The sequence below is a fragment of the Cibotium barometz genome, chromosome 49 (genome assembly GCF_041138505.1).
Source record: "Cibotium barometz isolate CiBa-2024 chromosome 49, ASM4113850v1, whole genome shotgun sequence".
Lineage (NCBI taxonomy): Eukaryota > Viridiplantae > Streptophyta > Polypodiopsida > Cyatheales > Cibotiaceae > Cibotium > Cibotium barometz.
The window spans coordinates 6,141,283-6,285,461 of record NC_141094.1 but is presented as its reverse complement, the minus strand read 5'-3'; the positions used below and the strand labels follow the sequence as shown (position 1 = coordinate 6,285,461).

The 144,179-nt window shown below is 41.8% G+C and overlaps 2 protein-coding genes across 3 annotated transcripts; one reads left to right on the top strand and one right to left on the bottom strand.

Annotated features, from left to right (window-relative positions):
* The first annotated feature begins 55,439 nt into the window (after positions 1-55,439).
* LOC147610231 (uncharacterized) lies at positions 55,440-58,819 on the top strand. The gene is made up of 2 exons (XM_086786282.1): positions 55,440-55,802; positions 56,654-58,819. Exons 1-2 carry the CDS (start codon positions 55,710-55,712, stop codon positions 58,688-58,690), a joined length of 2,130 nt encoding a protein of 709 aa, XP_086642408.1. The 5' UTR covers positions 55,440-55,709; the 3' UTR covers positions 58,691-58,819.
* A 19,066-nt stretch (positions 58,820-77,885) lies between these two features.
* LOC147610230 (signal recognition particle subunit SRP54 2-like) lies at positions 77,886-127,622 on the bottom strand. Of its 2 annotated transcripts, none has more exons than XM_086786168.1 (9): positions 127,248-127,622; positions 87,727-87,826; positions 87,459-87,612; positions 87,148-87,298; positions 86,902-87,050; positions 79,134-79,234; positions 78,868-79,025; positions 78,575-78,689; positions 77,886-78,480 (listed from the first exon to the last, which is right to left on the bottom strand). In XM_086786168.1, exons 1-9 carry the CDS (start codon positions 127,476-127,478, stop codon positions 78,155-78,157), a joined length of 1,485 nt encoding a protein of 494 aa, XP_086642294.1. In that variant the 5' UTR covers positions 127,479-127,622; the 3' UTR covers positions 77,886-78,154. The 2 variants fall into 2 exon arrangements, with proteins under 2 accessions (XP_086642294.1, XP_086642295.1); XM_086786169.1 differs by lacking the exon at positions 127,248-127,622 and adding an exon at positions 87,897-88,020.
* Positions 127,623-144,179: the final 16,557 nt, after the last annotated feature.

The following is a 144,179-nucleotide window of genomic DNA, read 5'->3' as shown; positions in this document are numbered from 1 at the left end:
CAAAAGAAGCATTAAAATTGGTGGCCAACTCATCAATCCGAAGTATATGAACATTGTGTTGTTCAAATAAAACTCCAAAGTAAAAAAGTGAAACACATGTGTGTAGCACTCAATAAGAAAACCTTAGACATAAGTGATCTAGGCAAAACCTGATAAGTCCATATAAAACTTAGAAAACATCCAATAAAATCCACCAAAATAAACCGATCAACTAACCCATTATAGAATTTGTCTTAGGCTTAAGGAATTAAGCACAATCCACACTTTAATAAGTGCCAAAATAAATTATCATGGAAAAGTGTCAAAGGTGTAGCCATCAAAAGAAATTAAGGAACATGTCCAAAAAGAATGGCTAAATCATGGTAAAAAATCATGAATACATCGTTTAGAATTAATCCAAACATAAATATCCATTAATACGAGGCATAATCGTATTAATAATATCCGAATAACCCGCATCTATCTAATGTCAGCATGAGAAAACGTACTTCAACATTAAATAACCTCGAAAATATTAAATTCTTGAGAAAAAGAATTTATCATGATTTTTTCCTAATTTATAGGGTCTCAAAATATAATAATTTTGAATTCCACCAAACCTATATTTTTCTAGAAAATTTTTAGCAATTTAATTTACCAAAATACCATTGATATTTTAAAAATACCAATTTTTAGGATTTCTAAAAATAATTTCTAGAAATTTCCTAATTTTTCCTGAGAATCCCATCGTTCACGAAATTACCAATTCCGCCCAACAATTCTCAAATCCAATAAAATTTTTAATTTTAATGGATTTTTCTAATTTTTTGGGTCAAAAAATATAATTTTAAAGGAATTTGAATGGTCACAGGTGCCCAAATGGACACACCACATGCCAAACATCAACCCCACATTTTCTCGAAATTTAAAATAACCTTTGTCCAATTTTCAACTAATTTTTAAAATTTTTTAAAAAAATTTAAATTACCCTGAATGCATTTGGAATACGAACGGTCATAAAATTTCGGAATTCCAACGGGTTTCCCGGAATACGAAAAGCCAAAAGTTTTGGGAAAATGAAAAGACAAAAAAAATCGGAATGTGAAAGGTCAAAGGTTTCCGGAATACGAAAGGTCAAAAGTTTTTCTGGAATTCGGAAAGCCAAAAGGTTTCGGAAAAACGGAAAGCCAAAGGTTTTCCAGAAGATGAAAAGTCAAAAATTTTCAAGAAGAAATTTCCATGAATTTTCAGAGATTTTTGATCTCAAATTCCAATTTTTTTGAATTTTTCAGGCATTTTCTAAGCTTTTTTTGAATAAATTCAGGAAGCTTCTTTTTTTAAAATAAAAAACTCATTTTTTTAAAAAAATGGGAAAAAAATTAAAAAAAAAAGCTTTTAGCTTATATACTTTTGATTTTTTAGGGGGGGGCGTTTTTTTCCGCCGGCTGCTGTGCGCAGCCCCCCCCTCCCGTCGCCTGCTCATGGATATGTGAGAGAGAGAGGGACTCTCTCTTCTCCCCTCTCTCCTCCCTTTCCTCTCCATTTCCATCTATTTCCTCCAATCTCTTCTCTCTCTCTCTCTGTTAATCAGAGAGATTAGCTTAATCTTTAATTAAGCTTTTTAATTAAACTTTTTAATCATAATTATCATTAATTATGATTAATGTTTAAAAAATTATTTTAAAGAGATTTTCTCACGAAAAAAAGAAGGAAAAATCAGATTTGCGAGGCGAAGAGAGTCCCATGCACACGGGAGAGCATCTCATGCATCAACACGCTGTCCCCTACTAAATTTCAGTAGAAATTGACAGAAATTTGATCGCATTCTCGCGGAAAAAACCGGTAAAAAAATGTATAAAAATACATTTTAAATCAAAAAAATGCTCAAAAAATTTCCTGAAAATTTTAGAAATTCAGGGAATCCATTCTACAAAAATATCCACCATAAACTTTATGGTATTTTTGTAAAAAAAATCCATTAATGCTTGATTTTAACCATAAAAAATAGAGAAAAATAGCATTAACTCACGGTATTCCCCCGCAACGTCGATTCGTCCATTGAATTGTAGTTACACACGTTCCAATCACCATATCGATGATCCACATGCAATTCATCAACACAAATCAACAAAAAATAACATTTTATTAGTAAATATTAAAATTTACTAAAAAATATCAACAACAATTAAATAGAGATTGCTCTGATACCACTGTTAAAACCCTAAGATCTCTCTAGATAATTATTATGCATAAACATGCATAAATCAGGCATAAACTCAACCACCCAACCACCCCCGAGCCCAAGGGATGCACACATGAATAATAAATGAAATACATCATACCTCTACCTTGATGTCCCATACCATCAAGAGGTATAACACAATCCAATAGCATGTAGCTATAGTGTGAAATGGTAGGTGAGTAGATATGGACCTCTACACAAGAGACCATAGCATAAGCCTCCAAGCCTCCAAGCTCCAAGCCCCCTTGAGTGTGCCCCATGCCCCTATTATATAGGAGGGCCCTCAAGTGACTCTTGACTTTCCATTCCTCATGTGTGACCCTTGGATGCCTGACCCTAACCTTAACCCTTTTAAGGTTAGTCCTAACCCATGCTCCACTAGAGCTTGTTCCCATGCTCCCATGCTCACAAGCCTAATGTGGGTTAGCCTCCTAGTATATGCATACATAATGTGTATATAACATAGCACACATAATGTACATATAACACTACCTTTGCCAATTACCATGACCTCGTTGCCTCCCCCTGCCTCTAAACTGGCCTCTTCCACCTGTATGTTGTTGTTGTGAATCTTGGGACTGTTGTTGCTGTTGACCATAATTTTGATTACATGTTCCTCCACCACCTTGGCCACATCCATGACCTCTACCTGCACTTGTGTAGAAGGCCTAGTGCTTTGAACTATTTCTGTTTTGTGAAGACCGTTGATCTTCACCCAAGTTCTTCTCTTCAATGATTAGCATTGACACCAAATCAGTGAAGTTGGGAATGTTCTATCGAGTCTGAATAGACGTCTTTAACGCCTTGTATTGTGGCCCGAGACTACACAGACACACTTCCACCTTATCATCATCATCAATAGAAACACCAATTGATGCAAGGGATTCCATAATGCCCTTGATCTTCAAAGCATAATCATTCACATACATATTCTTCTTTTCCATAGCATGAATCTCATTCTTCAATTGAATTTTTCATGCCTTGGTGTTGGTTTCATACAGCTTCACCAAGGTGTCCCATGCCTTGGTGTTGGTTTCATATAGCTTCACCAAGGTGTCCCATGCCTCCTTAAGTGACTTGGCATCCTGTATATGCCCAATCATAGTGTCTTGTATGTTGATAGAAAGCCAATACATGACTTTCCTTGCTCCTTGATTCCAATACTTGAACTCTTTTATATCTGCACATTATATCTGCACAGTTGGATTAATCTCCGATGCCTCCTCATGTTCACCTTCAATGTAGTCCCAGTAACCTTTTCCCATCAGAAAATGTAGTCCCAGTAACCTTTTCCCATGTTCACCTTCAATGTAGTCCCAGTAACCTTTTCCCATCAGAAAATTTGTCAATTTAAACCGCCAAGCATGGAAGTTGTTCTTATCAAGCTTCTCTGGAACAACAATCTGGTTTAGTCCATCATTTGACATGTTTTCTACAACACAAATTTATCGGCAACAACACTCTTGCTTGACCTGCACAAACTGCTGTATTCTCTGCAAGCGATACTATATTGCACCCAAATTGTCACAATCAGTGACCTTACTTTGCTTACATACACCCAATGGCAACTTTGAGACCTTTTTGCAGCACACACAGTGTCTGCACAACCAATCGCCCTTCCTATAATTCCAAAAACAGAGTTCTACAAAGAATCAAAACTTACCTACACAGTGCTTGTGAACGCTTGCGAACTAAAAAACAGAGGTCCAGATACGCCCGAAACACATTTTCGGCCCTAAAACCTCTGTATAGTTTCCCTTTAGCTTTCCTCCAACGAAGAAATCTCCTCAATTGGAGTTTGTTTGCTAGTGCCTCCCGAAGAGCTCCTGACAAGGGTGTATTAGCCAACACAAAGGGGGAAGAGTAGTTGAAGCCTTTACCCTCATACCGCTTCCTGTGCTTCTCTTGCTTGCCGCTTACCCTTAGCATGAACCAAGCTCTGATACCATGAAAATATGCAGGGGAGAAGAGAGCTTGAGCTCTTGTAAGCACACACACACTCACACAAACCCTAGAAGAGAGCACACAAGGTGAGAGGCTGAAAATTCTTCTTCTTCTTCACACAACAAAAGAGCTCTACTACTAAGAAGATAAAGTGACTAACACACATAATAGAGTATACACAAGCGGTCCGTAATGTGAACATGCTAAGAGGAGTGAATGGATGCAAACTAGTCAGTGTAGTCCAGTTGTAGAATCTCTGGCTAAGATATGTCGGTTCCAGCTACCAGCAAACCCGCTACTAGTGATATAAATGTCAAACAGTCATACAGGTGCCTCGTGAGTGTTAGCTCATGTTGAGCTTGACATCTTAACAAAGGCCTTACATCCCATCACATTGAAGGGCAGAATGGCACCACCCTCCATTTAGCCTTACATTAAAGGAAGAATGGCGGTTGTGCCATTCTCAAGGCCTCCCATCACCTTCAAAGGGAGAATTCCACGATTACCATTATCAAGGCCTCACATCCCATCATCTTGAGGGGTAGAATGTCACCACTGCTATTTCCCCTTGCATTCAAGGAAGAACGACAGTGGTTGCCATTCTCAAGGCCTCCTATCACCTTGATTGAAGGGGAGAATGGCACCACCACCATTCTCCCCTTTCGGATAAGGAAGAATGGTAGTGGTGCCATTCTCAAGGCCTCACATCACCTTTAAGGGGGGAATGGCAACACTGCCATTCTCCCTTACAATCAAGGAAGGATGGCACCAGTGCCATTCTCCCTTATATTCTAGGAAGCAAGGTAGTGGTGCCATTCTAAAGGCCTCCCATCACTTCATTCTAAAGGCCTCCCATCACTTCATGGGGTGAATGACACCACTACCATTCTCCCTTACATTCAACTAATGGCAGATCCAACATGTTAAATGGGTTTTTAATCAATCAACTGATGCATTGGCAAGAGGGGGGTTAGGCAAGGATGTGGAAGCTCATGTCTTGGTTGTGGCCCACCCCACCTATATTGGAAGGATAATTTTAGACCTTTGTCATGCAATGTAGTATTTAAGTTTCCCTATGAACTACATTATACCCCTCCGATCAGGACTCGAACTGTTGATTAAAAAATAATAATATCCCCCTTTCAAGGCGAGTTTCAATGGCCCTTATCCCACTTTCTTTCTTTCAAAGGTGGTGGATTCTATAAGTTGAAGACCTACAAGATGTCCCTCCCCCTTCCTAGACCCAATATACACCTCTACGAGTCTGTATATCCAAATGAACACAAAAAATACAGCCATACATGGTGGGTGGACAAGAGTAGTCTGGTTTTTGATGGCACCACCTCCATTCTCCACTTTCATTTAAGGAAGAATGACAATGGTGCCATTCTCAAGGCCTCCCATCACCTTCAAGGGGGAAATCGCACCACTTTCATTCTCCCTTATATTCAAGGAAGAATGGCAATGGTGCCATTCTCCCTTACATTCTAGGAAGAATGGCAGTGGTGCCATTCTCAAGGCCTCCCATCACTTCATGGGGGGGAGAATGGCACCAGTGCTATTCTCCCTTACGCTCTAGGAAAAATGACAGTGGTGCCATTCTCAAGGCCTCCCATCACTTCATGGTGAGAATGGCACCATTGCCATTCTCCCTTACATTCAAGGAATTGCAGTGCTGCCATTCTCAAGGCCTCCCATGCCATTCTCAAGGCCTCCCATGCCATCACCTTGAAGGGGAGAATGGAACCAATGCCATTTAGCCGCTTAAATTTAAAGGAAGAATGGCAGTGGTGCCATTCTCAAGGTCTCCCATCACCTTTAAGGGGAGAATAGCACTAATGTCCTTCCCCTTACATTCAAGAATGGATGGCCCATTCCCCTTACATTCAAGGAATAATGGGAGTGATGTCATTCTCAAATCCTCCCATCAACTTGATCAAAAGGGAGAATGGCACCAATGCCAGACTCTGAGCCTTCCATCACTTGAACGGGGAGAATGGCACCATTACCATTCTCAAGGTCTCACATCCCATGATCTTAAGTGGTAGAATGGCACCACTATCATTCTCTAGGCCTCCCATACCATCATCTTAAATCGTAGAATGCCAATGGTGCCATTCTCCCTAAAATTCATGGAAGAATGGAAGTGGTGCCATTCTTAAGGCTTCCCGTCACCTTGAAGGGGAGAATGGCACCACTGCCATTCTCCCCTTTCATTCAACGAAGAATGGAACTATTGCCATTTTCAAGGCATCCCATCACCTTGAAGGGGGGAAATGGTACCACTGCCTACCTCACTTACATTCAAAAAAGAATGGCACTGGTTCTATTCTCATGTATCCCATATTTTTTATTAAACGGGAGAAACCATTCTAAGGGCCACTTATCACGTTAAAGGGCAGAATGGCACCACAGCTATTCTAAAGGCCTCCCATCCCATCACCTTCAAGGGGAGAATAGAACAACTACCATTCTCCCTTATGTTCTTTGATAAAAAATGGCAGTGGTGCCATTCTCAAGGCCTCTCATCACCTTGAAGGGGAGAATGGCACCATTTCCATTCTCTCTTACATTCAAGAAATAATGGCAGTGGTGCCATTCTCAAGGCCTCCCATCACCTTCAAGGGGGGGAATGGTATGAGTGCCATTCTCCCTTAAATTCAAGGAAGAATGACACATCCATTTCTCATTATATCTCATTCGTTCAGATCTTATATTATTCATTCACATTCTGATGATTCACATGACATCTCATCTCATCCATTTGCTCATATTGACTTCATATGCATTCACATTCATATTTGCATTCATTATTCCACACACACATCCACATTCGTACATCCACATTCACATCTACATATACATCCATTTTCACATCCACATTCATACATCCACATCCAAATCCACATTCATACATCCACATCCACATCCATATTCACAATCACATCCATACATCCATATCCACATTCCACATCCTCATTCACATTCACATACATCTACATCCACATTCCATATCTACATCCATATCCCCATTCACACATCCACATTCATATTCACATACATCCACATTCACATTCCATATCTACATCCATATCCCCATTCACACATCCACATTCACATTCACATACATCCACATTCACATTCACATACATTCACATTCACATACATCCACATTCACATTCACATTCACATCCAGACATCCATATCCACATTCCACATCCTTATTCACATTTACATACATCCACATCCACATTCCATATCTACATCCATATCCACATTCACACATCCACATTCACATTCACATACATCCACATTCACGTTCACATTCTCATCCATACATCCATATCCACATTCCACATCTACATCATTTCTTTCACATACATATAACTACATCTATTCCTCGTTCATTTTCATCTAATTGATTCGTTTCACATCCTCATATCTATTTATAGAACGCAAGAGAATTCTTATTTTCGATATAAGATTTCTTTACGCATTTATTTATGCATAAATTCCATTTTAAGGAGACTAACACTTTCAAAATAAAAATCAATCTTTTATGCATCTTCCTATGCATAAATTCATTTTAAATGAGAATGACACTTTTGAATATAAAATCAAATCTTTAATGCATCTTCCTATGCATAAAATCAAAATTGACGAAAATAACTCTTTTGGACTAAAAATAGATTTCTTTATGCATCTTTCTATGCATAAATCCAATTTAGTAGGAATTACACTTTTAGAATAAAAGAATTTTTCTTATGCATCCCATAAAATCATTTATGATGAAAATCACTCTTTTAATATAAAAAAATATCTTTTATGCATATGATTATGCATACAATCATTTATGATGAAAATCACTCTTTTAATATAAAAGAATTTCTTTTATGCATCTAATTTATGCATAAAATCATTTATGATGAAAGTAACACTTTTATAAAAAAAAATCTTTTATGCATACTTCTATGCATGAAAATCAAATATGATAAAAGTAACACTTTTATAATAAAATAATAATCTTCTATGCATACCTCTATGCATGAAAATCAAATATGATAAAAGTAACACTTTTACAATAAAATAATAATCTTTTATGCATACCTCTATGCATGAAAATCAAATATGATAAAAGTAACACTTTTACAATAAAATATTAATCTTTTATGGATACCTCTATGCATGAAAATCAAATATGATAAAAATAACACTTTTACAATAAAATAATAATCTTTTATGCATACCTCTATGCATGAAAATCAAATATGATAAAAGTAACACTTTTACAATAAAATAATAATCTTTTATGCATACCTCTATGCATAAAAATCAAATATGATAAAAGTAACACTTTTACAATAAAATAATAATCTTTTATGTATACCTCTATGCATGAAATTCAAATATGATAAAAGTAACACTTTTACAATAAAAACATAATCTTTTATGCCTAAAAATCCATTTTGATGAAAGTAACACTTTCATAATAAAAGAAAAAATATTCCTTTATGCATAAAAATCTATTTTGATGAAAGTAACACTTTCATAATAAAAGAAAATTATTCCTTTATGCATAAGAATAATAATAATCAATATGCATCTTCTATGCATGAAAATGACACTTTTAGAGTATAGAATTGATAGAAATTACTCTTTTAGCATAATAAAAGATAATTCTTATTTCCAAAAAATTTACCATAACCTCCTTTGTATGGCTGACCATTTTTTAAATTTTCCTACTTAATTTTGTCTTAAAAATTAACTCTAATTGATTTAAAGTAATCAAAGAAGGGTTGATTCTAAGAAGAGAGAGGGAAAAAGCCTTTTGATCAAGGCATAACATCCATTTATCACTTCAAACAATCATAAACATTAGAAAAACATAAAATCAATAAAGAAAAATACAAGAATCTCTACTTACATAATTTCTTGGAGCTTTCCTTTGGCTTGATGGTTTGAGGGTTCAACTCTTGTTTATAACAAGAGTGGCCACCAATCTTTGGAAGAGGGAAATGTCAAAAACTAGTGAATTATTAATAAATTCACAGTTCTTGGCTTGGGAGGAGCAGAGTAACAATGCATAAAACACTATTAAGTTTCAACAAAGGGGAGGGCTTCTATTTATAGGAAAAAGTGAGCCTCTAACCAAGCCAACTGATTCTAGAATTTTCGACCATTTTTTGGTCAGCTTTGGTCACTTTTTGGATCTAGTTGAAACAGGAGAGAGGAGAGATGAAAATATCTCATTATTTAGGAGTTTAAAACTCATTCAAGCATGTGAAATAGGTGCCCTCTTCATGAGGGGAATTCCCCCATGCAGAGGTGTCAAAAATGCATCATTTCACCTAAATATCTCTCTTTTTTAAGCATTAACCTTGTCCATAGTCAACTCTTCATCTTATGTGAGTATTTACTCATTTTTGGGGGATTTTTCTTTTATTTCTTCATTTATCTCCTCCCTACATTTGGATGAATCTTATTGGTCCATAGGAACCTTAATTTAAAATTTTAAAAAAATCTTCACTCCCAAGATAATGCCTCTTGAACAGATTATACTTAATTTCTAATGCACCTTCTGAAAATCTTTTTGAACTTCTATTTTAGGGGAACTTATTTTAATAAGATGAGGTATTTTTCTATCCAAAAATATTTAAAATCTGAATATTATCTCTCTAGAATATTTTCTCTCTCTAGGCCAAAACAGGTAGAAACAAGATCTTTTATATTTCTGAAGAGGGGAATGAATTACAGGGGAAGATATTGGACATCATGAGGGCTAGGGGGAGGAATCTTACAAAAGGGGACAATTGGAGTGGTGCCATTCTCAAGGTCTACCATCCAATCACCTTGAAGGGGTGAATGGCACCACTGCCATTCTCCCTTACATAAAAGGAATAATGGTAGTGGTGTCATTCTCAAGGCCTCCCATCTGATTACCTTGAAGGGGTGAATGCTGGTGGTACCATTCTCAAAGACTTCCATCACCTTGAAGGGAGGAATGGCCGCAAAGTCATTATGTGAATGCTGGTGGTACCATTCTCAAAGACTTCCATCACCTTGAAGAGAGGAATGACCCCAAAGTCATTCTCCCTTGCCTTCCATCACTTCATTGGGGAGAATGGCACCACTGCCATTCTCCCTTACATTCTAGGAAGAATGGCACCACTGCCATTCTCCCTTACATTCTAAGAAGAATGGCAGTGGTGCCATTCTCAAGGCCTCCCATCACTTCATGGGAAGAATGGCAGTGGTGCCATTCTCAAGGCCTCCCATCACTTCATGGGGAGAATGGCACCAATGTGATTCTCCCTTACATTAAAGGAATGGTAGTGGTGCCATTCTCAAGGCCTCCCATCCCATCCCATCACCTTGAAGGGGAGAATGGTAGTGGTGCCATTCTCAAGGCCTCCCATCCCATCACCTTGAAGGGGAGAATGACACCACTGCCATTTAGCCTTACATTAAAGAAATAATGGCAATGGTGCCATTCTCAAGGTCTCCCATCACCTTGAAGGGGAGAATGGCACCACTACCGTTTCCCTTACATTCAAGGCTAGATGGCCCATTCCCCCTTATATTTTCCTTACATTCAAGGAAGAATCGGAGTGATGTCATTCACAAAGCCTCCCATCAACTTAATTGAAGGGGAGAATGGCACCAATGCCATTCTCAAGGCATCACATCCCATCATCTTGAGGGATAGAATGGTACCACTGCCATTCCCCCTTACTTTTTCAAGAAAGAATGGCAGTGGCTACCATTCTTAAGTCCTCAAATAACCTTGAAGGGGAGAATGGCACGACTGACAATCTCCCATTTCATTCAAGCACGAATGGAAATGGTGCCATTATCAAGTCCTCCCATCACCTTAAAGGGGATAATGGAACCACTACCATTCTCTCTTACATTCAAGGAATAATGGCAGCAGTGCCATTCTCAATGCCTCCCATCACCTTCAAAGGGGGGAATGGTCCCACCTCCATTCTCCCTTAAGTTCAAGGAAGAATGGCAGTGGTGCCATTATCCCCTACATTCTAAGAAGAATGGTAATGGTGCCATTATAAAGTCCTCCCATCACTTCATGGGGAGAATGGCACCACTACCATTCCTTGAAGGCCTCCCATCCCATCACCTTGAAGGGGAGAATGGAACCATTGCCATTCAGCCTTACATTAAAGGAAAAATGATAGTGGTGCCATTCTCAAGGCCTCCCATCACCTTAAAGGGAAGAATAGCACTACTGCCATTTTCCCTTACATTCAAGGTTGGATGGCAGTGGTGTCATTCCCCCTTACATTCAAGGAATAATCGAAGTGATTCCATTCTCAAAGACTCCCATCAACTTGAAGGGGAGAATGACACCACTGTCATTCTCAAGGCCATCCATCACCTGAAAGGGGAGAATAGCAACACTATTGCCATTCTCAAGGCCTCCCATCCCATCATCTTGAGAGGTAGAATGGCGCTACTCCCATTCCAGTGGTTCCATTCAAAGAAGAATGGTAGTGGCTACAATTCTCAAGGCCTCCCATAACCTTGATTGAATGGGAAAATGGCACCACTGCCATTCGCAAGGCCTCCCATCACCTTGATTGAAGAGGAGAAATGCACCACTACAATTCTGAGGGCCTCCCATCAGCCTAAAGGGGATAATGGCAGTGGTGCAATTCTCAAGGAAACTGCCATTCTCCCTTACATCAAAGGAAGAATGGTAGTGATGTCATTCTCAAGGCCTCCCATCTGATCACCTTGAAGGGGTGAATGGCAGCGCTACCATTATTCCTTACATTACAGGAAGAATAGTAGTGGTACTATTCTTAAGGCCTTCCATCACCTTGAAAGGGAGAATGGCGCCACTCTCATTCTCCCTTGCATTCAAGGAAGAATAGCAGTGATGCCATTCTTGAGGCCTCCGATCACCTGGATTAAAGGGGAGAATGGCACCACTACCATTCTGATGGCCTTCCATTACTTGAAAGGGGAGAATGGCACCACTGCCATTCTCTAGGCCTCCCATACCATCATCTTAAATGGTAGAATAGCACCATTGCCATTCTCCCTAAAATTCATGGAAGAATGGCAATGGCACTATTCTCAAGGTTTCCCATCACCTTAAAGGGGAGAATGACACCACTGCCATTTTTCCCTTTCATTCAAGGAAGAATGGCACTAGTGCCATTCTCAAGGCATCCCTTCACCTTTGTGAGATCCCTACCCTCTCTACGCATCAAACTCTAGAGTGCTCTGGCAAACGGAAGTAGCAACCTTGGGCGCAGGGTAAGACTTCCCACTCGGGGCCTTGTCCACCATGAATATCCAGACAAGAGACTCATCCAACGGTTCTTCCAAAACCGAACCTGGAAAAAAGCTTCCCTCGCCCAAAAAGGATAAGCGATTCCTCCAGGAAAATCTTCTAACATAGTCAAAAGCCTTAACTATCCTTTTTATTCCAACCGAACCCGTGGGTCATAGCCAAATTAAAGGAGGAACTTGCACTTGGTTCATAGAGACCAACGCTTTTTTCCCCATCAAAAGAGGCACAACCATTGATTCTTTTCCATCAAACAAGAATTATCCCGTGACTTACTTCAACTATCATAACTTGAATCCATTATAAAAATTTGATAGGATCCATTATAAAAATTTGGTTATGTTTTGTCCCGAGTACCAGGAAAAAGAGTTCCCAAGCCCCCTAGCCGGCTCTCATGCAAAACTTAAGTAGACACACAATTTACGCACCCAATATGAAATTGCCTTTTCTTAGACTTGACTATTTCAAAAATAGCAGAGAAATAAAACCACAGTGTTTCCATCATAATCCTCAGTATTCCAGTTCTAAGTTCAATTTCCAATCATTCTGTCCTCGACGTACCTATGGCATCATTGGAAACCAGAACGCTCACCACCTGCTCACTCTGGGGCCTTTTCAATAGTTCCTAGCCCGTAGTACCCAGGAATATAATCAAGTATTCCATTCATTCCTTCGTCAGCATACCTATGGCATCATTGGCAACCAGAACGCTCACCAGCTACTCACTCAAGGGCCTTTTCCATAGTTCCTAGCCTATAGTACCTAGGAGTATAATCACATAAAATTCACATTTGGACTCTCCGTGAAGATCAGCTAGATCAGCCAACAAGATCCATGTAAAAGAGCCATGAACTCATCCGTTGAAGACCAGCAAGGCCAATCAACCAGATCTATGCCCGTGTTCAGAAAACAACTCCAACTCATTTTCTTCCTCGACGCGCGCGTGGCTATCCTGGGCGACCCAGAGTCCGAGCATCGTATGGTTAGTACCCTCTAGGCTTCTTTGCAGGTGACCTAACGCTTCACTCATAGGCCGCTTCCTTGGTCCCTCATCCACTGTATCGGAAGCTTACCATTTAACTGAACCGAGGCTGACATCCTTCCTTGACTCTTCGTCTCACAGCTGTTGCAACATTTCCACTTAGGTCCCCACAACCTCATTCCAGAAGATACTCAAAATGCTTCCCCCTACATTCTTGACATAAAACAATCCTTTAAAAAAAATGGGTTTCATATGCAAATATTATTTCCAACAAAATTCTCATCTTTCCTCATCATTCCACATTCTTTCTCATCATTCCATGTCATTTCTCATTATTCCACATTTTTCTACATCAATCACATCACATCAATTCACATCCATTCACATCATCCCACATTAATACACATTAATTCACATCATCTCACATTATTCTCACGTTCATTCACATCATCCCACATTGTTCCCACAGTCATTCACATCATTCCACATCATTCTCCACATTCATTCACATGATCCCACATCGTTCCCACATTCATCCACATCTTCCCACATCATTTCCACATTCATTCACATCATCCCACATCATTTCCACATCATCCACACATCAATCCACATCATCCATACATCACCCACATCAATGCACATCAACCTCATTGGTCCACAGATCAATCCACATCATCCACATATCACTTATCATGACTCCACATCATTCCATACATCCCACACATCACTTCTCATCACTCCACATCATTTCCACATTCATTCCACACCTCAATCCACATTAACCCATCAATCCCCACATCAATCCAATCTCTACAAATAAGATGGTCTCTTTTTTCTTTGAGCGAATCAAATTTAATTATCAACTTTCCCTGATCTAGTTATCAGAATCTTCGTTCCACATCAACCAAGTTAAAAGTACAGTTACTCTACTTTTCATACTGATAGAACTTCCTAAGTTCGGCCATTACTTGGATCAGTTAATTGAAACTTTTTCTTGACTCAATTCCATTAAATCTAAGTTTTCGTTCACTTTTGGATCCTGGATCCTTTCAAGTATTCTAGATTCCTTTCCCAGGGAATCTAGGAATAAGTCAGTCTCACAAGTATTCACGTTCATCTAACTAATTGTGTTTCTAGTCTTTTTTTAAAAAATCCTTTTTCCGTTCAGAATGTACCCAAGGTTCTATTTTTCGAGAATCTCAACGTATTCCCAAAAGTCAATTATGTTCGTGATTCCTCTTTTTGATTAAAAATTAATCTATGTTTTCTCAATGCACCCCTATGAATATTTTCACCTTCTTTTCTCTATTTTCCCAAATTAAAATATCATGGAAATCCCTCTTTTAGCCTAAAATATTTATGCACCCAAACTAATTCATTTTTATCTAAATGAAGTATATTCATAATCATTTCCATAATTCTCATAAATTGAATGAATCTAGAAAATTTGTGCATAACCTTCTTTATTTTTCCAACAAACGAATAATGCTCAAAACTCTACTTTTAACATTTTTTTTTGCATAAATTCATTCTCTAATGATATAAAATTTTCCATAGCTTCCCCACATTTTCTATAAAATGATAATACTCAAAATTCCACTTTTAATATAAAAATTATCTATGCATAAATTCCATTTTCTAATGATAAAGATTTTACCATAACTTCCCCATATTCTCTATAAAATGAGAATGCTTAAAATTCCACTTTTAGCATAAAACTTAATTATGCATAAAATTCATTTTCTAATGATAAAAATTCTGCCATAGTTTCCCCGCATTTCCTATGAAATGATAATACTCAAAGTTCCTCTTTTAGAATTAAAATTATTTATGCATAAACCTTCATTTTCTACTTAGAAATTTTTGCCATAACTTCCCTGCATTTTCTATGAAATAAGAATGTTCAAAATCACACTTTTAACATAAGAATTAGTTTATGCATAAACCTAAGCTTAAATGCAAACATTAATTCATCATAAATCAAGAAAATCATGGTTTTAAGAGAAAAACCACAAAATAAAATGCTTCCCAAGCATGAGGGAGGTTGGAAAGAAGATTAACATTCAAAAAGGGAGAAAGCACCATTGTTTTAGGCTTACCCTTGGTTTGCTTGATTCTTTACCTTGCAAAAGTTATGTAGCCCTCAAAGATAAGGCTTCGCCACCAAGGGGAAGGGTAATCTTCAAGAGAAGAAGAGGTTTAGTGAAGCCCCAAAGCTTCACAATAGAATGGAGGGCCAATGAAGAGGGAAGAGGAAAATACACTAAATTAAAAATTACACTAGCATAGAATTACTGTAATATGAAAATACAAAGGAATAGGGGTCTATTTATGGGTGAGGGAGGCCACCAACCAAGTCCAACTAGAATCTAGAGGTTTCTAGCTTCAATTTGATCCACTTTGGACAAGTTTTGGACCAGTTAGGCCCACTTTTCTGATTTAGTTTAAAAGAGGTGAGAGGAGAGATAAAAAAACTCATTTTTTTATTAAAAAATTAGAGTAATCATGAGGATTCTAGGCGCCTCCTTCTTGAGCTCGACTCACCCTCCTAAGGTGTCAAAATTTCATTTTTTAACTAATAAATCCTCTTTTTTACCTATTAAGTCTTGTACTAGTCAACAACTCATCTTATGTGAGAATTTACTCCTTTTTGGGGGATTTTATTTTATTCTTGCATTTTTCTCATTCCAACACTTGGATTCACCCTATTGGCCTTTTAGAACACTCTTTAGACCTTAATCCATAATTTTCTAAAAATGTGGATCCTTAGGCTGTGTTTAATGCACATATTCAATTAATTTCTAATGCATATTAGAAAACTCTTTTTGAACTTCTGTTTCACGAGAATTCATCTTAAGATATCTAAAAATATCTCAAAATTTTATTATCTCTCTCTCTATAATATTTTCTCTCTCTAGGCTAAAAACAAAGGAAAATAGAGTTTTCTTGCATTCTGAAATAGGAGATGATTACAGGGGATTGAGAGGAGAACTTATACATCTTTTTGGGGCTAAGGAGGAGCCTTACATTTATTCTGAAGGGGGAAAATGATTATAAGAGACTGAAGGGGATATTCTTATACCTTTACATCTCAAAAGCTAGAGGGAGGAATCTTACATCCTACCCCACTTAAAAAACACGAGATGTCCTCATCTCGCAGCTGAAGGATAATCTCTTACATATCTTTCTTCTTCTATTACTTCCAGCGTTACTGCCTTTGAAGTAGATGGATAGTTTGGGAACTTCTCTCTTTGACTTTCCCAATTCTAAGAGTGAGGTCTTGCATTACTTTGCATCGAAGTTGAGGGTTGGTTAGGGAATCTACCTCTGGGGTTTCCCTGATTTTGACGGGAAGGACCTTGATTACTCTAGAAGGAAGGAGCTGGGATCTGGAATCTTGGTCCTTGACTTCCTTGTCCTGAAAACCTTGATCCAAAAAAAAGGAGTTGGGAATTCCATGCTACGATGACCGTATCCTTGGCAGTTAAAGCATTTAATTCCTTTGTTCAAGGGTGGAACTTCTGAAGTTGACAAAATATCTCAATATTGAATTACCTCTCTCTAGAATTTTTCTTCTCTCTAGACAAAAACAGGAAAAAATAATATTTTCTTGTATTCGAAAATAGGGAATGATTATAGGGGATTGAAGTAAACCTTATTCATTATTCAGGCTGAGGAGGAATCTTACATCCTCTCCCACTTCAAAAATGCGAGATGTCCTCATCTCGCAAACTGGGGGTAATCTTTCGCCAACTCTTCTTCTTTCTCCCAGGTGGCATCTTCTAGAGGGAAGAACTTGCACTTTACTAAAAATTCTCTAAGGACTCTGCTCTTGAGAATCTTCTCCCGAACGTGAAGGATTTCTTTAGGTTGGAGTACCATCTGGCCTTTAGTTGGAGAAATCAATTGTTCATCATCAAGCACGTGACTCGGGCTGGGTACATATTTCTTAAGCAAGCTGACATGGAATACATTATGTACCTTGAGATGGGGAGACAAAAGAAGTTTATAGGCTAGGTCTCCCACTTTCTTTATAACATTATATGGTCCACAGTATCTGGGAGAGAGCTTCTTGTACTTCTCTAAGGATAAGGACCTTCTTTTTGGTCGTACTCAAATGAAGACCATATCTGATTCTTCAAACTCTCTCTAATCTCTTTTTATCTGCGTACTGCTTTTGCCTATCTTGGGCTACCTTTATATCTTTACGGATTGATTGCATTTGCTAGTCCATGTCATCAAGCATTTGTCTGGACATCTCGACTCTGATCAACGGGTCGGACCAAGTCAACAGTGTAAGGCAATCTTGTCCATACAAAGCTTTGAAAGGACTCATCCCAATGCTTCGATGATAGGAAGCGTTGTAAGCAAATTCAACCAGATATGCAAATGGCTTAACCACTTCCTGGGTTCCCTATCACAGCATGACTAAAGGATATCTTCTATTGCCTGGTTCACTCTCTCAGTCTGGCCATCTATCTTGGGGTGATAGGCTGTGCTAAGATACAAGAAAGTTCCTACTGCTTCGAAGAATGCAGTCTAGAATTTCGATGTGAATTTGGAATCTCTGTCACTTACTATCCTCCTGGGTAAGCCATGTAATCTGAAGATCTCTTTAAGGAAAACTCTAACAACATCCACTACACTGTATGTTTCTTTCACTGGAATCAGATGGGCAACTTGGTTAGTCTGTCAACTACCACAAAAATGGAGTTATAACCTGATTGTACTGAAGGTAATCCAGTGACAAAGTCCATACTGATACATTCCCACTTCAGCTGAGGAATGTCTAGAGGCTGCAGTTTCCCTCGTATCTTGACTCTGTCTGCCTTGACTCTCTGACACATTAAGACATTTTGCACATGATCAAGTACATCCTTTTTAAGTCCTAGCCAGAAGAAGCTTTTCTTCATATAGATTTTTTTAAACCCTGGATGTCCAGCTATCAGGCTATCATGGGCTTCTTTCAGAATCCTTCCCTTTATTCCCTCATCATTGGGAATACATAGCCGATTATAACAATACATGCATCCTTCATCCAATTTGTACCCAAGAGCTGGACTCATTTTCTGAGTGAGGAGTCTTGCTTTCTTGCATCAGAAGGGTATAGCAATAGGGGCAAAGAATTTGTCCTGCATGATTTTCTCCATTGCTACATTGATCAATGGATTTGACACCACTGTAATTGCAAGCAGGGAGGCTTTTCTGTTGAGCGCATATGTCACCACATTTTCTTTCCCCGGTCAATACTTAGTTTCAAAATCAAATTCCTGCAGGGTCTCCATCCATCTCCTTTGACGCATGTTAAGATCCCTTTGGGTGAAGATCCACTTCAGACTTTGATGATCTGTCATCAAGGTGAACCTCTGTCCCAAAAGATAATTAATGTCTCCACAACTTCAGAGCATAAACTACTGAGAGTAACTCCAAGTCATAGACGGCATAATTTCTCTCTATGTTTTGAGTTTTTTGGATTCATAGGCCACTGCATGACCTTCCTGCATAAGAGCACCGCCCAAGGCAAACCCACTGGCACCAGTAACTACTTCAAAGGGTTTGGTAAAATTTGGCAATTTAAGGACAGGGTTGGTTACTAAGGCTATCTTCAGTTTATCAAAGGCACTCTGACACATTGCAGTCCACTGAAAAAGGGTACTCTTCTTGAGAATGTTAGTTAAAGGGGATGCTATCTGAGCATACCTGGGTATAAAGATCCTATACCATCCGGTTAATCCTAGGAATCCTCTGACTTCTTTTACCATCTTGGTGGGTTTTGGCCATTCTACGACTGCTTGGATCTTTGCGGGGTCAGGAGAAATCCCATCTTTTGACACTATGAATCCCAAGTATTCCACCTGGTCAACAGAGAAAGAACACTTGCTCTTTTTGAAAAGATGCAGGGGGGAAGAGAGCTTGAGCTCTTGCAAGCACACACACACACACTCACAAAACCCTAATAGAGAACACACAAGGTGAGAGGCTGAAAATCTTCTTCTTCTCTACTCAACACTCAACACACCATATACAAGATAAGAGTACACACAATATGAAAGGTACTCAACCAATACATACACGGGTTCTCTATAGTGTGAACCCGACTAAATGAGCTGGTGCTATAACTATGCCAGTCTCTAGAATGGCTGTCACACAGCCTGTCATCCCACTGGCTGCATATCACCCAAGATCTCACCAACCATGCCAGTGGTGTAAGTGTGGGGCCTATCCCCCAGGCGGGTCATTAGTGGCCACCGCCTCACTAGACGAGCTCGATATCTCAACACTCCCTCTCGACCTCAACTCCATCTCATGTACACCAACAAGCAAAGCCCTGAATCTGCGAAGCTTCTCTGTACCCAATGCTTTGGTGAAGACGTCAGCTACCTGATCCTCTGTGCTGACATAAACAAGGTCAAGGTCTCTTGCTACCAAGACCTTCTCTCTGACGAAATGGTAGTGAAACTCTATGTGCTTCGTACGAGCATGAAAGATTGGGTTCCTGGCCAGCTGTATACTGCTAATGTTGTCACAGAAAATGACAACTTGTCTATCCACTGATAGACCCAAATCTACAAGTAGCTTTCTTAACCAAGCTACCTCACATGCTGCCATAGCAGCTCCTCTGTACTCGGCCTCTGTACTGGATAGAGCAACCGTAGGCTGCTTCTTGCTGCTCCAAGTCACAGCAGCACTCTCCAAAGAAAACATGAATCCACTGGTAGATCTTCTATCTGAGATACTACCAGTCCAATCAGCATCTGTGTACCCATGTACACATATCTCTGTCCCAGTCTCATAGAATAGTCCACAATGTAAAGTAGACTTCACATACCTCAGTATGCGTCTCACTGCATCCAAATGCGGTTTTCGTGGAACCTGCATAAACTGACTCACCAACCCAATAGCATAGCTCAAATCTGGTCTGGTAATCGTCATGTAGATCAAACTTCCTACTATGCTCCTGTAGATAGTAGGATCCTCCAAGATCTCTCCTGAATCTGCACTCAACTTGCCATTCTGATCTAATGGCATAGAAATAGGCTTACAGCCTATCATACCATACTTGGACAACATGTCCAAGCCATACTGTCTCTGCAGTAATCCAATACCATGTGGTGACCTAATCACCTCAATGCCCAAGAAATATCTGAGCTCCCCCATATCCTTCATCTCGAACTTCTGTCTAAGCAAGATCTTTACATCAAAGATCTCTGCATCATGGTTCCCCGTAATGATCAAGTCATCTACATAGATGACAACAAGCACAACTCCTCTATCACCATGTCTCACATACAATGAGAAATCTGCATTGGCTACATGAAAGCCAATAGTGACAAGATATTCAAAAATCTTGTCAGACCATGCTCTTGGTGCTTGCTTTAAGCCATACAAGGCTTTCTTCAACCTGTAAACATGTTCGGGGTGACCCTCATCCTCATAACCAGGTGGCTGCAACATATACACCTCTTCTTGCAAATCCCCATGCAAGAATGCATTCTGTACATCCGTCTGATGTAAAGACCATTGCTTTGACGCAGCCACTGCTATCACAACTCTCACCGTTGCCATCTTGGCAACTGGGCTAAAAGTTTTCTCATAATCAATCCCATATGTCTGCGCATATCCTTTGGCTACCAATCTAGCCTTGTACCTGTTTATGCTCCCATCACTGTTATGTTTAACTTTGTACACCCACTTGCATCCAATGGCTTTCTTGCCTTCAGGCAATTGCACTAAATCCCAAGTTTCATTTCCATATAGTGCATCCATCTCCTCATCCATAACTTTCTCCCAACACACATTTCCAACAGCCTCATCAATGCATGTGGGCTCTACAACCTGCACAACCTTTGCCATATATGCATAGTGATGTGCCACATAACCATCATATGTAAATCTCTGCACAGGGTTCTTCACTCTCCTTGATCTTTGCAGCTTTTCATTCATGGCTTCCATAGCCTTCTTTACACCAGGTGTTCTTATAGCTAGGATCCCAAGCTCCTCATCAAGGCTCATATCTGAGCCACTAGACTCTCCATCAACATGAGAATGCCCTGCAGAAATGTCAGGCATACTAAGGGGCTCAACCACTTTCTCTTTTCCTTTACGTGATGTAGTAATCACATTTGCAGGGCTGGTATTATGACGCAGCCTGCCACTCCATGGTCTCTCAATAGAACCACTAGACGAGGACTCTCCTGGTCCACTCAAAGACTGTGATTGCTGCATTCTGTGCAACCACACTTCCACTCACATCAGCCCCAACAGCTTCTTTTTTAGCAACATACCAGCTGCTCATCTCATAAAAAACAACATCCCTGCTTACCCTCAACTCACGTGTAGCAGGGTTATAACACCTGTATCCCTTTTGCTCAAGGGAATATCCAATAAACACACATTTTTTAGCTTTCGGATCTAGCTTAGTTCTCATCTCATCTGGCACATGCACATATGCAATGCATCCAAAGACTTTCAGATGAGACAAATCTGGTTTTCTGCCAGTAAACCTCTCCTCTGGAGTTACATCATGTATGGCTACAGTTGGAGTCCTGTTCATGATGTATACTGCTGTAGAAACAGCCTCAGCCTAATAGCAATGCGGCATATTCTTCTCTTCCATCAATGCTCGCGCAATCTCAGCAATGTGCCTGTTTTTCCGCTCAGCAACTCCATTTTGCTGCGGACTGTATCTGCATGTAAACTGTCTCCGAATACCATTCTTCTTCAAAAATTCAGAGAACTCATTGGAGAAGTACTCTCCCCCTCCATCTGACCTTAGGCACTTTACATATTTCCCTGTTTGCTTTTCAACCAAAACTCTGAAATTCTGAAAGTGAGTGAACACCTCACTCTTCTCCTTCATGAAATATACCCACACTTTCCTTGTGTGGTTATCAATGAAAGTCACATAATACCTGCAGCCTCCCATAGATATGGTCTTCATAGGACCCCATACATCTGAATGCACAACATCTAGTGCATTTCTGCTCACATATCTGTTACGTGGAAACACATGCTTTGTTTGCTTCCCAAATTGGCATGCTTCACATATTTTCTGCATACCTTTCACTTTAAATTTTGGCAGCCTTGTCACAATTCCTTTTGTCTGCATAGACTTCAATCTCTGCACATTTACATGTCCAATCCTTTTATGCCAAATGTCTGTGTCTACAACAATTCCTGAACCATTTGCAAACATCGCAGCACTCATTTCAGGCATATCTACATTTAATGTAAACATTCTGCCCACTCTGTTGCCTTTTGCAACCAATCTGCACTTGTCTTTGAAATCTTCAACATAACACCCATCAGGGTTAAACCGAACCTGCAAACCCTGCTCAATCATCTGGCCAACTGAAACTAGATTCTTTGTTATGTTCGGTACATGAAGTACATCTACAAGGTACTTCACTTTGCCATCCTGCATAGACAATGGCACATCTCCAATGTGGGCAATTGGATGAGAAGTGTCATCCCCTGTTTCCACAAAACCTGGTCTTTCCGGGTTTTTCATCTCCTTGAACCACTCCCCATGACTCGTCATGTGGTTCAAAGCGCCTGAATCCACATACCATACATTATCTTTTTGTGCTGCATCAACATTTTCAGACATGGCATTCACGACATGCTGCATAACAAACAACCTTTCAATATCCTCATTATTTCTGCTTGAGGATGCATAGTTGTTTTGCTGCACTTTCCCATTTTGCATGTCAGCCTACTTCTTATAACATTCTTCCTGCACATGTCCAGGCTTACCACAATAATAGCATTCACGTGCATCATTATATTGCCTTTGCCAATTTCCACGGCCTCTTTGACTCCCCCTGCCTCTGTATTTGCCTATTCCACGTGCGTGTTGTTGTTGTTGATTCTGGGACTGTTGTTGCTGCTGCTACTGCTGACCATAATTCTGATTACCTGTTCGGCCACCTCCTTGACCGCGTCCACGGCCTCCTCTACCTCATCCTCTTCCTGAACTCATGTAGAAGGCCTGTTGCTCTGAACTGTTTTTGCTTTGTGAAGACTATTGGTCTTCACCCAAGCTCTTCTCTTCGATAATCAGCATAGACACCAAATCTGTAAAGTTGGGAATGTTTTCCCGAGTCTGAATAGACGTCTTGAACGCCTTGTATTGTGGCCCAAGACCACGTAGACAGACTTCCACCTTGTCATCATCATCTACTGACACACCAATAGATGCAAGGGATTCCACAATACCCTTTATCTTCAACGCATAGTCATTCACAGACATGCTCTTTTTCTCCACAGTATGAAGTTCATTCTTCAACTGTATCTTACGTGCCTTGGTATTTGTTTCATAAAGCTTTACCAAGGTGTCCCACGCCTCCTTGGGGGACTTGGCATCCTGAATGTGCCCAATCATGGTGTCCTGTATACTAATGGAGAGCCAATACATAACCTTCCTGGCTCCTTGGTTCCAGTCTTTAAACTCTTTCACATCTGCAGCAGCAGTCGGATTTATATCCAGTATCTCCGGTGCCTCTTCATGCTCACCTTCAATGTAGTCCCAATAGCCTTTTTCCATCAGGAAATTCGTCAGCCTGAACCTCCAAGCATGGAAGTTATTCTTGTCAAGCTTCTCAGCCACAATCTGGGTTATCCCATCATTTGACATTTTGCCAAACACACAATTTTACTAGAAATTGTACTCTGGTTTTTCTGCACAAACTGCTGTATTTTCTGCACAGCGGTACTGTAGTACTCTCAAATGTCACAACCAGTGACTTCAATATGCATACATACACCCAATGGCAACTGTAGACCTCTTTGCAGCACCCAGAGTGTCTCCACAGTCAATCTGTCTTCCTGCAGTTCTTAAAACAGAGTTCTGCAGAGAATCGATGACTTACCCACAGTGCTCGAAATCGCTTGCTTTCTAAAAAATGGAGGTCCAGACGTGCCCAAAACGTGTTTTCGGCCCAGAAAATATAGTCCGATAGGACAGTATAGTTGCCCTGTAGCTTTACTCCTGCGAAGAAAGCTCCTCAATCAAAGATCGTTGCCGGTGCCTCTCGTAGAGCTCCCGACAAGGGTGTAGTCACCAACATAATAGGGAAGAGTAGTTGACCCTCGTACCGCTTCCTGTGGTTCTCTTGCTTGCAGCTCAGCCCTTAGCATGAACCAGGCTCTGATACCATGAAAAGATGCAGGGGGGAAGAGAGCTTGAGCTCTTGCAAGCACACACACACACTCACAAAACCCTAATAGAGAACACACAAGGTGAGAGGCTGAAAATCTTCTTCTTCTCTACTCAACACTCAACACACCATATACAAGATAAGAGTACACACAATATGAAAGGTACTCAACCAATACATACACGAGTTCTCTATAGTGTGAACCCGACTAAATGAGCTGGTGCTATTATAACTATGCCAGTCTCTAGAATGGCTGTCACACAGACTGTCATCCCACTGGCCGCATATCACCCAAGATCTCACCAACCATGCCACTGGCCGCATATCACCCAAGATCTCACCAACCATGCCAGTGGTGTAAGTGTGGGGCCTATCCCCCAGGCGGGTCATCAGTGGCCACCGCCTCATTAGACGAGCTCGATATCTCAACACTTTTTTGCAAAGAGTTGGTGTTTCCTTAGGATTTCAAGGACCTTGCGCACATGATCTTCATGATCTGCAACATTATTTGAGTATACCAAGATATCATCAAAGAAGACAAGAACAAAAACATCCAAGTATTCTCTTAGAATATCCTGCATAAGACGATTAAATGTTTCCAGGGCATTAGTCAATCCAAACGGCATGATTGTGAACTCATAATGCCCATAGCGAGTATTAAAAATGCTACCTTCGGGATGCCCTATTCCTTGATTCGGATCTGGTAGTACCTGGATTTAAGATCTATCTTTGTGAACATTTGGGTCCCACTTAACCAATCTAGAAGTTCATCAATCCTAGGAATAGGGTACTTATTTTTAATTGTTAATTGATTTAATCCTCTGTAGTTAATATAGAGTCTTAGTGTTCCATCTTTCTTCTTTTGAAAGAGAACGAGCGCACTCCAAGGTGAGACACTGGGTCTGACGAATCCCTGCTCTAATAGTTGTCTTAACTGTTTCTTAAGTTCTATGGCTTCAGGGATTGGCATTTTGTATGCACGCTGGGCCACTGGCTGAGCTCCAGCAGGGGTTAACTCGATCTCATTATCTACTTCACGAGATGGAGGCATCTTAGTTAGCACTTCAAGGAACACATCTGCATACTCACTTAACCACTCTGGTTCTTTAGCCTTGCATTTTATGTCTATCGGTCGGATTCATCTTAACGACATAAACAGCTTGCCTCTTTCTGAGCCCTTTTAACAATTTAGAAGCCTTGACTAATTGCAGCATTGGGGATCCGAAAATTTCAATTCCTTGAACTTTATTCCCATGAAGGTCGAGGAAAGAGATGGTTTCTTTTTGAAAATGAATATCAACTTGATTCTTATGGAGCCAATCCATTCCAAGGATTCCATCATAGACTCCCAAGGGTAGGACTCTGAACTGGCACTCTGTTATGTTCCCATCTAGACTAAACTAAATAAGGTATGTCTCAAGGTGTGTGCAAAGAATCTTTCCACTAGCCAATTCCACTTGCATAGGTTTTCCTGATTTTTGATTTAAGACTAATTTACGCAGACATCCTGGGGAAATAAAAGAATGAGTATTACCTAAATCAATCAAAAGCTTGAATTGCTTACTTTGGTACTCTGCTGGAGTCTAGAGGACTGAAAATTGATTATTCCCTTGATGCTCTATTGCTGCATAGATCTATCCTTTTTCTTCCTCCACTTCCTCAGCTATAGTGACAGCTCTAGCTGCTACAGTTTAAGGTGGAACTCTCTCTCTAGTTGTTCCAATTTTGGGAGGGAGTTCCGAGATTGTTTTGCATTGAGGCTGCAGGCTGAGCTGGCACTCTTCTAGGGTTGCCCTGATTTTGGCATGGGGGACCCTGATTGGTGGACTAATACGAAGGAGTCTGTCTCTCAATTCTGGGACCCTGGCTTCCTTGGCCCATAGAAGGAGATGGGAAATCCTTGAGGTGGTGCCCAAACCTTTGACATCTGAAGCATTTGTTCTCACTTCGAAGCTCTTCCCTTTACATTCTTGAGAGAGGCAGAGTTCTTGAGAAAGTACTTCGAGGGAAAGGTCTTCCTTCATTCCTGACACTTCCCGTCTCCAGATTTTGGTTGGGACCTTGGTGTCTCTTTGGAGGGGCAGAAAGTTGGAAGAACTTCTCGGCGACTGGAATCTTTTGAAGGATGAGGAACTTAATGGTATCGCATGAATCCCCCGATCCAGCCTAACCGGCCCATGGGTTAGCCGCCCGACCATTGTATTGGTGGGATTCCTTTATAAGGATTTGGTTATGTTTTGTTCGTGTACCGTAGAAAAGAGTTCCTAGGCCCCCTAGCTGGTGTTTCATGTAAAAATTAAGGTAGGCATACCACGTACACACCCAATATGAAATTGCCATTATAACAGAATCGGCTATCTTTAAAACAATCCTTCAATGAAAATCATAATATTACTGATCATTATCCTCCGAAATTCTGAGTCCATTATATTACAAAATATGTCATCTGGACTCTCCGTTGAAGACCAGCTGGCCAACCAACGAGATCCAATATCAAAATTTGATTCACAAAAGTCATTCTTTTTAGTCCATCCGAATCTTCCTCGACGCACGCATGGGTGTCCTAGCACTTCACTCAGGGACCGCTTCGTCGGTCCTCACCCATCATATCGCAAGCGCACCATTTTAACCATACTGAGGCTAGTCAAGACCTTTGCAGGCTTTGCCGCGAGCGATGTCCCTCAATGATTCCCTGCCAGCTGTTGCAACAAGCCTCTTCTTAGTCTAAACACACACCAAATGCTTCCTCCAGTATGCTGGCGTACAACAGTCCTTTAAAAGAAAACAGAGATTCTATGCAAGTAAAATTCCTAGTTTGAGATTGGTTCCACAAAACCCTTTTTCCTTCATCCATAATTTCATAATGAGAATCCTTGATCTCTCATCAGGGTAATCTACCCATCATTAGACTGAGTGTCCAACTAGATTCTTGGTGATTTCGGTCAAGGAAAAACTAGGTTAATTCAAAAGTAGTCTATTCTTTGTATTAAGAATTCGAATTGGTCACGAGGTTTTTGTTTGATTCAAATCGAGAGATGGACAAGTAGGTTTACTGAGACTGTCTCTCTCATGGTCTACTAATAAAAATCATTTGATTTAGTTCTAATAAGGATTTTCTTCAGATAAACATCTACTGAACTTCTAATCGTAAGGAAATTCCAACTTTGTGAATTTCATTTCTTCTTAACCATAGTAGATTAAGAAATGGTTTTATTAGAGAATATCAGATTTTAATGAAAATACTCTTCTTCCATTTAATATAATTTTGGGTAAATACCAATTTGATGATTTAACCACATAAAACATCTAAAGATATTTTTTCTTCCAACTTAATTTATCAACCCTAATTCTCTAGGAGGAATTATGGTGAAAATTCCTCTTTTGTCACACCAAAAAATAATTCAATTCTTTCTCTACTTAAATACCATCAAAATTCTTCTTTTAACTAAATACAAATATCCATTTTTTGAATAAGCTTAAAAATTCTCTTTTTCTCATTTAATGATTGGATTCCAATTTTCATGGAAATTTCTCTTTTATAATAAAATGATTTATCTAAAAAATTTTAAATTAAATAAAAATATCCATTAATTCAAATATGCCAAGAATTCCACTTCTACCATTTAATGATTGAATTTCGAATGTCATGGGAATTTCTCTTTTATCATTTAGATTTTCTCATGCATAAAAATAAATTTATCTAAAATTTCTCTTTAAATTTAAATAAAAATATTTATTATTTTAATATATCAAGTTTTCTCTTTTTCCATTTAATTACATGGATCTCCATTATCATGGAGATTCCTCTTTTTGCATAAAAATAGAAATATAAAAAATTTCTCATTTCTCTAATTAAACTATTTATGCATAAATACTAAAAATTAATTTTCCATGAATATTATGAAAATTAAATTCTTTTCGCATAGGATGACTAATCCTATAATATGGTAGGAAGTCCTCTTTTCATATTATGCATAAAAATGATTTATTTATTAATTTTTAAAAAATTTACCATAGCTCCGCTACTATTACTGATAATTTTTAATAAGTTTTGAAAGAATAAGCCTTTGTAATACTATTATGATAGAATAAATATCATTTAGACCTAAATCCAATTTATGGAATTAATCATAAGTTTATCATAATTTTAGTAGCATATAAGCATTAAAAAACCATTTCTTTAACCTCTAGCTTAACTAGCATAGAGTTTGATTTTTGAAATGAGAATTTATCAATGAGAAGCATCATTTGAATAGAGAATTGGTTATAGGAATGACCATTCTTTTAGGGAGAGAGATATATACATAAAAACATCCTAAATTAAGCATAAAGATAAACTTTTTGTGATTAATCATTAGAATTCTTTATAAATCTTAATTTGCATTGAAAAATAATCCATTTGAAACTTCTCAAGCTTGAGAGGGGTTGAGAAGTGAAAACATTGAGAATATTAGAGAAAAACCATGAAATTACATCTTACATCTTGATTTTACTTGCTTCTCTATCTTAGAAGAAGCCCCCAACCAATCAATTGGTAAGTGTGTTGAGAGGAAAGCTCCAAGGATGGTTGAAGAGAGAGACAAGCTCCAAAACTCTCCAAAATGTAGAGGATTTTTAAGGGATAAAAGAAAATATGCTTATTTTAATGTAATACTGGCATGGTCTAGTTCACAAATGAGAATATAAAAGAATGAGGGTCTATTTATAGATGAGGGAGGCCACTAGCTGAGTCCAACTAAGTTCTAGAATTTTTTAGCCTTCAGTTTGGTTGAATTTGGACAAGATTTGAACCAGTTTAGCTCCCATTTTGATCTAGTTTGATTCAGTAGAGAGAAGAAATACAAATATCTTAATATTTTTGAATTAAAAACCCCCCCACACATGTGAAGGAGGTGCCTACCTCAAAGGTCTCCCCCTCCTTACCAAGGTGTCAAAAATTCATCATTCCTCCAACATATCTCATTTTTTTAGTAATATCTCATAATTTTTAACTAATATACCTTGTACTCACTCAACTCTTCATCTTATGTGAGCATTTACTCATTTTTTGGTATTTTCTTTTATTCATTGGATTTATCTCATCCCAACACTTGGATTAATCTTATTGGCGCATAGGAACCTTGATTGGACCATAATACAAAAAATTCAGAAAATCTTGACTCTTAAGCTAAGGTCTTTTAATTCATTTTTAATTGATTCCTAATGCACCTTAGAGAATTTATTTTGAACTTCTATTTCAAGGAAATATATTTTTGATATTAGAAGAATTTGTTTATCAAAAAATATCTCAATATTGAATTACCTCTCTCTAGACAAAAACAAGAAAAAATAATATTTTCTTGTATTCAAAAATTGGGAATGATTATAGGGGATTGAAGTAAAGCTTATTCATTATTCAAGCTGAGGAGGAATCTTAGATTATTCAGTTTAGTCTAGATGGGAATGTAATAGAGTGCCAATTCAGAGTCCTACCCTTGGGAATCTATGATGGAATCCTTGGAATGGATTGGCTCCATAAGAATCAGGCTGACATTCATTGTCACAATCGAACCATCTCTTTCATTGACCTTCACGGGAATAAAGTTCAAGGAACTGAAATTTTCGGTCTCCAGTGCTACAATTAGTCAAGGCTTCTAATTATTAAAAGGGCTCAGAAAGAGGCAAGTTGTTTATGTCGTTAAGATGAATCCGGTAGACATAAAATGCAAGGCTAAAGAACCAGAGTGGTTAAGTGAGTATGCAGATGTGTTCCCTAAAGAGCTGACTGAGATACCTCTGACTCGTGAAGTAGATCATGAAATCGAGTTAACCCCCAGAGCTCAGCTAGTAGCCCAGCATGCATACAAAATGCCAGTCCCTGAAGCCATAGAACTTAATGAGCAGTTAAGATAACTGTTAGAGCAAGGATTCCTCAGACCCATTGTCTCACCTTGGGGTGCGCCCGTTCTCTTTCAAAAGAAGAAAGATGGAACGTTAAGACTCTGTATTGATTACAGAGGATTGAATCAATTAACAATTAAAAATAAGTATCCTATCCCTAGGATTGATGAACTTCTGGATCGGTTAAGTGGGACCCAAATGTTCACAAAGATAGATCTCAAATCTAGGTACTACCAGATCAGAATCAAGGAATAGGACATCCCAAAGACAGCATTCAATACTCGCTATGGGCATTATGAGTTCACAGTCATGCCGATTGACTAATGCCTCAACAACGTTTAATCGTCTTATGTATGATATTATCAGAGAATACTTGGATGATTTTGTTCTTGTCTTCTTTGATGATATCTTGGTATGCTCAAAGAATGCTACAGATCATGAAGATCACGTGTGCAAGGTCCTGGAAATCCTAAGGAAGCACCAACTCTTTGTAAAAAAGAGCAAGTGTTCTTTTTCTGTTGATAAGGTGGAATACTTGGGATTCATAGTGTCTAAAGATGGTATTTCTCTTGACCCCACAAAGATCCAAGTAGTCATAGTTTTCTGAGAACCCAAGATGGTAAAGGAAGTCAGAGGATTCCTAGGATTAACCAGATGGTATAGGATCTTTATACCCAGGTATAGTTTTCTGAGAACCCAAGACAGTAAAGGAAGTCAGAGGATTCCTAGGATTAACCAGATGGTATAGGATCTTTATACCCAGGATCTTTATACCCAGGTATGCTCAGATAGCATCCCCTTTAACTAACCTTCTCAAGAAGAGTACCCTATTTTAGTGGTCTGCTATGTGTCAGAGTGCCATAAGCTGAGTAACCAACCTTGTCCTTAAATTGCCAGATTTTACCAAACCTTTTGAGGTAGTTACTAATGCCAGTGGGTTTGCCTTAGGCGGTGCTCTTATGCAGGAAGGTCATTTATGAATCTAGAAAACTCAAAACATAGAGAGAAATTATGCCGTCTATGACTTGGAGTTACTCTCAGTAGTTTATACTCTAAAGTTGTGGAGACATTATCTTTTGGGACAGAGGTTCACCTTGATGACAGATCATCAAAGTCTGAAGTGGATCTTCACCCAAAGGGATCTCAACATGCCTCAAAGGAGATGGATGCAGATCTTGCAGGAATTCGATTTTGAAATTAAGTATCAATAAGGGAAAGAAAATGTGGTGGCAGATGTGCTCAGCAGAAAAGCCTCCTTGCTTGCAATTTCACTAGTGTCAAATCCATTAATCATTGAAGCAAGGGAGAGAATTATGCACGACAAATTCTTTGCCTCTATTACTACACTTTTGATGCAGGAAAGCAAGACTCCTCAGGAAATGAGTTGAGTTCTTGAGTACAAATTGGATGAAGGATGCATGTATTATAATAATCGGCTATGCATTCCCAATGATGAGGGAATAAAGGGAAGGATTCTGAGAGAAGCCCATGATAGCTTGATAGCTGGACATCCATGGTTTATAAAAACCTATATCTCTATGTGTGAAGAAAAGCGTTTTCTAGCCAGGACTCAAAAAGGATGTACTTGATCATGTGTGGCAATGCTTAATGTGTTAGAGAGTCAAGTCAGAGAGAGTCAAGATGCCAGGGAAACTACAGCCTCTAGACATTCCATAGATGAAGTGGGAATGTATCAGTATGGACTTTTGTCACTGATACAAATGCTTGATGACATGGACCAGCAAATGCAATCAATCCGTAAAGATATTAACACAGCCCAAGATAGGCAAAAGCAGTATGCAGATAAAAAGAGATCAGAGAGAGAGTTTGAAGAATCAGATATGGTCTTCATTCGAGTACGACCAAAAAGAAGTTCCTTATCTTTAGGGAAGTACAAGAATCTCTCTTCGAGATACTGTGGACCGTATGCTATTATAAAGAAAGTAGGTGATCTAGCTTATAAAATTCTTATGCCTCCCCATCTCAAGGTACATAATGTATTCCACGTCAGTTTGCTTAAGAAATATGTACCCAGCCCGAGCCACGTGCTTGATGTGATGAACAATTGATTTCTCCGACTCAAGGCCAAATGGTACTCCAACCTGAATAAATCCTTAATGTTCAGGAAAAGGTTCTCAGGAGCAGAGTCCTCAGAGAGTATTTAGTCAAGTGGAAGTTCTTCCCTCTAGAAGACGCCACCTGGGAGAAAGAAGAAGAGATGGTAAAAGATTACCCCCACTTTGCGAGATAAGGATATCTCACGTTTTTCAAGTGGGAGAGGATGTAAGATTCCTCCTCAGCCTGAATAATGATTAAGCTTTTACCTCAATTCCCTATAATCATTCCCTATTTCAAAATGCAAGAAAATATTGTTTTTCCTTGTTTTTACCTAGAGAGAAGAAAAATTCTAGAGAGAGATAATTCAATATTGAGATATTTTTAGATATAAAAATTCTCCTAATATCTAAAATATATTTTCCTGAAACAAAAGTTTAAAATAAATTCTCCAATGTGCATTAGGAATCAATTAAAAATGATATAAGGGACCTTAGCCTAAGGGTCTAGATTTTCATAAATTTCTGGATTATGGTCCAACTAAGGTTCCTATGGGGGGCCAATAGGATTAATCCAAGTGTTGGGATGAGATAAATCCAAAGAATAAAATAAAATATCCAAAAAGGAGTAAATGCTCACATAAGATGAAGAGTTGGCTGAGTACAACGTTTATTAGTTAAAAATTAAGAGATATTACTAAAAAAATGAGGTATTTTAAAAAAATGATAAATTTTTGACACCTTGGTAAGGAGAGGTGGACCTTTGAGGTAGTCGCCTCCTTCACATGTGTGGAAGGGTTTTTAATTCAAAAAAATTGTGATATTTTTATCTCTTAGATCAAACTGGATCAAAAGGGGACCCAAATTGGTCCAAATCTTATCCAAATTCAGTCAAACTTAAGCTGAAAATTTCTAGAACCCAGTTGGACTCAGTTACTGGCCTCCCTCACCTATAAATAGACCCTCATTCTTTTATATTCTCATTTGTGAGCTATACCATGCCAGTATTACATTAAAATAATCATATTTTCTATTATCCCTTAAATTTTCTCTACTTTTTTCTTATTTAGAATGCTTTCTTATGTATATCTCTCTCTCCAAAAAGAATAGTCATTTCTATGACTAATTCTTTAGCAAAAGAATGCTACTCTTTGATAATTTCTTATTCCAAAACCAAACTCTAGGCTTGTTAAGCTAGAGAATAAGAAAATGGTATTTTTATGCTTTTATGTTAACAAAATAATGGTTAATTCTTTTATATTATTTATAAGTAGTAAAAAACTACTTTAATTGATTCTAAATGAGAAAAAGATAATCCTATCAATTTGGGAAAAGAGAAAAAATGGAAATAGCTTAATCTAATAGAATAATCATAATTAAGTTTATGATTATAGTTAAAATTATGATTTTATTTCATAGTCTAGATTTAAGCTTAAGAATAGATCTTCTATCATATTTGCATTACAATGTTTTATTCTTTTAAGAAAAATTTAAAAATCATCAGTAATAGGCAGCGAAGCTATGGTAAAATTTTTAGAAAATAATACATATCTTATTTTTATGCATAATGCTAAAAGAGGACTTCCTACCATATTCTAGGATTGGACATCCTATGCAAAAAGAATGATTTTCATCATATTCATGGAAAATGAATTTTTAGTATTTATGCATAAATATTTAATTTAAAAAAAAGAGAAAATTTTTGTAAGTTTATTTTTATGCAAAGAGGAATTCCCATGATAATTGAGATCCAAGTGGTTAAATGGTAAAAGAGGAATTTTTGGCATACTTAAAATAATAGATATTTTATTTAATTAAAAAAAGATTTTTTGATAAATTTATTTTATGCATAAGAAATTGTTAAATTTCAAAAGAGGAATTTCCATGACATTTGGAATTCAATAATTTAAATACAAAAAGAGAAATTTTTGGCATAATTGAAATAATGGATATTTTTATTTAATTTTAAAAAAAGAGAAATTTTAGATAAGTTTATTTTATGATAAAAGATTAATTCCCATGACATTTGGAATTCAATCATTTAAATGCAAAAAAGGAATTTTAAGCATATTCTAAAAAATGGATATTTGTATTTAATTAAAAACCAAGCATTTCCTGGTTCAAAAATGCTGATTCTCACTCGCCTCAGAAAGACGGTCTAACAGAAGCATGAACCCAAGAGAATTTTTATGGTATTTTAAGTAGAGAAAGGTTTAAATTAAATTTTGGTGACAAAAGAGGAATTTTCATCATAATTCCACCTAGAAACTTAGGGTTGATAATTAAATTGGTAGAAAGAATATTCTTAGATATTTTAGGTGGATAAATCACCAAATTGATATTTACCCAAAATTAGATTAATGGAAGAAGAGTATTTTTATAAAAACCTGATATTCTCATATAGAACCAATTCTTAATCTATTATGGTTAGGAAGGAATGAAATTCATAAAGTTGAATTTTCCTTTACGGTTAGAAGTTCAGTAGATTTTTATCTGAAGAAAATCTTTAGGAATCAAAGTTAGAAGTAAACCAAATAATTTTGGTTAGACCACGACTGCGAGAGGGGTGGCCAGAAAACTACTTGCCTATCTCTTGAATCAAGCAAAAACCTCGTGCCAATTCTGATTCTTGACATAAATAAAAGACTACCGTTGAATTAGAATAGTTTTTCCTTAATTGAAATCACCAAGAATCTAGTTGGAAATTCAGTCAAATGATGGGCAGATTACCATGAGGAGAGATCAATGATTCTCATTAAGAAAATTTGGATTAAGGAAAAAGAGTTTTGTGAAACCAATCTCGAACTGGGAATTCTACTTGCATAGAACCTCTGTTTTCTTTTAAAGGACTGTTTTACACCAGAATGCTAGAGGAAGCATTTGGTATGTGTTTAACTAAGGAGAGACTCATTGCAATAGCTAGCGGGGAGTCATCGAGGGACGTTGCTCGCGGCAAAACCTATCGAGGTCTTGACCAACCTCGATATGGTTAACATGGTGCACTTCCCGGTACGATGGCTGGTGAGGACCGACGAAGCGGTCCCTAAGTGAAGTGCTAGGACACCTAAGTAGGATCCTGCAGGGTTCTGACCAGGTGATACACGAGCTCGCGGTTGCTACTAGGACATGGATGAACCAAAAAGAATGACCTTTGTGAATTGAATTTTGGTAGTGGATCTCGTTGGTTGACCAGCTAGTCTTCAACGGAGAGTCCGGATGATATATCTTATAAAACAATGGACTCAATATTTTGGAGGATTATGATCAGTAATACTATGATTTCATTGAAAGATTTTTTTAAAGACAGCCGAATCTATTAAAATGGCAATTTCATAGTGGGTGTAAGTGGTATGACTACCTTGAACTTTGCTTGAAACGTCAACTAGGGGGCCTGGGAACTCTTTTCCTTGGTAACCGAGCAAAATAGAACCAAATTTTTATAAAGGAATCCCACCAATATAGTGGTTGGGCGGGCTGGGGTAGGCTGGATCAAGGGATTTCTGTGATACAAATAGTTACGATTAGGTTACGTTAGTTAGATTAAGTCCTAGGAAGACCCTTGTTCTGTGGGAGCGAATCAATGACTGTGCCTCGCTAAAGGAGGAAAAAAGCAGTGATTCTATGGACCAAGTGCAATTCTTTTCTTTGATCTGACCATGTGACTTTCGGGTTCGGTTGGATCAATTTCGATAGTTAAGACTTTGACTCGTTACATCAATTCTCCCGTTAGATGATTTCCCTGGTGGGATCGCCCATGCCTTCCGAGGGCGAGGGAAGTTTTTTCGGGCTCGATTTCGGAGGAATCGCCTAGCTAGTGTGTTGTCCGCGGGCGAGGCCCCGAGTGTGGATCCCTGCCCCGGTGAGAGACTGACACTGCTTCCACCGCCGAGGGGGCATCGTAGAGGGGGCATGGGTCTCACATAGCAAGTGATGTAGATATGGTATATGTTTGCATAGAGGATCAGGTGGCTAACATCTTCACGAAGACATTGGGCGCATAGAAGTTCCATAGGTTTAGGAGCTTACTTGGAGTGCAATGTGTGGAGTTGAGCTCGAGGGGGAGTGTTGAGATATCGAGTTGAACTAGTGCTATGGGGCGAGCATTGATGACCTGCCTGGGTGATAGCTTCCACACTTATGTCACTGGCACGGTTGGTGAGATTATGGTTGATATGCTGCCAGTGGATGATAGGCTATGTGATAGCCACTTTGAAGATCTAGAGTTATGGCATAGTTATAGCGCCAGCTCATATAGTCGGTTCATAGTATAGACCAACTACTTTGTATATTGTTGTAGAGAGTACTTTCCCTTTATGTATGTACTCTTATCTTTTAGTTATATGGTTGTAGAGAAGAGAAGAAGATAGAAGAAAAATCAATCATCTATCTCTCTTGTGTCTTACACTCTCTTCAGTAAGCTTGGTGTGTGCATTATTGATGCATGTCAATGATGTATTTTAACCTTGAGTTAACATTCCCCCCTTTCGCTCCTAGATCCATCCTTGGACCTAAGAAATGGATTTTGGTTTGGCAAGGATTGAGAGGAAACTGGTTGGAGAGGTTTTTGATGGCAAAAGTACCAAGCATATCTGTTGGGAGGCAAGTCAGTGGTGTGTGATGGTGGACTATCATTGTTGAGGGTACAGATGTCAATGCATGTGCCTGAGAAAAACGAGAAAGGGTCCTTAAATTGTGCAAGCACCTACCTACTTATATGCATCACAAAATAGAATAGCATGCACTACAGGAAAGAGTTGACTACTATGCTGGGGAGGGCATTCGATGCCAAGGTTTGAAGTATGGTGCAAATTCATGTTAGTGTATAGTGCATGGGTGGTGTAGAACTTTGAGAAAATTTTACATGTTGTTCTCCTCCCTCCTTCACAAAAATAATGATTTGACTCTTCTGCTTTCCCATCCATACAAGTGACTTGACTTAGACTCTTATGCATGTCTCTCCAGCACACATGACTCCCACATAATTCAAAAATTTGAGTACAATGAGTAAAAGATAAATGATAGCTTTCCACCACATTATTTTGAGCTTTGAGTGACATGACAAGACAATTTGTTAACTATTCTACCGTAGTTTCATCTTCAAGGTAAATCATTAGATTTTGTGGCGGTGCCACTACCTGGCTCTATTAGAGTTTTTGTGTTGCTCTTCGTGTCATTTTTGAAGTCTTTCACAAAACATCTGTGAGGATTAAAACTCACTTGCAGACCTTGCTCAACCAATCTAGCCAATAGAATCCAGGTCCTTTGTAATATTTAGAATATAAAGTACATTTACCAAGTACTTTATTTTGCTATCCTACATAGACAATGGCACTTTGCCAACCAACATACGCAATGGGATCCACATTATCATCACATGTTTCTACTACATAACCTAGTTTTTCTATTTTTTTACATGTCTCTAAACCACCCATCATGATTAGTCATAAGGTAAGAGGTGCCCAAATCCACATAAAAAATATTTAGATCTTGACACATCTCTTGTTATGGAACTGAGTGTATGTTGCATCACAAATAGTTGCTCACTTATGTCATCATCAACACCCTGTTTACTTGATGATACATAGTTGCCTTGCTCTGTAACTTTCTACTGTTAATATTATTCTAATTTTTATAGCATTATAGCGAGTTTATAGTATCTCCTGTGCAGAAGGTTACAGATTTTGCTATGCATAAGCCCTTTTGAAAGCACTATTCGGTAAGTTGCTGCAAGTAAATGTTCTAACATTCTATCATAAATTGTGAGTGAGAAGCTAGACAAGAACAACTTCCACGCATGGAAATTTAGGATGATTAATTTTTTGATAGGAAAAGGATATTGGGAGTTCATCATAAGTGATGAAAAGGAGTTAGAGATTACTAAAGAAAATTTGATCCCTCAGTAAGTGTAGGCATATAAAGCATGGCATACAAAAGCTAGAAAGGTGCTATATTGGTTGTCTATCAGTGTGACAAATTCTATGATTGTGCACATATAGGAAACACAAATTCCTAAGGAGTCTTGGGACACCTTGGTGAAGATGTACAACACAAATACCTAAGCTCAAAAGATGCAACTAAAATAGAAGTTACATAGTGTGACCAGAGGAAAGGTACGTATAAATTATTACTCATTGAAGGTTAAAGGGCTTACAGATGACCTTACTTGTATTGGATCACCAGTAGATGGTGATGATATGGTGTCCTTGACTCTAAATGGTCTTGGCCAACAATACTGCCAATATCAGACCTCCAAGAACTTTCTTGATTTTATGAATTAAGGAGATGAATATTGGGGGAGGTTCATCCTCTAGAAATTTAGATGAGCAAGCCTTCTACTCAGATGCAAGTAGAGGTTGCAAGTAGAGGTAAAGGGAGATCATCATCTAGAGGCTAAGGTGGAGGCTATTTTAGAAATAGAATCATGGGCAGCAACAACAACAAGATTCAAATGTACAAACAGGTGAAAAAGGCCACTCTAGAGGCCATTGAAATGTACAAAAAGGTGGAAGAGTCCACTCTAGAGCCCCTTGTGGGAAGCTCTACGGGAGGCACCGGCAAACGATCTCTGATTGAGGAGCTTTCTTCGCGGGAGTAAAGCTATAGGGCAACTATAATGTCCTATCAGACAAAAATTTTCGGGCCAAAAACGCGTTTCGGGCGAGTTAGGACCGTCTTTTAGAAAGCAGGCGATTTCGAGCATTGCGGGTAAGTCATCGATTCTATGCAGAACTCTGTTTTAAGAACTATAGGAAGACAGATTGGTTATGCAGACCATTGTGTGTGCTGCAAGGAGGTCAACAGTTGCCATTGGGTGTATGTATGCACATTGAGGTCACTGGTTGTGACATTTGAGTGTAGTGTAGTACCGCTGTAGAAAATATAGTAGTTTGTGCAAGACAAACCAGAGTGCTATTTCTGGTAAGTCTGTGTGTCTGGCAAGATATCAAATGATGGCATAAACCAGATTGTTGCCGAGAATCTTGACAAGAACAACTTCCATGCTTGGAGGTTCAGATTGACAAATTTCCTGATGGGAAAGGGTTACTGGGACTGCATAGAAGGTGAACAGCATGAAGAGGCACCAGAGATATCGGAGATCAATCCGACCGCTGTAGATGTGAAAGAGTTCAAGATTGGAACCAAGGAGCCAGAAAAGTTATGTATTGGCTCTCTATCAGTATATAAGACAACATGATTGGGCACATACAGGATGCCAAGTCCCCCAAGGAGGCGTGGGACACCTTGGTAAAACTCTATGAAACGAATACCAAGGCACGAAAGATACAGTTGAAGAATGAACTTCATACTGTGGAGAAAAAGAGTATGTCTGTGAATGACTGCATTGAAGATCAAGGGTATTGTGGAATCCCTTGCATCTATTGGCGTTTTAGTAGATGATGATGATAAGGTGGAAGTCTGTCTACGTGGTCTCGGGCCACAATACAAGGCGTTCAAGACGTCTATTCAGACTCGGAAAAACATTCCCAATTTCACAGATTTGGTGTCTATGTTGATTATAGAAGAGAAGAGCTTGGGTGAAGACCAACAGTCTTCACAAAACAAAAACAGTTCAAAGTAACAGGCCTTCTACACAACTTCAGGAAGAGAACGAGGTAGAGGAGGCCGTGGATGCGGCCAAGAAGGTGGTCGAACAGGTAATCAGAATTATGGCCAGCAACAACAACAGTCCCAGAATTCACAACAACAACAACAACACAGGTGGAAGAGGCCAATTCAGAGGCAGGGGGAGTAAAGGTTGTGTAAATTGGCAAAGGCAGTATAATGATACACGTGGATGCTTTTATTATGGTAAGCCTGGACATGTGCAGGCAAATTGTCATAAGAAGCAGGCTGACATGCAAAATGGGAAATTGCAGCAAAACAACTATGCATCCTCGAGCAGAAACAATGAGAAAAATGAAAGGTTGTTTGTTATGCAGCATGTCGTTAATGCCATATCTGAAAATGTTGAAGCAGCACATAAAGACGATGTATGGTACGTTGATTCAGGTTGCGTCGAACCACATGACAAGTCATGGGGAGTGGTTCAAGGAGATGAAAAACCTTGAAATACCAGGTTTTGTGGAAACAGGGGATGACACTGCTCATCCAATTGCCCATGTTGGAGATGTGCCATTGTCTATACAACAAGATGGCAAAGTGAAGTACCTTGTAGATGTACTTCATGTTCCGAACATAACAAAGAATGTAGTTTTAGTTGGCCAGATGATTGAGCAGGGTTTGCAGGTTCTATTTAACCCTGATGGTTATTATGTTGAAGACTTTGAAGACAAGTGCACGTTGGTTACAAAAGGCAAAAGAGTGGGCAAAAAGTTTACATTGAATGTAAACATGCCTGAAGTGAGTGCTGCGATGTTTGCAAATGGTTCAGAAATTGTTGCAGACATAGACATTTGGCATTAAAGAATTGGACATGTGAATGTGTAGAGAATGAAGTCTATGCAGACTAAAGGAATTATGACAGGGCTGCCAAAGTTTAAAGTTGAAGGTATGCATAAAATATGTGAAGCATGCCAATTTGGAAAGCAAACAAAGCATGTATTTCCACGTGACAGAAATGTGAGCAAAAATGCACTAGATGTTGTGCATTCAGATGTATGGGGTCCTACGAAGACCATATATATGGGAGGCTGCAGGTATTATGTGACATTTATTGATGACCACATAAAAAAAGTGTGGGTATACTTCATGAAGAAGAAGAGTGAGGTGCACTCATTTTCAAAATTTCAGAGTTATGGTTGAAAAGCAAACAGGGAAACATGTAAAGTGCCTAAGGTGGAGGGGAAGAGTACTTCTCCAATGAGTTCTCTGAATTTTTGAAGAAGAATAGTATTCTCAGAGACAGTTTACATGTGGATTACACTCCGCAGCAAAATGGAGTTGCTGAGCAAAAAAACAAGCACATTGCTGCTGCTGAGATTGCACGAGCATTGATGGGAGAGAAGAATATGTCGCATAGCTATTGGGCTAAGGCTGTTTCTATAGCAGTTTACATCATGAACAGGACTCCAACTGCAGCCGTACATGATGTAACTCCAGAGGAGAGTTTTACTGGCAGAAAACGTGATTTGTCTCATCTGAAAGTCTTTGGATGCATTGCATATGTGCATGTTCCAGATGAGCTGAGAACTAAGCTGGCTCCAAAAGCTGAAAAATGTGTGTTTATTGGATATTCCCTTGAGAAAAAGGGATACATGTGTTATAACCCAACTACACGTGAGTTGAGGGTAAGCAGGGATGTTTTTGATGAGATGATCAACTAGTATGCTACTGAAAAAGAAGTTGTTGGGACTGATGTGAGTGGAAATGTGGTTGCACAGAATGCAAGTTAGCAATCACAGTCCTTGAGTGGACCAGGAGAGTCCTCATCTAGTGGTTCAGTTGATAGACCATGGAGTGGCAAGCTGCATCATAATACCAATCCTACAAATGTGATTAGTACATCACATAAAGGCAAAGAGAAAGTGGTTGAGCCCCTTAATATGCCTGACATTTCTGCAGGGAATTCTTATGTTGATGGAGAGTCTAGTGGCTCAAAGATGAGCCTTGATGAGGATCTTGGGATACCAGCCATGAGAACACCTGGTGTAGGCTATGGAAGACATGAATGCAAAGCTGCGAAGAGCTAGTATGCTGCTGAAAAAGAAGCTATTGGGGTTGATGTGAGTGGAAATGTGGTTGCACAGAATGCAAGTCAGCAATCACAGTCTTTGAGTGGACCAGGAGAGTCCTCATCTAGTGGACCAGGAGAGTCCTCATCTAGTGGTTCAGTTGATAGACCATGGAGTGGCAGGCTGTATCATAATACGAATCCTGCAAATGTGATTAGTACATCACATAAAGGCAAAGAGGAAGTAGTTGAGCCCCTTAATATGCCTGACATTTCTGCAGGACATTCTCATGTTGATGGAGAGTCTAGTGGCTCAGAGATGAGCCTTGATGAGGATCTTGGGATACCAGCCATGAGAACACCTGGTGTAAAGAAGGCTATGGAAGACATGAATGCAAAGCTGCAAAGATCTAGGAGAGTGAAGAATCGTGTGCAGATATTTACCTATGATGGTTATGTGGCACATCACTATGCATACATGGCAAAAGTTGTGCAGGTTGTAGATCCCACATGCATTGATGAGGCTATTGGAAATGTGTGTTGGGAGAAAGCTATGGATGAGGAGATGGATGCACTATATGGAAATGAGACTTGGGATTTAGTGCAATTACCTGAAGGCAAGAAAGCCATTGGATACAAGTGGGTGTACAAAGTAAAACATAACAGTGATGGAAGCATAAGCAAGTACAAGGCTAGATTGGTAGCCAAAGGATATGCGCAGACATATGGCATTGATTATGAGGAAACTTTCAGCCCAGTCACTGTTGCCAAGATGGCAACAGTGAGAGTTGTGATAGCAGTGGCTACATCAAAGCAATGGTCTTTACATCAGATGGATGTAAAGAACACATTCTTACATGGGGATTTGCAGGAAGAGGTGTATATGTTGCAGCCACCTGGTTATGAGGATGTGAGTCACCCCGAGAATGTTTGCAGGTTGAAGAAAGCCTTGTATGGCTTAAAACAAGCACCAAAAGCATGGTCTGACAAGATTTTTGAATATCTTATCACTATTGGCTTTCATGTAGCCAATGCAAATTTCTCGTTATATTTGAGACACAGTGATAGAGGGGTTATGCTTATTGTCATCTATGTAGATGACTTGATCATTATGGGGGACCATGATGCAGAGATCTTTGATGTAAAGTTGCTTAGATAGAAGTTTGAGATGAAGGATCTGGGGGAGCTCAGCAGATATTTCTTGGGCATTGAGGTGATTAGGTCACCACATGGTATTGGATTACTATAGAGACAATATGGCTTGGACATGTCCAAGTATGGTATGATAGGCTGTAAGCCTATCTCAGTGCCATTGGATCAGAATGGCAAGTTGAGTGCAGATTCAGGAGAGATTTTGGAGGATCCTACTATGTATAGGCGCATAGTAAGAAGCTTGATCTACATGACGATCACCAAGCTAGATTTGAGCTATGCTGTTGGGTTGGTGAGTCAGTTTATGCAGGTTCCTCGAAAGCCACATTTGGATGCATTGAGATGCATACTGAGGTATGTGAGGTCTACTTTGCATTATGAACTATTTTATGAAACTGGGACAGAGATATGTGTACATGGGCACACAGATGCTGATTGGGCTGGTAGTATCTCAGATAGAAGATCTACTAGTGGCTTCATGTTTTCTTGGGGAGTGTTGCTGTGACTTGGAGCAGCAAGAAGCAGCCTACGGTTGCTCTATCCAGTACTACACAGAGGCCGAGTACAGAGGTGCTGCTTGGCAGCATGTGAGGTAGCTTGGTTGAGAAAGCTACTTGCAGATTTGGGTCTATCAGTGGATAGACAAGTCATTTTCTATGACAACATCAGCAGTATACAGTTGGCCAGGAACCCAATTGAATAGGGTGTGTGCGAGAACAAGCCCTTGGCTAGAGGCTGTAAAAGAGAATCTGTAAATGTGAGAGAACCTGTGAAAAGGTGAGAAGCATCTATTGGGAGAGAATAAAGGGTAGCATGAGGAGATTTAGGAGGTGTGGAGATATTCTGGGAGAGGTGGAGAGAATCAAGCAAAAGAGGTAGAGTGAATCAAGGAGAAATCAGTGGGATTGGATGCTTGGATGTAAACTCTATAAATTGAGGCATTGGCCAATGAGAATTTGCTAGTTTTTTATTATCCATGCCTACATTAAGCTATCACTTAATTTCTCATCACATCTTAATTATCATCTAATCTCTTTATTAATGATGTTGATTCTAGCATTTGATCCACCATAGCTCATCACATTGCTGCAAATTTAACAGGGAGTTTATCTCCCTTTTCATCATCATCTAAAGAACTTTCCTATCCTATGCAAAAAAGAGCAAGAAATAGTGATTAATTGCCTTCTCTTGTCTAAAAGTAGGTATAGGCATTAGCAACACGATGTAGAAGCCAATTGGGAAAAATACTAAAAAGCAGCAATAATGAGCATTTTTTCCCTAATGTACCTCACGAAGCAAATAGAATGTAAATAGATAGTTCATTGGGAATAGGACTATCTAGACCACATTGTGAAACTCTAGAATCCAATAGATTTGAGGCAGCGGAATCTCTATTACAGAAATGGACCAAAAATCTCAAAAAACAATAACAAAATGAGAATGATGACTTGTAGGCTCGCTCTATTTATAGATTACCTTCTGCAGCTACTCCAGCTATGTGTTCCCAACAATGGCTCTAGTCACCTGTTCCCAACATGCCTATTTAGGCTACCACAAGTTTAATGGGCAAGTGGGAGGAAGGTGCCACCTATTAAGAACATTTGACACCTTCCTCCCACTTGCCTTTTGTCACAGCGTATCATTAAAACTCGGAGATTGGTTTGCATTGCCCATATCTACTTAGCATTTTGTGTACATTAGGAGACCCAACTATTTTCTCTTTCTCAGGAGGGTATGCTAGGAGATAGCAGGATCTCTTGATGTATAAGAGCAGACTCACACAAGTAGGTTTGGGCAATAAGTCTCATGCAAGTAGGTTTGGGTAACCAGTCTCTTGATGTATAAGAGCACACTCAGGCAACTAGTGCTTTTAGTTTTTTGAACTTTGTTGGTCTTCCATATGGGCGACCTAATCAAGTACAGATAGCCTATCAAGGTACAACAATCACAATGTGAATCCCATAGTTTTTTATGAATTGCCATTCATGTAGTTTCATTTTGAAGAACCTTCCAAAACATCAAGTTTTAACATTTTAACATATTTTACACGTCAAAAAACAACTGAGCTTTTTGAGCTTTGTTGGTCTTCCATATGGGCAACTGAATTAAGTATAGCCAGCCTATTAAGGTAAGACAATCACAATGTGAATCCATATTTTATGAACTAGCATTCATGCAGTTGTGTTTGAAAGAACATTTCTATCATGTTTTTACATTTTCAACCTTTTTCGTGTGCCAATACTATTGCGGACAAAATAGGTAATATTTCCTCAAAAATGAGAAACATTTGGCATCTTTCAAAGATTCTATAAAAAAAGTTTACTTTTTACCTCTTTTTGAAAAGTGGTCTACACATGCATATAACATGACCAAAAAATAATAATATTTTGGGCACTTTACACGTTTCTTACAAAAATTGACATGACAAAAAAAGACTTCGTTTTGCTTAATTTTGGAGATTATAATTAAAAATGTAACAATAAGTTTTCAAAAAACATGCCAAAATAAAGACACTGTTTATCATTGCCATCTTCAATCCAAAAAAATTTTGATACAACTATCAAAAGAAGCTATTTTCTAGACATATAGCTTATGGCATAGTTATGGTTCCTCATAATCATTTCTATCTATACCATCAACATCACTAGTTGATGTGACTTTCCCTGAGAAGGTAGACGAGTCATCCTCTTCTTCACTTTTAAAACAAATACATTTTTTTCTTCTCTCATCTGCCATGTTAGCATGATTGAGGATGTGCTACAGAGTGCAACTATATAAAACTACCTATTTATATAAATATATCACAACATTGTTATCTTGATACAGCTATTATTTTAATTATAAAACCCTATTTTGGCTCTTATTGAGAGTAATATTAAAATCCATTTTGAAGCTCTTGAGTATCACAATTTATTAAATGACGAAATATGTTTTTTCAAGAGAGTTTGTGACATATAGATGAATTTTAAAATATCATGAATAAGCTTATATTTAAAAGTTGTCTAACTTTGAAAAAATAATGCACGCTCATTTTTAAAGAAGATGTGTCCTTGATGTGAGACAAAGGGGTTAAAATGATAATTTTGGTTATTAAATGAGTTTAGAAAGAATGAAAAAGATCACTTTAAGAAACAAAAGTTTATACTTTCCAAAATACTTTTTTTGTAAAATATCACGCAGGGACTTGGGTTCGATCCTATTGGTTATTATACATGGTAAGGCTCTTTAAGCTGCAACATTTGAGGCAACCAACTTAATGCAGAGTAACAACTTCTCAGCTAATAGTAGCTAATGTTTTGCATCAAGTTGATGCAAAACATCAACTTTCAAAAAACATCAACTTTTCCACAAAAGATGATGTTTTGCATTGTTGATCCAAAAACATCAAGTTTTGTGAAAAAGTTGATGTTTTGCATCACCTTAATGCAAAACATCAAGTTTTGTGGAAAACTTTGAAGCAGTTTGGCAGATCCAACTCATCTCCGTTTTGTAGGTCATTCTATATTTTCTCTAAAGTATCATTCTTTCTCATTTGCAACACTATGACAAGTTCATCATTAAACCAAACATCTATGTCCTACAAAGGATTACCTCAGAAGTTATCAAGATTCTAATCCAAAGAGAATCTTTCGCCCGTGTGCTTACGTGTACTCACGTTGTGGTGAACTATTAAGTTGTGGTGAATGGATCTAATTGAATACACCACGATAAGACAAAAAAAGAGCATAACAATATGTATTTTTGCATTGTGGTGAACTATTGATTAAGGAATGTCATAACAATGGTCTACCATCAAATGTAATACAACGTGATAAGAAGTGAAATGAGCATAACAATGTGTTTTTTGTATTGTGAGGACCTTACTACTTAGAAACATGTTTTTACTATTCTTTACTATAGTGTTACACCACTAGCCACTAGATAATAACACCATAGTTGACAACACGCTTTTAAGGTAAATAAAGAAGTGCCATCTGATGCATACACAACATTAACAATGGTCTAGTGCAATACACTGTGAGATAAGACAAAATATTAACATTTTAATATGTGTATTTGCATTGTGGGAAACTAACTACATAGAAACATTAGACAACAATACCATAGTTGACTATTCTTAAATGCATTATAACATCGTTAACCGCTATTTAATAGCACTATAATTGACTATTCTCTTGTGAGGTAAATAGAGAAGTGCTTTACAATGCAAATACATCAAGAAGGGTTCTTTAAAAGATTAGAATTATGTTGTGATTGTCTTACCTTGAGCATGTGGACTTGACAAAGAGTGTTCGTGTCAAGCCATGGATAGTAGATGCAAGCAGATTTTTGAGGCAAGCTGAGCTGAGTAGAGTAGATTACTCAAAAGAGCTACATAATAGACCGGGAGGAGATCTAGAAAACAACAGAGGATTAGGGTAGCAAAAAAGATGTAGAGAACAATTAAAATGTAGAACACCACGAGAATACACTACTCAGAAAACATACATGCCAAAAATCACGGGAAGTAAACGCACATTGTGTGGTGTCAGCATTAGCATGCATGAGTATATCTTTTTTGGAAGTCTCATTAAACTCATCGAGTAATGTATTGGATTCACCTTAAAAGGCGTGCTGGGAACACTCTCGGTGCTGCCAAAGGTAATTTGTTTTTAGGTGCATTCAAGGAATATTCAAGCTATATCTTTTGTAGGACTTTCAATTCATATCATGGAAAGAATTTTCCGCATCAATATTGCCCTCCCCACAAGCTCTACAACACGATCAAGGTATCTCCTTATTCATTGCATTGCATATGCATGTTGTGTTGTAGTCTTGTGAGCTACACAGTAGACCAAATAGTATATATACTCAAAATGTGCAAACGCGATAGAATAGTTCTCTATAATGCAATCAAGGTATCTCCTTGTGAAATGTATTATCTATTCATGTTGTAGTAATCTTGTGTGTTACAGCATAGGTTGAAATGGATAAATGGAATAGAATAGTGCATTACAACACGATCAAGTAAACTCCTTATGCAATTTCATGTCTATTCGCATTGTAGTGGTTTTTTGAGGTACGAAATAGGTTAAAAATGAAAAATAGGTTCTTTAAAACGTGATTGCATGAATGCTAGTTCATAAAAAACTATGGGTTTGCATTGTGATTGTCTTACCTTGTTGATAGGTTGGATGTACGTGATTTGGTTGCCCATATGGAAGCCCAGTAAAGCAAAAAAACTCGGTTTTTTTTTTTGAGGTATAAATGTTAAAACTTGATAGAAAGGTTTTTCAAAACGCGATTGCATGAATGATAGTTCATAAAAACAATGGGATTCACAGCAGAATAGACCACGAGGAGATGTAGAGGACAACAGAGGACCAGGGGAACAGAGGAGATGTAGCGAACAATAGAGGAGGAGGAGAACATATTAAATGTAGAACACTACGAGAATACATGGCTTAGAAGATGTACATGTTGAAAATTGTGGGAAGTAAAAGCACACCATGTGGAATCAGCGTCAACATGTGTGAGTATACCTTTTTTTGCAACGTCAGTAAGTAAAGTCATTGGGTCATGTACCAGAAAAAGACACACTGGGGACACGTGGCCACTGCCATCGCGAAGGAAACTTGTTTTTAGGTACATTTAAGGTGTTCTCAAGTTATTTCTTTTCTAGGACTTTCATTTCATAACGTTGGAAGGATGCCTCCTCAATATTGTCCTCCACACAAGATCTAAAATGCGATCAAGGTATCTCCTTGTTCATTTTATTGCATACGCACATTGCATACGCACATTGTATTGTAGACTTATGAGTTACACAATAGGCCAAATTGTACATACACAATAGAATAGTTCTCCAAAATGCAATCAAGGTATCCCCTTGTGTTGTAGTCTTGTGAGTTACACAATAGGCAAAACTGTACATACGCAATAAAATAGTTCTCCACAATGTGATCAAGGTATCTCCTTGTGCAACTTACTATGTATTTACATTGTAGCAGCCCTATGAGGTACACAATAGGTCAAAATTTACCAATGTGATAGAATAGTTCTCTACAATGCAATCAAGGTACCTCCTTGTGAAACGTAGCGTCTATTCAATACGTTGTAGCAGTTTTATGTTTTATAGCGTAGGCTGAAATGTACAAACGCAATAGAATAGTACATTACAACATAGTGCATATTGTTTATTTGCGTTGTAGCACTCTTGTATTTAACAGCATAGGCTAAAATGTACAAACACAATAGAATAGTGCATTACAACACAATCAAGTAAATTCTTTGTGCAAATAAGTGCCTATACAAATTATAGTCGTTTTTTGAGGTAAACACTATTGCGAGGAAAATAGGACTAACGAAGGTTACCTAAAAATATTCCCTCTTAAAATGCATGAAAGCTCAAACTTGAATGGCTTGAAACATAGTTTTTTGAGAAAACACATCTAGAATTCCATGTCTACATTTAAAAACTATATGAATTTTGATATTTTCTTCAAGATTAATAACACGTGTGACCTTCATAGATTTATAAATTGCTATTGTTTGTGACATAAAAATAAACTTGACTTACAAATTGCAAAGGAGTATACATAACTTAAAGAAATATCACTCTTTTTCAAATAAAAATTTATTTTATAAATTTCATGAATGAAAGACACTTTTTTTAATGGGCTTTCTTGGTACAAGTTCTGCCACATTAATAGGCATATTATCTGACAAGCACTCAAAAAATATTAGAATATATAACATTCTAAGCTCCATAATTTATGAAAACATTCTATAAACATCCTTGAGTCTATTTCCAGACCCAAATAGCAAAGCCTTGAGTATATACTTACCTTGACGGTTTGCATAACATAATTATTTACTCTATTATTTATAAGCAAGTAGTGGGAGAGAAAGCCAATCGGGAGTTCGAGCAAAGACTCAACTGGGTGGTTGTGCAAATCCAAAATCAGCAAATGATGGCACAGATTCTGGTGTCTCTCCCTCAGCAGGCTCCAAATTCTTGGTCCTCGACCGCCCCTACCACCACCATTATACGAACCTCTCCAAATTTTAGTAAGTATGATGGTAAGTGTGATCATACTGCGATTCCTCAATTTATTCATCAATTTTTGAAGCACATTTTCCATCAAAGATCCACAAGATAAAGTCCATGTGGTAGCACCCCACCTCAGTGGGGGGAAGCTATTACTTGGTGTGGCAGCATTGGTCACAACTTCACACAGACCCCATCACAGGCCAATTCTGCTTTTATTGGAACACTTTTTGAAAAGTGATTTATCTCAGGTGATATAAAATTTTATTAAAAAATATCTCATTCGAGAAACAAAAATGAAAACAAAACTCGTTCGAGTGTAAATAAATAATTAAGTTAAAAAATCTCGACCGAGATATATATTCCAAAAATATCTTGAGCAAGATACTAAAATAAAGAAAATGTTTTCAGTTGCCATGTTTCTCACCTGAGATAACTAGCCCTTAAAAACCCCAATTGTTTTCTTGCTTCTCATATTTTTTCTCTGTGCTTTTTAAGTTGTCGCAATCGCACCCTCGAGTTGTTGAGCTACTGTAGCTGGAGATGGATAGTTGCCATTGCCCTAAGCTGGATAATTGCTATTACCCCAAGCTATGAAGTGTCATACTGAGCTATTGAGCTTTGTTACCCAGGTGCCCCACCCTCTCTACCTCTTGCCTTTCATCACCCAGGGAACAAAAAGAGAGTGGGAATGAGATAGAGATTGAGAAAGAGAGAGAGAGAGAGAGAGAGAGAGAGAGAGAGAGAGAGAGAGAGAGAGAGAGAATGGAAGAGGAGAGAGAATAAGAGAGATTATTGAGAGAGAGAGGGGGGCAGAGATAATGGAAGAGGAGAGAGAATAAGAGAGATTGAGAGAGAGAGAGAGAGAGAGAGAGAGAGAAAGAAATATTAAGCGTCTATTAAAGACCCAATGGGCCTATGAGACCAAAGTGATATACTAATGTCCATGGCTATCTCATGATTGAATAGAAAGTAAAAGAGACACAAAACAAAGCACTCACTTAGGTGATAAACTATCCATGGAATACCAAGAAACATGGATAAACTATCCATGGAGTCCCCATCTTCTATACCATGCATTGTTGGAGAGCATGCATCTTGTTGCATTATTAGAGAACATGCTCCACACTCTTCTCCCTCACCAATGTAGAGTCTTTGACAACATGGATAGAGATGCAACAGAGTGGACATGTGTGTCACAGCTTATCTCATCGCGCGTGATATGTTTTTGGACTACTTGCTATATTAGGGAGAGGACATTACATCTGTTTGTTCATGAGGATGCGCAAGTCATGAGACTATGGGGGGATGCTTAAGGTAGCTTGCTACTCCCATACAGCTACAGAGGCCCACATTCTATTGCGATATATAGCGTACTATGGTGCCATGCCCCTTCATCTCACAAGATTCTTATCAAACATCGAGCTTTCAAGATTTGTTGCCCAGGTGTTCCACCCTCTCTGCCTCTTGCCATTCATCACCCAGTGGACAAAAAAGAGCCAGTTTAACCAAGACCATGGCACCTTACATATACAAACTTTCTAAAAACATAAAATGGTAAAATGACATTGTCTAATATATAAAATAAAATGTTAGATATAACTAATGGATGTCATATACAAAAACATGAGGTCAAATATACCAGCTGGAATATACAATTGTTCGATATAAAAACATGATGGTATATATATCTACATGATGTCTAATCCTCATATGAGAGGACCTAGTATGAGCTCCAGGAAAGCATGTTCGCTACCTCCTCCTTGGCTCCTGTGTACAACTTACTTTCTCCGCCAGGGGGGGCGGGTCACTCATAAATATGTAAGCGTAGCATGTGGGTTCAACAGAAGGGGTTTTAAAGTCCCTTTTTTACACATTTTTTACATACAGAAGGGTACCATTTAAAGGGGGTATTTATAGATTGAATAGAAAAAGGGTGTGTTTTATTTACAAAAAATTTAAAGATAAGGGGTTTTTAAATTAGGCCTTGAACGCACGTGATATAGAGATTTTACATATAGTGAGCCCCCCGAGCTCACTTTGCAATGATCCTCTCCAAGTGAGACTCACCTAGGACTCACCACGTGTAGCATAGTTGCATCACAAAGAAGCTCCCGGGTCAATCATTGTGCCTCTATGTCCATGACTCATCTCCCATAAGCGGGGGTCAACAATGCACCTTCATAAAAAAATGACCACATGTAGGCTTCTCCACTGACCTTAGACATGTATCGAGCCCCCAGTCCACACGCTTTGTTCTTTGACTGGGGTGTGTAAAGCCACTTGTCTAGCCTACAAAATAAGCTTATCAATGTGAGCCCATCATGATCCTTGTGCCTCCTTCTCTTGGGTGATAAATCCATCTGGATAGGAAACTCAAAATCCTATGTAACATATCCATCATCATAGCCATGATATCTAGGATATCTTACCGATGGTTATTGCTATCAATGGGCCTGTATGTGATGAGATCCATCGACACTGCTGACCCTACATACAAGTCATCTATCCCCCAAAGGTGATAGAGGCCAAATTCTATGCTATAGTACCTATTAGTCATTACACTAACGAGTGAACAAGGCAGTAAAGGATGAAACTTGTGGTGGCACCCTAATGTGTACCACCCCCAAGTGTCAAATTTGCCAAGGCAAACTCCGCAAACCATGGGACCGGCACTACACATGGTCTCACAACCAAAGAGTCTGATGGTAGGGGATAGATCACGATACTCATCATCACACGATGGCGGGATGCATCTCTGCCAAGTCTATCCCACTCCCTCATATATTGATCCACCCCCTTCTTTGCATATACAATGTGGCTTGGTCGCAGAATCCAAATGCCTAAGATAGATGGCACACCGTCAGCAGCCGCCCACTAGCAGTCTCAGGGCCTATCACAGCGCTTCCTTTCAGATTTTTGAAAGAGGCTTTGGGACAGCTATTGGCCGAGGAAGATCACTCTCTTTCTTTGGCTGTTGCACATAGGAGTTTGGCGGTCGGTACTTGGCTGGCAGTCGGAGGTCGGTCAACAGCTTACTTGAGGTGCGGCCACCACCAGGAGTCTCAGAGACATTACCCTTAGGATTGCCCGAAGGCACAAAAAAAAATAGCAAAAAACAAAAACAGTGGTGGTTATAATGGCTAACTTAGGGGAATAAACGTGCTAACACATCAGAACTTAATCCAACATCTGAAACTTACCAGCCCTTGAGGAAAAACCTTTTTTTTTCGGGAAAAAGATCCTTCAATTAGTTAAAGAAAAAACAGCCACAAAGGCTAAGTACAACCACAAAGGGCTAGATACAAACTCGCCTCATATAAGCGCGAAAAACAAATGATCAAAGGGAAGAGATGCTTCTCCTCTGGTTGGCCGCTCTGTGAGAGGAGAAGGCTATCTCATAGAGGAGGAGGGGGGAACAACCATACAAGTGGTATGTAATGCCAAATGGGGTCACCGCCTCTAACTGTGATGAGGAAAGGGCCATGCCTCCAAAGTCTCAAGAAGGCTTCCCGCCGCTTTCGCATGTGGTCAAAACCTCCCTGCAGCTTCCCCCACTGACTGCAGAGGGTGTGAATGATATCGAGCCATATGCTCCTGATGGTCTCAGCCGGTGGAGTGTAGGTATCCTTGATGGCCTCGCTGCATCTAGCATGCCAGATGTACCAAGCTGCTATGCTACTGCAAATCTCCCATCTTTGGCAACATGAGCCTGGTCGCCAAAGCAATCACCCATCGGTGGGGCTGTGCTGGTACTGCTGCAATATGATGGTGGGAGACTTGAAGGGCTAGTCCTTCCCCATCCTCTTCATAAGTCCTGACCACTCTAGCCTCGGTGGCCCAAGTGACAGTACCCCAAGTGATGATCCGGGTCGATGCCTGCCTTGTAGCACGAAACAGCATTTATATGCTTGGTCTACCCTCTATCTCTCAAACGAGGGTTAGTTATGATCCATTTGCAAGAATTCCATGTTAGGCATGCTATGACATATGAGCGCCCTCCAAGAAATAATTTTCCCAAATGTACACACGCCAGTGGTTTCCCAAATGTACACACGCTAATGGTTTCCCAAATAGTAGAGAAGGTCTCAAAACCTATTTTTCATCATTGCAAATCATGCATTTTTTTCTGAAAAATATCAGTTTTTACAGCCCAATTTTGAATATTCTACAAAAGAAAATTGGAAACAAGTTCTATGAGAGAGCTGTAGTATTTTTGGAATGTTACAACTTTACTCCCTAACCTTGTCAATACAATTGTGTTTGGTAGCTCAAGAGGGAGTCTTTAAGAGCCTTGTTTTTATTGATTTTATTAGTAGGTTTTTTCCACCTCAAATTTTGGATGGATTTTTGAGATGGTTGGTGAGAGGGCAAAAAGAAGGAAATCGGCTTGGTCATCAAGGATAGATTAATCGGTTTTATAACTAAATTTCCTTTTTTTTTCATAACATCTGAATGAGAGTAATTGTTATATTCAGAGGCTAACATTTCTAGAGAAGCTTAACTCATTGGTAATCCTAGTAGATGGAATTCTTAACCTCAGTGAGCTCAAGTATGAATTGAGCTAAATCTGCATCTTCCTCTACAAGCTGTTGTCCAACTTCTGTCCACTCCTACTCCTGACTAGCTCTACAAGCTGTTGTCCAACTTCTGTCCACTCCTACTCCTGACTAGCTTTGATGTTTCTGATCTTCTCTTCGTAGTACTAAGCTCGAGCTTTGTTGATGGTGGCAAGTGCTTCTTCGACTTCAATGCATGAGTGTTGGGCCGGGCAGACGACGGTATAACTAAAATTTCAAAATTTGGAGTCTTTAAAATCAAGGGTGGTCAAAATTAGAACGGGTTTTTCTCAGAGTGTGAACGGTGAGACTGACATAAAAATCTAAGGCAGAGACTGATCATAAAAAGCTAAGGCAGGCTAAAATTAGGGTGGACGAAGACGTGTGGATGTAAGGGGAGTAAAATAAATTAATTAAGGAGGTGGCACGACCGCTGCACAGCGCATTTTGGCTTGCGTCTTCTAATTAGCGTCGTTGACCCTCTCTTTCTTCACCTGCGCCCTGCTTGCCTTTGTCTTCTGCTGCACTGGCAGCGCCTGTTGTTTAGCTTGCAGGAGAGTGGACATGATAATCTTCTTCATTAATTGGACGCATTCTCGTGCGATTAGTTAATCGATCACAAAATTAATAATAATTACAGGCCACCCATAACCTATTGCTGCTTTGCTCAATATATGGAGTCTCTATTATACTAGCATTTTCCATCAACCTTATAGCTCCTCCTCGTCTCTCCGTGCCTCAGCTCTGCTAATTACCAATATTGTTATATTGCCCTTAATCATGAAACCCAACAGCCCTTCTAGATCATCTGCTCCATCAGTCGATTACCATCAAATCAGTGGGCAAGCGTACCCTGCCTTTGCCCCCGCGCAGGTACATGGAGCTTTTCTGCTGCAACCTCTATTAAACTCTTACTAATTTTGGCACATAAGGCAGTATTAACGTTATCTTAACCTTTGCACATTAGCTTCTTGTAAATAAAACCTTTGCACATTAGCTTGTAATTCAACCCTTTGCAACATCATATGCAGACTTGCAGTATTAAGGTTATCTTCACCTTCGCACATTAGCTTGCAACCTCGTATCCAGTGCAGTATTAAGGTTATCTTAACCTTTGCACTTGTAATTAAAGCTTTCCCAACACCATATGCAGTGCAGTAGTTAAGGTTCTCTTACCCTTTGCACATTAGCTTGTAATCAAACCTTTTAATGCAACCGCATATGCAGTGCAGTATTTAAGGTTATCTTAACCTTCGCACATTAGCTTCTTGTAATTAAACCTTTTGCAACCTCATATGCAGTGCAGGATTAAGGTTATCTTCCCCTTTGCACATTAGCTTGTAATCAAACCTTTTGCAACCTCATATGCAACTGTGCAGAATTAAGTGTATCTTCACCTTTGCGCATTAGCTTGTAATTAAACCTTTTGCAACATCATATGCAGTGCAGTATTAAGGTTATCTTCACCTTTGCACATTAGCTTGTAATTAAACCTTTTGCAACATCATATGCAGTGTGACAGTATTAAAGTTATCTTCACCTTACTAGCACATTAACTTGCAGTATTAAGGTTATCTTCACCTTTGCACATTAGCTTGTAATCAAACCTTTTGAAAAGTTTTAATAAGGCTTTGTTATAAGCTTTGCATCCTTTATTGGACATTATTTACATGGCATGTGTATGTATACATAAACTAATAAATCTCTTGATTTGAATAATGCAGTATAATGAGGAGTTTGCAGTGGATGAAAACAGCAGTCCTACATTTGTACCACATAGTAGCGGCAGCTACATGTCTACCGACTCCATAGACATACATGTACAAGCTTTCAGAGATAAGAGCTTGCTTTCTCCTCTTATTTTGGATCGCTCACATAGCCATGGAGCAGCTGATCATGATGTGCAGGGCAGTACTCTACAAAGCTCTAATCTACACAAGAGAGGGAAGTTAATGATGGACAATCCAAATGCAGTGTATGCAAAGAGGCCTTCTGTAAGTACCCTGTCTGATCTTCACCTTAACAAAATTGATTCTAAAGCACCCCACCAGATCACCTCCATCCATCCAAACAGATCAGGACGGCGGGCCTCGACACAGACATCCCGCAGATTCCGAAACAGAAGTGAAGACTTTGACAGACAGATGATTCAAGCTGGATGGGACTCACCTCATGCCCTTGCTATGAAGCCTCTAAGTGAGTATCTCAGTGAGATAGCAGCCAAGAAAAACACTAATGGTCAAGCTGAGAAGGACCATATCAACACTAATCAAGCTGAGATGAAGGCCCAAAGCTGCACTACCCAAGCTGGTAGTTCCACTGACATTCTCACACTGAGCCAGGATGAGCATACAGAATCTACACAAATTGAGAGCCAGTCACCAACTGTTGGGACAGATTACACTGATATGAGTGGGTGCCTTTCATGTGACTGCAAGTGTTTCCCAGGGGGTAAATTGACTGTGGTTCCACTGATGGATTCCCGTGATTATACTGGAATTCCACCCAAGGAGAGAGATTATTCAGGGTCTTTAGTGCCAAAGAGTGTTAAAGCAAGTAACTATTCATTAATGTCGTGGTTTAGATCCAAAAAGAAAACTAATCCAGCCACAGTCAAACAGAAGGTGCCTAGATCTGAATGCAATCAAACTCACACCAATATAAATTACTCAGAAAGAGCCTGCAATTCCACCAATACTAGAGTGGAAATATTGAATGTAGATGAGGATTATAAGGACTTGGAAGCTATGGATTCTATGCAGGAGGAGGTTTCTCAGGCAAACAAGAAAAGAGATGCTGCTTTGGTTGACGTGTTTGAGCTTAAGTTAGCAATTCAAGAGATGGGGAGGAAGCTTGGGCAGCTAGAAAACCACTACAAGAGCCTCAATGTTCCATCAGGAAAGCCTGCTCAGGCAGCAATCAACACAGGAGATCATGATGGCATGAATGGTCATGAAGATGCTTATGAAGTGCCTCGGGTATCTTCCTCTTGGGGTACTTTATGTGGGCCAACTAAGAAGGAGTTTTGCCATGCAGTGGTTGAGGCTAGAGTGGGGGTGAAGCAGTTTTGTAGAACTCTCCTGCACCAGCTACAGGAACACTCAGCTCTTGACAAGATAGAGACTATACTCCAAGCTCACAACGTGGGGGTTGCACCTAATGGGGGGATATCCAGGTGTGTGAAGTATCATATAGAGTCCTTGATCAACCAAGCTTTTTATGAAGATTTTGAGAACATCAAGTTCAGGAAGAGTGGGAGCCACTGTGTGTTGGATCCAAGGCAGAGGCCCCTTGCTTTCTACAAGACATATGTGGGCATATCACAGGTGGGGTGGAGTGAGCTGGTGAATAAGGAGGCAAGTGCCTATAGTGAGAGCTTTGATGGGTTTTGTGATCAAAAGATGAGCAAGCTAGTGGAGGAAGTGTTGCATTGGGATGTGGAAGGGTGGCCTGATGAGCTTGCAAAGGCCTTCTTTGTGGCAGCCAAGTGGGTTTGGCTGGTACACTTGCTGGCCTTCTCATTTGAGCACCCAGCAACCATATTTAGGGTGGGCACTGAGGCCCACTTTGACCCCCTCTACATGGAGGAGCTTCCCATGGAGCATGCCAATGAGAGTGGCAAAATCAAGCTTCATTATCATGGCAATAATATGGGCCATGCATTAGAGCATAAATCTCTTCAAATACTAGCCATGGTCATGCCAGGCTTCTTCTTCAACAGCTATGATGTTATCAGATGCAAGGTCATGCTATCTCTGTAGCCTTACACACCCAATTACCAAGAACTTTCAATGCTCTTCTTACCGTTGATGTAGACCATGATCTGACGTCTCCCTCACGTGCCACCTGTCAATAATAGGACAACTTCTCGAGTTCTTTCCTTGTTTTATTTTTGGCATTGCTCTTTTTAACTTTTTTTTTTTGCGGGGGGCGGGGGGGGGGGGGGGGGGAGGGGGGGCTCTCCATATCAAAGGAGTTGGATTTGGAGGGTTTGGTTGAAGGGTTGAGCTTGTTAACTCCCATGTTAGCCTTCTCCTTCATCCCCATTGTGTCTCTTGGGGTTGTGCAATTTGGATTTAGTCTTGTAGTGCTTCTTCATAAAATTCAAACCCTTATCACATAAATTTTGATCATACTCATAGATTTGAGTAAGTTGTCTTACACACATCATGGCTATGCCTCATGTCTTTTTGTACACCATGCAAAAATTCGTGACTTTCTCTGGGTCCCACTCTTGAATTATATTGCTCAGGCTAAGCTATACACCCTTTAGTCAAAGTTTCATAGTTTTTGTTGAATAGCACTGTTGCTTTTGTTTTCGATTTGGCATAATCATGTTTTTGCTTTTGTTTATTCATCTTGTTTGATTTTCTAGAAGGTGGATCACACACTAAAATCAAGGGAACTTTGGGCCAATTCCACTTAGATGCAAGAAAACAAAATAATTTATTTGTGGTTGCAAATTCATGTGGTGGGAGCTCATTTCCACACACTTTGGAGCTCATTGCTATTCGGCTAGGGGTTATGTCAAATCTTTGGAAAATGTTTAGAAGACCTTGTTAAGGTCATAAAGAAGACCCTCAAGCCATAAATCAATGCCCAGAAAAATCACAAACACACATCGTTATACACACACTCACTACCTTACACGTGCAGTACCCACACACCTCGTTACACACTAACACACTCACTCATAAGAGTGAGTACACATGCTCGGGAGAAAACACCTCCTAAGGAGGAAAAAAGTACCTCAATACATTATTAGCTTGCGTTCTCACATCACTACCATGTAAATGGCTACAAATCTCCCCTGTAGTGATAATGTGAACATGTATAGGAATCATGTGGTTGATTAATCCCCAAATGACAATAAGCCCAAAGCTTTGCAAAAATCTTCAAACTTCTCTCTGGAGAAAAATCACACACCCATCGTTATACACACACACACACACTACCTTAATGTGCAGTATCCACACACCTCGTTACACACTAACACACTCACTCATAAGAGTGAGTACACATGCTCGGGAGAAAAAACCTCCTAAGGAGGAAAAAAGTACCTCAATACATTATTAGCCTGCGTTCTCACATCACTACCCTGTAAATGGCTACAAATCTCCCCTGTAGTGATAATGTGAAGATGTACAGGAATGGCAATAAGCCCAAAGCTTTGCAAAAATCTTCAAACTTCTCTCTGGGGAGAGAGCCTTCGGTGAACATATCTTCCACATAGTCATGTGTCGAGACATAAGCCAAGCTAATCTCTCCTACAACGATAAGCCTATCTCTAACATAATAATAATGCACCTCACTATTCTTTATGTGAGCATGACACATTAACCCTTTTTCGATACAAATCTGCAAAAAAAAAAAAAAAAAAAAAATCCTATCAATGGCACATTTTTGAAAATATTCTTAGCTTCACAGCTCGAAGAAGTGGCCACCGTTTGACTACTTCTTACTTTGAGCCACAATATAAATGAATCACCAAGATAAAAGAAAAAGGCACTAGTGAACACACACATCAAGGCATCTAGTCCTATAGCTGAATATCACCACTCCTTAGCATAGAATAGTGCAAGGAATATTGCTTTATTTTCGAGATAAACCTACTCAACTAGGAGACCCCAAAGTCAATGTCTAGCCTCGCATTGCACAGATAGATGAGGCACCCAACAACCTACTGATAAAGTGATGCACATCAAATGGTTCACCTATATCTTGGAGATTGAGCCTAGCACCTATCTCTATAGGTGTAACAACAACAGGCTTACAACTAAACCGTGTAAGTAGTTTCTGTATGTACTTTGATTACACCATCACAATACCAACATTAAAATACCATCATCATGCACCATAAATTATTGTATGTCCAATTAATAATGCAGTGAGCCCAAATCTTATCATCATGTAATTCGTCTTTGAAGGTTGAAACATTCTCCTCATTAAGGCCTACAAGAAGCATTCTATCAACGTATAAAACACTGAACAAAAAATAGTTCTTACTCCTCTTTTACATAGAGTATTGGCTATTGCAAATACCATGTGCAACCAAGTGGGACCTTGCTTAAGGCCATATAAATATTTTCTTAATCTACATGCTTTAGGCTGATCATGTCTCTTGTGAACAAAACCAGGAGACTAAGATACATAAACCTCCTCATGTAAATCACCATTCAAGAAGTTAGTCTTGATGTACATTCCATCTATAATGCACTACCAATGCATTATAGTCATACGAGATGTGGGGGCATAGGTCTCATCATAATCTATGCCCTTCTTATGAGCATAACCCTTTGCAACAACAAGCCTTCCCCTTGTAGCATGATTTACAAAAGAACAAGATGCATGACAAGAACAGGAGTAGCTATTTTTCTATCCTGTAATATATGTGCAACAGTCATTGGGCATTCTTGGATGCATGTCTAGGAGAGCCTGCATGTGTCATGCTAGAAAAAGGAGTAGCTAATTTGCTATGGATTGAAATGTCTACACACTAGTTACTTTGGCATACTCATATATATTAGACATATTTGTAGCTACCCTTTCCTTATCCACTGCATCATCCACAATCGCCTCATCAATAGGCTGATTTGTGGGCTAAATTTTAAGATGATTTTCAGCTAGTGCACATTAGGAACTCAATGGAGTCTTTTTGGGCCCTTTAATTTGCCATTGCCTAATGGAGGTGATTAAGAAATAGACAAATAGGGAGATTACATGTGGACTGAAACCAATGGTTTGTAAGAGCCTAGAAGGTAGTGGTCAAACTTAGAACAATAGGCTGAATAGGCTCTTTTTTAATTTTTAAAATCAACTAAAACTCAAAAAATTTATACGTATATGAATTTTTTCCCTATTTTTTTATAGAAAAGGATAGCTGCAGCCTACAGCCATCATTAAGTAAGGTCTCTAAAGTGATAGAGGTCCAAAAACGAGTTCCCATGCATTCAATGCACATTCCCCTTCACTTTCCACTATCCCTCTCTCCCACGTTCCCTCCAAAATGCTCTCTCTTTTCCCTTTCTCATAGCAGGGCGTTTTTCACTCCCTAGACTACTTCTTTTAGCTATCTACCTCTTGATCTACCTCTCTCTTCACTCAGAAACCTAGATCTATAGCTATGGAAGCTTGATCTGCAACCTCCTCTCAGAAGCTATGGAAGCTTGATCTGCAACCTCCTCTCAGAAGGTATAGAAGTTTGATCCTCACTTACATTTCCTTCCTTCATCCTTCTTCCTTGTCCACAACCTCCTTTTACAGAGTGTAACAGCAGAGCTTAGCTATGGAAGCTTGATCTGCAACCTCCTCTCAGAAGCTATGGAAGTTTGATCCTCACTTACATTTCCTTACTTCATCCTTCTTCCTTGTCCAACCTCCTTTTACAGAGTGTAACAGCAGAGCTTAGCTATGGAAGCTTGATCTGCAACCTCCTCTCAGAAGCTATGGAAGTTTGATCCTCACTTACATTTCCTTACTTCATCCTTCTACCTTGTCCAACCTCCTTTTACAGCGTGTAACAGTGGAGCCAAGCTATGGAAGCTTGAGTTGCAAATGCTTTGGCTCTCATAATCTTACTCATTGTCTCCTCTCACCCCCTCTCATATCCTCTTTCAAAGTGCAGTAATAGCACAGCCAAGCCCTTGGAACTTGCTCTACAACTCCTTCTCTTTTGTACATCTCCCTAGTCTAAGTTTTTTTCTCACCATTCAATTTTCCTTTGCCATCAAGGTTTATAATCTCCCTAATATATACATGTGATGTGTTCTTCTAGACCTCGAAGGTCTCCGATCAGTATTCAATCTCTCTCTTGTAGCAGTGGTCAAGATGAGGATGGACACTGGAACATCAAACAGTACGAGAAGTGGAATTGGATTACAATGCAGCCTAGTACAAGAGGAACCCACAAGGTGTCAAAGCGATACGTTGATATACAAAGTCACCATTGGAAAGGGTGGATATTGGAGCTCAAACAAGATCGTGATGGAAAAAAGCTAGCCAAGGTCCAACATGTTTACAAGGCAACAGAGCTGAAACTAGCAGACCATGACCAACGTCAACGATTTCCTGCAAATTGTAAGTTATTTCACCACTTTATATTCTTGTTTTTAAATCAATTGTGTGCTAATAATGGGGTACTGAGCACTGCTTTGATTGTTCTTGGGTTCCTCTGCGTAGATATTTTTCCCTCATAGTGAGTGGGAGCCTATGGAGGCAATTTCAGGAACCTTTTGAAGCATACCATGTGGAGCTTGGTAGTTTAATCTTTGGAGAGTGTCCAGCTGCACAACTTCTTGCACGAAACATCTTCTTCTGTGAGGATACATATGTGGTTCCCACGACAGCAAATGGTACTGGAAAATTAGTTCCAAAACCTACGCCAACTCTCACATCTATTGAATGGCCAATTCCAGACAATGCTTCAGTGGCCATGGCTTGTTTGATCGAAAGCAAGGTGCAAAATGCTATGAAGTGCACATATGGATCTCACAAAGCAACCATATCCTGCTTCATACCTCTACACCTCTTTGTGTACCTGTTCCGTGTACAAGTGACACACATCGTACCCCAACTTTATGGATTGCAAAGGGGGAGAGAGCTCTGACTTGTTTCTTATCACCTGCATGGGATAAAAAAGTTGTTCAACACAATGGAGACACCATCAGATGCGGAGTAATAGTTGAGAAGGTTGTGATGCGCTACCATATTGCTAAGCAACAGTTGTCCATTGCGTTTTCTTACAGGCGATGGAAGCTTACAAATGGAGAATGGGAGGCGTTAGACTCCGACACAACCTCTACAGAACAGGGTGTGCTACATATATCCATGCAAGGTGGGGATGTAGAAGATGTTGCTGAGAATGATGATGACTGGTCCCTTGCCAACTTACGCGACTACTTAGTTCTTTGATTCTCACTAAGTGGTGATTTTGCTTTTATAATCAATGGTAGAGTAGTGCGCAAAAGGCAGGAACGATCTTTTCTTTGTAGAGAAATGACTTTCCCTGGCTGTGTAGCTATCAAATAACCACTGGATATGTAATCTTGAATTGAAGTAAATACAATTTTAATTTTTTTGCCTCACTGTCTTATTAAGGTTTTTCAATTGTCTTGTGCAAGTTTTATTTTTTTGTGATAGTGTAAGGTTGGTCACACAAGCATCTGTGGCTTGAGCCACTAGTAAATTAGAAATGACCTTGCGACATGGAAGGATCCGTTCTTGCTTTCGCATACCATTTTTTAAAAATTTTTTGATACTTAAAAATTTTAAAAGTTTTTAAAATTTTTATAACAAGGTCGCCCATTTATAAACGATACTTTACTCATTTTTATCAATTGACAATTATCGTTCTCTCCTAACACTTGCTCTCAATTTCGCACACCTTTGTGTATCACACACCCTCTATTTCTTGCAATCACTCATAGTCATGGCACCTCTACTTGACGCACTTATTGCACAGCTAGGAAAGCTTAAGTTACTTCATAGGGTTGATGAGATCGTCCCTATGTTTGAGGGAGCAATTGATGTGCGTGCAACAATGCATCTACACGCGGATGCTTTTACAGATGTCATTCAGTATATGGATGAACACATCAGCACGTACTCCATCATGTTTGAGGGTGATGAGGGCCTATGGGTTCCAGTTGACCTCATCAAGTATATATTCAGGGAAGACAAGAATTTTAGATTTCGCCTAACAAGGTTTTTAAAATCCCTCACAGAAAAGGACTACAGGAATGAGGAGGAAGACTTACTCTTGGATCTACAAATGGGCAACATCGGTACTTCTTTCCTGAGCTGGGACATGGTGTTGGTCCTTCTGTTACAAGAGGGTGTGGCGAAAGAAAGTGGCAAGGAAAAAGAAAAGGCCAAAGTAAAGCTAATGGAGCAGGTCCAAGAGGCCCATGCTGAGGAAGAGTGTAGTGGCCAAAGCGCTCGTTGAAATAAAGCAAGATGTGCAATTCTATGAGAGCTGCCTTTGAACCACACATGCCCTTGGTTGCTGGCGATGCTCAAGACCAAGGAAGCATAAACTTGACAAATGAGCAACTAGTTGCAAGTGACGATGCAACTGAGGTATGTCCTAACTTCTTAGTTGTAAAGCATCGTCACTTGCAACTAGTTGCAAGTGACGATGCAACTGAGGTATGTCCTAACTTCTTAGTTGTAAAGCAAATTATTTTTAGTTGTATCATTTCACGCTTCCTAACTTCTATATTGACATGTTGACAGACTGCTTTTGAAGTGGACAAGTTTGCTATGCGCGTAGGAGGAACGCGACCAAAGTCAGAGGGTCGAGATGCATCTCTTTGGCACTACATACCTGCCCTCAGAGCTGACATAGTGCGGGTTTTTCATTTAGACTATTCAGAGATCGCCTATGCCGAGCTCCTAAAATGTAAAGCACTTAGTGCAGTTTTGTCGGAGAACCCCTTAGCCTCGAACATAAATAAATGTATTTTGGTAGCTAGGGAAGCTGCCTTGTATTGCTTTATGGGCAAGCATCTCGGCTCAGTTTTAGGCCATTGTGCCCTTTCTCAGGCTCAAGGAATCAATGAGCCGAGTGATATATTCCAAAGCTTAGGCCAGAAACTAGCCTCTAGAACTCTCTCTCCTGAGCTCTTCCAAGAGCTTATTAAAAAGATGTAATGCAAACTTTTCTTCCAAGTTTAATAAAATTTTTTTGTTGTGCATTGTAAGTTGTGATTTTTCCTGGCGTACTTGTGATATACCATTCCAAGCCTTGCAATTTTAAGATTTTGTTCATGTGTTCATAGAAAATATTGTTTAGGATTCCTTTTAAATGTGATTGTGATTAAAAAAGTAATCGAGATTGGGTTAGAGCGGTACGAAAAAATGTTTAATTTATGGATGTATACACACTCACATATATGTATATATATACATATAAATATGTGTGTGTGTGTGTACCTATATATATATATAAGATTCTGGGACTATTGAAAGATTTATATATAATATATATATATATATATATATATATATATAAGATATATAGGATATATATATATATAAGACATAAGATTTTGGTAAGATTTTGGGGCTATTATAAGATATATATAAATATATATAATATCTTATATAAATATATAAGATTTTGGGGCTGTTAGGGCACCTGAAGGGCCTTATGAGCCTCACCAAACAAAAAATATCAAAAAAAAATAAAAAAATACCATGTGCGCTACGGCATGGAAATCGACAGTTTGACCTGGTCAAACTAGCGATTAACGCGCCGTAGTGCACATGGCATTTTTTTTTATTTTTTATTTTTTATTTTTTTGGTCTTGAGGCTCATAAGGCCCTCTATAAGGGTCTCTAGGTGACTTTATAGGCTCTACCTTTTTTGTATATATAAATATATATATGTGTGTGTGTGTGTGTGTGTGTGTGTGTGTACATATATATATATACGTGTATATGTATATATATTTGTATATATATATATATATATGTGTGTGTATATATGTATGTGTGTGTATATATATGTGTGTGTGTGTGTGTGTGTTTGTGTGTGTGTGTGTGTGTGTGTGTGTGTGTGTTTGTGTGTTTTTTCCTGTGTGTATAGTGCTTTTATATTTTTTTCATGAAATGTTCATTGGCACTGAGCATACAAAAAAAATTGGACTCAACAAAGAATGTAACACAACTCAAAAAACTTTCATTAATGTGTGAAAATGCTACAAAGAAATTTGGGAACATTACAAAATTTTGTAGGGAGAATTACAAAGTGGGTTAGCCTATTGAGGTAGAAGGCTACGCTCTAAACGTAGACGTAGGGCTAGGGACATATCTACAGGCTTCAAAGTAACTCTCTTGGCATGTACCATAGCCAGCACTGAGTCTTCAAAAACAGAAACTACAATATCTTCAGCAGCTTCTTGAAGAGCTTCAAGAGCTGTACTTGCGATCAACCCTGTCAGTAAACTTTTCCATTGTTTCTCTCACCAGTCGAGAGAATGGTGCCTTGGGGATGAGAAGATCTGTGCTTTTCTGATATTTCCTAATCTCTCGTAGCGCGATTGTCCCTGGTCTCCATTTTCTCTTCTTCTTTGTAATTGGTGGAGGCGGTGGTAGTCTTTGATTCTCCCACGGTGGTCGTTCAGACCTGAACTTCTTTTTCTTTTGTGCACGCTCTTCCTCTTCTTGTTGGTCCCGAAACTTGCCCTCCATTCTTTTGCCACACTTCTTGACTGGACGTCTAGATGTTGTGGCTGCTTGTGGGCTGTGCTTGGCATCAATGAAATCATAGTATCACTGATCATAATCCTCCAAAATATCCGATTGAATTCTAATTTCCAATCATTCCTTCATCGGTATACCTATGGCAACCAGAGTGCTCACCACCTGTCCACTCAAGGGCCTTTTCAATAGTTCCTAGCTCATAGTACCCGGAAATATATTCACTTATAAAAATCCAGATGGACTCTCCGTTGAAGATCAGCAAGATCAGCCAAAACAGATCCATATAAAAGAGTCATGGAATCATCCGTTTGAGGACCAGCAAGGTCAATCAACCAGATCCATGCCCAGTTTCAGAAAACAACTCTTACTCCTTGTTCCATTTTCTTCCTCGACGCACGCATGGGTATCTTCGGCGACCCAGAGCCCGAGCACCGTATGGGTCAGCACCCTCTAGGATCCTTCGCAGGTCACCTAGCGCTTCACTCATAGGCCGCTTCCTTGGTCCATCCACCGTACCGGAAGCTCACCATTTAAATCGAACCGAGGCTTGTCAAGACCTGACCTTGCTACGCGAGACGTCCTCCGTTGACTCTCCGTCAATTGTTGCAACTTTATCACTTTGGTCTCAACGAACTCATTCACAAGATGGTCAAAATGCTTCTCCAGCATTCTTGACATAAAACAGTCATTTAAAAACAGGTCATAAATACAGCTTCTAATGAGCTCTCATCATTTCCTGTTATTCCACATTCTTCTAAATCAATTCACTTTGCTTAATCCACATCCAATCATATATATCCTCATCGTCCTTCATCCATTCTCATCCAATCACATCTCATCACATCTATCCTCACATTTCATCCATTTCTCATCTACCATATCCACATCACATCCATTCACATCTCATCTCATCCATTCACATCTACCCCGATCCACATCTCATCCATTCACATCTATCCCCGTTCACATCACATCACATCTCATCCATTCACATCTATCCCGATTCAAATCACATCACATCACATCTCATCTATTCACATCTATCCCGATTCACATCACATCACATCTTATCACATCCATTCTCATCACATCTCATCTATTCACATCTATCCCGATTCACATCACATCTCATCACATCCATTCTCATCACATCTCATCTATTCACATTTATCCCGACTCACATCACATCCACTCACATCACATCTCGTCCATTCACATCTATCCCGATTCACATCACATCACATCTCCTCCATTCACATCTATCCCGATTCACATCACATCCATTTCACATCACATCTCATCCATTCACATCTATCCCGGTTCACATCACATCACTTCACATCCATTTCACATCACATCTCATCCATTCACAACTATCCCGATTCACATCACATCACATCCATTCACATCCATCACATCACATCCATTCACATTCATCACATTCATTTATATCACATCCATTCATATCCAACACATTCATTCTCATCACCATCCCATCACATACATTCTATCCATATCTATCCACATCATATCTCATTCATACACATCCCATCTCATTCATCCGCATCCATCCAGTCATTCACATGCACGACTATTCACATCCATCCATTCATTCACATTCACACCTATCACTTCACATCTCATCACATCTCATCACATTCACATCCACATCCCTTTACATCACATCACACCCACATCCCTTTACATCATATCACACCCACATCCCTTTACATCACATCACATTCACATCCACATCCCTTTACATCACATCACACCCACATCCCTTTACATCACATCACATCCACATTACATCCATTCACATCCACATCCATTTACATCACATCACATCTTATCACATCCACATCCACATTCATTTACATCATATCACATCCTTTCACATAACCACATCCACATTCATTTACATCACATTCTTTCACATACACTTCCACATCCATTTACTTTACATCTCATCCTTTCACATAACCTCACATCTCATTCTCATCTCATCATTCACATCCACATTCATTTACATCACGTTCTTTCACATAGACATCTACATCCATTTACTTTACATCTCATCCTTGTACATAACCTCACATCTCATTCTCATCTCATCATTCACATCCACATTCATTTACATCACATTCTTTCACATACACATCTAGATAAAGGTTCTTTTTTTCGACGTCTATTTTCATATTCTTTCTCAATTTCTCAAATGATTATATTCAATATTCTTCTTTTGAATAAAAGAATTCATGGGATTTACAAAAATTAATTCTACCCATATTTCTCAATAATGCTCAAAATTTCACTTTTGATATAAATTTAATTATACTAAAGATTCCTCTTTTTCCATTTAATTTCGTGGATCTCAAATATCATGAAAATTTCTCTTTTGGCATTTAATTATTTGCATTCCAATTTTCATGGGAATTCCTCTTTTATCATAATTCCTCTTTTCTTTAATAAAAGTATCCATTAATTCAATATGCTAAGAATTTCACTTTTTCATTTAAATAAAATTACCATAATTTTCTCTTTTCTTAATTATTTAATTATGCATAAACCTTAAAAATTAGTTTTCCATTGAATGTGATGAAAATCATTCTTTTAGCATAGGATGACCAATCCTATAATATGGTTGCAAATTCAAATCGCTAGATCCTTGAAAAAAGAGTGCTGATAGGATACAACTTTTATGCAAGAGAGCATTTCGGACGCATCCAACAGAGTGGATCTAGATTTCTTCGAGTTCTACAGATTTCCCTAGCTCAAGAGTAATCGGCACATGCGCTTTTTACGTTTCTGCATGCTAGCTTTACTTTTCTTTTTTTGTGGCTTGTGTAGACCTTGTAGAAGCTAGAGATTAGCCCTTGTAATTAGGCTTAGTTAAGGATTTTTGAATTCTTTTTTTGTTGCCTTTCGTTTGCCTTCCCTACACTTGTATTTCCAACCTCCTTTTGGTGTTACCATGAAGAATTTTGAAGCCCCTTTGAGGCCTTCAATTTTTTTTTAGAAAAAAAAAATCCTTCTTGTACTAAATATTTTTCACATTCTCTCCTCCCAAAGCTTTGATACCATTGATAGGAATCTCTCCCCCCAAAGCTTTGATACCATTGATGTTGCCATATATATAGGCAGTGATGTGTGTGAACACACTTAGGACCGTCGGGGCACTTTTTCTCTCTTTAGGAGGTTTTTTCCCCCGGCTTGTATATACGCCCATCACTCTAGGGCTAACTTATCTTTTGTACATTGACACAATCTAACACTTTGTGTTGTGTGCATTCTTGCTTCTTCTTCTCCAAGCTTTGTGTGCTTTCCTGCAACCCTAATTCCAACAATTAGTATCAGAGCAGGCATCGGCTCTCCCAGGGCTACGTCGCCGGCATCCTCCTACTCACGTTCTCCGATTGAGGTGAGCTTTCACGAGCGCTTGCAGGTCCCTAAACTCTACAAATAAACCCGTTGGACTTGGCGTTCTCAGAAATCGCATCTGAGGTCGTTTCGGGCTCCGTTTTTGCATTTCAAGTTCTGCACAGGTGTTTTCGTCATTTTCTGCAAAAATTTTGACAGTGCAATTTTCTGCAAAACAGGCATACGTGTTCTATTGTGGACCGTGCTACATAGAACGAGTTGTTTTCTGTTCAGTCTTTGCTTCATTACAGGTAGCTTTTGCATCAATTCCAGTCAGTGGCCATGGGTGATAACAGCAATGATGTATTTCGCATGTTATCTGCTCTGCTCTGATGACAAATTGGATAGAGACAGCAACTACCCACTTTGGGCATACATGATGCAGCATGTTTTGGTTACAAAAGGAGTGTGGAACATTGTGCAGGGTATGGATGTACGTCTAGGTTCTATGGATGTAGGATCTGTTGAGGATGTTGCAGGTTCTAGTAGCTGCTGTTGCTACTATTTTACCCACTGCTGAATAAGCTCGTTGGGATGGTAAAGATGCGCAGTCTCATGCCTTGATTTCACTTTTTCTGTCAAGCGTAACATCACCCCACATATTCGTTCAACTAAAATAGCAAAACAGGCTTGGGATATTCTAGCTGGTTTGTATGCAGGTCATAACGAGGCAAAAATCTCTTACCTACGTAAAGAGCTGGAATCGAAGATTATGCAAGAAGATGATGACATGAATGTTTTTCTTGCTAAGATTAAAGATCTCAAGGAGGAGCAGTTGATTTCTGCAGGTGAGATGATGACATGAATGTTTTTCTTGCTAAGATAAAAGATCTCAAGGAGGAGCAGTTGATTTCTGCAGGTGAGATTATTCCTGATCATTCTCTTGTGCAGACTGTTCTTAATGCTTTACCAGAGTCATATCAGACTTTTGCTTCCACGTGGAGACTTGTTAGTGAGGACAGACCTGATGTAGTCAAGTATGATACTTTAGTCAACAAGCTCTTGCAAGAAGCGCAGTCCAGGCAAAACAGGGCCAGGTAGCGTGCAGTTGATCAAGCATTTATTGCTGCCCAGCAGAGAAGAAGTGGTAAGGCAGCCCCTTCCACTGTTTCTTCTCCTATTAGTAGGTCTGCAACTTCTTCTCCTTCCACAGGTACCAACAATAAGTCTGAGAAGGCTCTTGATAAAGGTAAGAAAAAGACCAGGTGCAACTATTGTAAGGCAACTGATCATGTCATTAAGAATTGCCCTAAGCTAAAGGCTAAAGAGGTAAAGAAGAAAGAGTCAAATGCAGCCACAATAGCGGATGCTTCTACAAATGCAGATTTTGCAAATGTTGTGCAGGATACAGAATGGGCGTTTAGCGTGTATTGTCAGTATGATCCATCTGTACATGATGCATGTTTGGCAATTTCTGTTGACTCTCATGTATGGTATTTTGACAGTGGTGCTACAAAGCACATTACCTCGCATCGTGATATGTTCACTTCTCTTGAGGCTGTCCCTAATAATGGGAATACTGTCACATGTGCCAATAATGCTTCTTACCCAGTGAAGGGCATTGGTAAAATTATGCTTACTGTTGTAAATGGCAGTGCTTTCACACTTTCAGATGCTTTGTATGTGCCAGGGATAAAGAAGAATCTATTGTCTGTCTCTGCGCTTGCTAGACTTGGACTTGTAGTCAAATTTGTGGATGACAGATGTACTGTTCATGATTTGACTTCTGGTGATACGATTATTGTATCTGGCACCTTGTTTCGTGGGCTGTATAGGCTCAATTCTTATGACAAGTGTGTGGAAGATTCAGCAAATGCAGTTTCTGATGAAAAGACGGTTTCAGATGCAAAACTATGGCATGCTCGTTTTGGTCATCTAAACTTTGCTAGTTTGCTGCGTTTGTAGAAATTTGATATGGTTGCTTCATTGCCCCCTCTTGAGGCACCATTGAAACATGTTTGTGAAGGCTGTATTTTGGGCAAAATGTAGCGTTCTGCATTTCCAAAGGATGGTTCTGTGCGGGCCACTCGCAAATTGCAACTTGTACATAGTGATGTATGTGGACCTATGCAAACTCCGTCATTTGGTAAACACTTGTACTTCGTGACTTTCATTGATGATTACTCAAGGCATGCATGGGTATATCCACTGAAGGCAAAGTCCGAAGTGTTTTTGTGCCTGCCGTATACCCCTCAGCAAAATGGTGTTGCTGAGAGAAAAAATAGGTCACTTATGGAGATGGCACGATGTATGGTCAAGAGCTAAGCTTTGCCACATGCATTTTGGCTTGAGGCTGTCATGTGTGCTGCATATGTACTCAACAGGTGTCCCACTAAGGCCTTGCAGTCTATTACTCCATACGAAGCTTGGCATGGCAGGAAGCCTTCTATTGGTCACTTGCGTGTCTTTGGTTGCTGGGCCTATGCTTTAGTGCCTGTGCAACAACGCAGAAAATTGGATGATAAGGCTGTCAAATGCATTTTTGTTGGTTACAGTGCTGAAAGCAAGGGTTACAGATTGTATCATCCGCAGTCAAAGCGTATCTTGATTAGTCGAGATGTTGTTTTTGTGGAAGATGCTGTACAACCTTTGTTATCATGTGCCAAAGAGACAGGTGTAAGCTCACGGGATGTATTTGATACGATGTTGCCTCTATTTACAGGTGGAAATTCAAATGTAAGTCCTAATGAGGCAAATACTCAGTCTATGCAGATTTCAAACGACATCATAGATCAGCCTATTTCTGATGTAGATTTACAGGATGTAATCTATGAGGATAGGGCTGAAAATGAGCAGGCTAGAGGTATGCCTAAATGGCTGGTGCAAACCTTGCGTGATAGTAAAATTGATGCACCTATGTCTAGTCGTACTCGTTCAGGTTTTCAGCATGCCTCTTATGCATCAGATTGTTATGCTTTGGCTGTGTCTAGTATGTGTGAAGAGGAAGAACCTCTTTCATTTGATGAGGCACAAAAATCAGAAAATTGGTTGGCTGCAATGCAAAGTGAATATGATGCTATAATGAAGAATGGTACATGGTCTTTGTGTGATTTGCCTATTGGTAAAAAGGCCATTGGATGTAAGTGGGTTTTTAAGTTGAAACGAAAGCCAGATGGCAGTGTTGATCGCTATATAAAGCTAGACTTGTTGCAAAGGGTTATGCTCAAGAAAAGGGCATTGATTTTGATGAGACCTTTCCTCCCACTTGTCGTATGACTACCATTCGTAGCATTTGTGCATTGGCAGCTCATAATGGTTGGAATGTACATGAGTTGGACATAAAGACTGCGTTTTTGAATGGAGATTTGCATGAGGAGGTGTATGTATCGCAGCCTCGTGATTTTGTTCAAAGAGGGCAGGAAAACAAAGTGTGCAGGTTGAAAAAGGCTTTATATAGTTTAAAGCAAGCTCCACGAGCTTGGTATGAAAAGATACATGCGTATTTGACTGCACATGGTTTTCAGAATAGTCCAACAGAAAGCACTTTGTATGCTAAACGTGTGGATGATGTACATCTAATCATTGCTCTCTATGTCGATGACATGCAACTCACAGGACCAAATGAGAGTCATATTGCTGATTTTTTAAGGCTGATTTGAATGCCTCTTTTGAGATGTCAGATTTGGAGCATTTGCATCATTATTTGGGGATACAGTTTAAGCAGTGTGATGGAGGTATTGCTTTGTGTCAAACAAAGTATATTGAGACATTGTTGCAGAGATTTGGCCTTGAAGACTGCAAGCTTATTGCTACTCCAATGGAGACAGGTTTGAAGTTGAGTCTTCATGATGCTGGAGATCACTTTGATGTCACACTCTATCAGACAGCTGTTGGTTGCCTCATTTATGTATGCATTACGAGGCCGGACATTCAGTTTGCAGTCTCACAGGTGAGCAGGTTTATGCATAGCCCAGGGTCTCAGCATTGGAAGGCAGTTAAACGTATCTTTCACTACTTGAGTGGCACCATACATCTTGGGTTGTTTTATCCCAAGGGGGGATCGTTGCCGCCAGATTTGCATGCTTTTTCGGACTCAGATTGGGCTGGTTGCTATGACACAAGAGTGTCCACCCCCCACAAGTGGTTTTTGTTTCATGCTCGGTAGCTCATGCATATCTTGAGCAAGAAGCAACCTACTGTGGCCACTTCGAGTTGTGAAGCTGAGTACAGGGCAGCTTTCACAGCTACGGTTGAGTGTGTGTGGCTCAGACGGCTTATGGCTGACTTGGGTGTTGGACAGGAGTCTGCCACCTCTATCTTCACTGACAGTCAGAGCGCATTGGCAGTTGCGAGAAACCCAGTTTTTCATGCTCGCACAAAGCACATTGAGGTGCATTATTACTATGTCACGGAGAGACTCTCAGCAGGAGAGATCAGCTTGGCCTATGTGCCAACACAGGACAACCTCGCCGATCTTTTCACAAAGGCGCTTCCTCGTGAGAAGTTCGAAGCTTTCCGCAAAGCTTTGGGCTTGCTCCCCTTTGTGGATTGATCTACTTCGGGCATGGCACTCCCCTATACATGAGTGCCAGCTCTCGTTCACACCATCACTCCCAGGGAGGATTTGTTGCCATATATATATGCAGTGATGTGTGTGAACACACTTAGGACCGTCGGGGCACTTTTTTCCTCTTTAGGAGGTTTTTTCCCCCGGCTTGTATATACGCCCATCACTCTAGGGCTAACTTATCTTTTGTACATTGACACAATCTAACACTTTGTGTTGTGTGCATTCTTGCTTCTTCTTCTCCAAGCTTTGTGTGCTTTCCTGCAACCCTAATTCCAACAATTGACAGAAATTTGGATCTTGGGAGGAGACACCACTTCAATTATTACTATGAGTAAGATAGCAAGATAGCATAAAACCATAATAAAAAATAAACATATGAGAGAGTGTTGGGTGCAATCTATCCCCCCCTCAAGAAGTGTCGGCATCCTCCCACTTCTTGAGTATTTATGCTTTATTAATAAAAATAGCCCATAAGCTAAAATAGATGCATGCTTATGCGTGGGCTTGCCCTTTACAAAAAAAGGGGGTTGCTTTTAATACAAGCTTAGATAAAATATTCATATCTAAACCACTAAATGAGAATTACATAAAGAACCGCAAGGGCTAATTCATGTGTAACAAAAATCAATAAGTCCACGCCCAAGTATAACAAAAGTGGACGACCACCAATAATAATACAAAATCTCGCAGTAGATACTAGGCCAAAATACCAAAGTTAGAACCTTCCTGGTAATAGCTCACGCCATATCACCGCCGCTATCACGTCCCAGCCATTCCATTCAAAGCCCGTCAATCTCACCAACCTACACGGGTTGTCCATTCAAACACATTACAAATTGAAAACACATGTTAAAAGTACACAACCCGTCAATCTCACCAACCTACACGGGTTGTCCATTCAAACACATTACAAATTGAAAACACATGTTAAAAGTACACAACAGCACATAAGTATTAAATCCAACACTTAGTTCTAACCATCCCTAATTTCATATGTCCTACACATGGAATATTCGAAATTACCCAAGTGCCATGCTACAAAACATAGTGGTAATTAGGCATCCCCAATTAACCACAGATGGACAAACCATAACACCTTTCTTGGTGTAGAGAGGTACTTTGCCCTTGTGGAGGGTTTTTTGGGAATCCAAACCTGATGATATGGTTATGGTAAGTAGCCTTGGGAATCCAAAATGGATGGTTCCCGTTGAGTAACCTTGGGAACCCAAAGCTGATGAGTGGTTCTACTAAATAGCCTTGTGGAGGGTCTTTTGGGAATCCAAAACTGATGATGTGGTTATGCTAAGTAGCCTTGGGAATCCAAAATGGATGGTTCCTATTGAGTAGCCTTGGGAATCCAAAGCTGATGAGTGGTTCTACCAAGTAGCCTTGTGAAGCCAAAGTTAGATGGTTCCTGTTGAGTCTCAAAAGGAGATCCTTTATGACCCACCATAGGGATCGTTTAAGATGAGTGGTTAAGTAGCCTTATGAATCCAAAGTTAGATGGTTCCTATTGAGTCTCAAGGAGATCCTTTATGACCCACCATAGGGATCGTTTAAGATGGCCAAATGGCTGACAAGGGTTACACAACAACATTTCTAAACATAGGATCCTAGGGATGATTTTGATATGATGGGGTGAGAGTTTAGGTGAAGGTGGGAAATATAAAATAGTAGAGTTCATTTCTTTGCTTCCCTTGCTCGTCTTTATTTATTCCATTACAAACTCGCTATTGACCCCCATCAAGAAAGTTCATAATTATCATGTAATTCTCCTCTTCATCATTTGATAAATCCACCTCTTCTGTAGTTGGTATTGCCACAAGTGAGCTACTTTTAAAAAAAAACCCTAAAAATTAGGCCTTCCCAATGCACATTGCAACCAAATGTGATTTGCTAAGAGTCAAATGTGCTAATCTAGTGAGAGGTCACAAACTACATTATCAAGAGTAGAAAACACAAATTTTAACCTTAATCAATGAGACCTATTATGAATGAAAACATTTTGTAAAGTAGAAGCACTTCCAATCAATTCAAAAGACACAAGCAAGGTGATGCTATCTTTGAATAGTGTTTGAAGTAATATCTACCTACTACTTAGAAGCCTGTCATTTGGATAGCCTATTCGATTGGTTCAAACAAAATCATGGAGTAATTGCTTTGCAAATATTCTTCTTAATTCAATAAATTATAGTGGGTGTTTAGCACTTAGCCGAGCATCATGGCACAATTTGGGCTAGTGGAGTGCTGAATGACTCATCTTTTGGAAAACTTGAAAACAATGCAAGTTCTTTTCAGCCCACCAAATGACAATCATCTTGCACTACAACCCTGGCAAGACACAAAAGCAAGAAAATTTTGCCAAAAAAACTTGCGACCAACTTCCTTCGATCCAACTTCCTTCGATTAACAGTCACAAGTGCACATGCCTGCAAGCAAGCACAAGAGCTACCAAACAAAACCAGGTTGCATTTTCTTACAAATGCCTTGTTTTCCAAAGGAAAAAGTAGAAGAGAAAAAGTTTCAACGCAGAAGAAAATTGCCTCTCTGTCGGTTGAAGACAGCCTTGAGTACCTATGCTACATCAACTTGGAGTTGTCACAATTTTTTGAGCTTCTAAAACCAGGTATATTTAATCATCTATCTTTGTCTTGATTAAAGGAAGGTAGGGGGTAATGGACAAGCCATTGAACGATTGAAAAGGACACACCAACCTCACACTATAGGAATGTACCAAGGCTTATGATATCAGTGCCATGATGATTAAAAATTTTAATAAGATTGTTCTGAACAAGTGTTTAGACTACTACGGACCAAAATACTTGTTTCAACAAAATTGGACATTACTTAAATAACACCAGTTCCACTTTAAATGAGTGCTACACTGAGGTATATTGCAAAAGCCAAAAATTCTATTATTATACAATTGCAATTATGAATCATCATCAGAAGACTTAAAAGGAAACCCTTGTCATTGCCGTTTAGGGCTTCAAAATGAAGAAGACAGATTTGGCAGTAGACATCCCCACAGCCTAGTGGCAAGCTCACAAAGAGAGAGAGAGAGAGAGAGAGAGAGAGAGAGAGAGAGAATCTACTGTTTATCCCCAAAACCCATACCAAAGTCCTTAGAACCCATTTGCTTCATTAAGCTCTGCAAACCTCCCATGCCACCAAGCTGCTTAAGCATCTGTGGAGGGAGGACTTTGCTCATGTGTTGGGCATTCATGTTCCTTGACAAAGCACTCATGTCTCCCTTCTTAGGTATCTTAAGCCCTTTCATTTTGCTCCACACCTTGGCCAGCCGTTTGAACTCTTCCAGCATCTCATGTACCTCTTTCACAGAATGGCCGGACCCCCGGGCAACTCTGTTGATTCTAGAGGGCTCCGAAAACATCTTCGGGTTTGTGCTGTCCAGCTCTGTCACAGAGCAAGCAGGTCTTATCAATTGACGAGCAAAAACTCTTCACGTTGACAGTTGTTTGCATCCAGAGTCCTAGGCAAAGAGAGGTACCTTCATTTGTCATTGAATCCATCATTGTCATAAACTTCTTAATCCTAGACTGGCTCTCCTTTTCACGCCCTTTGGGCATAAGCTCTGTGCTGAATCCCGGAATCATGGAAAACACCTGGATTGGAGATCCAATTTAGAGAGATTAGAAAAATCTGACCCCACTGCCATTAGATAAAAATCAGGCCAGGTGCATGAAATAGGAAGGGGCTGGCAAGGAAACAGCAAGCCTTTAACATAGTCAGTTGTGAGCGCCAAGGGTTTCCAAAGCATGCGCCCGAGTCTCATAATCCTACCTGATTCAAAGGACCCATCTTCAAAATATTTTGGAATTGCTCGTACATAATGCGTAATGTGAAACTGCCCTCCGAAAGCTTTTGTAGAAGCTCTGGCTGCTGATCCATGGGTACAACATCGTGTATTTTGTCCATAAAGCCAGACCAATCTCCCATACCTGCCACCAACCATTACCAATAGGCTAGGGTATGTGCTTACCTGCAACACCTTTTATAAGAAACACCTTAATAATGCAGAGCATTGGAGCTATCATGTGAATACACACCAAGCAAGCGGCTAACGAATGGCTTCACTTCAAATGGTTCAAACTCGTCCATATGCTCTCCTGTTCCAAGAAAGATCACTGGACTCTTCGTTGCTGCAACACTGCACAGGGAGAAGCACTCAGTCTCCACACTAAAGCAATGCTAACAGCTACTTCTCCATAGTTGCAGTGTACATACTCAGTCTACTTATGTTCATAGGCAGCTATGAACATAGAAGTAGACTTCAGGCATCAATCTAACTTGCACTTGCATACTCTACTCTCACTTATATCAAAATGTATATCACTGCCTTTCCCATTAAACCAGTGACTTATGGTTGATTATGCTTAATCAGAGTAGCAAAATGCATAGAATCATATTGTACAAATGCCAAGCCATGTATGCCACATGCAGGTGGTAGAACCCATCCACCAATGGACTCTGGTGCATGTGCAGTAGAAAGGCGTGTTGGAAGTAGCACCTCTGCATTTGTGATCAACAAATAAGAGAAGAAGCAGGCAGGCTTTGAAAGGTTGGACAGAAAAGCAGAGAAGATCACACATGGAAGGCCTGGAAGCAGCACAAAAAATAAGGAAATCAATGGAGGAAGTCCAAACACTTTTCAGGCTCCCATTTGCACCATCAGGCCTTGAGGACACAGTAAAGCAGAGATGATGTAACCCTCAAGTGCACAATCCACAGACGAGGATGCCAGCGTCATAACAACTCAGGAATACTAGGGAGAGAGTGCTAGGAATGGTGAGCTCTAATTGATATAAGGGCATCTGATGGGGAGAAACAGTTAGGGTTAGGTCATGTGGGAGACATACACAGAGAAGCAACAAGGGAGAGAGAGAGTGAGAGAGTTGTGGGGATAAGTCAACTCATCAAGTATGAGTGTGTGACTCCCCTATCACACATGTATATTGCACTAGTACACATAGTGCACTTAGTACATTAAAAGTACTAAGTGTACTATGTACTATAACTTATGGGCTTGTACACACTATAAGGGTGGGCATTATGCCTTTACCCCAACAACCTCCCACTTAAAGGCAAAGTGCCCTTAAGTAAAGGAAAAGAAAAAATCAGCATGTACATGATAATATACAAGGCCATATCAAGGCTGAAACTGGCCTCATCCAATGCCCATCAAGTGTCTGCAATGAGCAAATCGCTCCGGAGGCAAACTCTTTGTCAACAGATCAGCCGGGTTGTCATCCGTATGAATCTTAACAAGCTGAATTTGCTTGTTCTCTATCACCTCTCTGATGAAGTGATACTTCACATCCACATGCTTCGTCTTTGCATGAAAGACAGGATTCTTTGCCAACTGGATGGCACTCTGACTATCACAATGCAACAATGGAATATCCCCTGTATAACCCAAATCAACCACTAACCGAGATAGCCATAATGCCTCCTTGCAAGCCTCTGTGGCTGCAATATACTCGGCCTCTGTAGTAGATAAGGCTGTGCACTTCTGCATCCTGGATATCCATGACACAGCACCTCCTGTGAATGTAAATACATAACCGGTAGTAGACTTCCGGTTATCTCGATGACCGGCATAATCCGAATCCGTGTAACCATGCACTAATGCATCCTGTTTGCCAAAACAAATGCACAAATCATGTGTGCCCTTCAGGTATCTCATGACACCTTTCACTGCTTCCCAATGCTTCTTGCCAGGGTTGGCCATGTATCTAGAAACCACTCCCACTGCAAATGCAATGTCCGGCCTAGTAGCAACCATGGCATACATGAGACTGCCACCACAAGCTGAAGCATACGGAATCTTGGCCATATCAGCCCTGTCACTATCCGACTGTGGGCTGTCCATAGCACTGAGTTTCACATATGGAGGCAAAGGAGTACTAGTCTTCTTCCCCCCGTCCATATTGAACCTCTGCAAAACTTTGCCAATATATTCCTTCTGAGACAAATACAACACATGCTGATTTCTGTCCCGAAGTATCCGCATACCCAAGATGTGATTTGCATCACCCAAATCCTTCATATCAAAGGTTTGATGCAGCCTCTGCTTCAAGGCATCCATCTCTTTACGAGATTTCCCGGCAATCAACATATCATCAACATACAAGATGAGGATCAATAGACTGCCATCCAAAGCTTTCTTGGTGTATAAGCAGTGATCTATGTCACTTCTCCTGAATTTCTGGGATTTCATGAATGTATCAAATTTGTGATACCATTCCCTTGGTGCCTGTTTGAGCCCATAAAGACTCTTTTTCAGCTTGCATACAAGCTTCTCCTTTCCACTCACTGCATAACCCTCTGGCTGCTGCATATATATCTCCTCATGGAGATCACCGTGAAGAAAAGCAGTCTTCACATCCATCTGAATCAAGTCCAGATCATCATGTGCAACCAAAGCTAACACAGCTCTAAGTGTGGTCATTTTGACCATTGGAGAGAAGATCTCATCAAAGTCCACACCATATTCCTGCTTGAAGCCCTTAGCCACTAACCTGGCTTTGTATCTTGGCTTTGCATCTGATGCAACTTTGAGCCTATATACCCACTTGCATGGCAAAACCTTCTTGCCTGCAGGCAAAGGCACCAACTTCCAAGTTCCATTTTTATGGAGAGAATCCATCTCTGACTTCATGGCACGCTCCCATAGAGCTTTGTCTGCCCTCTGTAAAGCCTCTTTATAACATGAGGGCTCCCCACAGTCAGTAAGCATCAAGTAGTCAACCCCTGGAACAAACCTGTCAGGGGCTCTGGAGGGTCTAGTGGACCTCCGTACCCAATGACCATCATTTGCAGGTTGCTGTCCAGCCTACATATCACCCATTGGTGGCTCCTGTTCCATGCCATAAGGCTGAAATATCATGCCCGGTATCTCCTCCAACTGTGGTATATCCATAGGGATATCTTCTGCCATCTCTGGCTGTCCATTTGGACCATTTTCAGCACCATTTAAGGGCTGGTTTTCCTGTTGTAATGGCTGATTTACAGCCCTTTGTTGTTATCCATGATGTCCATCATCATCAAAGATGACTCTGCCAGGCTCCTGTTGCCTTGCAGGCTCCTTATACATGCATGTTTCATCAAAAATGACATCATTGCTGCGTATGATCTTTCTATTCATGGGATCCCAAAGTCTATACCCCATTTCACCTCTGTCACCATATCCTAGGAATATGCATTTGTGAGACTTAGGATCAAGTTTGGTGCGCATTTCCCTGCGTATGTGCACGTACGCAACGCAACCAAACACTCTCAAGTGCTTGTATGACGGAGGCTTCCCTGTCCATACTTCTTCTGGCACTTTCCCACCAAGCCTCGTGTTAGGTGACCTGTTTATAAGGTGAACGGCTGTCATAACAGCTTCAGCCCAAAGAGGTAATGCAGCATGTGACAACATAGAACGGACCTTCTCCTGAATGGTCCTGTTCATCTTCTCTGCTGTCCCGTTTTGTGGAGGATCATAAGGAGTAGAGAGCTCCCTCTTGATGCCTTTAGCATCACAAAAGTCCTGAAACTGTTTGGACATATACTCTCCACCATTGTCGGAACGCAAAGCCTTCAGTGTTTTGCCAGTTTGATTCTCAACAAGAGCAACAAACTTCTCAAACACTGAGAATGTATCACTCTTCAAACGAAGAGGATAAACCCACACCTTACGTGTGGCATCATCAATAAAAGACACAAAGTATTTTGCCCCTCCCAAAGAAACCTGAGGCATCTCACATACATCTGTATGCACAAGCTCTAACTGAGCATCTTTCTGTCCAAGAGCTTTCTTGTGGGGGCACTGTAGTTGCCTACCATATATACAATGCTCACAAAACTGAAAACTTGAAAACTTTAGAGAAGGCAAGTAACCCAAACGAGACAATTGCTCCATTCCCTTGACACTCATGTGTCCCAACCGGCTATGCCACATAGAGATTTCCGGCAGCTCGGTTGCATTTACATTAGCATGGTGACAAACACCTGCATGCATAAAGTAAAGAGTGTCCACCTTAGAGCCTCTGGCAACAACCAGTGAGCCCTTACTAATTTTCCACTTTCCACTACCAAATGTGGTAACATAATCAGCATCATCAAGCTGTCCAGTAGAAAGCAAATTCTTCTTGATCTCAGGCACATGCCTGACATCATGGAGCATAAGCTGTGAGCCATCTGAAAACACAAGCCTCACATCACCTCTGCCAAGTATCTTGCATGCATGGTTATCACCCAAATAAACCACTCCTTCATTGCCAGCAGTGTACCTGACAAACAAGTCTCTGCAACCTGTGACATGAAAGGAGGCACCTGAATCAATGATCCATGAGTGCATACCATGACCACCTGTAAGAAGTGAATGGGCATCAAGTGAAGAAGTAAATAGGACCTCATCCTCACTGCCACCTGCATGTGACACATTGATTTCTTCGATCTTGACTCCACTTTTGCCCTTCGGCTTTACATCTTTGGCTTCATCCTTGTCTTTGTCTTTGCCTTTTCCCTTTTCTTTTTGATCATTTTTCCATTTGTAGCATTGCTTTTTAATGTGTCCCTTTTTGCCACAATAATGGCATTCCAAATCCTTTTTGGAGCGAGACTTGCTCCTTCCCCGTTCTTGGCTTTTTCCCCTTTGCTGGGATCTCCCACGTGCATTCATTGCATTGGACTTTCCAACAGAGTTGTTTTTCCTGTTCATCTCTTCTTGAAGAAGAGCACCCTCAACATCTGCATATGACAGCATAGCATGCGAATTGCTAGTGGCTGTCCTGAATGTGTCCCAACTCTCTGGCAAAGTGCATAACAGAAAAGTGGCTTTGAACTCATCGTCCATTGCCAATTTTTGATTAATAACTTGGCTGACAATACCATTAAACTCATTGAGATGGGCTGTCATAGATGCCCCTTCCTTCATCTGAAGACCTATGAGTTTCTTCAACCAATACACTTTGCTTGAGGCACTTTGTTGGGCATACAAGTCCTGCAATCTCTGCACATTCCCCAAGCTGTCTTTTCTTCACGAATGCTAAAAAGTAATGAGTCTGACACAGACAACATGATAGTAGATCTTGCCAGCTCATCCATATCTTCCCACTCTTCAGCAGTAAGAGAAGCGGGCATTACACCCCTTTCTTTGATAGGCTTGTGCTGCTTTTTCTGGAGCAACACATTGTAGCACTGGGTTTGCCAAATATCATAATTATGCGAGCCTTCAAGCTTCTTGATGTGAAGCAATGAAGAGCTCTCACCTGTGGTTGCCATAGCAAAATGGAACCTGTCAATGCCTGACTCCCTGCAAATGTGCAAACACTGCACCAAAAGCACACAAAGTGTTCACAGTTATTCTCCCAAGCTTTATCTCCCACTGCGGAAGCAAGAATGCAACTTTTCTCCCACTTTTTGTGATGAAAACACCAAAATCTGGTTGCTGCAGATTTTGGACAGCACCTTAAATGTGCTCTTTTTGCCCTTCCAAAGTACTGTACAGCAGTACCAAGTGCTCACCAATGATGTACCAAACCTGTCCCGGCAAGTTCAGCAGCTGAAATTGAACCTTTTGGTCACTCAAAACAATGTACAGCCATGCCAAAACATGCACAAAGATGTGCCAAATCTGTACCAGCAGGTACAGTAGCAATAAATGCTCTCCTGGCTGTCCAAATGAGTGAAAATCAGACTTTTACAGTCCCGAACACTGCATACAACAGTCCCGAACAGAAATTGGGCAAAAGCCCCTTGACTGCAAGCTGATTTTTGAGGATTCAAGGCATAAATGTCTTGCCTGCTGCTTTGCCAAGCTCAACAAGCATACAAACTTGAAAAGCCCCTTGATTTGAGATCAATTTCTGATCATACATGGTACATTGACGCACACGAAGGCATCCAGAGTGTTCACGATGCTTCCCCCTGGCCACATATACATCCAATACATGAAAGCCCCTTGATTTACAGGCACATTGAGTGCTTGTAAGGCATCAACACATTATCCACAGCATCAAATGCGATTGCCTGCATGCAAATCAACCAAATCGGCACAAAAGCCCCTTGATTTGCACTGCAATTTGCTGCAATTTTGCCCAAATGTGCGATTTTTTACATCATACAGCATGTATGAGTGCTTAATTGCACAATTACATCAAAAGCCCCAAATTTTGACATCCAATTTCCTGCAAATTGATCCTGATTGTGACCAATGTCACCCAATTTTGCCAATTTTGCTCAAAAATTGAGCAATTGGGCACCTGTACCTGCTCAATTGATTACTGTACTTGCTGAATTGCAAATCCCAAAAAAAAAATTGAAGCAGAATACCTTGTAATTTTCTGATTTACTCTGATTTGCAGGCGGGTTGATGAATTTGGTGCTGCTGCAGAAAGATTGATGCTATTGGAGGGCTCTTCAGGCGTGCTGCAGAATTCGTGTGCTGCTTTGTTGAGAGAGACCAGCTGCTGGGCAGGGTGGCTGCACCTGGCTGACTCCCACGACCAGCCCTCCACGCTCAACACCCGGTGGCTGTAGGCACGTTGCTTTGCAGGCGCTGGCTGCGCCTAGTGCTGCTGCTGCTGCTGCTGCTGCGGGCGCTGCTGCTCTGGCTGTGCTGGCTGCATGGCAGCCCAGTTGTGGCAGTGAAGCAGGTGCGCTGCCCGTGAATGTGCTGTTGACGGGCGCCCCCCTTCGCTAATGGCCAGGCGCTGTTCACGATGTCACGGTTGCGTGATGATTGAAGCCGACTGCAATAGCCAGCGTCTTCGCCCAACGCTCACGCCTGCGTGTACCAGCCGACGACTAACGCCCAGTTGCCTTCGCTTACGTTTCGCCTGATTGCTGCCTTGCGTGTGTTTACGCCATCGCTCCCAGCTGCAATCGCCTATGGCTCAACGCCCGTCAGCCTTCGTTCCACGGATCCAGCGCTACAAGGCGTTGGCAGGCAGCACCCCTTGCGTCAATGTTGACGAGGCTCCTTGCCCTTTAGTGCTTAGCGATAGCTCCTAGCAAGAGCAGACGAACAAGCAGAGGCACCACTAGCTCTGATACCAGTTGATGGGGAGAAACAGTTAGGGTTAGGTCATGTGGGAGACATACACAGAGAAGCAACAAGGGAGAGAGAGAGTGAGAGAGTTGTGGGGATAAGTCAACTCATCAAGTATGAGTGTGTGACTCCCCTATCACACATGTATATTGCACTAGTACACATAGTGCACTTAGTACATTAAAAGTACTAAGTGTACTATGTACTATAACTTATGGGCTTGTACACACTATAAGGGTGGGCATTATGCCTTTACCCCAACAGCATCCCCCCTGCATGAAGATGAGTAGGTGCACACCTCCAAGTCCCTAAAATACATGGGCTCAGGCTGCATATAAGGAATTCCCTATGCTTGTGCAGGCTTTCTTGAATGACTCGCTCTCTTTCCATGACCATGAAGGTCAAGAATCAAGAAAATGCAGGCATATGGAAGGCAACCCCAGTCTATGCTCCCTAAGTTCTTTCAGAAGGCAATGTAAGACAACTGATTCACCAACTGATTCACCAATGTAAGATAACTGATTCACCAACTTGTATTTGAGAGATTATGGGGTCAACCAGGGCAGAATTGCCAATGCTTAAAAGTCAAGACAAAATGGTTGTTTGGAGCTTCTAGAACATACCAAACAGTATGGGTTAGAAATGAGTTCCGAACACCTTTGTGTTTACAGGCCAAGGGATAAGGGGTTGATGAGTATAAGTGGAAGGTCTATTTGAAGGAAAGAATTTTGGAAACTTTAAATTGATGGAGTTTAAAAAATATCGATCATGTATCTTACGCGCTCAATGCACCACCACCCTTTGCATGACCATCCATCTTGGTGATTATCACAGCACCAACAGGTACACTCAGCTTGAATGCTTGAGCTTGGTCGAATGCTGCTTGTCCAATACTACTGTCCATGACAAAAATGATCAAATCTGGATTCTGCAAAAATCCCATCCCCAGACAAAGAAGTGAGCACCAATAATTCTTCAACCTTTTTTTGAAACTTGATAGCAGACAGAGAGACAATAAGTATTACCGCCACTTCAGAGACTTGTCGCATTTCTTCAAACAAAGAAGCCTCCTGTTTGTGCCTTCCACTTGTGTCCACAATGATGAGGTCCGAGTTTTCCTTCTTGAACTTCTCCACTCCTGTTTGGGCTATTGCAACAGGATCTGTCTCCGTATAGCTGCAACATATATGATCCAATTTAAATCCTCCATTTCACCAGAAAACAAAGCTATGCATAGGGTTTCAACTTGATAGTACTCCTCAGGCTGGGAAGAAGCGTTTTGACAGAGGCAGGGGAAGAGGGAGGGGGGGAACTCCATATTGAGAAGGCCACAAACCTTCCAAAATAAGGGATGTTAGCTTTAGTTGCATTTTGCTTGAGCTGATCAAATGCACCAGCTCTGAATGTATCAGCACAGACAAGACTTGGCTTGAAACCCTTCTTCTGATAGTAGTGAGCATACTTTGTGCATGTTGTCGTCTTACCAGAACCTGTTTCATCATATTACAATGATGCACATAATTAAAGCGAGCAGAGCTTATGGCAAACTAAATTTTGGAAGACCTAGAATTTCAAATGAATGGGCATAGGCGTCAAATACTTGCCTTGTAATCCCACAAACATCACCACACATGGCTTCCCTTTTTTGGGAGTGTATGCAGGCTTGCCAGGATCAAGCAACCCACACAGCTCATTAAACACAGCCTGCATTTGAAATTCAAGAATTAGGAATCAAAACAATCACAAGCATGAAAAAAAAAATCCAGAAACTTGCCTGATTCATTGATGCAAACATCGCTTGACATCTCCTTTGCAGCCCTACCTATGCTATGGGCTAGGGCTATCATACCGAAATGTGAGCCTGGAAAGACAGATGGCCTTGGCCCTTGAAAGAGCTTGTCAATACACTAGGGGTTGCATGCCTAGGAAAGAGAGTATTGCCCTGAGAACAATGCACTCGTCAACCACTCAGTTTTCTAAAGATAGTTCGCAATTTTGGTCTGAAACAGACCCATACAATTCTCTCTAAAATTGACTCTCTCATCTCTGATTTAGACTGCACTTTCCTAGCAATAGGCAAGCCTATGACTTTATTGTTGAGAATGATACGAGACTTGATGGAATTTCATGAGATTTGGATCAAGTCGATTTCATTTTGGCTCACATACTTAGGTATGGGAGTTGTAGTCACGATGCCACCAAAAATGAAAAGACCCTAAATTCCACACAACAAAAAAGACAGCCCCCATCTATGCAAAATGAGCTGGAACATTCGATAGGAGCATAAGCAAGTAGACCCATACCATGGTCAAGCAAATTTTGGATCATAAATACTTCCAGCCAGCTTTGCCATACGGCCCTCCATGTTCTAAAGTAAGAGCCAAGATCAAGCTCACAACATAGAAGGATCAATGTAACATGCAGCAGAATTATGCATAATGAAGGATCCTGTCACACAAAGTCTCACACCGCCTTCTTTATCCTGAGTTTCGCGAGTCTTTAGCAATCCACTTCATCACTTCAAACTTTAAGAGATGAGAGAGAGAGAGAGAGAGAGAGAGAGAGAGAGAGAGATCCGTACACCTTATTAGTGTTGGGGTAAAGGCGTTATGCCCACCCTTATAGTGTGTACAAGCCCATAAGTTATAGTACATAGTACACTTAGTACTTTTAATGTACTAAGTGCACTATGTGTACTAGTGCAATATACATGTGTGATAGGGGAGTCACACACTCATGCCTCATGAGTTGACTTATCCCCACAACTCTCTCTCTCTCTCCCTTGCTTCTCTGTGTATGTCTCCCATGAATGAACTCTAACCCTAATTGCTGTTTTCTCCTCATCAACTGGTATCAGAGCCCTGGAGCAGTCGTACTGGTCGTGCTGAATTCTGATCTGAGGGTTGCCTTCTTCTTCTTTTTTTTTTGGTCGCCTTTCTCTGCCCAACCAACCAGCGTGGGCTGCCCAACAGCCACGAGGTCTGGCCAAGCTTGGCGCTAGAGGGAGGGCCATCGCTGGTGAGAAGCGTCAACATAATTAGGCGAAGCTAGGCGAAGACAAGGCGTGTAGCGCTGGGCGAAACTGAAGCGCCTGGCGTTGAGCGAACAAGCGCTGGGCGTAGATACGCTAGGCGAAAGCAGCCATTGGCGAAGGTCAGCCCACACAAGGCGAAGTCGACAGCAAAGGCGGAAGCGCACAGCTGCCAGCGTAAACGTGGGCGACGTCAGGAGAGTCTTTGTTTCCATCGTCACCAACTCGATAGCGTAACTCGTCTTACGTGGGCTACAAGGCGCTGCAGTGCAAGCTATTATACCGCCATCTCTGTCACGGCTTCTGCTCACGCTTCCATACGTGATCGGCAAAAGCCCCTTCCTTCCCATGGTTTGTCCTGCTTCCCAACGGTTAAACTCATCTGAGTCATGAGCTAGAAGGAAGAGAAGGTTCTCGTCAGTGATATCAGAGAAGCTACGAAGCAGAGAAGAATCCTTCAAGACCGCTGGGCTGGAGTCGCAGAGCTGAATGAAAGCCTTCAGCGGCGCGATCTTGCCTGCAACACCTTCGAGCAGGGATCCTCAAGCTTTAGCAGTGTAGTCGGTCTGCATCAATACAGCACCAGCATATTCATCACGCCCCCCCCCCTCCTGCAACAGAAATCAACCTGCAAATCAGAGAAATTCAGAATTTCATAGGTACTTGCCTTTAATTTTTGCGAATTTCTTATCAATTAAATCAATTGAGCAGGTACAAGTGCCCAATTGCTCAATTTTTGAGCAAAATTGGCAAAATTGGGTGACATTGGTCACAATCAGGATAAATTTGCAGGAAATTGGTCAAATCAGGATCAATTTGCAAGAAATTGGATGTCGAAATTTGGGGCTTTTGATGTAATTGTGCAATTAAGCACTCATACATGCTGTATGATGTGAAAAATCGCACATTTGGACAAAATTGCAGCAAATTGCAGTGCAAATCAAGGGGCTTTTGTGCCGATTTGGTCGATTTGCATGCAGGCAATCGCATTTGATGCTGTGGATAATGTGCTGATGCCTTACAAGCACTCAATGTGCCTGTAAATCAAGGGGCTTTCATGTATTTGATGTATATCTGGCCAGGGGGAAGCATCGTGAACACTCTGGATGCCTTCATGTGCGCCAATGTACCATGTATGATCAGCAATTGATCTTAAATCAAGGGGCTTTTCAAGTTTGTATGCTTGTTGAGCTTGGCAAAGCAGCAGGCAAGACATTTATGCCTTGAATCCTCAAAAATCAGCTTGCAGTCAAGGGGCTTTTGCCCAATTTCTGTTCGGGACTGTTTTATGCATTGTTCGGGACTGTAAAAGTCTGATTTTTACTCGTTTGGACAGCCAGGAGAGCATTTATTGCTATTGTACCTGCTGGTACAGATTTGGCACAGCTTTGTGCATGTTTTGGCATGGCTGTACACTGTTTTGAGTGACCAAAAGGTTCAATTTCAGCTGCTGTACTTGCCGGGACAGGTTTGGTACATCATTGGTGAGCACTTGGTACTGCTGTACAGTACTTTGGAAGGGCAAAAGAGCACGTTTAAGGTGCTGTCCAAAATCTGCAGCAACCAGATTTTGGTGTTTTCATCACATAAAGTGGGAGAAAAGTTGCATTTGTGCTTCCGCAGTGGGAGATAAAGCTTGGGAGAACATTTGTGAGCACTTTGTGTGCTTTGGGTGCAGTGTTTGCACATCTTTTGGTGCAGTGTTTGCACATCTTTTGGTGCAGTGTTTGCACATTTGCAGGGAGTCAGGCATTGACAGGTTGCATTTTGCTATGGCAACCACAACTGAGAGCTCTTCATTGCTTCACATCAAGAAGCTTGAAGGCTCGCATAATTATGATATTTGGCAAACCCAGTGCTACAATGTGTTGCTTCAGAAAAAGCAGCACAAGCCTATCAAAGAAAGGGGTGTAATGCCCGCTTCTCTTACTGCTGAAGAGTGGGAAGATATGGATGAGCTGGCAAGATCTACTATCATGTTGTCTGTGTCAGACTCATTACTTTTCAGCATTCGTGAAGAGAAGACAGCTTGGGGAATGTGGCAGGACTTGTATGCCCAACAAAGTGCCTCAAGCAAAGTGTATTGGTTGAAGAAACTCATAGGCCTTCAGATGAAGGAAGGGGCTTCTATGACAGCCCATCTAAATGAGTTTAATGGTATTGTCAGCCAGGTCATCAATCAAAAGTTGGCAATGGACGATGAGTTCAAAGCCACTTTTTTGTTATGCACTTTGCCAGAGAGTTGGGACACATTCAGGACAGCCACTAGCAATTCGCATGCTATGCTGTCATATGCAGATGTTGAGGGTGCTCTTCTTAAAGAAGAGATGAACAGAAAAAACAACTCTGTTGGAAAGTCCAATGCAATGAATGCACGTGGGAGATCCCAGCAAAGGGGGAAAAGCCAAGAAAGGGGAAGGAGCAAGTCTCGCTCCAAAAAGGATTTGGAATGCCATTATTGTGGCAAAAAGGGACACATCAAAAAGCAATGCTACAAATGGAAAAATGATCAAAAGGAAAAGGGAAAAGGCAAAGACAAAGAGAAGGATGAAGCCAAAGATGTAAAGCCAAAGGGCAAAAGTGGAGTCAAGATCGAAGAAATCAATGTGTCACATGCAGGTGGCAGTGAGGATGAGGTCCTATTTACTTCTTCACTTGATGCCCATTCACTTCTTACAGGTGGTCATGGTATGCACTCATGGATCATTGATTCAGGTGCCTCCTTTCATGTCACAGGTTGCAGAGACCTGTTTGTCAGGTACACTGCTGGCAATGAAGGAGTGGTTTATTTGGGTGATAACCATGCATGCAAAATTCTTGGCAGAGGTGATGTGAGGCTTGTATTTTCAGATGGCTCACAGCTTATGCTCCATGATGTCAGGCATGTGCCTGAGATCAAGAAGAATCTGCTTTCTACTGGACAGCTTGATGATGCTGATTATGTTACCACATTTGGTAGTGGAAAGTGGAAGATTAGTAAGGGCTCACTGGTTGTTGCCAGAGGCTCTAAGGTGGACACTCTTTATTTCATGCATGCAGGTGTATGTCACCATGCTAATGTAAATGCAACCGAGCTGCCGGAAATTTCTATGTGGCATAGCCGGTTGGGACACATGAGTGTCAAGGGAATGGAGCAATTGTCTCGTTTGGGTTACTTGCCTTCTCTAAAGTTTTCAAGTTTTCAGTTTTGTGAGCATTGTATATATGGTAGGCAACTACAGTGCCCCCACAAGAAAGCTCTTGGACAGAAAGATGCTCAATTAGAGCTTGTGCATACAGATGTATGTGAGATGCCTCAGCTTTCTTTGGGAGGGGCAAAATATTTTGTGTCTTGACTCTTTTATAGATGATGCCACACGCAAGGTGTGGGTTTATCCTCTTCGTTTGAAGAGTGATACATTCTCAGTGTTTGAGAAGTTTGTTGCTCTTGTTGAGAATCAAACTGGCAAAACACTGAAAGCTTTGCGTTCCGACAATGGTGGAGAGTACATGTCCAAACAGTTTCAGGACTTTTGTGATGCTAAAGGCATCAAGAGGGAGCTCTCTACTCCTTATGATCCTCCACAAAACGGAACAGCAGAGAGGATGAACAGGACCATACAGGAGAAGGTCCGTTCTATGTTGTCACATGCTGCATTACCTCATGGTTTTTGGGCTGAAGCTGTTATGACAGCCGTTCACCTTATAAACAGGTCACCTAACACGAGGCTTGGTGGGAAAGTGCCAAAAGAAGTATGGACAGGGAAGCCTCCGTCATACAAGCACTTGAGAGTGTTTGGTTGCGTTGCGTACGTGCACATACGCAGGGAAATGCGCACCAAACTTGATCCTAAGTCTCACAAATGCATATTCCTAGGATATGGTGACAGAGGTGAAATGGGGTATAGACTTTGGGATCCCATGAATAGAAAGATCATACGCAGCAATGATGTCATTTTTGATGAAACATGCATGTATAAGGAGCCTGCAAGGCAACAGGAGCCTGGCAGAGTCATCTTTGATGATGATGGACATCATGGACAACAACCAAGGGCTGTAAATCAGCCATTACAGCAGGAAAACCATCCAATGAAATGTAGAAAGGCTGCAAATCTAAGGCTGAGAGAAGGGGCTGATTGGGACTGTTCTAGGCTGTGTGTATATGCTGAAAATGAATGAATGAATGCATTTTACCTTCACCGGTAGGGCTGTAGCAAAACGATGATATGTATGAATGGTGAAAATTGTATGTATTCTGAAAACGCAAGGTACTGAAGTGCTTCTACGGGCTGAATGTTGTCGATGCTGCGTTTTGATGATGAAGGACTGAATGCTTCATGCGTTGATGCTCCTTGTCCTAAAGGGAAATGCTCCACTCCGATGAGTTATGAGATGGAATAAATGATGCAAGGCTGAGCTATTTACTCACAACCAGCAATAAGCCAGTCAGCTAGGTAACCAGCAGTCGGCCAGTGCTACATAGCAGGTCGGGCAGCGAAGGGATCAGTCAGCCAGCATTTGATACAGCCGACAGTCCTCCCACACTCAGAAAAATGGGAAAAAATACATGGAAAGTGAGGAAAAATGGGGGAACACCAAAACTGGGCGGACACACCCACAACAGAGGCCCTGGTGTAACGTACAAACAGGAGATGGCTGCTAACAAGATCATCCTTAACCAAATTGTCTGATCTGCCAACTGAGGAACTGAAGAAGAAGATGAGACGGCTGTTATCAATGAGAGAGAAGCTATCTGACCATAAATCACTGCTCCTTCCGCTCCCTTGCAGATAGCTCGTCAGGCCTAGAGATGAGAAATCATAGGAATGCCAAGAATGCTCCTATCCCCACGAATCATGGCAACCTCATGAAAACCTTTAGAGATAATAAAGGTGTCCTGTCCCCAATTGGAAATAGGTTCATACTGACGAAACCACTAGATTCCTAAGATCATATCACACCCCAAAAGAGGAGAGAGAATGAAATCTCGCTGGAATGAGGCCTTTTGAACTTGAAAAGAAAACTGTTGTGCTCGTTGAGATATGTGGGTGCAAAGACTAGGTGTAAACCCGTCCACCTCCAAAGGATAGGGCACTATGGTACAGCTCATGTTGGTAGCCAACTGGAGAGAGATGGGGTCCTCAGAACTGCCCATGTCAAAAAGGACTATGAAATGGCGGCCCTTGGCAGAGCCATAAGCTCAGATCAGGCTTTTCTGTGTGGTTGTAGTCTCACCCTCCTGCTTAGCATCAAGCACCACGGATGGCATGGGATGCATAGAAGGTAAGAGCTGAACTGAATTGGTGGTAAGTAGGCGGTTCTAGAGGAGCGGGAGATTCTGCGGCAACTATGGCACAAGGCTCTTTGGAGGCTTGCTCCACTTGCCATTTTTGACAATCCTTCTTACCATGCCCAATGGTATGACAAAAAAAAACATATGTTGTCTGACTGGTACTTCCTTTGCTCCTCTAGAGAAAGATATCCTCTAGTGGGGGGGTTTCTTACGCTTGGGTTCCTTACCCCCTGAACTAGAGCTAGGAATGTTGTCTGTCTTAGCATCTTTAGAGGACGTAGTATCCTTCCCCGGTTGGGGTTTGGTACTAGACTACGGTTGTTTAGGCTTGCCTCCATTCATTCTCATTTCTTCATTTTGAGCGAGACTCAAAAGCACGGTCATGTGTTGGGTTCAAAGTTACGACCTGTGAACCGGATGTTAGGATCTAATCCACGAATGAATTGAACCATCTTAGATAACCCTAACTGTTGTGCTAAAGTTATAGCCTTACTGAAAAACTGAAGCATGGGTGACCCGATCTATTTGAGTCTATAGAACTCATCTGCCAAGTTGGTCAAATAATGAGGAGGGAGAAATCTAATCTTAAGGTCATGAACAAAGGTATCCCAGCAAAAAGTTTGGACACCTGTGATGTGGTCTGCATGGATACTACTAGACCAATGTCGCCACCAAGTGACTGCCTCACCCGCAAGGTGGAGAGCTGCTACGTGGACTTTGTCTTGAGGATCTATTAGCTTTGCCAATGGAAAATAAGCATTAAACTGATGAATAAATTGATTGACAGCTAAATTATCACACTTACCATCATACTTACTAAATTCGGTTGAGTTCAGATGACGATTGTCGATGTTGCCGGATTCTAACTGTTGGCACCTATGGGTGGGAAAACTGAAGAGAGATGCTAATACTTCAAATGTATGGCCTCCTTTTCCCTCTGGTGTTCGAGTAACATGCGCTTGTCAGAATATGCAGCAGAAATGATAACCAAACTTGGATAGACAAGAGCAAGTAGAATGCAGAAAATAGACAGCACAAGAAACACAGAGAGATAGGTGTGTAAACTCTTCTCTATACACAAGATCCCGCAAAAGATGAGGAAGTGGTGGGGGCATGGGACCTATTTATATGCTCCATGTGAGCAGTCGGCCAGCACTGATGGGCCTCCACGGCTGCATGAGCAGTCGGCCAGCAATAAAAAGGTCCACGACTGCATACTGTTAGAAGTCATCTCCTGTCTATTTGTATACACCAGGGCCTCTGTTGTGGGTGTGCCCGCCCGTATATCATTTTTCCACACTCCCCGTATTTTTTCCCTATTTTTCCCATTTTTTTCTAGTGGCTGGAGGGCTGCCAGTTGATGCCAGGAGCACTCTGAAGCTGGCCGACTGCATCTGTATCAGTCGTGGGCTGTAGGAGTGCTGGCCGACTTGTTCTCTCTAGGCGTGGGGCATCTGGAGCTGGCCGACTGCTATTTTCAGCAGTCGTGGGATTTTACTCAGTCGTGGGCACTTTCTAGAGCTGGCCGACTGCCCTCATGGGTTTGTATATATTGCCCCTCATCCTCCTCCACTTTCTCATTCAGTATTTCCGGGATCTTGTGTATAGAGAAGAGTTTACACACATCTCTCTGTGTTTCTTGTGCTGATTATTTTCTGCAGTCTACTTGCTCTTGTCTACCCAAGTTTGGATATCATTTCCGCTGCATATTCTGACATGGTATCAGAGCCCTAGGCTCTAGGAGATGTTGGGCGTTTTTTCTGAGCAAGAGGGGGAGCAACAGGTTGCTGATCGGTGGACTGTTTCGGGCTGAACGGGAAGTGAAGGTGCAAGAGGAAGGCGGGCAAAGGGGCTGGACAGCCACTTGCATATTTTCTGATTTTCTGATTTTTCCCACCCACCCACCCTTTCAGGTTACTCTCCGAGATGGCGGATTTACTCGAGATGGCAGAGAAGCACGTGAAGATTCAGTTCTGGAGTCATATGATCTTGCTGATTTTATTATCAAAGGGGTGCCAAGGCCGGAAGCTGAGGAAGGGGAGTTATTATCGACGAGGAAGGACCGAGAGGCACAGGCATAAATGTGGGACCGTGTCAACGCCAGGGTCCGGTCGTTTATATTCCTCAATTGCACACCACAGGTGATCAACCATGTGAAGCACATGACGCTGGCGAGAGGCATATGGGAGCACTTGGCTTCTTTGTACAACAGGGTGTCACCCATGAAGCGGATATCCTTGGAAGTGCAGATGCGGGTTATGAACCCTGCAAAGTCTTCGACGATGCGGGAACACATTAACAAGCTGCAGGCCCTTCAGCAGCAGGAAGTCCTTCAAGCTGGGAAAGAGATATCATCTGAAGATATGGCCATCACGTTACTTTCCCACTTGCCTGGTCAGTATTCTGCTTTCTATTCCTCGTTGATCACTAGTGGCAGGCTCAGCACCATTACTTGGGAGGAGCTTGTGCCAATGGTCCTCGACCAGGAGGAACGTTTCACGAACCCTCCTCACGGCGGAGGTTCGGAGGCCTTAACTGGCCAACGGTCGAAAGGCCGTAATACCAACAAGGGCAAAGGGAAGGCTTCACCGGAGAAGTCTTCCGAGAAGAAGCCTGATCCAGAACGAGAGAAGCTGAAGGCCGAAAGATCGTGTAATGATTGTGGCGAGAAAGGCCACTACTGGAGGAAGTGTCCTAAGCAGACAGGGAAGAGTGCTGATTCCTCAGCCTCAGCTGCGAAGACTCCGGTATTTGTGCATTTGGAGATGGTGGACTCCGATGATTCATCGTCTTCGAGCGAGGAGGCAGTTGGCTTCACCGCAAAGGATACTCGGGAATGGATTCTCGACAGTGGTGCTTCCAGGCACATGACTCCATCCCGTGACTTCTTCCTGGATCTGAAACGGCAGTCAGGTCGTATCTTTATTGGCAATAACTCCACTATTCCGATTCATAGTGAGGGCCGGATGGAGATCATTCCCGACGGCAAGGGGAGCAAGCATGCTTCCCGTGTTCTTTATGTCCCTGCTCTGGGCTTTCATCTTTTGTCAGTGCATGAGGTATGCAAGACTAGCTTTCGGGTGGAATTTGAGGAGCATTCAGTTGCTCTAAGGGACCGTGAGACAGGCAAAGTTGTTTGGGAAGGCGGTGTGGAGAACGACATCTACAAGCTCTCTGTACTCTCCTCACTGACAGGGTCTCAGGTCGGAGATTTGTGGCACTTTCGTTTTGGCCACTTAAATGTGGATGCTTTGCGGCGCACCTTCCGGGACCAGATGGTGGTTGGCTTACCAGATGTTGGTAGTAGGCAAGGACGCTGCAGTTCTTGCATACGTGGTAAGCAGCACAGGGAATCCTTTCCGAAGCAGGCTTCCAGGCGGGCTTCGAAACCTTTGGAGTTGATTCACACTGACTTGTGTGGACCACAGCAGATACCATCCTTGGGAGGATCTCTCTACTTCATGCTGCTTGTTGATGATTGTACCAGATTCACGTGGATCTACTTTCTTTCACAGAAGGACCAGGCTTTTGCTCGGTTCAAGGATTGGCACGTGATGGTGGAGAAAGAGTCTGGATTTCAGGTCAAGACTCTCAGGGCTGACAAAGGAGGGGAATTCTCCTCGACTGTATTCTTTCGGTTTTGTGCAGATCATGGCATCAAGAGGGAATTGGCCAATACCGGATCGCCTTCGGAGAATGGAGTTGTTGAACGTAAGAACAGGACTGTGGTGGAGATGGCGAGGACTATGCTGGAGCATCGTGATCTTCCTCGTCCACTTTGGGGTGAGGCTGTGGCAACAGCTGTCCATACCATTAACCGCTCTCCGACGACTTCTGTACCCCATATGACTCCATTTGAGGCATATTTTGGCAGGAAACCCGATGTCTCGCACTTCCGTGTCTTTGGGAGTGACGCGTATGTACATATTCCGAAGAAGCAGAGGGGGAAGCTTGACTCCAAGTCCCGCAAGCTGGTATTTGTGGGGTATAACTCTCTTTCCAAGGGATACAGGTTGTATGATCCAGAGAGGAACGAGATTGTTGTCAGCCGGGATGTGGTCTTTGACGAGCATGTTCCAGCATCCACTGTCGAGGAGCCGCCACTTCTTGGAGATTCAGAGTCTGATGATGATTCCCAGTCTACCACTCCAGTTGATCCACCTCAGTCATCACAGGAGGTTGAGCCCGCAGCTGGAGTTGAGCCCCCGCGATCACAGGAGGCTCCACGATCTGTTCGAGTACCTAGGTGGTTGTTAGACACCCTTCGGGAGTCAGGTGTCACGGAGCTACCCTCCGAGTGGACCACAGAGGACGGCCCTCGAAGATCACATCGAGTTCGAGATAAAAGCAACACGGCGGAGCTTCTTCAGGTGAACTATGCTCTTATGTCTCGTATCATGCGGGATAAAGAGCCCACTTCCGTAAAGGAAGCCCTTTCACAGGATACTTGGAGGGAAGCCATGCAGGTGGAACCTGACGCCATCGAGAAGAACAACACTTGGGAGTTGGTACCGAGGCCGTCGAAGCGGTCAGTCATTGGTGTCAAATGGGTCTTTAAGACCAAGTACGCGGCTGATGGGTCGGTGGACAAACACAAAGCCAGGCTCGTGGCTAAGGGTTATGCTCAGCGGCCAGGCATCGACTACGAGGATACCTTTGCACCGACAGCGCGGATGACCACGATTCGGACCATTCTTGCCCTTGCTTCTTCTCAGAGGTGGCCCGTGTACCAGATGGATGTAAAATCGGCGTTCCTTAATGGTGACCTGCAGGAGGAGGTGTACGTTGAGCAGCCTCCAGGCTTTATTGTTCCAGGATCGGAAGGAATGGTTTACAGGTTACGTAAGGCCTTGTATGGTCTTAAGCAGGCTCCAAGGGCTTGGAATCAGAAGATTGATTCCTTCTTTATTCGGACTGGATTCCAGAGATCGGTTGCAGATCCGAACCTGTATCTCTTTCGGGAACGCGGCATGGTCACACTCATCATCCTTTATGTGGATGATCTCATTCTCACCGGCGGTCATGTGGAGCACATTGGAGTGATGAAGGCTGCCTTGTCAAAGGAGTTTGAGATGACCGACTTAGGCTTACTCCACTTCTTCTTGGGATTGGAGATCTGGCAGACCCAGAGGGGGTTTTTCGTCTCTCAGCAGCAGTATGTTCATGAGTTCCTTGAGGCCTTTGGGATGGAGAACTGCAAGCCTATTACTTCGCCGATGGACCCGAACACAAAGTTAACCGTTACAGATCCTTGTGAGCCAGTTGATGCCTCGCAGTACCGGAAGTTGGTTGGTTCATTGATCTGGTTGCTGAACACCAGATTGGACTTGAGCTTCTCCGTGGGGCTGTTGAGCTCTTTTATGCAGACGCCATTGAAGACTCATTGGGACGCAAGATTGCGGATCTTGCGGTATCTGCAGAGTACGAAGGATCTGGGACTCTTTTACACAGGAGGGAATGGAGTCAAGCTCCAAGGTTGGAGTGACTCAGATTGGGGAGGAGATCCAGACACGAGGAGATCTACTTCAGGATACACTTTTACCCTCGGCTCAGGAGCGGTTTCTTGGAGCAGCAAGAAGCAGCCAACTATTGCCCTTTCTTCAACAGAGGCAGAGTATCGGGCTGCTTGTGGTGCTGCTTGTGAGGTTGTATGGCTGCGGAGGCTGCTAGGCGAGATGGGGTTTCCACAGAGGGAGCCCACAGTCATCCAGTGTGATAACCAGAGTTGTATAGCTATTGCTCGGAACCCGGTTTTCCATGCCCGGACCAAGCATATAGAGATACAGTATCACTTTGTTCGTGAGAAGATCTTGGCGGGTGACATCTTGCTACTTTATTGTTCGACGGAGGACAATGCGGCAGACCTCTTCACGAAGTCTCTACCTCAGGCTACGCTCAGGCGGCACTCCAGCTCCCTGGGGTTGGTTACACAGCCAGGAGCTGAGAGGGGGTGTTAGAAGCCATCTCCTGTCTATTTGTATACACCAGGGCCTCTGTTGTGGGTGTGCCCGCCCGTATATCATTTTTCCACACTCCCCGTATTTTTTCCCTATTTTTCCCATTTTTTTCTAGTGGCTGGAGGGCTGCCAGTTGATGCCAGGAGCACTCTGAAGCTGGCCGACTGCATCTGTATCAGTTGTGGGCTGTAGGAGTGCTGGCCGACTTGTTCTGTCTAGGCGTGGGGCATCTGGAGCTGGCCGACTGCTATTTTCAGCTTTTACTCAGTCGTGGGCACTTTCTAGAGCTGGCCGACTGCCCTCATGGGTTTGTATATATTGCCCCTCAACCTCCTCCACTTTCTCATTCAGTATTTCCGGGATCTTGTGTATAGAGAAGAGTTTACACACATCTCTCTGTGTTTCTTGTGCTGATTATTTTCTGCAGTCTACTTGCTCTTGTCTACCCAAGTTTGGATATCATTTCCGCTGCATATTCTGACACATACATCCAGTCGGCCAGCAATATAGAAGCCCACGACTGATGTCTGGGCAGTCGGCCAGCCACAGGACTACCGATGGGACAGTCGGGCAGCCACTAAGTGCTCCTGCCAACCTCTGGCATCCCTCCATACCACTGGAAAAAATGGAAAAAAATAGGGAAAAATACGGGGAGTGAGGAAAAATGATAAACCACCTTATACAGGGCAGGCACACCCACAACAAAGGCCCTGGTGTATAAATATAGACAGGAGATGACTTCTAACACCCCCTCTCAGCTCCTGGCTATGAAACCAACCCAAGGGAGCTGGAGTGCCGCCTGAGCGTAGCCTGAGGTAGAGACTTCGTGAAGAGGTCCACCGCATTGTCCTTCGTCGAACAATAAAGTAGCAAGATGTCACCAGCCAAGATCTTCTCACGTACAAAGTGATACTGTATCTCTATATGCTTGGTCCGGGCATGGAAGACCGGGTTCCGAGCAATAGCTATACAACTCTGGTTATGGCACTGGATGACTGTGGGCTCCTTCTGTGGAAACCCAATCTCGCCTAGCAGCCTCCGCAGCCATACAACCTCACAAGTAGCACCACAAGCAGCCCGGTACTCTGCCTCTGTCGAAGAAAGGGCAATAGTTGGCTGCCTCTTGCTACTCCAAGAAACTGCTCCTGAGCCAAGGGTAAAACTGTATCCTGAAGTAGATCTCCTCGTGTCTGGATCTCCTCCCCAATCTGAGTCACTCCAACCTTGGAGCCTGACTCCATTCCAAGACTGTGGGCTCGCCCACGGCGGCTATCATGGTTGGGAGGTGAGTCAGGCCTGCACCCCCTTGCTTGTTTGTTGTTCGTTTGTTTGCAGGATTCGAGTTTCGAACCAAGATCGATCACGAGGGGATCCGTGAGGATTTGACAGTGGTATCAGAGCCTCCACCTGCTTTGTGCAGCCGAGGCCGACAGCAGTCTCGAGGCCCGCGAGGGCAGCTTCGTGGCGGTATGGGACGTCGCGAGGAGGAGATTGGTCGGTACGTCATCCTAGTTAGCTCAGCTCGTGGCTCGGTGGGGACAGCCAAGACTGTGGGCTCGCCCACGACTGTCATGGTTGGGAGGTGAGTCAGGCCTGCACCCCCTTGCTTGTTTGTTGTTCATTTGTTTGCAGGATTCGAGTTTTGAACCAATATCGATCACAAGGGGATCCATGGGGATTTGACAGCTTCCGACCGTGGAACCCCGATGATGATAAAATCAGCAAGGTCATATGACTCCAGCACAGACTCCATCATAACCTTCCAGATGCCGTAATTGGACCCGTCCAACTGACGATCCACTGAATCTGCCATCGCGGGGAGAAAACTGAAAGGGTGGGTGGGTGGGAAAAAAAATCTGTAAAACCTACAAGTGGCTGTCCAGCACCTTTGGCCCGCCTTTCTCTTGCACCTTCTCTTCCCGTACAGTCCAAAACAGTCCACCAATTAGCAACCTAACGCTCCCCCTCTTGCTCAGAAAAACTCCCAAGATCTATCACGAGCCTAGGGCTCTGATACCATGTCAGAATATGCAGCGGAAATGATAACCAAACTTGGGTAGACAAGAGCAAGTAGAATGCAGAAAATAGACAGCACAAGAAACACTGAGAGATAGGTGTGTAAACTCTTCTCTATTCATACGATTAAAAGTAGCAGGAGCATTGGTAAGACCAAAAGGCATGACCAAAAATTCATATAATCCGAAGGCTGTCCTGAATGCAGTCTTATGGACATCTTGTGGCACCACGCGTATCTGGTGATAGCCACTCTTCAAATCAAGTCTGCTAAAGCAAGCTGAGCCATCGAGCTTATCCAAGATATCATCAATTCGCGGAATTGGGAATCTGTTCTTGATGGTAAGCTTGTTCAAAGCTCTATAGTCCACACACATACGGAATGATCCGTCCTTCTTTTGAACAAGAAGCACAGGAGAGCAGTAAGGTGAGGAACTGGGCTGAACCAAACCTCTCTAAAAGCTCGTTTACCTGCTTCATGATTTCTTCTTGTTGTGCAGCACTCACTCGGTATGCGGGTTTGTTAGGTGGAGAACTACGTGGCACAAGATCTATACGGTGATCTTCGGGCCTTTGGGGAGGTAATTCACTTAGCAATGAGTCAGCAAAACAATCGTTGAATGCATTAAGAAAATTCAGCCTATCATTAGACATAGCATCCACATTTTGATGATTTGGCACAAGACTATCACGCACAAAAACCAAGTACGCTAAAAGACTCTTTTTCATTGCTTTATTAATTTGGATGTGTGATACAAGTGGGATGGAATCCCTTCTTTGCTAGCATCAATAAAATGGATGCGGCCTTTATGCATAAAAGAAATCATATTGGACTTGTAATCTTTGCGGGGCTCAAGCCTATGGTGCCACGGCTTGCCCAACAATACATCACATCCATTCAGTGGAGCAACTAGGAAATGCTCATTATCAAGGTAGCCCTAGATATGGATGCGCAACTTCTCTATCAAAGGGGTAACCTGCACCTCTTTACCAATAAATGCGGCTTCGGCTTCAATCTGAGGTCCCATATGCTCGACCTCAATACCCAATGCAGCTGCCATTTGCATAGAGATGAAATTGTCAGTTGCACAGTCATCAAACATGAAGAGTGCGGGCTAATCCTTGATTTGCCCCCAAGCCTTGCAAACCATTCGCTCTTTTGCATCATGACCTGTATTTCCTTGCACATTAGGAACTGCATGTACATTAGCTTTGGTGTGCTTGTCCTCGTGCTTTGGTTTGCGATCTGGGCATTGTCGGAACATGTGGTCTTTGCTACCACAAGAAAAGCATTTTCCATCCTTGGCATATTGCTCTCTTTGCTCCGAGGTTAATCCGAATTTGTTCTTCCTTGGGCCCTGTTCTTTAGATGTGTTATTTTCAGCTTTACCCCCCTTGTAAGGCTCCCGGAAGTTCTTTTTAGGTGGCTGTCCACCCTTTTGCTGATTTGGTGCAGCCTTGTCCTTGCCCTTGGAACCTCCTTGATCCTGTTTAATCTTGAGCACCAATTGCTCCGTAGCAAGAGCAGAAGCTGTGAGTTGTTGCAACGTATGTTTCGGGTGCAATTCAATGCCCGATCGATATGCTGGTTGCAGTCCAGAACGAAACTTCCTCTTTCTTTCATCCTCAGTGATTTGCATAAAGGAAGTCACTTCCAGCAACACTTTCCAGAATTTGTTAACATACTGTTGCACACTTTCATTCTCTCTTTGTTCCAGCCTGTCCCACTTTTGAGTGAGAGTTTGCTCTGCATTTGGTGGCAAGAATTGAGCATAAAATCTATCCTTGAATTCCTTCCAAGTAGAAATGGGATCCTTGGTGATCTTTTCAGTGATCCACCAATGAGCAACAGTCCCTTTCAAAAACATGCTAGCATGGTGCACCTTTGACTTTTCTGTGAAATCCTCATCGCTAAAAGCAATGTCGAACTGTGCCACAAATGCTAACACCTTAGAGGCATCATGTTCACCATAGCATCAAATTTAACAGATTTGTCACCTGCTTTGAATTCCTTGAGCTTCCTGGCATGAGACTCATGGTCTTCTCTTTTTCTTTTCCCCTTATCCAACGGGGCAGCCCTATTTGCATGGGCTCCATGGGCCGTGATAGAAGCTTCATGGGGCACGGTGGCATGTGCTCCACGAACTCGAAACTCAGATGCATGTGACTTACCAGCATATGGCATTGTCTCTCCATGAGAGAATTCAGAAGGCAAAATTTTTCTAGAAGCAGACCTGTCACCATGAGATACATGTCTTGCATGCATGTGACTTTCATGCCCTCTATGAGCACTGGCATACAAATATCTGTCAGGCTTTGTGCCTTGTGGAGAGGATGCATGTCGAGAGGTGACTGTCACCTCTTCTTTTTGCATAAAAGATTTCAGCCTTTGTGATGCGGGATCTCCATGCTTCAGACGAGGTGGATTTCTGAATTTCAGCTCTCCGTAATCCCCCTCTTTGATATCACCTTTGCGAAGGAGGTAGGCAAGTGCCAACTCCCTTGGTTTCTTGCCCACTTCACGAGCCATTGATTCAAAAGTTACATCTACCATAGCATCAGCCTTCCTAGCTTCAATAGCACTTTGCAGATGGGGATCTTCATGTAAAAACTTTAACTCTTGCTCTTGAGCCTGCAAAAGTTTTCTCATATGTTCCATTTCAGCCCTCATAGCATCAGGCTCTTGTTCAAGCATAACTGTCTTTCCTGGAGACAGTTGACCCTTTGATTCGCTATCAATAACCCTTTCAAGGGGCTTGTGTCTACCTCGCAGGGCATCAGACCCACGAGAGGCACTAGATGGACCCCTCGAATTTGGCACTTCCAAAGGGTTGCCTTGGCTGTCCATTGTGTTTTAAGTTTGCTAAAAGCGGGATGTCTAGTACACAGGTTCGTTTCCCCACTAGGAAGAGGGAAACAACCGTGCTCTGATACCAATGAAACCGATCCCACCAAAAGGGAAAGACTCCGTTGGACACCCACACGCTTAATAGCACAACTTTAAAACCACAAATTTGAAATGGACAGGGGCCGGAACGGGCCGACCCCCCCCTCAATATATGATATATTTATTGGGAGTATTTAATGAATACAATGCTCCATGGGTTCCAAGAACCAGATGATGTCCATGTACATATGAAAACAGTACCAAACAAATAGGCTCGAAGTCGAATTTCGATGTAGAAGCTCGAAGCAGAACGACCACTAGTGTGGTCCAATCTCTACGGTCCCGTGCTTTCACTGGACTCCGCGGAGAGCGCCTCACTGGTGTTCCGAGACCACGCACAAACAGGCGCTCTCGTACTAACGCCTGGCTCTCCCGATCTCAGCACCTTTGGACCGAGGTTCTCCAATAGAGCTTGGACAACCCGGCACCGAACGGGTGTTGGCCGTATAGGGAGTCGGGAATCCCTTACCAGATTTAAACACAAAATACTTTACTTAAATCTGAAATTCACTTACTCGTGGATAGCTGATAGAGAACCAATACCCGTGGTATGATGAAGTCACCCAGGAGATGCGAAGTCCCCTTGTAGAACGCCAGTGGAAAAGATGTGCCACCACTGCATGAGTCCACAGCCGCCTGTTGTGAGAGGAGGAGTACCCACTTGCAAGGGAAGAGAGAGACCTAGCTGCTGTGTGGAGGAGCAGCCTGTTATGAAGAGAGTGTACACCCACAGTTGCCTGCAAGAGTAAAAGGGAAGCCTGCTGAAGAGCAAGTGCAGCCACCTTGTATGGAGAAGAGGGATACTTGCTGCAGCCACCTGTGGGGAGTAGAAGCTGCAGGCGAATAGGTGCAGTCGCCTGTATAGGAGGTGAAGCAGCCGCCTGCAGGAGAGCTCACGCAGCCTGCTGAGAAGGGGAACCGGTAGAGGGTATAGCCGCCACAGATGGTCCAGAAGCGCAGCCTGGACAGCATACAGGTGAGGTTGCCAATAGATGGTGGGCAGCCTGTAGCATGTGCAGTCGTAGAGCAGCCAGCCGCCTGGGAAAAGCAAGCGCAGCCTGCTATGAAGAGAAAGAGCACACACACACACACGCCTGTATGGGAGGTGAAGCAGTCGCCTGCAGGAGAGGAGGCAGCGCAGCAGTGCGGAGATGACAGCCGCCTGCAGGAGAGCTTACGCAAGAGATGGTCGCCGACTTTGTTTTTACGAAAGAGGCTGAAAGCGGTTCATGCCCACGCTTGAAAGGGAAGGGTCTTTTTTATAAAAAATTAAGGTGTAGTTTACTCTACGCTTGCATGTGGGTGGGGAGTATGGGTAGGTGACCATGCCCACCCCCACACTCACTTAAGTGGGGCTCCCCACCTTGGCCCCTAAGTGGGTGCCCAAAGGGGGTGCCCACATTTAAGTGAATGTGAACACTTAACCTTATAAAACTAAAGGTTAGATATAAAATAATAAAAACAACATGTGCAACATACTTACCACCTGTTCACATGCACCAAAACTCGTCAGAATACAGAGCAGACTTCACGACTCACTGCAAGCGTCCCTGCTCAGTAAGTAACACGTCAAGCAGGCAAACACACAAATACATGTCATGCGAAAACAGTTTCAAACATGCAAAATATGTGTGCATGTGCAAATAGTAACATGGACATATCTCCCGTTCATGGAACAAGTACAAAATGTCTGTCGGCACAAAACTGGCACGACATAGAAACATAAAAACCTGGTCTTCCTATGGAGTGACAGTCCCATAGGTAAGACACAGTTCCAGGCACGAGTCTCCCTATGGTGTGACAGTCCCATAGGCAAAACACGGTACGAATACTGGCCCTTCCATGGCGTGACAATCCCATGGGTCGAACACAGTCCAGGTCATACACGGGTGGCACTGGTCTAGCTCCCGTCCATACGACACCATCCTGCTAACACACGGGTGGCAGCAGTCTGGCTCCCGTCCATGTCAGCAAAATACTGGCCTCTTCACACGAGACACCGGCCTGGCCTCAAGTGAACGAGACGCAAAAACTGGAGATGGACCAAATGATCGGCCAATTGGTGACAAACTCTGCCTTTTGGATACATATGCACGAAGCATATCCTCCAAAATCTTATTCACTCTTTCAGTCTAGCCATCAGATTGAGGATGATCTGAGGAACTCAAATTCAAAGTTGTTTCCAACTTCTCAAAAACAAGTTTTCAAAAATCACTCGTAAACTTAGAGTCCCTATCACTGACTATGTCTTGCAGTAACCCGTACAGTCTAAACAATTGCTCGATAAATTGCCTTGCTAATTGCGTAGCTGTAATGGTCTTCCGGGTCGGTAAAAATCGAGCCATTTTTGTCAAGCGATCTACCACAACCCAAATAGAATCGTGGCCTTTATGTGTTCTTGGCAATCCGGTAATAAAATCCATGGAAATACTTTCCCATCTATTACCTGGGATTTGCAAAGGATGCAACAACCTAGCCTGTCTAAAGCGTTCAACTTTATTTGCTTGACAAACTTGACACTTGAGAACATAATCTTCTACATACCCTTTCATCTTTGGCCAATAAAAAGTGTGTTTCACTAACGATAGTGTCATGTGTACCCCAGGGTGTCCAGCAGAAGGGGCGTCGTGACACTCCTTAAGAATCTTGGACCTAATGTCCGGAATCTGTGGTACACAAATTTTGTCATTACGGAATAGTAAACCATTCCGAATCATCCACTGGTCTCTTGCAGCCTGAATGGTAGGCTACTCAGTCATCGAGTCATGGTCAATCAATGAGCTCCCGTCTTGTATCTTCTGCCAAAATGGACCAAAATAACTATCAGTTCTGCAAAGCTCTCTCAATGACTGAAATAAGTCAGTAGAAACCTCGGTGAACGACAAAGTATTCACCTCTCTAATTCGACTAAGCGTATCTGCAACACTATTCATGGATCCTTTTCTATAACGAATCTCAAAATCAAAATCTTGCATTAATTCAGCCCAACGAGCTTTTCTTCCTCTCAAATCGTCCGCATCACACACATACTTGATTGACTGATGTGATCAGTCCAATACCACAAACTTGGAGCCATATAAATAATGTCTCCAAACCTTGAGAGCATGAATCACAGCATAAAGCTCCTTCTCAAGGGTTGGCCAACGAGATTGAGTGTCGTCTAGCTTTTTACTTTCAAAAGCAACAGGTCTACCATCTTGAAATAGAGCAGCCCCGATGGCATAGTCACTGGCATCAGTTTCAAGAACATAAGGCCGACTAGGATCGGGTCATGCTAAGATAGGTGCTTCCTTGACTTTATCTTTCAAAAGTCTGAAGGCCATATCCAAATCGTTATTCCAAGTGATAGGCTGATTTGACTTACGTCCACGATGTGACTTGGTTGAACACAATGCTAATCAATACACTTAAATACACTAAGATTTGAAGGACACTTGCTCATATACAAGAAGTAAATTGCTGAATTGACAAGAGACACACAATGGGCTGGAATGGCCGACCCCTCCCTTGAGTAAATTGTATTACTATTGGAGAAATTCAATACATAGCTTCACGGACATCCATTGCCAAATCCTCCATGCCAATGCATATGAAATTCAGCATTTAGAAAACAATGGTATGTCGATGTAGATCACCAAGGAGTTGCCTTGATGCCCGGCCCGACTTCAGTGCCCATATTCTCTACCATTGGCTCTATGTTCTACCAAGCAAGGTAGCAACATCTTCAAGAGCACATAGGACAAGAGAAATACTACACAGGGTGGCTAAACAAGGAGTCCTACCCTTCTACTGAATAAGTAATGACAACACATTGTCCAATTAGCTTACCAGTCTTCATAGAAGTTGTTGCAAGCGGAAGCCTTCGCGTTGGAAGCTTTAGAAGTGTTGATATCTTCGATTTGCCGCAATCCTTCACGACAAAAGTCTTCAAGAGGATGAAGGGAACCCTGGGAAAGCTTCCCCTATGGTTCAACTTGAGAAAGGAAGGCTGAAATTAGGGTTTTCAGCAAAAAGACCAGAAATTACAACAAAAATGAGAGCTGTTTTGCTGAATTTCAGTCACATTGGGAATGAGTAGGAGAGTGATTAGCACTTGGAAACACTCTTGGAAGCTTGGAAAACACCCTAGCAAGTTGGGTATGGCTATGGAGAGCTTGGAAATGGAGAAAAATGGTGGAAAAACAGAGTTTTCAGCCTCCAAAAATCCTCATGAAGAGAAAACACGAATTTTCTCTTAATAAGTAAGTGAATTGGGGTCCAATCAGGTGAAGGGACATGGGGAGATGCCCATTTATGAGTAAAAGGGGAGGATCAGGTCCTGGACATTGAGTCTTGTCCGCCTCGGGACTTCAGTGAGTATGAACTTGAAAGCGGTCATAATTTATAAGTGACTTTTGGACGCCCAAACTTTAATGAAGTGGGAACGCACTCACTTATAAATATTGGCTAAGTCCTAAGGGCTATTTGAGCCTAGATTGGGTAATACTTAACACCTGTTCACATGCCACACAACCATGTCAGCACACAGTTTCACACGCACGGTTCACGGGTGGGCATCCCCTAGCCCGGAACTACACATAGGTCATGCAAGCATGAAAACAGCATGCAATTTCATTCGCAGGCAAGCACATAAAGATGCTATGCAATGCAACATTGGCATGAGCAATTTCCGTTCATGAAACCATATAAGACCAGGCATTTCCAGGCAAGTATATGTGATACCAGACCCAGTGGAAAGCCAATGCTCCAGGCGTTTCCGAGCATGTACACAAAGGCACAAGTCCCAGCGGAAAGCCAAGTCCTCCAGGCGTTTCCGGGCATGTACACAAAGGCACAAGTCCCAGCGGAAAGCCAAGTCCTCCAGATATTCCGGGCGTGATAACGTCAAGTCCCAGCGGAATATCATATCCAACTATACAGCATGACACGTGTCAATCACATGCATAGGCGCATTCCATAAGCCATGGACACCAATCCAATATGTACATAGTGTGAAAGCAAGAGTGAACCATTGGCCAAATGGTGACACACGACCTTTCAACAAGTCGGTCATCGGTAGTGTGAGCTGAGCGTACTCCCGCACAGATTTCCGAAGAAAAACAACAAAACTGAGAAAAGAACGAAGTTGTTTCACTGTTCGCGGTATAGGCTAGTCCAGAACCTTCTGAACTCGGTCATAGTCAATGCTCAATCCATCTCTAGTGATCTTGTGTCCCAAGTAAATAATGTCTGTCATGAAAAACTCACATTTACTTAATTTAGCATATAGTCGATTCTGTCTTAAAATAGTTAAGACAATCGTGAGATGTCTAACGTGATTCTCAAGAGTACGACTATATATCAAAATATCATCCAAGAACACAACCACAAATTTTTCCAAATGTTCACGAAAAAGATCGTTCATCATTTGTGGCTGGAGCATTGGTTAATCCAAAAGGTAATACGAAAAACTCGTAATGGCCATACCTAGTCCGAAAGGCGGTTCTTTCGACATGTCTTTCATGAATACGTATCTGGTGATAGCTAATACGTAAGCTATCTTCGTGAAATATTTTGCTCTTGCTAACCGGTCAATCAGGTCATCTGATCTAGGGAGAGGATAACGGTTCTTAATTGTCAGCTTGTTCAATCTCTTGTAATCTATACACATTCTCCAAGTGTTGTTCTTCTTTCTCCTAAGAAACACAGGTGCACCCCAAGGTGATTTACTTGGACGGATCTGGCCCATCCTCAAATAATCCTTGAGTTGTTTGGCCAACTCATCTTCCTCAGCTTGGCTCATCCTGTAAGGTGGAATACTAACAAGGTGAGCACCAGGGATCAGGTCAATACGATGATCCGACTGCCCTTTCAGGTGGTAAGCCCGATGGCAGTTCCTTAGGAAATACATCTTGAAATGAATCAAGTATCTTCTGTAATTCTTTGCTTTCAAATACACTTAATTCATTGACATCCATAGAAGATATGAGAAATGAAGAAAGTGGAATCAATACACAATGGAAAGCAGTATACAAAGAAGAATCCATTATACTACCAAAATCAATTGTATTTACAAGAGGTTCCTGAGAGGGATATATACAATCACCTAAGATACTATACTGGGTGTTCCTATGTTCAAAAGAAAAAATATGACTAGACTAATCTATCTGGACTTGAAGAGTCTTAAACCACTCAATCCCTAATAACAAGTCTACATGTTCTAGGTGCATAATATAGCATTCCAGAGTATCTTTGTAGTCTTGAATCCGGATTGGTAGCATCTCCACCTTTCGATCCCATACTTGTCGATCCGCAGGTAGGCGTACCTCATAGGTGTTGGGGTAAAGGCCCCAAGTATGTACAAGTGTGTACATGTGTATAAGTGTATGCCCATTATTTGGTCCGTTTCACATTCACTTATTAATAAGTGTGGAGTGCACTCCAAGTCATATGTGTGGAGTGCACTCCAAGTCATTGTAAAGGTCACTCTTCTTATAAAGGGGTTGTGGTGTGCCCCTAACTACAACAAGCCAACTATTCACACCCACCAAACATTGGTGTGCTCTCTCTCCCTCTCTCTCTCTCTTACTCTCCCTCTCTGTGTATGTCTCTCCCATGAAACCCTAAAGCCGCAGGTCCTCCTTGCTCCTTCAACTGGTATCAGAGCCTGGTTCTCTTGCTTAGGGTTTTGGCTGCGGTGCTCTTCTGTTCTCCTCTCATCTCCCTCGACCTTGGGGACTACTTTTGTCGCGAAGAACTCCAATTCTGTAGCGAAGAAAGCTTGGGGACGACTTCTGTCGCGAAGAACTTCAACTCTGTCGCGAAGAACTGCAAGAGCTTGGTCGCCGGTGCTCCCCTCCCTCTTCTCCTCTGCTGGTCGCCCCCCTTTCTGCTGGTCGCCTCACTTTTGCAGCTGGCCGCCTTCCTTTTGCTGGTCGCCCTGCTGTTGCAGCCAAGAAGGCTGCCCAGGCAGCTCAAGGGGGCTGCCCAGGCTGCCCACGCAGCCCACAGGGCTGCCCAGCCAGCCCACGCAGCCAGCCAACGGGGCTGCCCAGCCAGCCAGCCACCCAGCCCACGTGGCTGCCCAGCAGGCCCACGGGCTCCTGGAGTGCCTCCCTTTATCAGATCTGCAGACACACAGCCAGCAAATTTCAAGAGGTATTTTGCTTCATTTTCTGGGGCTTTTTCTTGTTTTCCATGCAATTGTGCAGATTACGCAGGTAATGGTGGAAAACAATTGGGGCTTTTGTCAATTAAAGCCAATTTGCAGACATTGAAGCCGAAAATTTGGGGCTTCTCATGTAATTGGACAATTGGTGATGCATATGTCTTGTGGTAACACTGTCCATGCATATTTGACAATTTTGGGTCAATTTTGACCAAGTTTGACTGTCAAAATTTGGGGCTTTTGGCAAATGTATGTGGCTGCACTGTTTATGACAGTTTTGGGAGATGTATTTTATGTCATTGTGTCAGTTTGATCATTGACAGTGGGAGTATTCCGCAGTGGGAGATATACCTTGGGAGAACATTTGGGTGCAGTGTTTTGCACAGATTCCGCAGTGGGAGATATACCTTGGGAGAACATTTGGGTGCAGTGTTTTGCACAGATTCCGCAGTGGGAGATATACCTTGGGAGAACATTTGGGTGCAGTGTTTGCACAGGGTTGAGCACTTTGTGTGCATTTGGGTGTAGTGTTTGCACAGGTTTGTAGAGAGTCAAGTATTGACTTTGGTTGTACTTTGCTATGGCAACCACAGGTGAAAGTTCTTCTTTGCTTCACATCAAGAAGCTTGAAGGCTCTCATAATTATGACATTTGGCAAACTCAGTGCTACAATGTGTTGCTCCAGAAGAAGCAGCACAAGCCTATCAAAGAAAAGGGTGTAATGCCTGCTTCTCTTACTGCTGAAGAGTGGGAAGATGTGGATGAGCTTGCGAGATCCACTATCATGTTGTCTGTGTCAGACTCATTACTTTTCAGCATTCGTGAAGAGAAGACTGCTTGGGGAATGTGGCAGAGATTGCAGGACTTGTATGCCCAACAAAGTGCCTCAAGCAAAGTGTATTGGTTGAAGAAACTCATAGGCCTTCAGATGAAGGAAGGGGCTTCTATGACAGCCCATCTCAATGAGTTTAATGGTATTGTCAGCCAGGTTATAAATCAAAAGTTGGCAATGGACGATGAGTTCAAAGCCACCTTTTTGTTATGCACTTTGCCAGAGAGTTGGGACACATTCAGGACAGCCACTAGCAATTCGCATGCTATGCTGTCATATGCAGATGTTGAGGGTGCTCTTCTTCAAGAAGAGATGAACAGGAAAAACAACTCTGTTGGAAAGTCCAATGCAATGAATGCACGTGGGAGATCCCAGCAAAGGGGGAAAAGCCAAGAAAGGGGAAGGAGCAAGTCTCGCTCCAAAAAGGACTTGGAATGCCATTATTGTGGCAAGAAGGGACACTTCAAAAAGCAATGCTACAAGTGGAAAAATGATCAAAAGGAAAAGGGAAAAGGCAAAGACAAGGATGAAGCAAGTGAAGCCAAAGATGCAAAGCCAAAGGGTAAAAGTGGAGTCAAGATTGAAGAAGTCAATGTGTCACATGCAGGTGACAGTGTGGATGAAGTCCTATTTACGTCTTCACTTGATGCCCATTCACTTCTTACAGGTGGTCATGGTATGCACTCATGGATCATTGATTCAGGTGCCTCCTTTCATGTCACAGGTTGCAGAGACTTGTTTGTCAGGTACACTGCTGGCAATGAAGGAGTTGTTTATTTGGGTGATAACCATGCATGCAAGATACTTGGCAGAGGTAATGTGAGGCTTGTATTTTCAGATGGCTCACAGCTTATGCTCCATGATGTCAGGCATGTGCCTGAGATCAAGAAGAATCTGCTTTCTACTGGACAGCTTGATGATGCTGATTATGTTACCACATTTGGTAGTGGAAAGTGGAAGATTAGTAAGGGCTCACTGGTTGTTGCCAGAGGCTCTAAGGTTGATACTCTATACTTCATGTATGCTGGTGTTTGTCACCATGCCGATGTGAATGCAACCGAGTTGCCGCAAATCTCTTTGTGGCATAACCGGTTGGGACACATGAGTGTCAAAGGAATGGAGCTCTTATCTCGTTATGGTTATTTGCCTTCTCTTAAGTTCTCAGGTTTTCAGTTTTGTGAGCATTGCATCTATGGTAGGCAACTACAGTGCCCTCACAAGAAAGCTCTTGGACAGAAAGATGCTCAGTTAGAGCTTGTGCATACAGATGTATGTGAGATGCCTCAGCTTTCATTGGGTGGGGCAAAGTATTTTGTGTCATTTATTGATGATGCCACACGTAAGGTGTGGGCATATCCTCTTCGTCTGAAGAGTGATACATTTTCAGTGTTTGAGAAGTTTGTTGCTCATGTTGAGAATCAAACTGGCAAAACACTGAAGGCTTTGCGTTCCGATAATGGTGGAGAGTATATGTCCAAACAGTTTCAGGACTTTTGTGATGCTAAAGGCATCAAGAGGGAGCTCTCTACTCCTTATGATCCTCCACAAAACGGGACAGCAGAGAGGATGAACAGGACCATTCAGGAGAAGGTCCGTTCTATGTTGTCACATGCTGCATTACCTCATGGTTTTTGGGCTGAAGCTGTTATGACAGCCGTTCACCTTATAAACAGGTCACCTAACACGAGGCTTGGTGGGAAAGTGCCAGAAGAAGTATGGACAGGGAAGCCTCCGTCATACAAGCACTTGAGAGTGTTTGGTTGCGTTGCGTACGTGCACATACGCAGGGAAATGCGCACCAAACTTGATCCTAAGTCTCATAAATGCATATTCCTAGGATATGGTGACAAAGGTGAAATGGGGTATAGACTTTGGGATCCCATGAATAGAAAGATCATACGCAGCAATGATGTCATTTTTGATGAAACATGCATGTATAAGGAGCCTGCAAGGCAACAGGAGCCTGGCAGAGTCATCTTTGATGATGATGGACATCATGGACAACAACAAAGGGCTGTAAATCAGCCATTACAGCAGGAAAACCAGCCCTTAAATGGTGCTGAAAATGGTCCAAATGGACAGCCAGATATGGCAGAAGATATCCCTATGGATATACCACAGTTAGAGGAGATACCGGGCATGATTTTTCAGCCTTATGGCATGGAACAGGAGCCACCGATGGGTGATATGCAGGCTGGACAGCAACCTGCAAATGATGGTCATTGGGTACGGAGGTCCACTAGACCCTCCAGAGTCCCTGACAGGTTTGTTCCAGGGGTTGACTACTTGATGCTCACTGACTGTGGGGAGCCCTCATGTTACAAAGAGGCTTTACAGAGGGCAGATAAGGCTCTATGGGAGCGTGCTATGCAGTCAGAGATGGATTCTTTGCATAAGAATAGCACATGGGATTTGGTGCAGCTACCTACTGGCAAAAAGACATTGCCATGCAAGTGGGTTTACAGGCTCAAAGTTACACCTGGGACTAAGCCAAGGTACAAAGCCAGATTAGTGGCAAAGGGCTTTAAGCAGGAATATGGTGTGGACTTTGATGAGATCTTCTCTCCAGTGGTCAAAATGACTACACTTAGAGCTGTGTTAGCTTTGGTTGCACATGAGGATCTGGAATTGGTTCAGATGGATGTGAAGACAGCCTTTCTTCACGGAGATCTCCATGAGGAGATATATATGAAGCAGCCAGAGGGTTATGCAGTGAAAGGGAAAGAGAAGCTTGTATGCAAGCTGAAAAAGAGTCTTTATGGGCTCAAACAGGCACCAAGGGAATGGTATCATAAATTTGATACATTCATGAAATCCCAAGATTTCAGGAGAAGTGACATAGATCACTGCTTGTACACCAAGAAAGCTTTGGATGGCAGTCTATTGATCCTCATCTTGTATGTTGATGATATGTTGATTGCCGGGAAATCTCGTAAGGAGATGGATGCCTTGAAGCAGAGGCTGCATCAGACCTTTGATATGAAGGATTTGGGTGATGCAAATCACATCTTGGGTATGCGGATTCTTCGGGACAGAAATCAGCATGTGTTGTATTTGTCTCAGAAGGAATACATTGGCAAAGTCTTGCAGAGGTTCAATATGGATGGGGGGAAGAAGACTAGTACTCCGTTGCCTCCATATGTGAAACTCAGTGCTATGGACAGCCCACAGTCAGATAGAGACAGGGCTGATATGGCCAAGATTCCGTATGCCTCAGCTTGTGGCAGTCTCATGTATGCCATGGTTGCTACCAGACCAGACATTGCATTTGCAGTTGGTGTGGTTAGCAGATATATGGCCAACCCTGGCAAGAAGCATTGGGAAGCAGTGAAGGGTATCATGAGATACCTAAAAGGCACACAGGATATGTGCATTTGCTTTGGCAAACAGGATGCATTAGTGCATGGTTACACGGATTCGGATTATGCCGGTCATCCAGATAACCGGAAGTCTACTACCGGTTATGTGTTTACATTCACAGGAGGTGCAGTATCATGGATATCCAGGATGCAGAAGTGCATTGCCTTATCTACTACAGAGGCCGAGTATATTGCAGCCACAGAGGCTTGCAAGGAAGCATTATGGCTATCTCGGTTAGTGGCAGATTTGGGCTATACAGGGGATATTCCATTGTTGCATTGTGACAGTCAGAGTGCCATCCAGTTGGCAAAGAACCCTGTCTTTCATGCAAAGACGAAGCATGTGGATGTGAAGTATCACTTCATCAGAGAGGTGATAGAGGACAAGCTGATTCAGCTTGTCAAGATTCATACGGATGACAACCCAGCGGATCTGTTGACCAAGAGTTTACCTCCAGAGAGGTTTGCTCACTGCAGGCACTTGATGGGCATTGGATGATCAGACATCTGCTGATCTCTCTCCTCTTTTAGGCACACACTGGCCTTTAAGTGGGAGGTTGTTGGGGTAAAGGCCCCAAGTATGTACAAGTGTGTACATGTGTATAAGTGTATGCCCATTATTTGGTCCGTTTCACATTCACTTATTAATAAGTGTGGAGTGCACTCCAAGTCATATGTGTGGAGTGCACTCCAAGTCATTGTAAAGGTCACTCTTCTTATAAAGGGGTTGTGGTGTGCCCCTAACTACAACAAGCCAACTATTCACACCCACCAAACATTGGTGTGCTCTCTCTCCCTCTCTCTCTCTCTTACTCTCCCTCTCTGTGTATGTCTCTCCCATGAAACCCTAAAGCCGCAGGTCCTCCTTGCTCCTTCAATAGGTATGATCGCTGGGTGTTGAATCAAGACCCAATTTCTGCACAAGTTTGTAGTTAACAAACAAAGTTGTGTGAGCTGCCAGGGTCTCGAAGAATGTGGATTCTATGGCCATTCACTTCTCCATAAACTCGGAGAAGATCATGCAAGCCAAAAACTTTAGAGTTGAACAGACAATCAGAACATGTACTAGGGCGAGAAAGTACAGTAACTGACGTACTTGTCAAAGACAACTGATTAGCTGCCTTTGGCTTGGGTCCTGCGTTGGTCTTTGCGCCCTTTTGCTTTGGGCACTCGTTACACATGTGTCCTTTTTCTTCACAGATGAAGCAACGTCTCTCCTTCTTGAGCTTCAAAGCCTTAAGGAGACGTTTCTTCTTCGCTAGTGTCGAAGTTGAATTCTTCGAAGGTTGGTCCGAAGACTTTCCTTCAGCCGTGCTAGCCATTGGTGCGGAGAACTTCCTTTTGTGCTTGTTCCCCTGCTCGGTAACAGGTTTAGACTTGGAAGAGACCATTGTATCATCATAGATACGAGCGGAATGAATGGCCTCGTCCAAAGTTTTGCATTTGTTATTTTTAACCTGTAAACGGTATGAGTCGGGTAAACCGGCTACGAAGAACCTCAAAAGAGTTGTGGGATCCATCTTCGTAGCTTTCATCTGCAAGTCCCTAAATTTCTGGAGATAGACCTCATAAGTGAGGTTCTGCGAGGTCATGGTCAAAGTAGTAAACCGGGCAACAACATCATAGTCATCCTCTTTCTTGAGGAATTCTTTCTTGAAGACGTCTTCGAACTGTGGCGAAGTCGTTGGTTTCGGGTTGAGTTCCTTCCACCAAAGCAAAGCTTTGCCTGAGAGGAAACCTGCTGCTAATTGGATCTTTTTCCCATCGTCATATGGATGGAATTGAAAATGGACTTGCCACTTATGTAGCCAAGTGTCCACTATCTCCTTGGTACGCTGCTTTCTGTAAAGCCTGCATCTGCGCGGCGATTTGTGCTTGACGTTCTGAGGAAGAAGCTTCGAGAGCAACTTTAAATTCTTGGAAATCTAATTTTGACACATGTGACATAATTGTCGAAAAGATCGGCATCAGTGTCTTCCATAGCCAGCAGGTCTTCACGTTCGATAAGGGGCTCCAACTCGGATTCTTGGGTCGACATCTTGAAGAGGGCAAGGTGAGAGAAAAAAATATTTATCTTGCACAAGGAGAGTGCTAGAGGACTTGAGATCTTGAGGGCTTGAGAACTTGAGAGATGTGTGACTAGAAGCCCGCTTAAGGGGAATATATAGGCTTCCTCAAAAGCCAACTTTAGCTTTTGCTTTTATGTTGTTTTTTTTTTGGTTGGCAAAAAAATTAATAAAATAAAAAATAAATATATATATATATATAATGTTTTCTTAAAAAAGAAAAAAGAAAAAAAAACAATTATAAAGCAAACTTGGGTTTCTTTAACAAAAAAAAAAACCCTTTTTCCAAAGGGTGGTTTTATAAAAACCTTAGGCGCATATGAAAATATCAAAAGCAGGCGATTGGAAAACAAAAGCAAAAACAACTCGTTAACTGCTTTTTCTACATCCCTGTTCTTCGCCTGCCTACGTGCATTGCCTGGCCGCCTGCAATCGTACCTGGCCGCCCGCCGAAGTGCGCCTGTGACCGGCTCTCACGTGCGCTAACATGCACGTAACAGTCTGCGCATCTGCGCCTGCCTACGCATACAGCCCGACGGCCTGCAGGGATGCCCTACATATCTGCGCACAACGGGTACCCACTTGCCTACGTGTATCCAGTTGCGTACACAAACACGCTTGCGCATATACCTAGCCGTCTGTTTTACTCGCTTGGCTGCATGTACAGGCTGGCATTTTGCACATAAGGCTGTGCTACCACCCATCCAGGCGTTACTCCCTCTCTCTCTCTCTCTCACAAACAATAGCCGACTGGTTCTCTCTCTTCTTTTCTCTCTCCAAACTATTCAAACAGTTGCAAACATATAGCCCTTCTTCTTGCTAAGCAAACCAACCCTACTAGACCACAATCTCCATCATCACGGGCTCCTTCGATGAAAAAGCAACATACTTAATCTGAAAAACAGCAGTATGCATAGAAAAAACAGCAAGCTTCTTAAACTCATACCTCTTTTTCTTTGACCTCTTTTTCTCTACCTACCGACTTGCTCGTTCACGAGGCTTGCTCTGATACCACTGTCAAATCCCCATAGGATCTTCTCGTGGAACGCTCTTGGTTCAAGACTTGAAACCTGCAAACAAACGAAACAAACAAGACGGGGGTGAGGCCTCCTTGACAGCCGTGGGCAAGCCCACAAGACTTGGCTGTCCCCATCGAGCCACGAGCTGAGCTAACTAGATGGATGTACCGACCAATCTCTACCCCGTGACGTCCCATACCGCCACGAAGCTACCCTTGCGGGCCTCGAGACTACTGCCGGCCTCGGCTGCATGAAGCAGGTGCATGTCTGCACTAGATCCAGGCTCCTGACCATAGAGCTCTCACAAAGTCACGCGAGACTCTATATGACTAATGACTAACCTTGGCCACCCTTTTATAGGCTCTTGGCTGGTCATCGGGCGTCCACACTTGGGCGCCCGCCCGTCCATACTTGGGTGCCCGCCTATTAGTCTATCCCTAACTCAGCTCGCCAATCAGCCTACCTAGCTCCAAGCTTCCCCAACCTCAAAGCTAGTCTTGTGTGCGTGTAGCACACGGTAGATACACACTGTGCACATGAAATACGGCAAGAAGAAAAAGCAACGGGACTATGAGGAAGTCCATGCAGGATTGACGAAGACCGACGTCAGGTTGAACTTGCCTCTCGGGAGCACCAACGAGAGCTTGATCGAGAGCGCTGTTAGAAGTCATCTCCTGTCTATATTTATACACCAGGAACTCTGTTGTGGGTGTGCCCGCCTTGTATAAGGTGTTTTATCATTTTTCCTCACTCCCCGTATTTTTCCCTATTTTTTTCCATTTTTTCCAGTGGTGTGGAGGGATGCCGGCAGGAGCACTTAGTGGCTGGCCGACTGTCCCATCTGTAGTCCTGTGGCTGGCCGACTGCCCAGACATCAGTCGTGGGCTTCTGTATTGCTGGCCGACTAGATGTATGCAGTCGTGGACCTTTTTATTGCTGGCCGACTGCTCATGCAGTCGTGGAGGCCCATCAGTGCTGGCCGACTTCTCACATGGGGCATATAAATAGGCCCCATGCCCCCACCACTTCCTCATTCAGTCTTTTGCGGGATCTTGTGTTGGATAGGATATTCCGACCCCATCGCAAGTTTACAGGAGTCTTCTTTGATGATATCTTGGTTTTCTCCAAGAATGAGCAGGAACACAGAACTCATTTGATCACAGTGTTCGAAGAGTTGCGGAAGCATAAACTTTTCGTCAATGCCAAGAAAAGTGAGTTTTTTCTTTCAGAGATTCATTATCTGGGTCATATTGTATCCAAAGATGGAGTTACAATGGATCTTGCAAAGATAGAGACTATTCGGAATTGGCCCGAATTGCAAAACGTACATCAAGTACGTAGTTTTCTGGGATTATGTTCGTACTAGAGGCATTTCGTAAGGCATTTTGCTATGATTGCCACTCCTCTACATGATCTCATGAAGAAGAAAACTGCTTTCAAATGGACTTCAAAGGAACAGGATGCTTTCTTGCAACTCAAGCATGCGATCATATGTGGTCCAGTATTGATTGTTCCTGACTTGCACAAGTCATTCGTGGTTGAATGTGATGCTTGTGGTGATTGCATAGGAGCTGTCCTAAATCAAGAAGGGCATGCAGTTGCATACGAGAGCCGTCGTTTGCATGATGCTGAGCTTCATATGGATATCTATGAGAAAGAGCTCTTGGCTGTAATTCACGCCTTAAAGATTTGGAAACATTACCTTCTTAGGGCTGAATTTGTAGTCAAGACAGATCATCAAAGCTTGAGATACTTTCTATCTCAAACTAAGCTTTCAGAGAAGCAGATGAGAATGGCAAACTTTCTTTCCATGTTTCATTTTCAGATTGTGCATACTCCAGGAAAGAAAAATGTGGTGGCCGATGCACTATCTAGGAGGCCTTATGTTGCTGCAGTCTCAGTGGCCTCTCATGGAGACCTATCTGCTATGAGAGATTTGTATCATTTGGATGCTGATTTTTGCCATATATGGACTGATTTGATGGCTGGTCATTCACATGCCTCTTATGTTATCAACGAGGGTTATCTCATGAAGGATAATTGCCTATGTGTGGTAAAGGATTTGCGTCCAAAGGTTATGGACGAATATCACGCTCCACCATATGCTGGTCATCGAGGTATCATGCCTACTACTCATATGATTCAGAGGTATTTCTTTTGGCCGAGCATGCGTAAAGACATTGAGGCTTATGTGCGTGCATGTATTACTTGCCAAAAGGTGAAATTTGACGGGCAAAAGCCTCCAGGTTTGCTTCAGCCATTGCCTATTCCCTCGCAACCTTGGGAAAGTATCACGATGGATTTTAATATGGACTTGCCTAGATCCCAGCATGGGAATGATGCTATTTGGACTATTGTGGACAGATTTAGCAAGCAAGCTCACTTCTTGCCCGTCAAGAAAACCATCAAAGCTGATCATATGGTAAAGCTTTTTCTTGCTAATATTTTCAAGCATCATGGTATGCCTAAATCCATTGTTGGGGATAGAGATCCCAGGACTACAAGCCTATTTTTGGAGGGCTTTATTTGATAATATGGGTACTAAACTTGAGTTTTCATCAACTTATCATCCCCAAACGGATGGCCAAAGTGAAGCTGCAAATTCAGCCGTGTTGGATTTATTGAAATGTTATGTGGCAGATCAAAAGAGTGCATGGGAGAAGTATCTTCCACTTGTTGAGTTTACCTACAACAATACGATCCATGCTTCCACGGGCAAGGCTCTGTTTGAGATTATTTATGGCAGAGTGGTCTTGCCACCCATCCTTCGTACAAAGGATGAGATTTTTGCAGCTGATGAATATGTTCGTGACTTGGATGTTGCCTTTGGTCAGGTGCGGACAGCCATTGCAAGATACAATCTTCTCTGCATAGTAATGATTTCAAGTGGCATAAAATACAACAGTAATGATTATAGGTTTGGGATTTGTCTATGTTTTGTCTTAATGTGAGTAATGATCATAGGTTTAGGGTTTGTTAATGTTTTGTCTTGATGTGTTTATGTTTATTTTCATAGGAGCAACAAGGTTGTGTAAATCAAAGCAACAAGGTTGTGAGCAACAAGGTTGTGTAAATCAAAGCAGTAAGTTGCTATTTATTTCTTGTTGTTTTAATCTTTATTTCTTGCTTACAATCTAACATATATATTTATTAATCATGCAGTCTAGCTTTATTAATTTAGATGTCTTCAAGGAGGAGGAATATCAATAATATTCACACAGTGGAGGTGTTTAACAACTCAGGATAAGCATAAAATGGCTGCTGACAAGCATAGAAGGGACATGGAAGTCAAAGAAGGTGATTGGGTATTACTGAAATTTGAGAAGACTTGGCTTCGGAAGAGGCCAGGACGCGAAGGATCATATCCTAAGCTTTCTCCTCGCTATTATGGACCCTTCAAGGTGATTCAGAAGATCAATGAAGTGTCCTACAGGCTTGCTCTACCTAGTCATTGGAAGATTCACAATGCTTTTCATGTGAGTCTATTTCGGAAATATGTGGAGCCAGATCCTGAAGAGCCTGTCACAGAAGATCCGCCAGAAATTGAAGAGCTTGAGGAGATCCTCCAGCCAGAACAGATTGTTTTTCACAAGGAGAGAAAGCTACCTGCAGGAAAGCTTTCCAGGAGATACCTTGTGAAGTTTAAAAATTATTTGCCTATTGATGCCAAGTGGGTAAATGAGGATTATTTTGCAGATTATCCGCAATTGTTGTAGGCATATCTTGAGGCTTTTCAGTTGAGGTCAACTCTTTAGAAGCCCGGGGGGATGTCACCAATTGGCCGACCATTTGGTCCATCTCCAGTTTTTGCGTCTCGTTCACTTGAGGCCAGGCCGGTGTCTCGTGTGAAGAGGCCAGTATTTTGCTGACATGGACGGGAGCCAGACTAGTGCCGCCCGTGTGTTAGCAGGATGGTGTCGTATGGACGGGAGCCAGACCAGTGCCACCCGTGTATGACCTGGACTGTGTTCGACCCATGGGATTGTCACGCCATGGAAGGGCCAGTATTCGTGCCGTGTTTTGCCTATGGGACTGTCACACCATAGGGAGACTCGTGCCTGGAACTGTGTCTTACCTATGGGACTGTCACTCCATAGGAAGACCAGGTTTTTATGTTTCTATGTCGTGCCAGTTTTGTGCCAACAGATATTTTGTACTTGTTCCATGAACGGGAGATATGTCCATGTTACTATTTGCACATGCACACATATTTTGCATGTTTGAAACTGTTTTCGCATGACATGTATTTGTGTGTTTGCCTGCTTGACGTGTTACTGAGCGGGGACGCCTGCCAGTGAGTCGTGAAGTCTGCTCTGTATTCTGACGAGTTTTGGTGCATGTGAACTGGTGATAAGTATGATACACATGTTTTTATTATTTTATATCTAACCTTTAGTTTTATAAGGTTAAGTGTTCACATTCACTTAAATGTGGGCACCCCCTTTGGGCACCCACTTAGGGGCCAAGGTGGGGAGCCCCACTTAAGTGAGTGTGGGGGTGGGCATGGTCACCTACCCATACTCCCCACCCACATGCAAGCGTAGAGTAAACTACACCTTAATTTTTTATAAAAAAGACCCTTCCCTTTCAAGCGTGGGCATGAACCGCTTTCAGCCTCTTTCGTAAAAACAAAGTCGGCGACCATCTCTTGTGTAAGCTCTCCTGCAGGCGGCTGTCATCTCCGCACTGCTGCGCTGCCTCCTCTCCTGCAGGCGACTGCTTCACCTCCCATACAGGCGTGTGTGTGTGTGTGCTCTTTCTCTTCATAGCAGGCTGCGCTTGCTTTTCCCAGGCGGCTGGCTGCTCTACGACTGCACATGCTACAGGCTGCCCACCATCTATTGGCAACCTCACCTGTATGCTGTCCAGGCTGCGCTTCTGGACCATCTGTGGCGAGTGTACCCTCTACCGGTTCCCCTTCTCAGCGGCTGCGTGAGCTCTCCTGCAGGCGGCTGCTTCACCTCCTATACAGGCGACTGCACCTATTCGCCTACAGCTTCTCCTCCCCACAGGCGGCTGCAGCAAGTATCCCTCTTCTCCATACAAGGTGGCTGCACTTGCTCTTCAGCAGGCTTCCCTTTTACTCTTGCAGGCAACTGTGGGTGTACACTCTCTTCATAATAGGCTGCTGCTCCACACAGCAGCCAGGTCTCTCTCTTCCCTTGCAAGTGGATACTCCTCCTCACAGCAGGCGGCTGTGGACTCTTGCGGTGGTGGCACATCTTCTCCACTGGCGTTCTACAAGGGGACTTCGCATCTCCTGGGTGACTTCATCATACCACGGGTATTGGTTCTCTATTAGCTATCCACAAGTAAGTGAATTTCAGATTTAAGTAAAGTATTTTGTGTTTAAATCTGGTAAGGGATTCCCGACTCCCTATACGGCCAACACCCGTTCGGTGCCGGGTTGTCCAAGCTCTATTGGAGAACCTCGGTCCAAAGGTGCTGAGATCGGGAGAGCCAGGCGTTAGTACGAGAGCGCCTGTTTGTGCGTGGTCTCGGAACACCAGTGAGGCGCTCTCCGCGGAGTCCAGTGAAAGCACGGGACCGTAGAGATTGGACCACACTAGTGGTCGTTCTGCTTCGAGCTTCTACATCGAAATTCGACTTCGAGCCTATTTGTTTGGTACTGTTTTCATATGTACATGGACATCATCTGGTTCTTGGAACCCATGGAGCATTGTATTCATTAAATACTCCCAATAAATATATCATATATTGAGGGGGGGTCGGTCCGTTCCGGCCCCAGTGCTGGTGTCCATCTTTTCATTACATTTCATTTCAATTTCAAGTTGTATTAAGTTGTCCATTTCAAATTTGTGGTTTTAAAGTTGTGCTATTAAGCGTGTGGGTGTCCAACGGAGTCTTTCCCACTTGACGGGATCGGTTTCAAAGTTCATGGAAGGATTATCTTCCTATGTTAGAATTTGCATATAACAGTACTAAGCATACGAGTACAGGTTTTAGTCCTTTCATGCTTATGTATGGTTTTCAACCTAGATCACCTGTTACAGTGGGATTCCCAGGACTTTAGCATGATGCAACACGTAATTTTTTGCAAGATATGCAAGAAATGTTACAAGTTGCAAAGGAATCTATTAGAAGTGCTCAAGACCGAGACCGATCTTATTCTAATAGACATCGTTCACCCAGAGAGTTCTCTGAAGGAACGATGGTGTATTTGCGAGTTCTGAAAGATTCCAAGACTTTACGGATAAGTCGATCTCCGAAATTATCCCCTAGATATTGTGGACCATTTCGTATTACACGACAGATTGGTTCAGTCGCATATGAATTGGATTTGCCTTCTCATGTGAAAGTTCATCCTGTATTTCATGTCAGTAGACTTAAGGAAGTACTGGGTGGAACAGACCAGTTAGTTACTCTTCAAGAAATCATAGATGTCGAGGACATGACATTTGTTCCACACGAACCTGAAAAGATTCTTGAATTTCGTGAAAGGAGATTGCGTAATACGCTTATCACGGAATACAAGATCAAGTGGAAGGATCATGTTGAGAAGGACGCTACATGGGAAACATTGACTACTCTTCAGAGAGATTACCCTGGCTTTTTAGTGAGCTCAGGAGTGCGCTCTTAGAGGAAGGGAAGTATGTCATGTGCACAGTGTGTATCTACCGTGTGCTACACGCACACAAGACTAGCTTTGAGGTTAGGGAAGCTTGGAGCTAGGCAGGCTGATTGGCGAGCTGAGTTAGGGATAGACTAACGGGCGGGCACCCAAGTATGGACGAGCGGCACCCAAGTGTGGACGCCCGATGCCCGGCCAAGAGCCTATAAAAGGATAGCCAAGGTTAGTGATTAGTCATATAGAGTCTCGCGTGACTTTGTGAGAGCTCTATGGTCAGAAGCCTGGATCTAGTGCAGACGTGTACCTGCTTCATGCAGCCGAGGCCGGCAGCAATCTCGAGGCCCGCAAGGGTAGCTTCGTGGCAGTACGGGGCATCACGGGGTAGAGATTGGTCGGTACGTCCATCTAATTAGCTCAGCTCGTGACTCGGTGGGGACAACCAAGTCTTGTGGGCTTGCCCACGGCTGTCAAGGTTGGGAGGTGACTCAAACCTGTACCCCCGTCTTATTTGTTTCATTTGTTTGCAGGTTTCGAGTCTTGAACCAGGAGGGTTCCACGAGGAGATCCTATGGGGATTTGACACCGTCTAGCTTCATCCTCTCATCTTTGTTGTTTCATCTGAAAGTAGAGAGAACTCTTGTACTACTTTTGGTCTCATAGACCTATTGGGGCTTTTGAAGTCGAAAATGTAACACTCTCTCTCTCTCTCTCTCTCTCTCTCTCTCTCTCTCTCGGGAAGTTCGGCAAGTAGAATCAAAGGATAAAACTGTGATGAGAGAGTCTGAACAAACATAGATGCTGACAAAATTGTGCCCTAATTGTATACATGTGAAAGACTGAACGTTAACAAATTCTGACAAGAATAATCTCTGATCTAGATAAAGATTTACCTGCTGCATGATCTTTCGCTTGTTGTGGCCAGCGGCGAGGTCATCAGGGTTGACGGTTTTCTTGATGTTTCCGGCGAGGGTCATGACGAGTTTGAACTGGACGTCCGCCTGGAGGAGAGCACGCGTGATCTCGTTGACGCACTCCTGGAGAGCCTTCTGGTCGATGACCGTCACGTTGCTCATCTTCTGGAGGGCATGGGAAATCTGCCCTCCTAGCTCCGCGAGCACCATGGTGCCTGATCCTTTCTTTTTTCTCGCTGTTTCAAAATGATCTCAACAGAAGAGAACCCTCTGCAGCAAGGGCTCGGGCTTGGTATCTATCAGAGGTGGAAACTTCGTGAGAGAGGGATGCTCAAAGAAAGCGAGGGTGAAGAGGGAGTTGATTTTGTTATGGGGACGGTATCTCTCAGAAAGGTGGATGCTCTAAGAGAGAGGGATGCCCAGAGAAAGCGAGGGTGATGAGGGAGTTGATTTTGTTATGGGGATGGTATCTCTCAGAAAGGTGGATGCTCTGAGAGAGAGGGATGCTCAAAGAAAGCGAGGGTGATGTTGCAAGATAGGAGAGGGAGGGAGAGGGCTGCAAAAGGGAGGAGGGATAGAGAGGATGCTACAAAAAAGAGGAATGTACTAAAAGAGAGAAGCCGTGATAATAAACTATATTAAAGCTATTTTAATCACCGTTCTATTTTTGGTGGTTTGCAAGCTTTTCTACTACAGTAATGTTATGTGATTTTTCCAAAGAAAATTCTCTCCTAATTCATGGATTAAACGAATAAAAAGTGTATCCCCATAATCACTCACATATGCTATATGCTTTAATTAACGCCAAGCTCGAATCATGGAAGTTGTTGGATATCAATGCTTCGCACTCATATTATATTGTTCACGCACCGAGTAGCTTATGTTTGTATGGCCCCCATTATGAGGAGTAGCCATGGTTAAGCAAGCCGACTCTCCGGCATCCCCGTACTCACATGGGAAGGTGGCTTAGGAGACGAGATCGTTTAGACATGGATTGTATTAGATTTGGCACATTGCTAAATAGGCTACATGGTACACTGGATTGTTATCTCATAACAATCCACACATGGATTAGGTAGACTTTAATCTTGGACACCATGTCTTAAGAATGTAGGGCTCGAACGGGGCCCAAGATGAGCTTGGATGGCCGTGGGAGGTGGGGGTACTATTATGCAATGCCTAGTATATCTTTATGGGCCAAGTCTACACCATGGGAATGGTAGCGCTGACATTAACCACATACATATGCAGTCATGTCATGTTTGCCCCACGTATATAGGCTAATAAAGATACATGGCCAGCCCCTTCCCTATATAGCCATCAGACATCATTATGAGTTTACTATGCATCTTAGCAATTCTAGATGAAACTCCCTTCATAGGATCACATGAGTGTGGGGTTTTGCCATCTACTATATCACTTTAGTAATACAATATTCTTCTCTATCTCTACTAGTGTGCAATTTTAATTTTAAATTTTCATGATGTGAAAGATCTTACTTCTTGTGATTGTTCTCTTATATACATTGCATGTTGTATCTTGTTACATAAGTCCAAATAAGAGAGGCAAAAGAAGCTAAGAGAAGTGTTAATCCCTTTTTTTTGAACCCTTTCTCTAGTCTCAATCCTCTAAGGTAACCCTTCTAATGGAAATTGTTACGCTAGAAATCTTGAACCACTCTCCACTCCACTCCACTCTAGCTCGATCACTCCCTCACTCAAGCTATCAAGCATGCACACTCAACACACCACATGTATACACAAGCATGTACACTCAACACACCACATTCACTCTCCACCCCAATCTACTCTCCACTCTAGCTCAATCACTCCCTCACACTAAAGTTATCAAGCATGCACACCACATGCACTCACACAAGCATGCATACCACAAGTAAGCAAGAAGAGGATAAGAGCTCAAGAGAAGAAGAAAGCTTTTGCATAAGAGAAATGATTCATTCTTCCCACTCACACTATCAAAAGTTTTATATACAAGGGTCTTTGAGCAACTATGCCGCCCAACTTAATGGGTGGCCCACATCCTATCTCTACTGATACATACAAGCCTTATGGCTAGGTAATTGTTACAAGGGGCTTTGACCGGCAGCCCAACTCAAGTGGGTACCCATAGTTTATCTCTACTAATACATACAAGCCTTATGGGTAGGCAATTGTTACATTAATGGGACCCATGGCTATACATAATGTGAATTGATCTTAGGCTAGAGGCGAGGATTTCCAATGTATAGAAAGTGTCTCGAAAGTGTGAGCAACCCCTCCTGCCTAGTTCTACTTCTATCCTCAAAAGCTATGACAAATGGTCTTCATTGTAGGATCCCTCTGCCCCCTCCGCACACCGGATTCCCGGTAGCTGGCAGCGGAAGCAGCTCCCTGGCAGCGGAAGCAGCTCCCTCATGCGCGGGGTAGGGTTTCCCACTCGGGGCCCCGCCCTCGAATGTTTGGGCACGAGACTAAGCTGGTGGTCATTCTGAAAACCGAAACCGGGAAAATTTCCCATGCCCAAAAAACGGGGATCCACCATTTCTAACGAAGTCAAGATACTGAACTAACCTTCACGACATACGCATGGGTGTCCTAAGCACCTCGAGCCCGTGTATCGCCTGGTCAGAACCCTCCAGGATCCTCAAAAGGTGTCCTGGCACTTCACTCAGGGACCGCTTCGTCGACCCTCGCCCATCGTACCGGAAGCACACCATTTTTCATCATACCCAGGCTGGTCAGGACTTGGGCAGGTTTTTGCCGCGTGAGCCGTCATTTGAACACTCCCTGCTAGCTGTTGCAATCAAACTTCCCTTAGAAAAACACATATACCAAATGCTCCCTCCAGCATTATGGCGTAAGACAGTCCTTTAAGAAAACAGGGTTTCTATGCAAGTTTTCAGTTTTGATTTTCTTTTGAATACAATGGGTATATCTTAAATCCGTATTCCAATACTTCTAGATCACAGGTCTAAAATTCCAACAGAATTTCCTGAATTCTGTAACCTTGATCCTCAGATCAGAATCAAGGGTCTTAACTTGATTTCAGATTCGGTGGGTGATTTAAGTGAAATTTTCCTGAATTGGTCACATCCTCTTTTCTTGAAAAATTGACGAAGGAGATTAAGTCTTGGTCATAGTTTGATTCAGGGTTTGAGTCTGGAAAGGTTCTCCCTGAACTAACTTTCTCGAAGGGTAATATTTCAATTATTACTTTACTGAATTTCAATCATTGAGTATTTTGCTTAACTGAATTTAAAACTAATCATGAATTCTATGAGGAATAAATTAATCGTTTATCTAAAATTCCGACTTCAATAGTTTTTCTGAATTTTCTCATTACCATCCTGGAGAATATGAAACGGTAGAATTTTCTCTCATAGAGTATTTACTTATTCATTTACCAATATTCATGGGATTTAAACATAGGATTAAAGAGAACTCTTATTTGATATAAAAATTATGTATGCATCTATTTATGCATAAAATCCAACTTCTATGGAAATAACACTTTTATATAAAAGAAAATCCTTTTATGCATAAAAATCAATATTGGTGAAAGTCACACTTTTATAATAAAAAAATTCTTTTGTGCATCATTTTATGCATAAAAATCAATATTGGTGAAAGTAACACTTTTATAATAAAAAATTCTTTTATGCATCATTTTATGCATAAAAATCAATATTGGTGAAAGTAACACTTTTATAATAATAAAAAATCTTTTATGCATAAAAATCAATATTGATGAAAGTAACACTTTTATTATAAAAAATTTATTTCCAATATGCATCTTTCTATGCATACAATTTAAATCTAATGAAAATCACTCTTTTATAATTAAAAAATAACCAATATGCATCTTTCTATGCATAAAATTTATGCATCTTTCTATGCATAAAATTTAAATTTTAATGAAAATCACTCTTTTATAATAAAAAAATAACCAATATGCATCTTTCTATGCATAGAATTTAAATCTAATGAAAATCACTCTTTTATAATTTAAAAAAAACCAATATGCATCTTTCTATGCATATAATTTAAATTTTAATGGAAATAACACTTTTATAATAAAAATATTTCTACTATGCATTTTTCTATGCCTAGAATGAAAATAACACTTTTAGAATACACAAATGGTGGGGATTACTCTTTTTGAATAATAAAAGATAAAACTTATTTCACAAAATTTAAGAAAATTTTGCCATAACCTCCTTTGTATGGTTGACCATTTTTCAATTTTTTCTATCCTCAAGTTACTTAAAAAATATCCCAAATGGTTTAAAGCATTCTAAACTAATCAAATTTCACTTTTAAAGCATTCTAAACTAATCAAATTCCACGTTTAAAAGAGAAATAATATGAAAAGTTTAATTCTAACAATTTGATTACTTATCTAGGAAAAGAAAGGCTGAATTTAAGAATGAAGAGAGGGGGGAGCCTTTCCAACAAGGCATATCATTTTTTCATTTTAAAGAAATCAAAAATTAGAAAACCATTAAAAAGAAAAAGAAAAAGTAGAATTTCTAGCTTACTTGAATTTCTGTGAGCTTTCCTTTGTCTTGATGGTTTGAGGGATCTACTCTTGTTTGCAACAAGAGTGGCCACCAATTCTTCTGAAGAGGGAAAGGTCAAAAACTAATGAATTATCAATAAATTCATTGTTTTTGGCTCTAGGGGGTGGAGTAGAGTAACAGTGCATAAAACACTATTAAGCTTCTACAAAGGGGGAGGCTTCTATTTATAGGAAAAAGTGAGCTTCTAACCAAGCAAACTGATTCTAGAATTTTTCAGAGCAGTTTGGTCAATTTTTGACCATTTTTGAGTCAGTTTAGCTTACTTTTTGGAACTAGATTTGAATTAGGAGAGAGGAGAGATGAATATCTCAATATTTGAGAATTTAAAACTCCACCACACATGTGAAATAGGTGCCTCCTTCATGAGGGGGAATCCCCACTCTGAGGTGTCAAAAATTCTTTTTTTTAGTATTTTCTTTGGTCCTTAGTCCACTCTTCATCTTATGTGAGTATTTACTCATTTTTGGGGGGATTTTCTTTATTTCTTCAATTTATCTCCTCCATACATTTGGATGAATCTGATTGGCCCCTCAGAACCTTAATTTAAAATTTTCAGAAAATCTGGACCCTTAGGGGGATAAGGCCTTTTGAACAGATTATAATTTATTTCTAATGCACCTTCTGAAAATCTTTTTGAACTTCTATTTTGGGGGAGTAGACACATTATTCAAATAAGCATGTTTAAGCTTATTAAATGAATTAAAATTACAAATAGAACTTTGGTTATCATCAAGAGGTCTGCGACTTAGAGCATCTAAAACTACATTAATGCGGCTTGGTTGATATTGGGTCATAGGGTGAAAATTTTGGATAAAAGAAGCCCATTTGATGTGGTGATCCGATATTAAAGATTGGGTCAACAAATGCTTGATAGCCTGTTGATCCATCTTTATTAGTACCTTGGATCCCATGAGATAATGCTTCCATATGTTGAAGGCATGGAGAACAACCAAAAGTTCCTTGTCATATAGGGACTATATTTGGCCTCATTGGGTTTGAGCTTGCGGCTCTCATAAGCTATGGGATGGTCATTTTGCGTGAGGACTGTGCCTATGCCAGATCCACTAGCATTTGTGACAACTAAAAAGAAAGGACGGTCAAAGTCTGGAAGTTGTAGGGCAGGTGCATGGGTCAATAAGTACTTCAAAGTTTCAAAAGACTTCCGTTGATTATCACCCCATTGAAAAACCGTCTTCTTGTTGCGAAGAAGCAAGATAGTCAATGGGAGATAAATGAGTGAGAAATTCTTTATGAACTTGCGGTACAAACCTGCTAGACCTAGAAAAGATCCAACTTCATGGGCATTTTAGGAGTAGGCCAGTTTTGAATGGTCTGGACTTTCTTAGGGTCTCCTCGAATACCATCGGCCAATACAATATGGTCTAGATATATTCTCTCAGTTTGAAAGAAAGAACATTTGTCAGGGTTAGCGTATAAGTGATTTTCCCGTAAAATAAATCAAAGACAATACTTAAGTGATCCTTGTGTTCTTCTTCAGAGTGACTGTAAACGAGAACATCATCAAAGAAAACAATCACAAAGTTTTGATAATCTATAAGAAATTTGTTCATCATGCGTGCGAATGTGGCAGGAGCATTAGTGAGACCGAAGGGCATGACAACGAACTCATAATGTCCTGATTATGTACAAAAACCAGTCTTGAAGATATCAGCAGGATCAATACAGATTTGATGATACCTAGACTTTAAGTCAATTTTACTAAATACACTTGCACCTTGTCATTAATTCTAGGGATTGGGAAGTGGTTCTTAACAATCACTTTATTTAGTGCTCTATAGTCTATGCACATCCTAAAGGGCACATGAGGAGAAGGGTTGCTAGCAAAAGCCCATGCAAACAGTCGCATGCGGCTGTTTGAGAGAAAATGAAGCAAAGATTTTTTTTCTCTCCAGAGAACTTTGTCACCTATATGTTGCATTGTCGCATTGTTGGTGCTGTGTACGACCAGCAATATAGCCTTGTGCACAAGAGAGAGATAGCTCTCCTTGCTGCTCACCTCCCTCCTCATGGGCATGCCGGTGTGAGCTTTGTGCATTGCTGTTCACTGATGGACTGCCGGTTGTTTGTGTGATTGTACTTGGTGCATGACGCTAGCCGCCCGTTACGCACTTACTCTCCTCACGCAGGTTTGTATTGTCGGTCGTTGTTTGTGACTCTATGTTGGTTGTTGATGGCCGGCTACACGCAGCGGCCGTGGATTGCCCACTGGTTAATAGCTTCTACTTGAGGGTAGAGGAAGAGACCACTCCATCAATTGATCTCCATGATGAGATGTGGGTGAATATGCATGGGCATGAGGAGGCGTTGTACGATGTGACAAGCTAGCCAATAGAATCTGAGTTTTGATACCAATGATGTAGATTAACCACCATCACCATAGCCTAAAGCTTTGCAAAATGGATAAGAAGATCATGAAAAGCAAACTTTGCATGACAAAAGAGTGGGTTCAATCTCTCCCTATGCATGAGTGAGCACGCTTCTCATGCATGTATTTTTGTATTAGCCAAAAAGCAAGTGCTCAAGAATAGTTTTACATTCCACTTTGGGTTATTAATGTCAAAAAGTAACTTGGTCTCCAAGCTTGGCTATTTACATTCAAATTGTAGCAATTTAATTAAATGAAACTATGGGCGGGTGACCATTGGCGCCGCATACCAAAACCCGACAGTCGCACACCGGCCAAACGCACCCACGCTACTTTGTGCACTGATCTGCTCACCAAAAACACAAGACACATTAAATCTTGCTTATCTGCCCATCACAATGCGACCACTACTCCACGCTCTCACGTGTAGCCAGTCACGTGCGGCAAATGAGCGTACCATAAATATCACATAAAATATCAAATAATTCCACAATTAATGCCACAATTCACATTTTCATAACAAGGTTGAACTTAGGGGAGAACATCTCTTTCAATGCTCGCATGCTCCTATAGACTTCCAAGAGTTAGATGTGTGAATAACCCATATATTTGATGGAGAGTGGGCTTGATGTGTGAGTTAGATGTGTGAATAACCCATATATTTGATGGAGAGTGGGCTTGATGTTGAGGTCGATGAGGCCTTACACATGGGATTCATCATATTTGTGCCATTGCATCATGTGGACCTTCTCTCCGGGAGTTGTCAACAATGAGATGGAGCTTGATGGAGGGAGCTTTTCTTGGCTACCTATCTCTGTTCTGATTTCATCTTAATGTAACATTTGGCATTATTCCTTTGCATTCAATGGCATCTTCTAAACAGAGGTCCTCTTTACATGCCAACCATTCCCCAAAAACTGGTTCATCCAATCATTATTAAGTGACTTTAATTGATATTTTAACTTTGTTTTCTTGATACCCTCACATGATTGCAAGCATCTTTTAATGGGTTCCAAAAGCCCATTTGGAGTCTGAATTTTCCCTAATGCTTATCATCAAAGTAGTAGTAGGGGAGGTAGGGGAGTTGATTTCTTCACATGTTTAAAATAGTGATTTATACTTAATATACTTTAATTTAGATTTATTATTGTCAATAGAGTAGACGATCAATGGCGTTTTATATAAGATCAATTCAAAGATGACTAAAGTAGTTTATTATGAAATTTTCGTGTGTGTCAAACTCATCATCATCTTCCTCTACATCCGACTCATCTTTTTATTCTTGTGCCACCTTCTTTGTGAGACTCTTCCTAAACTTGATGTTTGGGGTCTTCTTTCTTGCCTTCGTACAATTTCCTCTTCCTTGTTATCTTCTTTGTGGGTAGTTTATTTTTTAGGTCTTCGCAGTCTTTATCTTCATTGTTCTCTTCTTTGTCGATAGTTTATTTTTAAGGTCTTCACAGTATTTATCTTCATCGTCATTAGCCTCGTGCTTTCTATGTGTGTGCTTGCTTGATACTTTTATGCTACTTTTGGTGTCTTTGATTTGACTTTTTCTTGAGACATAATAGGTGCATTCATAGTTTCTTTCTCCCATCCTTTAATAATTAAAGAATTTTGAGATCCTTATATTAATTCATGAGTACAATTCATAAAATGTCACCTTTTCACAATTTCATTGTTGCAAAATAATATAGTACTGAGGTGAACGATAAAATCTATGTGAAGCATGCTAGCTTGGTAAGTACGCCAAACATGCTTTCTCGCATGAAAAACATGTCATTGGCAAGGCCATTGGATGTTATACGTTCGGATGTATGGGGACCGACAAAGACTACAACAATTGCAGGTTGCAAGTATTGTGTTACATTCATTGAAGATCACAATAGGAAAGTGTGGGTTTATTTCATGAAGGAGAAAAGTGAGGTGTTTACTCACTTTCAAAAATTGAAAGGCTTAGTTGATAAGGAAAAAGGCATACAAATAAAATGCTTGAGATCAAATGGTGGGGGAGAGTATTTCTTCGATAAGTTCAGTGATTTCTTGAGAAAGCAGGGAATCAAGAAACAATTTATATGCAGGTACACTCCACAATAGAATGTTGTAGAAAGGAAAAATAAGCACATTGTAGAAGTGGCATGTGCCTTGATGTCTAAAAAGAATATACCTTACTATGTACATTATGAATATAACCCCCACTATAGTTGTTGATGCTTGAACATAACCCCCACTATAGTTGTTGATGTTTGAACATAAGTTTGTATATATATTTTCTTTGGGCGTAACCACCCTTTGATTTCGAGGACGAAATCATTATAGGAAGAGATGGTTTGTAATGAAGCAACACCTTTAGTTTAGGTCTAAGACCTTGGACCTTGGTCATGGACTCAAGTATAAAAGGGGAGAGTCATGGACTATCATTGTACCTTGAACTTTTTACATTTCTACCTTTTGAAACCTTTTGACATCTTGGCTCCTTTCTTGGAGATGGTCACTCAGGGTCTAGGGCTCCTAAGCGTACAATTGTACCAATACGACTGTACCAACCTAAGCATACGACCGTACCATTCTCAAAAAAAAAAAACACGGGTGTACAGTCCTAAGCGTATGCCCGTACCAACCTTAGCCACCACGGGAGGCGGACCGTCCGAAGTATATGGTTATACCAACCTAAGAGTATAGCCGTACCATTCTCTGAAAAAATGATTTTTTTAAAAACATTTGCCACCACGAGTGTACCATCCTAAGCATACGCTCGTACTATCAACCTTAGCCATGGGCATACCATCCTAAGCGTACGACCGTACCAACCTAAGCGTATAGCCATACCATTCTTGGAAAAAAAACATTTTTCCTTTTTTCTTTTTTTAATCCAAATCTTTAGAGGTGCTTTTGGTGTACCTCCTCGACTCACTAGGGTCGTTTTTACACGCATAAAACGCCTCAAAAGACTACTTTTAACCTTCAGGGTGTGTTCACGTGCAAGGCAAAGTAAGCTAAAACTCATATTTTGGGCCCGCACCATTGAAGCTTTTCTAAGCTTCCCCCTTGCACACCATGGACACCCTTAGGTCATGGTTGCATGCGCCCCATGCCTTCATTCCATTCAGAGGCACCCCGACCTCAATTGCACATTCACATGTGGTGGCCACGCCACACATGTTTGGCCATGAGGGCAAAACAATTTTTGAAGAGCCCTCATCTAGTGGGGTCCCTCATCTAGTGGGGTCCCTCTACACATGAACCCCTGCGTGGATAGACGTTCCGAGCACACTCACGTACCTTCTTTTCTATCCACCTCCATGAATCTATTCCCACCCCCCACCCTTGCACCACCTCCCTTAGGCCACAACTTGACATTCCGAGCTTTAGCACAAGCTCTAGGAAGGGGAGTGTCACAACACTTGCACCCACAAATCTCATATACAAAACCTATGTAGGAAAAAAATTTCAACCTTCTACCGAAATTCCATAAAGTTGGAGACCCCGTGTACCATATCGAGGTCTTTAACCAAATCTATGAGGCATTTGAAATTTTTGAAACGATGCAACCAAAGTCCATCTCCTTGGACTCAGGCTTGAAGGCAAGGCCATGCAATGGTTCCAATCCTTTGACCCTCGGCACAAAGGCACTTTCAAAGTAGTGAGAGAGGACTTCATACTTGGCTTTGCACCCTATGGGCCCAAATGGAGCCTCATCATCCAACTGTTTTAATTGGAACAAAAATCGGAGGAAACATTACGCGACTACATCACACACATTAAGTACCTTGATTCGCGTTGCGAAGAGAAGGAAAAATTGAGTGACAAGCACTTAATGGATCATTTCCTCTTGGGGTTGCACAATCCAAGACTACACAACCACATGTTGGTCAGAACCCCTCCACCTTTGATGATCAGGCTTGCAAATGGGCAATCTTTCTCGGATGATAACATGCAAGAAAGTTATTCCATGCAATTGGCCATGGCACCAATGCCAAACCAAAGCTCATTTGTAACATTACCTTCCTCTCCTCCTAGGCCCCAAGCCTTACTAGTGGCACCACCCCAAACTAACTACTCACACCCAGCGCCACCACAACCTTCTCCAGTACCAATCTTTCCATTCCAACTATTGCCACTCCAAGCCCACCCTATTGCTCATGGAAAGATCCCAACCAGGTCCATTGCTAGACCTATGGAACCATGCACGTCGTCATCCATGAGGCGCCCCTAGCACCTCATTTCTCTTTGCCAGTACCTCACATGAACCCTAAACCACTTGTGCACACTATAAGTGCACCCGAAGGGAAACCACCTATTATGTGTTTCCTCTGTTAAGAACCCTATAGAGTGGCTGAATGCCCTCAAAGGAAACGCCTGCCTAGTGACACCCGAAGGGAAACCACCTATTATGTGTTTCCTCTGCTAAGAACCCTATAGAGTGGCTAAATGCCCTCAAAGGAAATGCCTGCCTAGTGACACCACAATGTCATGGCTGTGGAATTGACCATTACTTCAAAGATTGCCCTTTGTAATATCAATTTCTCACTCCACAGTCGAAGGCATGACATCCCTCAACATGTTGAGCATTCAACATGGAAAGATTTCAACTGTCCCATTGAATGTTGTCACACGGTTGCAGGCCAAGCTAAAGAAGGCCACATCCTAAAAGAAACAACACTCTAAGCATGTTGGCCATGGAGAAGATTGGGTTATCATCCTCACTGGATCAACAATTACCACATCATCCTCCTCAAGGAGAAAATATCGTGCCAAATTGCCACTCCCCCATGTAGCCCAGCAAACACTCACCAACCAGGAAAAATGCCTAGCCACATATCCCAATGCCATCCTTGAGAAGCAACGTCTTCAAGAGGCCCAAGCACTAGTAGAGCAATACCGGGCTCAACTTGAAGTGCCTGAGTGCACGCCATCCCCCGTTGATCCTAACCTTCTGCACACCAGGTTAGGCAGGAGCCCCCACAACCGCTCCAAGCAGAGGATGATCTATTCACCAACATTATGTTGATAAACGATGATTTTGCTCCTCATGCGCCTCCTCATCCTCCAATGCTTATTCCACAAACGGCCACATCCAAATCCCACATTCACATCAAACAACTTGATGCGAACAGTGACACAGAGTCTGATAGTGACCCACGAGGTCCACACACCAAATAAGCTAAGGTATTTTATCCTCATACGACGGCAACCAACTCTTGACCTCCACACCTATCAAATAAGGACCAAATTGAACTTCCATATACTATTGTTGGTCCACCCTATGATCATGGCCCCGCCCCTCAAGAAGCTCCTACTCATCAAGGCGACCTGTCGATCTCTCTACCTTCTTTTCCTCCCTAATCCAAATTCCCATTGGAACCTTGTTATAAAAGGTAGTCCAAATTTATGGAATGACCTTTGAGATTGGATGGAACACAAACTGCAGGCTTCTATGGAGGAGGATGCTCCCTCAGATTCCTCGAATGAATTTGAGCACCATCATCTAGACTTCCTCCATCACCACAACCCAAAACCCAAAGGCGCACCCATAATTTGCGTAAATGCGTTGGGCCACTACTTTGAGGGTGATGACACCAACGCAGCCTTGCCCATTTCCTATAATGGACATGTGGTCAAAGGCATCTTAGATGGAGGTGTTGGCATAAGAATCCTCACAAAAACATGCTCAGAAAATTGGGGCCAACCACGCCTTGATCCCACCACCTTGGTGATCAAGCTTATGGGGATGAGAAATCTACAAAACCCCTAAGCACTGCGCATAACCTCGAGGTAAAATTCTGTGACATGACATTCCACCTCACATTTGTGGTCATGGACTTTCATAATGTTGCCCATGATGCCATCTTGGGTTGACCCTTCATGAGGCAAACCCGATTGATCCACGACTAGGACTTGCATCATGTCTTCCTCCACAAAGGGTCTCAAACGCTTAAGGTCAATTTATATACCTAGCACTCACACCCCATGGCAAAAGCTCCCTTTACTGAAGACTCTCTAACCACCGCCAAGAGCAATGATCTCTTGGTTTGCGATGCTTGTCATCAAGCCCCCCTTGATAACGTGTGGATGCCATGCATGGTCACTTCTGTCAATAGCAACAACGTTGACCACGATTGGCTTAAAATCCTTTCTACACTTGACACCCTCCTAGGTCGCAAACTCAGCACACAATTCATGAACCCAAATGGCCAGACCCTCCATGAACCCTACAAAGCCATTGCCTCACTTAACACCCTCAAAGTAAGTGTAGCTCCCCATCTTGAAACAACCACCCTTAGGGTTTGGATAGATTTCCCCTTTGGCAGAAATATGCAATGAAAATGTGCCTTGTTGTCACCCACAACTAGCCACAATCTTTTGCCATGGGAAACAAAGGTCTCTTTGGGCAAACCATCTCTTAAAACTTCCCATGCCAAAGTTTAATTTTCAAGTGGACAATGCATACAAACCCTTGGGTCCTTCACATAAACTGTACAAATAAGTGAGATAAAAGAAGCAGTCATCCTCGGTGAAAGGTGTGTCCAAAATGCTAGAAGTACAATCAACTCTGCCCTGACAACACAACCACTCTCAAGCTTCCCCAGGGCAAGGTAACAATGATCCTCTAGGATGGGGAGTTCCTCGAATATGATTCTCTACCCCCACCAGCTCCTTCCATAATGGGTATTCTCACACCCCCCACAATAACTGGTATGTCTTCCATTGCCCCCTGAACTCCCAATAGAACTCAACCCACCAAGAATATGGATTAGACTCCCGACCAAAATTGTTCTACAATGGTAGCAAACCCACATATATCCCATGGTCCACACCAATCTCATATTCTTGGAGGCGTGGAAAGCTCTTGGAAAACCCACACTTACGAAAGAAAACAATTACGTTCAAATTTCACATGAAATGCATTTATTGAATGTTGGTATTTCATTCCTAAAATTTCTTGGATGTTATAGATGTAGGAGCACTCCAAGGCTAGATAATCATTGGAAAAGAGTGGGTTGATGCCACTCACCTACCAAATCAATTGGCGCAAAGAAACACCCACCATGGATAGCCAAAAGGCCATAGTCCTCTTGTGTCCCCTCTCCAAGAGGAAATCATACACACACCCTCACCCCTGACTGCCCGTCCCCCTTATGCCCTATCCTCATCACCGGCAGTCTCCCCTGTTCCCACACCAAAGCCAGTCAATCAGCCACTGTTGACACCATCCACCCATGACAATCAAGCCTCGTCTCGTCAACATTGCCCCTCAACTCTAAAACCTCGACAACCATAATCATAAAGCTATCAAAGTTAAGTTGACAAAAATCTCGTTTTGTCAGAATCATGAGGCGCACGACCCATGCAAGGCAACCGGATCCTCTAACCGATGAGACAAAGAGTTAGATCCAGATGTTCGAAAAGCCCTGCACAGATCCTAACATGGTCCCTTCAAGGGTGAAGGGGAGCAGCTAGGTGAAGTGGTGGAAAAGTGGATTGAGGCAATGGAGGAATACTTTGATATAACTGGCTACAATGAGAAGCAAGATGACTCTTGCTAGGTTAAAGATTGTGGAAACGGCCAGGGTCGCTTAGAGGAATCACGGCAAAACTAATCGTCTCGACCGGAATACCCAGACCTGGACCGATCTTAAAGCTTACCTCAGAAAGAGGTTTTGTCCTCCGGGCTTCCTTGAAACTAAAATGAATGATTTCTTGGAACTAAAGCACGATAGTAGCTAGACAATTGAAGAGTACCATCAAGCTTTTGCCCTTCTCCTCAAATATTCCCCTCAGTTGGATGAAGAGCAGCTGATGGCCAGGTTCATTCGAGGAATGAATGAGCCATTGGACACCTTAGTGAAGAATGCCAAACCTATCTAAATGGTCGAAGCAATAAGAATGGCAAAAGACTTTGCCAAAGCCTTTGTTGTTAAGGTCCTGCCAAAGCCTGCACCCTCTAATTTTAAAAGATTCTAAACCTCGGGAAGTATTTCAAATTTTCCACCCCCAAAGAGGCAGCAAGGCCCAAATCAAAATCAGGATACTGGGAGATTCAGAAGTGAAGGAAGAACCTTCTCACAGAACACTTTCTCAGGAGCCCCACCTATTTCAAGGATTCAGAGGGATGAGCTCAGAAGTGAGAACCGGTGTTTTGGATGCTAGGGTTTTGGTCACCGACTGAAAGACTGTCCAACTCTTGCCATGTCTAGGAGACAGGGAAGTCTAGGACCGAGAGTGCAAAGACCAACCCCTTCTTATCAATCAAATCAAGGTCCATCTTGCCCAAATCAGGGAAATCCAAGGAGAACTCCAGCTCAGCCGTCTGCCTCTATCCAGAGTAGCCTCAGAACTCCTTCCCAGAACTAGGGCAACCAAAGAGAAAGAGTTCTGCCTCTCAGACTACAGTAGCCAGAGCAGTCACAATTGCACAAGTAGTGGAAGAGGAAAGAGAACAGATTTATGCTGCAATTGAAAACCAAGGGCCAAACCGTCAATTCTCCATCATTCATATTCGAGCTGAGTATCAGGGTAAGCCTTTTAAGCTTTTGATTGATTCAGGCAGTACTCATTCTTTCATTTTTCCCTGGATGCTTGCGTAAGCTAGTCTTAGATCAGAAATCAAGGAAACCTATGCAAGTTGAATTGGCAGGTGGAAAGATTCTTTTCACTCACCTTGAGACAAATCGTATTCAGTTCAATCTAGATGGGAATTTAACTGACTGTCAATTCAGAGTTATACCTTTGGGAGTTTTCGACGGGATCCTTGGAATGGATTGGCTCCACAAAAATCAAGCTAACATTCACTGTCATAATGGAACCATTGCCTTCCGTGACCTTCACGGAAACAAGGTTCAAGGAACTTGAATTTCAGGATCCCCAAGTCTACAGTTAGTAAAAGCTTCTAAGTTACTAAAAGGACTTAGAAAGAAGCAGCGTATTTATCTTGTCAAAATGAGTCCGGTAGACTCAAAGTTAAAAGCTAAAGAACCTGAATGGTTAATTGATTATGATGATTTATTCCCAGCTGAGCTAACAGAGATGCCCCCAATTCGGGAAGTAGATCATGTGATAGAATTAACCCTCGGAGCTCAGCCAACCAGTAGCCTTGCGCACGTACAAAATGCCAGTTCCTGAAGCCACCTGGGAGAAAGAAGCCGAACTGTTGTTGCGGGATTACCCCCAGTTTGCGAGATGAGGACATCTCACGTTTTTCAAGTGGGAGAGGATGTAAGATTCCTTCCTAGCCTCTCAAGATGTCCAGCATCTTCCCCTGTATTCAAATCCCTCTGCAGAAATATAAAAGATCTTGTTTCTACCTGTTTTGGCCTAGAGAGAGAAAATATTCTAGAGAGAGATTATTTAGATTTTGAATATTCTTGGATGGAAAAATATCTCTTCTTATTAAAATAAGTTCCCCCGAAACAAAGTTCAAAAAGATTTTCAGAAGGTGCATTAGAAATCAAGTATAATCTGTTCAAGAGGCCTTATTCGAAAGGTCTAGATTTTCTGAAAAAATTTAAATTAAAGTTTTGAGGGGCCAATCAAATTCATCCAAATGTGTGGAGAAGATAAATAGAAGAAATAAAGAAAATCCTCCCAAAAATGAGTAAATACTTACATAAGATGAAGAGTGGACTAAGGACCAAAGGAAATACTAAAAAAATGGATTTTTGACACCTCACAATGGGAGTTTCCCCCTCATGAAGGAGGCGCCTATTTCACACATGTGGTGGAGTTTTAAATTATCAAAAATTGAGATATTTCATCTCTCCTCTCTCCTAATTCAAGTCTAGTTCCAAAAAGTAAGCTAAACTGACCTAAAAATGGTCAAAAATTGACCAAACTGATCTGGAAAATTCTAGAATCAGTTTGCTTGGTTAGAAGCTCACTTTTTCCTATAAATAGAAGCCTCCCCCTTTGTTGAAGCTTAATAGTGTTTTATGCACGGTTACTCTAC

What these genes read in the sequence shown, in the direction of transcription:
- LOC147610230 (XM_086786168.1), bottom strand. Translation starts at nt 127,478, where the DNA reads ATGGTGCTCGCGGAGCTAGGAGGGCAGATTTCCCATGCCCTCCAGAAG. An exon ending in AGATGGGTCCTTTGAATCAG is followed by an intron (nt 78,690 to 78,867) that starts GTAGGATTATGA and finishes TCTCCAATCCAG; the next exon opens with GTGTTTTCCATGATTCCGGG. An exon ending in GGATTCAATGACAAATGAAG is followed by an intron (nt 78,481 to 78,574) that starts GTACCTCTCTTT and finishes GCTCTGTGACAG; the next exon opens with AGCTGGACAGCACAAACCCG.
- LOC147610231 (XM_086786282.1), top strand. Translation starts at nt 55,710, where the DNA reads ATGAAACCCAACAGCCCTTCTAGATCATCTGCTCCATCAGTCGATTAC. An exon ending in CTGCCTTTGCCCCCGCGCAG is followed by an intron (nt 55,803 to 56,653) that starts GTACATGGAGCT and finishes TGAATAATGCAG; the next exon opens with TATAATGAGGAGTTTGCAGT.